A 144,179-nucleotide genomic window follows, 5' to 3' on the forward strand; every position below is an offset into this window, starting at 1 on the left:
TAAGTCACTGAAAACATAGCTTCATCATTAACGGTATCAGTTTTGGATTTTTGGTGGGGTGGTCGAGGGCGTGGCCATGGGCGGTGTTCCACCCAAGACAATGAATGCGTAAATCTGTCACAATTAATACCTTAAATCGAGCTCCGGCAAAAACAACTCACGCGGCACGCGAAAAGCCAACAAAGTCAAATGGAAGTTGTTGATGGGTGTTACAGGGAGGTGTTAGGGGGCTGGAAAGAGCATCCCCCATTTGATGTGACTCATTTACACCGGAAGTGGTGCAGGTTACAGTCACAGAGGAAGTGAGGGGATTGAGATGGAATGGAGAGTAGCGTGAAAGTTTGTCGCAGGCTCATTGTCAACATGTTGTTGCAATTGTCGAGTAAAAAGCGCGCGTTAGGCGGATGGCGACCATTAAAGCCATGTTAATCGATTTTCTGTTGCTTAACATGCGCCAAAGTAAACCTCGATGTTGCCTCCTCCACTGAGCTGTTGCTGACAAAAGCACATGCCGTGCTTCTTCCTCATTCACTTCCTTTTCCTCTTCCACTTCCTCTCCCTGTCAGTCGCTCTGCGACGCACAGTGGGGTCATTTCTCATTTTGCGTTGGAAAAATCATATCTTTTGAACAATTAAAGATATTTAAGAAATTAATAAAGCATTTGACTGTTTACACAGGTTGATAGGCCCACTGGGTGATTCATGTGTTTCGGTCAAAGTTAAAAAATATATTATGTTTATATTTTACTTGTAAAATTACAAAATTTTTTTTTTTTTTGTTCAAAATATACACAAAACATACATACATACATATACGCAAAAGTAAGCAATTGCACTGTGCTTTTCCTCTTTTATCACCATTTTATTGCGAGGTTGCATCAGTTTTATTGACTTGATTGCCGCAAATGCAGATGAATGCAGACAAATATGTATATGTTCTATAGAGAATTGGTTACCAAAGCTTTCTGTATTAATGACATAATAGCGTGATGTAGCGGAAGTTTGTTATCTTCCATCAAATTTGAAAAATAGCCTAATTTTAGTGCTTTTATTTTTTAAATTGCTAATAAAAAAGTAAACACGTCAAGAAATAAATTTCTACAGAATTTCATTAGAAATAAATAAACATTTTAGATGAAATCCAAAAAGATCAGTCTCATATCTTGTTTACAATTCAGTTTTAAAGTTTAAATTTGTTGTAAAATTTGCTTACTTGTGAGCGCACTGAAAAATGGGCCGAATTTGAGAGGCTGTCACAACCACAATTTGTATCTAATTTCAAAATCCTTTTGGATTCGTAATCTTTGAAGATTTCTCTATCTAATGCATATTACTTTTTACAATCGCTTTCAGCGAAAAAATGTTTTTTGCCACGCTTTTCGGCCTGCAGCCCCAGTGTGCGACGCTGCAAAGTAGAAAATAATCAGCATGGCCTGTAGCTATTGAGGTGGCACAGCTTGTGCCCCCATGAATTTATTTCCTATTGGGTGTGGCAAGTTGAAATTGGGTTGGGGTAAAGACACCTTATGGGGCAATTGCAAATCCTTCCTACAGCCATTCAAATAGTTCTCGCTCAGACCATACAAGAGAAATGTGCCAAAGGAATTAATCATTCAATTAGTACTCATTAATGAGTGTTGACAGCTATAAGGATGCAGCCAAGTGGAATCTCAATGCATCACATTTAAAGACACTTTATATGAGTATATTGCTAACTGCTGTTGACTTATAGTACAAACTGACAAATTGATTGCGAATCAACAGCCAAGTCAGAAAATTTACTTTTAAAATGGTATTTTACTTAACGAATGTACATTTTTTTATGGTCTTCAAATATTTTTTATCGAAACAGTTAAACAATTAAAAAAATTAGTCACTGTTTTAGAAATTCACTCGCATTGGTGTAAAATGGGCATAACAAGGTTAAGTTATAAATAATTCATGTGATTAATTTTTAATGCACTAGTTACTATATATAAAAAATTAATAAATAGTTGTTGTGTATTATTTTTTATTTAAATTATTTAATTTATTTATTTGCAAAGTTTTCTGTGGTAAATTATGATTTAGAGTAGTGAAGTGTTTCATTTAAGCAATTGAATTAATTTTAAACTCTTAAACACGCTTGAAACCTGAATGAGCTACAAAGAAAGAGTGTATATGAGTGTAAACGAGTATATTTAAGTATTTCACATTTTTCAGCGAGTTTTCCCGCATATGTGTTAAGCTGTTTCCTCAAATGTTTCGTCAAGTTGTTTGTTTGATTTAATGGAAAGTCAACTCTAACCCCAAAGTAACTAACTCAATGTATGTGTGTGTATGTGTGTGTGTGTGTGTGATCTTATAATACACGTACGCACATTTTGCAAACTGCACTAAATTACGGTAACTCGCTGCCCCTACTCACCATTCACCATCCCGAATCCCATCCCCATTGCCAGTCGTCTTCTTGCCCTCGGAAACTGTTTAAAGTGTTTTAGTATTACTGTTGGCGTTGCTAAGCCAAAAACTAACTTACACCTAACTAAATGACAAAGTTTTGCGACTCACGGGCACACACACCTACACACGTGCACGCTTATAGAGTGAGATAGATACAGAGAGCAAAGTGTGACTGAGAGGAACGAATGCATGGCAGTAATTTAAGGTAAACATTTCTTTCTATGCATAGGTGAGTGTAAGTATGTATGTGTGTGTGTGTGTAGGAGTAACTGTTACCACATGGACACCAAAAGGCACGCGCTTCACACTTACACAAACCCATACACTTTCACATGCATAGAAAAAAGAAGTACACTTACATACTTACATATGCCTGGATGCTGGTTCTTTTTTGTACCCTGTAAAAAGCACATCAAGCGGGGTGTGTTAAACTTCTGTAAATTCGCATACTCCGCTAAAAAGGGGAATAGTTCTTTAATTCATTAAGAAAGTGTGTAGCTTATCATTAAGAAAGTGTGTAGCTTATACAAATTTTGTGTTTATTTTCTTTTCATACGCATTATGAGAAATGTTAACATTTACAATTTATAGCTTTTTATTGAAAAATAACAATTTTGCAGTATTATATTTTTTAAGTGTTATTCCATAATGTTAAGTTGTTAACAAAGTTGTTCCTAATTAACTACTTTTTTAATGAATTCGTCAATTCACTAGCATTGGAAAGAGTAGTGCTAGTGAAAATTTTTTTAATTGGCATTGAAAATAAAAATTTACTAAAATTTTTCGGTCCCTTTATGTAATTATAGTGAAAAATTATTTAAGTTACGATTAATAATTATTTTTTTTGGAAAAATTAAAAAAAAGTTTAAAAAAATTATAGATTTTTATACGATATTTTTATACAATATTTTTATACATAAAAAATACCCTAAAAAAATATTGTATATTGTATTTATTATATTTATTTACTGACTGTTTGTCATACAGGGTATCCAATGGTCGTTAGCTTTACAGGCCGGCATTCTTAACGGTTTTGTAAAGCTTTGTTTTTTTTTTTCATTCTATTTTGCGTGTTGGCTACTACTTTTGCCACTACTTTAACCGCGTAAGCGAATGCGAATGTGTGCCCTTGTGTGTGTGGAAATTTGAGTGTGGGGAGGGTGTGTGTGTGTGAGTGTGTGATTGTTGCCCGTGAACGTGCCATTCGTTGCCAGTTAACGTTATAGTTAGACATTGCTGTTTTTTTTTTGCTCTCTCACTTTTTCATGCTTCTTGTTATTGCAATTGTTGCTGTTGTAGATGTTGTTGTAGTTTCGTTTTGGTTTTTTGTTGCCGCCTGACACAAGCAACCCCCCCGCCACCGTCGCCGCCCTCGCCATGCTTGCATTCAGTTGTAACTGGCATTTTACACATTTACAAGTTGCCACTTTATATTGCATAATATTACCACGTACATGTGCCACCTTGCCACCTTAACTTTTTTTACGAGTCTGCCCTGAGTGGATGTCTACCTGAGTGCGTGTGCATGTGTGTGTGTGTGTGTGTGTTGGAGTGTGCGTGTTTGTTGTGTGTGTGCAAAGTAATTCAATAATTACGCTCTTGACATCATATTCGTATTACTTTTTTCTGTCATCTGTGTGCGTGCTTGCCTCTGTGCGTGTGTGTGTGTGTGTGTGTGTGTGTCATGTCGACTTCCCAGTATAACTTTGCTCCTACCAAAAGCTACTTCAAACCACATCGCAAGTAACGTTAGAAGTAGTTGCTAAACCTGACGTTTTCCATGCGCTATTATACAGGAGTGAAACGCTAAAAGAAGGGTATTGCAAGGTAGTTTGGCAAGTCTTCTGTTTTGGCTCTGTTCACGCCCATTTCCCTTTCCAACGCCAATTTCCAAGAACAACAGAAGGCATTGCTTTGACGTTGATTTGGAACGTACATTAAAACACAATAAATATTGAAAGTTGCTATCAGGCCTGTTCTTGTTTTCACTTTCGTCTAGATTTTGCGGCAATGAATTTCATTTACCTGTTCAGGTTTTCACTTTCGGCCAGATTTTACGAATTAAATTCACTTGACATTGAGCTAGTGAGTTCAAATTCGGAAGAAAAAAATTTATGAATTTGACGTGGTTAGCACAAAATCCTTGTGAAAACAAAATATTTATTAAATACTTGAATATATTAGGAGCAATTTTGCATCATCAGATAAATTATAAAATATTTTTTTGATTTTTAAATTAATTGAAAGTCTTCACACCTCGATTCTAACCTAAAAAAATTGTCGGATTTGCTTAACCTGTTCTGATTTCCCAAAGTATTTGTGAAAATAAATTGGTAATTTAGTATTGCTGCCCTTGTATGTGCAGAAAAGAGTACATTTTATGGTACAAATTTTAAACAATAATTTGATTGCTTTCACTATAGCGTAATACAAAATGAAACACATTTCAAAGCCAAAATTTGACAAAATTGGGTTCAATTAAATGGAAACAAAACATAGTAGTTTTGTAATAAAACATTGTATCGGAGCTGACAGCTCTGTGAGAAATAAATTTTTAGCCCTAAAATTAGGCCACATTATTGTTTGCCATTCAAAGCTTAAAAATCAGTGCTTATGCTTCAAAATCATTTTGAAATTTTTGTTATACTGTAGAGAACGGTTTTAAAATTAAAACCACTATCTGTACCATCAGTTCATTTTCTTTGAAAATTTTTCAGCAATGATTTGCCGAAACGTACGCAGCACTAAATCGGAGAAGGGAAATACGATAGGAAATTAGTAGAAAATTTCAGGGAAATTTATGGGAAATTCGGGTTAATATATCGGATTGAAATTCGTAAAATATAAGTGAAAACCGGAACAGGCCTGATAGAAAGTTTTATGGAGAATTTTAAAGTTGTGGTAATGTTTTTAAATATTTTTACACGAGAGAAATATATGCGTTTTAAGTGCATATTTTGTTCAGTATATCTTTAAATTGAGGTGAGGTTCGGTATCCAACTTATTTTATTCTTTAAACGTATTAATTTGAAATTTGAAATTTAGAACTCTTCAGAGAAAACTCCAACTACAAAATAAAAGTAGGCGTTTTATGAGAGAGGGTCTAAGTTAACGGTAAAAGATTTATTGACCCAAGAAATTGCAAAAAAAAATTTTTTTTGCTACTTAAATTTTCTTAATAGCTTTATCATTTTTTTAAAATAAAAACAAGAAATAAGAACTAAAAGTCTTATTTTCTAAATTTTTTTTAAATTTGTTATCTCATTTTAAATATTGAAAAACATGACATTTTGCGATTGAACGTTAATTTACGCCCTTTCCCATGCCACGCCTTCTTTTATTTTTTGATCCAAATTTTCTTTGAAGTGTTAAGAATATATATTTTAAATTTTAGACCGATATCTCACCGGATTCAAAAGTTACAGAATTTTGTCACCTAATTTCCTGAAATACGCCATAGTGCGTCGGCTTGTTTAATATGAAGTCGAACCACGCGTTTATACGTACACGTATTAATACATATGTGGGAATGGGTCTGGCAACGCCGTTCAGCCTTCCCATCGCTGTAGTCGAAGGGACGATAACTATCGAGTATCGACGTGTGGCTCAAAAATTCTGATCGAGAGTCCGAGGCGAATGGACTGCTTTGAAAATTACTCCCAAGAAGTTGCGAGAAGACTCTCGCATTAACGTCGAACAACGAATCCGAATTACTAAATATTTCATTTCAAACATTTAATTTGTTACTAATCTACAAACCCTTTTATATTAAACAATAAACACTATTCATTATTTTAACAATACGAATTCCACACATATATAAATCATATTTTAGACGGCTCCTAAATAAATAAATAAAACATATTATATAAAGAAATATTAGTTTTTATTTTATTACAAATTAATACAATGTATAGTTGCAAAAGGAATTTACTATATTTGAATACTTACGTGATGTAAAAATAATAATTTTGCAAGTTTTGCCAACCACTTTGCAAAAGCGTGTGCACTCGACGGCAGCTTCTTCTTTTTTTATTGTTAAAAAAAAAATTGGCTTTTTTTCTTTTGCCGTTTTTTAGAGGTGCGCCCTATTTTGTCATCATTACTTGAGAATGCTGATAACCGATATTCACAAGCTTTACTTTTCCAAAAAAAATAATGAATATATCTGTAACTCATCCATACACAGTTTAAGATTAAAACCAGTAGTTTTAGAGCAATTAATTTTTTGAATTAAGAAAATGTCACTTTACATTTTCTGAAACTATCTCCAAAAGCTCCAAAATCTCGATATTTGTAATCTGCCATCAAAAAATATATATATGATTGAAAGCTAAATTGAAATTCTGATATTATGGGTCTTTCCTCTGTTTTTTTCTTTTGGGATTTTGTGCTTTCTAACTGCTTGTTAGACATATAAACTCCCAACTTGTGCTGGTGGTTTGAAATGGTTTAGCAACAAAATTCGCATCCACGATGTGGCCATAAATACGACCAACAAATTTTCAATTACTTGTTTGGGATAATATTTTCGGAAAATGCAATTTGTCCAACTAACTTTATTCATTCATTTCGGACTGAAGTTGCTGCAAAAAAAAAAACACACACACACTGACACAGTCCCACACACACATACACATTCACATACATATACAGTCACACGTACTCACACATAGACTGACACTTGTTCTAAGCAAACAGCAGCAATGAATGCGCTTTCTGGTCCAACATATTTACGTGTATATGTGTGTGAATGCGCGTGTTTGCTTGTGTTTTTAGTTTCGTGTTCTAAAAAACAAAATTTTTGCAAAACGAACTCAACGCAATGGACATTGAGGCATAGTATAATATTATTGACCGACCTTTAACTTATCCTACAGTTAAGCCAACATTGATTTGCATTAACTTTTAATAAGCTTAAGCAAAACGGATAGTTAAAGCGTATGAGAATTTCTCTCCATCAAGACTGTTAAGATTTAATTTAATTTAATTTATTTCATTGATTCCCAGCGCTACAAGTATTATATTACTTAAATTTATCGGACTAGTCACTACAGTCACAATTTATAAATGTATAATGATAACTAAGCCTGATCACAAAGATTGCTTAAACGTTAATTATTATACCCTGAGACTATTGAAAATGGTCGAATCAGGATATAATGTGCTTGGCAGAATTTATATATATATATATTCTTGATCAGGATCAACATTAACATTTCTTATAAGCGGGAAAAGTGGCGATATTTAGCGGGGCCCCGATTATTATAGGGCACAAAACTTTGTCATATATTTTCATTTCGGTCTAAAATCTTAATTTGAGCATTATATTCGAAATAAAAATGGACATAACGCAAAAAACTATTTTGGGCCTTAAGTTCTTGAGCGTAATGTCATCAACGCTGTTTATGCCGATTTTCATTCCACCGAATGGAGTGGCTGAGTCTACGGACAGAAACACTATATTTTTTCTTACAGAAAAAGAAGTAAATTAAAAATTTCTTAGATTTTTGAAAAAATAATTTAAAAATTTAGTTTTTTAATCATTTCGGTCAGGCCTCGGACCAGCCCTTATTAATCATTTTTTTCTCCTTAAGACTTTAGCTCATTCTGCCTCCACCTGTGGCTTCTGGTAAAAGGGCGTTAGCAAATAAGCTCTTATAAAAAATAAATTAAGGACTACGATGAGCGAAGACAGGCTAGATCATTAAATGACTATCTCCCTAGAGTACGAGAACGCCAGCACAATTAGCTACGAGGAGTTCTTTAAAGAATTCAATGTCATAAAGGTCAGAAGTCCATTACTTTAAGATTTTGTAAGTAATTTAATAGATTGAAAAAAGGGAACCCGAAACTTTTTTTTCACAGGGCCACGCCCCCTTTACCGCCTAAAAATCTACACAGAAAATTTCAAATCCAAATTATAAGAGCAATTTAAAAGTTAGTGACACTAATCTTGGTATGTAGATTCCTCAATATTGCAGGCAGATCAAGCTTCCTTTTTTTTCAATCGGACCACTATATCATATAGCTGTCATAGGGCCGATCGGCCGAAAATCAAGTTTTAGTATAAAAAACTTTTTTTTTTATGATACATCATAACCAAACTTATAGAATATGTATTTGAGTTTGTCTTGTACATCGTACCCGAAGTTGGTGCAAATCGGACCACTATATCATATAACTGTCATAGGACCGATCGGGTGAGAATCAAGTCTTTTTGTATTATGAGCAATCGACGTAGCTCCGTCCAACTAGTTGTAATTGTTTGTGTCTTAAATACGAGTAAAGTAATGCGTATTTTACATTTATAAGGAGGAGATTGTTGAACTATATTTAGAACCCGAGCCAGCTAATTAGCAATGGAAACGTCTTAAAAGCTTACGAAACCCACTTTTAATTGTTAATTATTAATATTGTATTTGTATATAAGTTCAAACCGCTAACTCGAACTTACTTACAAAGGAGTATATCTATTAAATCATTCCGTCAAAATATCTTTAATTCAATAGTTCCGACATGAACATAAAATATCCATTAGTTATCTTTCTAATATGGTGTATTCCATTGTGTTATAAAAGAGGAAGCCCTTAGTCAAAACTCCTATAGGGTACAACAAACACTCTCTCTTTCTATCTCTCTCTGGCATACACACAAACACATATACATAGCGCGATAATGGCGTTGGATGTTGTTTGTCGTCCTTTAAGCTATTCACGGAGACACAAGACTTCATGTGTATGGGTGTGAGTGTGTGTGTGTGTGTGTGGGTGGTTGGTGCAGTGTGGTGCAGTGCATGTGGCACGGTGGTTTATGCACCTCAACTGCGTTGTCGCCCTCATCATCCTCATTGCATGTTCCCTTTGACGCTGTGCACGTGTTTTTCCCCTGGCTAAAATTGTAAAAGTTTTGTCGGATTTTTTTTGTTCGCCGACCTTTGGGCGCTGCCTTCGGTGCCGTCGCGTCTAATTTCGGTTTTAAATACATGGTCATAGTTGATTTCGCTGGCAAAAGTTGCAGATTGCACTTTTTGGCTGGATGGCTGGCTTTTTGGTTGGCTCAGTTAACTGCCTTGAATAATGTATGCAATTTTGTTGCTCCCTCGCAACTAACTAAGTTACCAAGGCGCCAGTTGTGTACCACAAAATGTTTGATGCCATCAGATCATCGCTTTTTTTTTCAGACCGAATGTTGAACATGATTATTGATGAGCTCATCTGGTAGTTCGCTTTATATTCTGATCCTTAGGTGGTAGTTAATGAAAAATTTGATCTTTGCTATTTATTCGTATAACTTCAACATTTGCTCCATTTAACTTAAACATCGTAAATAAATTCCAACGGTCAGAAAATTTGTATTTTCTTTTTGTTGGGTCAGAAATTCATTACATAATTTTTTTGGATCCACTTCGTACAACTATAAGGACACAGGTATAGCCGGGCTTAACTGCACAGACAAATAATTACTATTTAGTTGTCCCACATTACCAAATCCCATAATGATAAACCAAAAGATTAAAAAAATTTGTTGATTTATTCATATAAAGAATATATATATTAAAACTAAGAACAGTTTGACACAATTTCACTTACAAACTACAAAAGTTTTTGGAAAAATAAAAGAAATTAAAAAAAAAAAAAAACAAAGAATACCTCATTATTGCATCATCATGACGTGTACATGTGCAGGAAATTAATGGGAGTCGAGCAAAAAAAAAAGTGAGAGAAAGCAAAAACGGGAAACGAGAAACACAAACAAAGTGGAAAAGTGTGAAGGTTACAGCGAAAAAGAGACAGTAGATAACATTCCTTCGGGGAGAAATACAGAGGGGAAGCGAGAGAGATGTTTAACATTTCTATTGGGCTTCTCCTGCTCCTTCGGTCGGGTTGGCATCGGGACCGGAGTAGATATAGCTGTCGCGTCCCGAAATGCCCGTACCGCCGGCATCGCCCAGCCATGGATATACATTGGGGCACTCGCGGCACGTCTCCATATACCGAGTGTCGGTCACATTCTGTTCGGGTATCTTGAAGGGCAAAGCACATGTCTGCCAAATGTTGCAGGGCTTCGATGCAACAGCGATATTCTTGTCACATTTCCACGAATCGATCTGGTTAACATCACGCAGCTCCTTAGGATCGGTCATGTACTGCAACATCTGGGTGACGGTTAGAATGTAGACGTCGGGTCTGTTAATGAGAAACGAAAGAAATATTGGTATATTAAAGTTTGCAATTTTAGATCGAAATTAAGTGGATTTTTAATCTTTATAATCTTTTTTATCATTGCATAAAGCCATTTTAGAGTCATTTGCTACAGAAATACAGTAATGTTAGTTAAAATGTGAATTTTCCTAATTATATTTTTTATTTGATTGATTCAATTATATTAACGATGATTCCAGGAACCGTTAATTGAAATTAACTGTTAAATTTTTAGTACTAGAACCAACACTGTGTTCAAAATAAATTCTTTTTCAAAAACCGAAGCGTTTGTACAGTTCCGGTAAAGTATACCAAAATAATTTGTTGTATGTACAGATGTATAAAAAAAACAACAAAATTTTGGACTTTAAAATTTTGAATTTTAAATCTTAAGTTTTCAGATTTAATCAACTTCTTTTATCGTTATAAGTATGAAACAACAACAAAAATTTGGACTTGGAAAGTTCAAGGATTAAACCATTTTTAAATTTGCATAACTTTGTGAAAACTTGACCAAATTTCTAACAAAGTGTCATTTTGATCATGGTTTGGCTTCTAAATTTATTCTGCATTCAAAATGTATGCATTGCCCTTTGGATTCTTTGAAAATTCAAGATTTTAAATCTCTAGTTTCAAATTTCAATTAACTAGTCTTAATTAGTATAAAACAACGCCTTAACATATTATATTTTTATTTGAATTGAATTGTTGTATCGGTACGCACCGCTGCTGATATCTGAATCGAAAAAGAACCGATTTTTATTTTGACTTGATTCTCTGGATATTCGTTAATCGGTTGTATACATTAGATATTTATGAATTCTCGAGAATTAATTTGTGTAATTTTTCTGTAAAAACCATTTTAATGGTAATAATATAGTTTATGTACTATATGACAGAAATAATCCAATGTTTGTCAAAAAATGAAAAAAAAAGGGTGTAAATGATATTGTCCACATTTTGACTTTCATTTTCGATTAAAGTCCTGAGGAAACTAAAAACATTTCTGTAAACAGAAGAGCCTGTTTAAATAGCAAATGTAAAAAAAAAAATAAAAATTATTAATTGGTTCAACTTAGGATCGTACGCTCACATATGTCTGACAAAATAAAGGTAACTAAAAAAGGATCAACTCTAACGAAAGCAAGTAAATGCAAAAGAAAACTTTATGGCATTCCTTCACTCTCTTTCTCTTTCTCTCTTTCGTGCTGTTGCTCTCTTCCTCTCCATTGTTGAGTGTAGTCCACCAAGCATTTCATCATCCTATCACGCATTTTCAAGCATCTCATGCTAACTGTAGAAACGTCCCACACTAGATATAGCTCCCGTTTCCGTTGCCTGCATCCAGCTACAGCTCATGTTTCTGCTCCTGCTTTTGCTTCTATTCCAATGCCAGTTTGAGCTCAGTGCGTCATCTCCTCCAACTCGAAGCGCCGACACCAGCTCAATGTTGAAAGTCATTCACACTAATTAAAAACTTCGTACAATTGTGCGAGAAATAGTTTTGCAGCTGCTGCTATTCAGTTTAGCTTTAGCTCAGCCCCTGCCATCGCAACAAACCCTTTCAACGCTTTTGGCACTTGCCACACCTCACACACACCTCACACACACCCCCACACACACCCCCACACACACACATTCATACGTATGTACGTGTATGTCTCACACCTCACACATATATGGGGTCCGAGTGTGATGATCATAATGGTTGGCAACTGCATACGACAAACTTCTATCTTAGTTCAAAAACATGCAGATGAGATATTGAGTGAGTTGAGAAAGGACAGACAGGTAGAAAGGGAAAGAAAGAGAAAGAGAGAGCGAAAGACGAAGAGTTACCTAGTGTGACGAGTCCAGAGTTCGAATTTAACGACTAGTCCATCATTAGTTTATAAAATTATTATAGTTGCAATTTTAATTCACTTGAAATGTGTTTTCAAACTCAGCGAGTTTCACAATTATTTCATTTACTGGTTTTTAGAAGTACTCCGGGGCCTGAACTAGCCCTAATATTCTTTGAGTTATCTCGGGCTTAAATTTTTTGTTCTGTATACCAGCTTTATAACTTATTTCTGTATCATATTCCAAATTTAAAAAGTTCCATTGCAATAAATTAAAACCGATCTACTACTGACTGTCAGTCTGACAGTCTGAAGTTTTGCAATCTTTAAATGAAAATTCACAGTGTAGAGCGTAAAGCCGAACTATATTCTGATTAAAATATGCTTATTCTCGAAGCATTATTTAATATAATATATTTTAAAATATCTTAAAATATTTTTTTTTAAATTGTTAATTTAAAAAATTGATCGAGAATATAGATTCTCAAAATTAAAAAAAAGGTCTTGATTGTAAGATTTTTTACCTAGCTTTTCAATCGTTAGATTCTGAGATTTTGAGTTACAGGCTCACTTCTATCTAACTTCCATTAAATTTTTTATTAAACTGAATTTTGTCTGTGAAGAGAAAAAATGTTTCAGTGTTTGGCTTAAAAATTTGAAGCAGTCTTCTTCCTTCTTCTCTTAATTTATCTATTTCTGTCTGAAATTTAAACTGTACTGGCTCTCTAGAGTCAAGCTTTGTGTAGCTCCAAAGAATAGTTTCCAATAAACTTCTCTCACGCTCTTCCAAAGAATTTCTTAATGGAAAACATTAAACTGCCACTCAATATGGTTGGCGGATTGTTTGTTTGTGCCACATGGTGAGTGGAATGCCTGGCACTCCGTGGGGCATGCACTGCATTTGCGTAGCTCAATAAAAATTGGTAAATGATGAGAACGTATTTTGATTTCATTAAAAATTTGATACAAAATAATGCAGATATAAAATTAGAGAATAATGCTATTGCACGGGTTTTGTGATGGGCATCGTTTACATGCCGCATGTTGCATGCTGTATGCTGCTTACTGCTTGCCGCATGGCCACATCATTTGCTATATGAGTAGATGGCACCCAATACCATTCCGGTTCCAGATACCCAGATGAATGTAATGGGCGTTGCTGACAAAGTGCGATGCTATCAGCATAACTTCATTACGGAAGTTTTGTTGCCCCGCCATGGTGCACACGCTGGTGGCACATTGATTCCAGCCCCAAACCACTCGTTATTCTCTCCCTCTCTCGCTCATGTTGTTTTTGTGCGTTTTAACATGGCTTTTAGTTAGCCATGGTCCTATATTTAAACTCCCTCTACTCATTTTCTTTTGCCATCTCCTGACTGTGGCTGTCCGAGCTTCATCTCAACCTGATGCTGCTGTCGCTGTGCCTGCGCAGATATTTTTCAAAATGAAAGTTTAACAAAATTAAACTTTTCTCATTAAAACGTGCGATTTTGTCCCCCATCTCGCCCTTGCGCCCTCGCTATTGAGCGAAGAGTTCCTTGCTTGTTCTTTTGTTTTTTTTTTTTTTTTGTTTTTTTGTTAAATGCTGACCACAGCGTCGCCATTGTTGGGGCATTGGCTGAGATTCGGAATACCGTCGAGAGTTGTGCATATGGTTGAGTGACTGGCAAGGCAACGGCGCGGCGGCATCAACCTGTTCCAGACACGCGACCAGTGGCCGTGTCGAGCCATCAGTGGCCTGCCTCCATTGGGGGCATCATGGTCGATAGCAGTCGCAACATATGCCGCTTGTTCAAGCAATTTATATAGCAATTGCCAATTTTGTTGTTGATGCCAAAGCCGTTGCTACTTTTGCGTTTTTTTCATTCTCTCTCCTCGCTCTCTCGCTCTCTCGCTCTCTTGTTTTTCCGTTTTTTCTCTTTTTTTTTTTGCTTTCTTTTAATTGAATATAAAACTTGCCAGCGGCAATCGGAAGCGCACTGCAGGAAACGCCAGCTGTCCATGTGTGTGGGTGTGTGTGTGCGCGTGTGTGTGTGTGTGTGTGTGTGAGTGAGAGGGAGACAATTGAAGAGTGCGTGTGTGTGTGGTTATGCCTGCTACCAAAGTTGGCTTTCAATTAAGAAAACAGCAACAACAAAAAAGCCAGAGCATAGAAACACATTTATGAAAAATTAAGAGCCTCTTGCCCAGCTTCAAAAACACACATACATACATACGCACACATGAAATTGGGTCTCGATACAGTCTACAAATAGAAGGTCAACATAATTGTTAACCTTAAATCTTGTTGACCTTAAAGCTATAACCAGCAAAATGGACAAAAACACAAACTAGTTACAAAGTTTGCCAATCCTTGTGAATCTGTTAGCAACTAAATCTGTTTGATTCTTGCCTTAAAACTTTCGGCAAACTTTATTCAGGCCTTGTTTCCGATTACACTTTCACATTGAGATAAACATAGCTTATTTCTTGGGCTAATATGTGGCATTTAAGATTGAAACTATCCGAACTAGACATTTTAGCGAAATTTTGTTGAGTCTAGTAAGCTTTCTGTTGGATCAACATTTTGATATTAAAACTATTCGGTTTCTAAAGAATCTGTTAAGAACTATATTTGTTTGATTCTGACTTTGAAAATAGTAAAATGGAAGCTGAAATGGTCAGGATAGAAATTTTCTGAACAGAAACTTGTACACTCATAAAAATTTGCCATCCTAAAATTAGGTACGACTGTTCTTGAGTTTATACCGTTTCGTTCTTAAAATTTTAAGATTGCTGTGTACTAAAAATCTTGAATTAAGTATGAATTGATCTTAAATTCTGACTATCCATTTCTATGGCAGTTGTTCGAAAAAGTATTCCGATTTTAACCAAACTTAGTCAGAATATATAAGACCATGGCAAATATATAATCCGTGAGTTTCGTTAAGATACTTCCAGAAACAACTGAGTTATTTGTACTAAACTCGTTTACGATTTTTTTGTACTTAAAATAGTTTTTTTTGAAGAAAGTTAAAAATGAGAACGTTTCGTACTAAAAACAAGTAATTTTGGGATATTTCTTTTTTGATTGTCGCACCTTAGAATTCCCAACTAGTCCTAGCTACGCAAATATGACGTTAGGCTTGAATCGCTGGTAAAATCAGCATACATTCCAAAAGGTCGCTAAACAACAAAATACACCATTATTAAAAGGTATTTAACTTTGGTATCTTGCTTAGTTTTAGTACACATACTAGTGTATGTTTTAAGATTTAAATTAATTAAATATGACAATGTTTTGTACTAGAATCAAGTACATTTTGGAAATAGTTCAAGATTTTTGTGTACTTAAATAATTTGATATTTTGCTTAATATTAGTATATACACTTGATTATTGTTTTATGAAACAAGTAAGTTCCGGGATTAGTTTAAGATTTTTTTGTACTTAAACTATTATGTTTCAATTTTTTACAGACTTCAATTAACCCAAAACGTACTTAAAAATCTTGCTTAATTATATCTGGAAGTGCCATAATCGAACTTAAAAAAGATCTTTGTACTCAGTTTTGTGAATTCCGAACTAAGAAATCTTTTGAGAAATTTTTTTTTTTAATATCCACTGTTTTTGAAATTTTGATTTCTTTCAGAGTGTAGGGTATAAGCATTTCAGAGAAATTAAGTTGGATGTGAAAACTAAAATTGTTTAACTGTATGCTACATACATTTCAGAGAAATTCAGAATAGGCTTTACTTACAATTCCAGAGCCCAATCCAGGAACTTGTGTAGACCATTCTCGAGGGGCTTGGTCTGGAACCAGTTGGTATGGAAGGGCATCATGTAGGGCGCCTTGTTCTGTTCGTAGTAACGTGAGAAATCCTCCTGCAGCCATTCAAAGACCTCGTCCTCATCCAAATTGTGGAGAACACATTGATCCATATAGGGACAGTGACCGCCCTCAAAGCCCTCCACATAATGCGTATTCAGGGGAACCTCCCAAACACCTGGGAATGTTCGCGATGGGCAGGTGCCGCTCTTGCATTCGTGCGAAATCTTGTAGTCCAGTGTATAAGGCCAGACAGGGACTGGTACCGGCGGCACAGTTATGGAACTATCATAGATGTAGCGAAAGTCTTCCAGAACCTAAGGAAAATAACAAAAAAATTGGAAATGTGATATCATGTAATCTCAGAATATAGTATAATCTTTATCTTGACTACAATATACAATAATTTTGAAGCTACATTGTTCGCTTTTGATATAATATGTTAATACGCCTTTTTGGCTTTATCTGGATTATTGGTAGCATTTGTGGGCGTTAACAGGAAACTAAATCCAACAAAGCAACAAGGCTCATTATCCATTCATCATCACTTTATAGCCAAGTTCATTGTAATGCAACAGATACACACACAGACACGAACACACAAACACACCCCCACACACACACACACACACACACATATTACATGTTATTTAACACGCTTTTACACACACGTGCCACGCCAATTGCGTGGCCTTTGTCAGTCAGTTGGTTGTCAGAGACATTTTAGCCCATTATGTATGTAAAATGATCTGATATTGATATGATTTTAAATACCAGTACCAACCCTAACGAGTTGATGATAATATTGACGATACTCATGATGATGATGATGATGAAAATTATGATTGGTTGGGGTAGTTTGATTTAAGAGTACGGTGGAAAATGTGGGGAGGAGGTTGTGCTCTCGTTTGACACTGTACTTGAATCGTTGTATTGTAATCGAATGTGTTATGACATTGATGTCTTGTCATGTCAAGTTGACAGCCTGTAAATGCATGTGAATGTATGTGTGTGTGTGTGCACTGAAAGTGCTGAAATTTTCAGTATAGGATTTAAGAAAAGTGCACTTCAATTTTCCATGTTGGGTATTTTATTTTCATTAATACCATTTTTGATTTCCAATACTAAAAAGTGTGTAAAAAAGTAGAAATAGGTATGTAAACTGAATTGGACAAAGGGTTTAACAAAACATATTTCACTCATGAGTTAGGACAAGAATTTTCTTATCAGCTATCTAGTTTTCTAAATAACAGGATACTGAAAAAATATCTAAGGGAAAAAGCTTTAAAGCATTTTTGAAATAATTTTCTACGTAGAGTTAAGAGCTGACCTAAATTTATTTAAAAAATTCATTAATGAAATTACTTAACCCAAAGTTCTTCGAAATGTTTGAATTTCATTGTTTTCCACCAATTGTTTGCTTATTGGCGAAAGTTTCCAAAGTCAAATGGAACCATTATTGAATTACTTTCAATCCTACAGTTTCTCCTATGCTACCAAAATTATATAAACAAGTTTCATATTAATGCATTCCACCAATTTTTTTTTCTTTGGTGGATAATAAATTGGTGCTAGATAAATTGATTTGGATATTACTATGTTTACTAACGCTTTGTTCACTGTTTACAACAGATGAAGTATCCAAAAAGGAAATACAATACAATAATGCAATTTGGGCCTAGGATATTTACTTTTATACCCAGCATACGTAATATGTGATGGAAACCTTGTTTAAGTTTATGGAAAATAAAATATCTCATCTATATATACGAAGAATCAGCTCTTACATTAGGGTGCATCGATTTTTTCACAAAAATGGTAACCCAAATTCGTAATCTACGGTAAATTCTAAGATGTTTTCATCAATAAACTATAGTTCTAAGCAAGGCTGCAAGCATCCAAAATTTTGTTAAAGGTTCGGTTCGACGGTTCGAACCATAGTGCAAGAAATCGGTTTGGTTAGCGAATCGGCTAATAAATTCAAATTTATTTGAAGAGTTATATATGACTTATTTTAATCCGAACTCTCAAATAATTGCGTAGTATTCGAAAACCATAAAATTTTTGTAATTATTGTTTTTTTTTCGAACCAAACCTTTTATTTTAAAAAGCGGTTAGGTTGAAGCTTAGAGGTAAAGTTTAGAGCTATCAATTTTTGAATTAAGAAAATGATGTTTCTTGCTTACCTTTTTTTTTTGTAGCTCTTTTTATTTTTAAATTCGAGGAAAACTCGAAAAATATTCATTCAATTTTCGTGTTTATTTTATTTACATAGGTGTATTAATTACGCGTTGTTTAAGATATGATTCATAAAAATCTATGGCGAAACGGCGATATACATTTTTTATATCTGTATCGACGTTTTTTATGACTTCCTTGTGGAGCAGCATGACCTTTGGTATGAAATTTTTTTGTGTATTTTGAGATACCTTTACCAATCTCACAGAATATCAATTTGTTGCTGTCTTTCACATTGTGACCATATTTGGTTGATTTCGGATTACTATATCATATAGCTGCCATAGGAGGGATCGATTCAGAATCAGCCTTTGGTATGAAAAACTTTTTGTTTTTTGAGTTATGTTAACTAAACTGATAGATTTGGTTGAAATGGTGCATTAATTACGCGTCGTTTGATATATGATTCAATAAAATCTATGGAGAGACGGCTAAGTTATTAGGATATAAACAAAAAAAAAAGTTTCACGCAAATGTTGACTTTCGATTGATTAGTCCCGTGGCAGCTTAATGCTATAGTGGTCCGATTCCAACCAAATTTGGACAGGTTGTATGAGATGATACGAGGTTTAATTAAAAAATAAAATTGTTTTTTATACTAAATATTGGTTATCGACCGTTCGTATCGATCGTTCCAATGGCAGCTATATGATATAGTGGTCCGATTTCCACCAAATTTGGCTAGGATGTAATGGGCAATTAAAGATACCCAATTTATGAGTTTGATTGAGATATCTCCAAAAGCAAAACAGTTTTTTATAGAAAAATTTATTTTTTTACCGATCGGTCCTATGGTAGCTATATGATATAGTTGACCGATTTAAACCAACTTCCGTATGCATAAAACCAACTTATATGCATATTCTATCACATTAGTTAAGATATCTCCAAAAACAAAAAAGGTTTTTTATACTTAAACTTGATTTTAGACCGATCGGTCCTATGGCAGCTATATGATATAGTGAGCCGATTTGTATCTAAATCGTTAAAGATGTAAACGTCAATATAGAATACACAGTTTGTGAGTTTGGTTGAAATATCTTAAGAAATAAAAAAGTTTTTCATACTAAAGTTGGATTTTCGACTGATCGTTCCTCTGGCAGCTGTATTGAAAAGTCAACCGATTTGAACAAAATTCGGTAGAGATATAAAACATATTACTAGATACCCAACTTGCGAGATTGGATGATATATCAATTAAGAAACAGCAAAAGTTTTCATACTAAAAGCTGATTGTGAACCGATCTCTCCTATGGCAGCTATATGCTATAGTAGACCGATTTGAACCAAATATTCTCAAAATGTGTAAAATAACAGCAAGTAAACAACAAAATATTGTGTGAAATTGGTTAAGATATCTCAAAAAATACAAAAAATTTTTTTACAAATTTGCTCTATAAGGAAGCCATAAAAATCGAAAAAAACATCGATACAGATAAAAAAATGTATATCGCCGTTTCGCTTTAAATTTTTATGAATCATATCTTAAACAACGCGTAATTAATACAACTATGTAAATAAAATAGAAACGAAAATTTAATGAACTTTCCTTGAATTTTAAAGTAAAAAAAGCTGAAAAAAGCTAAGCAAAAAATCATAATTTTCTTATTTCAAAAATTGATAGCTCCAAAACTACTGGTTTAAATCTAAGACTGTGCATGCATAAAATATAGATATATTTATTAGCTTTTAGAAAAAGTAAAGTTTTCGAAATTCTGTTATGGCATTAACAAGTAAGGATGACAAAAGTGGGCGCACCTCTAAAAAAAAGTAAGAAAAAAAAGCCAAATTTTTTAAAAATTCTTAAAAAAACTTTGCATTGAAAAAAAAAATGTTTTTTTTTGCGGTCCTGGTTTGAACTTCAGTCTTATAATTATTGATTCTTCATCTACTTTAGGTTTCTGCTTTATCTTTGGCTTTGCTTTAATGGCTTCTTGGTCAATTGCTAGAAACAATACAGTTGATAATTGACAATCAATTGTGACTGTCACTGTTACTGTGGAACGTGTATTTTATTTGTGCTCCTGCTTTGGGTTGAGATGCCACGCCCTACTTGTCAGCAGCACGCCCACCAACATCAACTATCAACTATGCTCAATTGTCAGCATGTGCCTGAAGGGAGGAAAGGGCTCACCTTGTATTGGGTATTGCGTCCTGGCTTCAGGAATGGAGCACGCATGCCAACCACATCTTCCACGGACACATTCGCAAAGTGATGCAGAATTGCACGCATGCCAATCATTTCTCCAACCCACTCCTCATATCCCTTGTCCTGCAGTCCCAGCTGCTGTGAAATGCTCTCGGTTGCAATCTCGTGTCCGGCATAGCCCAGATGTTGGATCTGTTGATAGTTGCTGCAAAAACAAATAGAAGAGAGAAAAAAATTGTAAACGACAATTAAGTTTAGTGTGATGTGGATTCTCAGTGTTGTTGTTGTTGCTGTTCGAAGTGAAGCCGAACCAGTAAATCAAATACTCGCCATACAGAGAGATCCTAATAAACAGCCAATGGTCAAATGAATCAATAATACTCATATCAATGACATAACTGTAATCAAATTGAATCGCTTTCCGTTTCAATTATTCATCAACATCAACATCAACATCAACATCAACACCAACATCATATTTCATTTGGCCCACTTTAAAGTGACTTTTATTTGAATTTGCTGAAGAAATCGGTACGAAAAAAGTTGAAATAACTATACGAAAGGTGCATAAAAGCAGCGTATAAAAAAGCCCGAACAATGCCAAATGCATACGCAATGATCTCGCCCCGAAGCTGTTGCATGAACTGCAGCAAAAAGTAAGCATTGCACATATTATAACTAAATACATATCCATATACATTCATATGTACATTGTGCATACGATTTTAAAGTTTTTTGCTACTATTTCATATCCTCTGGGTAATAAAGGGTATAACAAAGTTGTGCAAATTCATCCGAATGATATACGAAGCAGGCAATTGCAACGAGAGCTAAAGTTAAGCTGAAAAACTCTCAAAAGTTATTCATAAACTTTAGACGTTATCAGCTGAATTTCGCTTTTGTCTCAATTTTACAAATATTTCAATTGGTTTTAAATTATGAAGCTTTTTTTTTAAATGCATATACAACAGATTGTACACTGGAAAAAAAGACCAAGTTCTCAAATCAAGAACATTCATCTCAAATATTTTGTTCTTAAAATAAGATTATTTTAAGACCAAATTACTAAACTTAAGATTATTAATCTAAAAAATCTTAAAATCTTATTATAAGAATAAAAATCTTAAATTGTTTGGAAAGTATAAATAGGTAAATAAATAGGTTTCGTATTAAAATAATTTTTATTTATTTTATTTTTTAATTTTAATTTTAAGAACATTTATTCTTAAAATAAGAACTTGGTCTTATTTGAAATGTTCTTAAAATCAAGATGTGTTCTCTTAATTTAAGAATTTTATGTTCTCGACGCATTTTTTAGACCAAAAATCTTAGTTCTGAGACCAAAATCTTGATTTTAGAACATTTTTTTTTTCAGTGTATAATTTAATGGTATTTACACTTCTGTAAAACTTAAAAGCTTAAACTACTTCGTGTATTTGCCCACACAAAACAACATAAAAGACGGAAAAATCTTTCAAGCTTTAGTAATATTTCGTATTTTAATTTCTGAAAACATGTAGCCTGAAACAGTATGAAGACTTCCAATTTATCTGTTCAAGCATTCATTTAATTTCATATTGCTTAATATATCAGGGTAGAACCTAGTCGTGTAGACTCAACTTACTGGCTTATTGTTTACTTTGGTCAGTCAAAAATACGTGAATTTCCTACAATGCTAATAAAAATTTGATGAACAAACTGACAGACACAGAAACGCAAATATACATAGATAAATTCAAACTAAAAGAGTAAGAGAGAGACAAAAAAAGCGAGAGGTGGAGAGAAATGGAGTATGGAGAAAATTTTCTGAAACTTTGTAAAAATTCAAACTCTCTGTATGACTGACATGCACTTACTATACGTAAGCTTTTGCCAATTAGAAGTACATTTACGGTCCTGAAACAATTTACAAAGCGCTGAAAGCAACAGTTGAGTAGCAGCAAATAAGAAGAGAAAAAGGAAGAGGAAAAAGAGAAATCATCTCTAGATGCTCACTCTGAATTCAGTATTCCCACGAAGACAAAAAGGATGCTTCATGAGTAACAAACATACCCTGGTGGTCATAAGTATTTTGACAAAATTATGAGGAAAATTTACTCCTAATTTAAACCTACTTCATGTTCATTTTGGCATTATTAGAAAGGTCATTTGAATTCCGTTTGAATTATACTAAAAATTTATGTAAAAATCTACTTTTTTGACTTTTTTCCTAGGATTTAAACAAAAAATGGTTTGATGCAAAAAGTTTCTACAAACAATTCCAAAACAAAATTTTTTTGTTTAAATCTCTTTGCTTATATTTTTTTTTTTATTATTTTTTGAAACTTGCTAAAAATTGCCTTTTTTTTCACATTTTCCTCCTTTTCAGACAAAATTTTTCTGAGATCATACTATACAAAAAATCATAAAAAACATATGCAAAGAGATTTTTGAATTTTTTTGTTTGGAGAATTACTTATGCCCACCAATGTATATATGTATAAAAGGATATAATACTCGTAATTATAAAATATGAGAAAGTTTTATGTAAAGATATTTAAGACAATTTAATGCAATAGTGAAATTCGGAACAGTCATAAAATACACTAAAAGTGTCCATACCAAAAATACTGGAACAATGTTTTTGATATTTTTCGTGTTAATGTCTGTTTTTTTTATTAATATTTTTTTTTTTGTATTCTTGGTATATGTATTTATCATCGATAAAATTAGAAAATAACTTTTATTTTCAACTTTTATAAACAAAATATAAAATAAGAGATTAATTTCAAGTTGAACAATCGGAATTTCATGCTATCATTTTTTTTTTTTTGTATCAAAAGTAAAAAATAATATTAATTTGTAAAATCCAAAAAGAGTATTATATATTTATATTTTTTAACTTAAACCTCTTCTGCGCGATCCTTGATCTTAAGTATAAAATTAATGTTCTTCATAATGCTGAGCAATTTACAAGTTAGTTAATTGCTACTTGACGCAACTGTACTGAAATTTGACGTTAGCTGCGTACAGCAAAAGGGCATTCCGAGAGTTGCAACATGTTGCAACTTGCGCCTGAGAGTATGCAGCGTGATATGCGTCAGTTATGTAAAATACAAGCAACAAACAAATGTTCATGTATGTAAGTATGTATGTCTCTCTGTATGTGTGAAATAAATTTCTTAATGGAAGGCAGAGTTGGCAGTTGGCAAGGGAACTTAGTACTTGTGCACAAATAGTTTTTGAAATAAAAAAAAATAATAACAAACAAAATAAATAACAACAAAAAAAAAATGGAAATAAAATTATGAATGTTTTTTGTCTGTTGGCATTTTGTTAGCTTGTTTCGCATGCAACTCAAAGAACAAATAACAAATAACAAAAAAACATATATAGAACTATGCATGTGTGTTGGTGTGCGTGTGATTGTGAGTATACAAAAAATTGCATGTATATTTATTAAACATTTCTGTCAGACGGCGCAGGCGGATAGATGAATCTGCCAGACTGCCTATATGTGAGAGTATGTGTGTGTATGTGTGTATGTGTGTGCTTTAGTTTTGGGCAAACAAACTGCGCAAATATTTCGCAATGAAATTACGCCCTAAAGTCAAAGTTTTGGTCTGCTGCTACTACAGTTGCTCACAAACGAAAACGGAAACAAAACAACAGGAAAAGGGACAAGTAAGCGAACTCCAAGCCAATGCGAATGACTAGTAGATACCCTCTAAACACAGCAAAGATGAAAAAAAAGATTAGACTGCAAGGCAGTCGAGTCGGAGCACTGGGAGCAGCGAGAGCAAGGGCTTGCCCACCGCTGATCTATACATATGCCGAATATATTGACTTCTATTAAGTTTTGATATGCCCAGCTGTACACACTGAATGCCAATAGGGTATACAAATTAAAAACAAAAAAAAGTATGAAAAAATAGTTCAACATAAACGCAAAGTAAAAATAATGAATGCGATGCTGACGCACTTTAGCCTATAGAATGACGTACCCAAGGAGGCGACACGCCCCTACAAAGCAGACACACACACAACAAACACACACACAACACACACACACAACACACATACGTATGCATGCATATGCAGAGGCTTCCACAATGGCGGGGCACAAACTATCTGACATCGTCAAAAAGTTCATGCAAAAATGTGGAAATGTGAAAAGTTGTTGAAAAGCACGGGCTGAGAACACACACACACACACACACACACACTTGAAATGGGCTGTGTATGTGGGTGTCGACAATAAGCACTGCATGTGTGTGTGTGCGTGTGTGTGAGGTAGATTTATTGCATGACATTTCAATTGTTAGACAAACAGCTGGACGAGAACTGAGCCAAGCCATAACTACAACCAGAAGCTGCTGCACTTGTAGCCAAGGCCGAAAGACGCTGGCACTAAAACAAAAAACAAAATGCAACAAAAAAACAACCGACAACAACACTGTGGCAATGCGTTAGGCGTGGCTTGTGGGCGTGGCTGGGTGGGAAGGTATGTAGGTGTGGACCAAAAGCTGCTATGCTGGGGCACAAAATGTCAGTAGCAATTAACACGGCAAGCGAGGCAAACATGGCCAAAAGACGCAAAGCAAGTGCTCAAAATAACTGACAAAACATGAAGAAAGATAGAGACACACACAAACACACACGCACACACGCACACACACAGTGACATTTGATGTATTTCCTTTTGGCCTTGTCGCGAGTGTCAAGAGACAAATGCAGTTCTCTTCTCTTCCCTCTTCTACGCCTCCTTCTCGGCCTTCTCTATTCAGTTGTCTCTCTGTTTATGACAACGTTCATACGTAACGTTTCGCCGGTCAAATGCCACGCCCATTGTGCTGGCGTTTTTATTGCCCAAGCCCATTTTTTCAATTTTTTTTAAATTTTAACGCATTTTTCTGTAATAGTCCATACACACAATAAACCTCCCCCCCCACACAAACACACACACACACATGAAATTTACATCTGGTGTGTGTGTGTGTGTGCGTGTGTGTCTGTGTGTGTGTGCTGAGTGGTTTGGCCTCTGCTCTGGTGCAACTGCTAACAAGTTCAATTTGCATTTAAAAAGGGAGAAACACATGTAATCTCAACGATTAGAAATTGTTAGCATTGAGAAGCACACACACGCACACAGAAGTGTCAGGGACTCACACACATACATATAGTGCATAAATGAATAACGTATGTATGCATGTTGCCTAAAAGATACTTCAACTTTCACCAGCTGCTTGAGGGGCGAGCGCAAAGTCCTTGAAAACTGAAATCAGCTAAGAAAATTGCTTAAATTTATGGTTTTCCCTCAGCTTAATTAACTTTTATAAACATTAAGTTTCTTAGACTGCTGATGATTTTGAAACATAAGTAAGCAACAAGAAATTAAGTGAATTGTAAGGAAATAATCTAGGTCTTAATCATCATAAAGAGCTTCAATTTTATTTCAGGTAGCTTTTAAAGCACATGAAAGCTGCGGTAAAATTGAGATTTGCTTAATTTTTGTACACCTCGATTGAAAGCACTGTTTAACATTTATCTAAGGCAGCGTTGGGCATGAAATTTGCAAGTGCTTGTGCGTCTTATTGGCGCCACTTTCGAAAACATAACTGTTTGAGCACTGCGAGCAGCAAGAGCAAAGGCGTGCCCACCGCTGACTTAAAGCATTAAGCACATGCAGGATCTACTTAATTTAAGCTCAAAGTCATAGCTGTTGAAAGCTCTTGCTAAATTTCGCTTTAAGTAAAAGCTTTGTTGTTGTTTACTGTCTAAATTAGTGTGGTACTTTTAATCTGTCAATCAATTGATTTACTTTTGTGTAATGAAACACTTTTACAATATAAACTTTATCAACAACCCACGCAAAAATCATTCTCGCTTCCAAAAGACTTTTTTGTGTGTTTGTTACTATTTGACTCAAACACACACTTGCATATATGTACATACATACATACGTATATATATATATATGTATATGTACGTATACGCGCACATACACATGTATATTTTTCTTCAATTTGTTCCTAACGGTTGCCAGTTTACTGAAAACGACTCGGGTTTTTGGACCCAAAAAGTGTGCAATGACCGCATGCAGCAATTTCTTTTAATGTGCTTTTAAAAGCCAAATCTACAGGTTTCTTGTTGTTGTTGTTTTTATTGCTGTTGCTACTATTGTTTCTCTATCTCTATCTCTATCTCTATCTCTATCTATCTCTCTCTTTTGCTCTCTCTGACTTAAGGCTCAACGCATCGCTGCCATTGAACACTGCACACACATTTTTCGTTTTGTTTTTATTATGCCTTGCACCAAAAACTAACTTAATTTGCATGCAGCATATGTGTGTGTCTGTGTGCCTGTGTGTGCGTAGATGTGGTATGACCGTGCCTAACGAGCTGGCCTGACTTCGAGCAGGCATAAAAATAGAAAAACAGCCCCAAAACAAACAAGCAGCTGAAACTCAAGTCTCGTTTTCAATAAAGCTCCACGACAGCACCGCACATTCATAAAGAAAATTGCAAAAGAAACATCAACAGGCAAAAGGGAAGAGACTCGAAGAGTATCAGCAGAGAAAATTAAAGAGAAAAGAAGAGAAGAACAAAGTCATAGACAAAATAAAAGGAAAGTGCATGGAAAAATTATGGTTGGCTCGTTTTGGCCATGATCATCGCTATTATCAACACCAGTTAAGCAATAATAACAACAACAACAAAGAACAAAATCGTAGAGTGTAGAAGACAGTTGAGGGTAGCGGTAGTGATTACAAGAACGCCTAATAAAAGTAGACAACGAAAAACAGAGAGCACACTTACACACCAGATAGAGAGAGGGAGAGATAGAGAGAGAGAGAGAGAGTGACAAAGGGAAAAGCGAACACTAAAAAACAAGGTCTAGTGCACGGTGCTTAGGTATGTCGAGAGCTGCTTCTGGCTGGATATTCGTGTCTGTAGTAAGTGTATAAAAACCAAATGAAAACGTTATACAATGCCGATAACGACTTAAAAAATACACTAAAACTTAGCGAGAATCAGAATTAAGCAGAGAGTGAGTAGCACAGATAATGGAATCTATGGATCTCAGATAAGTGTTAAGAAACAAACAAGAAAGTATTTCGATGAATGCGAAAATTACCAGGAACTGTAATCATTATAAAAAAAAAAATAAAAGTAAAATGAAATAATTAAAGATCCCCTTATGTAAAAATGGTTCACTTACTAGAAATGTATATAAATTTTGTACATATATTCCTTATAAAAAAGTCAAAATAACACCTTGACTTTTATTTTTGATTCAAAAAAATAAAACTCATAAAATAATTATCATGCTATAAGTTTAATTTTTTTTTGCTCAAAAATAATGATTATTTCTTAAGTTTTATTTTATTGTTTAAAAATAATGATTATCTTATGAGTAAAATAACAAAAATTATACACTTTAAGATCATGGTGAAATTGCATAGATCACCCTTAAAGAACAATGTTAGTATATTTCACGTTTTTTTTACAGTAACTAGAAGTGAATGATTTTTTCAATTGAAAAAAAAAAACAAAATAATCATTATTTACTGTCCCTGAAAATTACAGATAAATGATAGAAAATAACAAAAATATATGTTTTTCCAATTTTTATTATTAATTCTTAATTATAATATTAATTTATATGTTTTTATAACATGTCTATTATTTTAGATAATAAATAAATGAAAGTTATCTCGTAGTTAATGTTAAATATTTAATAATATTAAAAATTATTGAAAGTTTCCTTTTTATGATGCAATACTATAGGAGAAAGCTTTAAGCTCAAATTAATTTTACGTATCAGACAATTGCTAGAAGCAATATATTAAATCTCTAAGTTGCCAATACAAAAATGCATTAAAAAAGAGCTTATTGAGTGATTATTGACTTAATGGAGAGTCATGCAGAAATCTGCAAATCCACAGAACATTGTAAAGTTTATTGTTTTTTTTTACTAATCGCTTTAAGCTCAAAATATTTTGTAGAACAGCTGACAAATCGGCAATTTGATAGGGAGAGACAAATTTTAATCTATCTACACTCTACAAATTATTAAATCGTAAGATGTCAATAAAAAATTTGTACTTCAATTAATACTAAAGAGCGGAATTCTTAGATTAAGAGCACACATTAATTTAAACATGAACATCAATTTTTAATCTGCAAGTGAATAATTTGAATATATTGTGATTTTGAAACTCATTAGGAAAGCACAACTTTAATATTTGGGAAAATGAATCATGTTACATGCGAATGCATATAACTAATGTACTTTGGGGTCAAACTGTTGGCTGTATGGCTTTCTGCACAATATACTAAACGCCCATATACACATACTTTTATATGTATATATACATACATACATATAGAGTCTCGTATATCGAGGGAATGAGGCACCTGCAAGAGCTGTTAAAGTGTCGTTGGGCTGTTGTCATAGTCATTGTCAACGTTGTCGTTATCTTTATTTCACATCAACGACATTGTCATCATCATCATCAGCATCGTCATCAGTACGTCGGCTGCAGGGAAAAGGATACTGAACTAGACCAGGCCAGAACAGGCCTGGTCCTGGTCCTGGTCCTAGCCTCATCATCATAGTCGACAAAACAGCTATTGCAGCAACAACAACAACGACAACAACTACAATTACTGTGGCATCAGCAACGACAACAACAACAATATCAATGCCTTCATCAACAAAACACGAAAACGGCCAAAACAGGCAGCAGTTGAAAACGCAACACACAAAACACATATACATATACACATACATACCCACAGGTATAGCTATGCGACACACACACATTTATACACAACAAGTCACATCGAAATATCCTCAAATTTGAGCATTCGGATATTAACGATATGATGTTTAACATACAAAATTTAAGTACAATACATTTTGTAAAGTTTTAGGCTTCCACCCTGTTCTTGTCACAGAATATATTGCATATTATGTTAAGATACATTACTGAAGAAGAAAGAGATTGAGTGAAACTTAGCACTTAGAAACATTGTCAAACATTAGAACAAAGCTCTGAAATTTACCATACAAATATTTTTAATTTGGTTAATAAATGTCGGAAATTCCGTTAAAAAAAAATAATACAGGAGCCATCCCAAAGTAAACAGAAGTTTTTAAAAACTATCTCTATCTGATGGCTGATGCCTATGGATAGTTGACTAATTTAGATAGGTACATATAATTTAGATATATCCTGTCAAAATTGCTTACCATTTGAATAGATGGAAGCCAAGTTCTCACAATTCAGACGGACATACCGCCAGAATGCCCAAATATTGGCTTCTAATTGACAGAATAATCTTAAAAGATGTATCTATTCCGCGCAGTTCCCTATCAATAAATAGATCTTGCCACCAGGGAGAGATTTTTTTAAGTCTTGTTTAATATGGTGCTCACCTTGTATAAATATTTGATCTAACATACGTTAGCTAAACTGTAATTCCTATTGACCAAATTGATATATTGACAAATTCTGACGCAAAAGAGAAATTAAACAACTTTTTTGTTTATCTAAGCAATACCATCTTCTAGATAAATAAATCTTTTAAGATACATTAAAACTACTTAGTAAGAAGATACATTTAAACACGAAAGTTAAACTATTACGACTGTGTGAACTTCATAGAACTAAGTTGGTTATGCTAATTGCACCACAATCGGCACCGCTAACAGCACCACCACATTGACTTGAAAGTTGTGTGCAAAGTGCATTACCAATTTTTTGAATGCAACAGCCAAGAAAATAAACAAATTGAGTCAAGTGCGGAAACGTTGCGTATACGCAATGTGCTCTAGTACGGGAAAAGTAAAACAAAACAACGGTCAGCGAAACAGTTTCCGAGGGAACAAGAGAGAGAGAGAGAGACTGAGAAGAGAGGAAGCAGCGGAAAATAGCTTAAGCAAATTAAAACAAAAATATATGCATAAGTGACAATGAAAAGTTATGCAGCAGCATTTACTTTATTCGTAAATGCAGCTTGAATTCTTTACGACCAGCTGCCTCTTGATGGAAACTTAAAACTTGCAACGTGTGGCGGCCACTGCAGCAACTTCTCTTGTTGCTCTTGCAATGCGAATTCCGTTGGCCAGGGTAGGTAATGGTGGATGGGAGGTGATGGGGGAGGTAAAAGTGCGCTCGGTTTGGGGCTTGGGCTTAGGCTTTGGGCCTGGTAGACAGCTGCTCAAAAGTTGTTCGGGTCATTTAGAAAGTTTAAAGCTAAAACTGGCGGCCGTATTAGCATCAAGGATGGCAACGTGCCTGTCGCTGACGTCTGCCACCGTCGCGGTGGCTCTTAGAAGTGGAAATCTGCCTAGCAGCTGCCTGAAGTCAAGGTAGCTCCAGGGCATAAAAACGAGAGTTCTGATGTGCGCACAGTGGTGCAAAGCCGATGCAAAGTCCACGAAAATACAAAATACAAAATAAAGTGATATCCTTGTAAACTCCTGCGACATTGGCTTAAAAATATCCAGAAAGTTTTATGCTAGTTTAAATTTTTTTAATTTAAGTATCTTTTTTTTTAGGTCTACTGTTTTTCTTATATATATTTTTCTTATATATATTGTGAAGTGCTTTAATTTAATAAGGTAATTGAAAAATTTTTACATACAATTTACTGAAGCAATCGTTTTTGCCATTTAGAAAAATGCTGCCATAATAAGAGTTATGAGCTTAAATATATTGAGCTTGAAAAAAATTCTAGATGAATGGAAAAATGCTAGATTCTGGGATGCAGTTTTTTTGGAAACAGTACATACTTTTATTTTTAATTTTAATTATCAGTTTTAATTCTTTTTTTTTGTCATGAAAAATACTATGAAATAACAATTAAATTTTAATTTTAATTTACAAATCTTAAAATAAATTTTTATTTTTTTAAAATAAAAATTGAAAATAATAATTTTAAAAAACAAAAATTTAATGTAATAATTATTTTAAAATTTTTATTGTAAAAATTGACAATGAAATTTGTATGTAAATAACGTATATTTAGATATTGGAAATACGCCAAATGCCAAAAACCGACCACTTTTCCTTACGAAGTATTTGATATATATACATATGTACATATGTATATATACAAATCTTTGTTTAAAAATATTATTTAATATGATTAAGCTTGAGAAATGTTTTTCCAATTGATATTGATAGATAGTGCATTAAATAACACGAAGTCATTAAGAAGCCATTTGTAATTTATTAATTTCGAGTTGGTATTTAGGGTTTAGGAACTATATTTACTTTTGATAAATACTGGGAATAAACAGCTAATTGCTGTAATGATATTAGCTTAGCATTAATTCAGCCATATTTTTTTTGGAAATTTTAGAACACTGTGCTAATGCTAGCTGAGTGGCATCAGGTTGCTGCCCCGTAGGCCTGCGGAGCCGTGAATCCGGGTCGACGCTGCCACATCGCTGGCCAGCCGCTGCTGAGCGATATTAACATCAAGCGTCAGGGACGTAGATGAAAATAAAAATGAACTTTTGTTAAGATGCCATGCAGCAGGTTGTTCTATTTGGAACTGCGTGTGTGTCTGTGCGACTCTGTGTGTGTGAGTGTGACTCTGTGTGTGTGTGTGTGTGTGTGTGTGTGTGTGTGTGTGTGTGTGTGTGTGTAGGCAATAGCTACAAAAAGTTCTAAACAGGCAGCAGGCGCGTGTGTTGTGCCCGCAGCTACTTACGAGTATGACAGCAAAGGTAGAAACACTGGCAGGTGGGGCGAAGAGTATGGCAAAGTTGTTTAGGCCAGGTTGAGTATGACTTGGATGTTAAACAGATTTTGGTTACGGTCATGGTTTTGCCATTGTTGTTGTTGGTTTGTGGCTACCTCTAGTATAGAAATTTTAAATGTCAAGGTGTTGATTACGCGTGCCAAAGCTCACTACAGTTCAGTTGAGTTAAGTTTTGGATTCGGTCACATCAAGTCCAAAGGACGACGAATGGACATAACATAATTGCCTGCCGGCTCTGAATGTATATTTTGTGGATTATGAGGTCAAGTGGCGTTTGGCAGCCAATGAAATATAATCTTAAGAGGCGAAACACATTACAAATGCCTCTCAGCTGACTCTGTGACCTGTAATTAACACCATTCAACTGGTCAGAGGTTAAGCTGTGCGGTTTATGAGAGTTTACTCTCATTATATTTATACGCAGTTTGCAGTTTTAGCAATTAGCCAAAAGTTATGCCAAATTCTCAATTTGCAAACGTCTCGACAAAATAGAAGACAATTTTTTAACTGTCTGCACAGATTTACTTTTTTTTTTTTGTAGGCCCAACAGCGGCTAATTGATTTCTTCTTTCTTTTTTTGAAATGCAATCAGCTGCATTGTTCTTTGCTTTCCTCAGATGCCTCGGTGGCGAAAGTTTAGCATGCTGCAAATTCGCTAAGCCAACGCGACTCAATTTCAATTTCGCAACCGGAAACCGGAAGTGGAAGTGAAAGAGGCAGTGGCAGCGCCATTTATGTGTAAGCGTCCAAAGAAGTCGCTCATGTTTATTCAGCGAATGCAGCCACCGTCTGACAGCTTTTGGCACCCGCTCTGGCCACATCACAGCCCAGTTTCCTCCCTTGCCTATTGCTTCCTGGGCTGGGGCTGCCAACTTGCGTCAAGATTTGCGGCTAGAGCGAGTTTTTAGTATATTGTTAACAAGTAAAATGAAAACGTAAATGTTTGAAAATTAGATTTTGCCCGAGTCGCTTTTGTTTAGACTTTCCTCAAGGGAGAAAGGGTTTTGTTTCGGCCAGTATGTGTGTGCATGTATGTGCATGTGTGTGTCCGTGGTCTATGGTATGTGTGTGTGCACTGAGGTGTTGCCTAGTTTCTGGCTTGTTAGTTAGTTAAAAAGTTTTTGCGTGCAATTAAAATGCTGCGCAAAAAGTTTGCTTCTACATTGTTCTTAATTTTTTCTTAGTTTTTGCAGTTTGCCAAAGCCAAATACAAATGAACAGAATTGTCTCCAATGCGTGTCTGATGTGTGTGTATGTGTGTGTGTGTGTGTGTGTGTCTGCAGTCACAAAGTGTACAAGTCCTGTGGCGATTGCCTGATTGTTTTCTTAGCCACAGCAACAGCAGCATCGAATGGAAAGAAAGTTCGTTATCAGCGACATTTTGGCGTACAAATAGTAAACAGATCGCATTTCTCAGCTTTCAATTCTCAGTTTTCAGTGCACACAGCTCTTTTTGTTTAGTTCTCATTTCTCAATTGTGAGCTGCCAGCTTAACAGTTTGCACTGCGAGCGAGCTGCCAATGACAACGTTAATGAATTTTCCAGCTCAAAGAAACTTAAATCAAATCAGAATCTCGACGTAGGAGTATTTAACCACAGTTGATAATTAGCTGATGAACATGCATAGTGCATACGTCGGGCGTAAGATGAAAAGTTTAAACTAACTAAGTAGAAGGCTGCATAATAGAACGTAACTATAATTGGTAGTAATGGATCAGCTTTTGCTGAAGAAGCATTTAAGAAGAATTTAACTTAGATTAATAATCAGTTGAATCATTGCAACAATTTAGTTCTTAAAAGGCAACATACGTTGGGCGCCAAAACTTAAAAAGATCCATTGCTTGATGCCTACAACATTAATAAATTGATGGTAATAATAAGTTAATAAGTATGTCTACTGCATACGTTGTGCTCCAGAATCAACTTTTGCAGTATTTATAATTTAAAACTTACTGTAACTATCAATTTATTATTGCTGTTAGGCATCAAGCAAAAGCTATCTTTGGCGCCCAACGTGTGTTGCCTCTTAGGAACAAAATTGGAGCATTTCACTTAAACTTATATTCTGTTATTGCATTGCTTCAAGTAGCAAAATACATTGGGCACTGAAACTTAAAAAGATCCATTGCTTGATGCGTAACAGCATTAACAAATTAACCCTTTGTATGGCATGCTCTGAGATTTTGAACCGACTATTTTTTTTTCATAGAAAACTTAACTTAAAAAATACAATTCTTTTTAGTTTTTTAAATTTCTTGATTAATTGACATTTTTTATCCAATATAGTTATTGTATTAATATTATAAAATTTGTATCATATTGACCAAATATCAAAAATTAAAAATGTTAATGAAGTAATTAATTATTCTTAAAAAAATAAAAAATTTAATAATGAAGTTTGAAACATACAATTTTAAGGGCTACTCAATTTCAAAAAATCACAAAATTTGCTTTTGAAAAGCGAAAAACATATTAATATAAAACCAGGAGGCAAGAACTAAATAATATGGATGTTTTAGATACACATGGAATCAAAACATTTCACATATTTATTCTAAGTTCCGAGAAATATACGTAAAATCGTCTTGTTGCGGATATGCATCGCGGCCATATAAAGGGTTTATTAGTTAATAATTATAACTACTGCACACGTTGGGCGCCAGCATATTATGTTAATTCATTGGTCCAAGTTTCAACATACGTTAGGCGCCGAAACTTAAAAAGATTAATTTTAACAGTATTTTATATTTAATTCCTTTCGATTTTTTCGGTTTATAAAAGCAGGAAGCAGCTGAAAATCGTTGATGTCAGTCATAAATAGTTTAACATAAATTCTTGCCAACTTTTGTCCTACTTCTTGGCATTGGACTCACACAAGGGGAAGTGGCCGTGGGAGGAGCGGAGCTGTATTCAGACAAAACTAATTGCCTCAATGGCCGTAAACAAGAAAGCTGCAAAAAAGTCGCTGCATACTTTGCGGCGCTGTAAATGGCAACTCAGCGGCAACTCTGCATGCCAAATCAAAATCATCATCAACCAACTCTCTACCCAAAGGAAATGGCAAAAAAAATAAAAGAAAATTCTTAACAAAATAAGCTGAAGAGTTGCGAAGCGCATTAAATCATTTCCGCACTAAAGAGCTCGACAGCAGGCGGTGGCGGCTGTGGCGGTTGCGGCGACTTCTTGTGGCAAGTTGTGCGAGTGCGACTGTTGCCGTTTACCACTATTTTGCTACACAGCATTGAAAAAAAAAATCTATGAAAAAACAAGTCAACACTGTGACAGCTAGGGTGTGAACTGCGGGATACCCTGTATACAGATTTTAGACGAGATTATGTACTTACTGTGTTTGTCTAACTTGTATTGATACCTTAAAGTAACTTTCTTCTTTTCTTTTCAAACACTTGACAGAGACAACAACTGGGAGATACGTGTATGTTTCCTATCTATATCTATTTATTTTATTTGATTTATACGCTTTTCGCGCATTCCCTCATTACAGGATATCAAAATGAATGAAAAGTGTGTCTCTTTTTCTTTCTCATGCAGAAGCATAAAAATGATTTGCCCGAAAAAAGCAAAAGTACATAAGTGTATGTGTACATATAAATATTCGTGTGCACATATACAAGCACACATATTAGTGCATTCATGTGTGTGCATGTGTAACATATTCAGGCAATTACTGCCATTCAGCGCATTTCAATTCAACTTCAAAACTGCCGCCATCGCTGCTGCTTCTTTTACTTCTTTTTCACTTTCGTCCTCTTTCTCCACTGCTCGCACACTGCTTCTACTACTCCTTCATCAACTGCTTCAGCAATAGCAAAAGTAGAAAAAAGCTTTTAAACTTCACTCAAGATTTTTGCTGTTCACGCTCGGTTCGCACATTTTTTGACTGTTGCCGCTTACTTAGTTCTCCAGCGTGCACTGCACCATGGACACATTTCAGAGTTTTTCCTCAAATCAAATATCGACTTAAATATATTTATTATCAGGTAAATAATTTTTAAGTCTCTCAAATGATTGAAAACCTTTAAAATGCTCTATGATTCGCACTTGTCAATATATAAGCTAAAGATCAGTGTTTATCAAAAGAATACATGCACAAATTTAGTGTAGCTCACAGTGGGCAAGGTAGGCAATTTTCAAATTGACTGTCACTGCTCAAATCAATTAAATATTTATTTTTATTTTTCCAACTCTTTGTTAAATAGTAAACTCGGAGAAAGCTTTGAAATTAAATAGATTTTTTGAACGTGAGTAAGTTTTGATATACAGGTGTGGTCAAAAGTATTTACACACAAGTTAAATATACTCGCTATTTAATGTTACTTCATATACATTTTGGCATCAATGGAAAGGTCTTCGAAATGCCGCTTGAATGATACAAAACTTTCCTTAATCCATAAAGTACCCATTGAATTTTTTGAATTTATGTAAAAATCTACTTTTTTGACTTTTTTAATAAGGCTTTTATATGTTATTGATCAGCACCAGCCGAGTCGATATAGCCATGACTGTCCGTCCGTCCGTCCGTGAGAGAGCCTAGATCTCAGGGACCATAAGAGATAGAGCAAACCAAACTTTCACGCACAGACTCCAAAGGAGCAGGTCAAATTTTTTTTTAAATTTTTGTTACGGCCGCTTCCACCGTATAAACACAAGGATCTCAGAGACTATAAGAGGTAGAGTAACCAAATTTGGCACACCGATTTCTATATACCCACGCAGATCAAGTTTGTTTCAAATTCCAGCCACGCTCCCTTTCACCCCCGCAAATCGCGAAAAGCCGCCACACTCACAGTTTTTAAGACTATACGTTTTTTATGGTAATTACTGTTACATTTTGTTATTATCTATTATCCTACTGAATCGCATCAAGATCGGACAAGGAGAACAGCAGTTATGGCGCATTAATGTTTTCAACGTAATACAAGTAATTTCATCAAAATACTTTTATATATATTGAAATAAGTAACGGGTATCCTATGGTCGGGATCTCGACTATAGCCTTTCCCACTTGGTTTTTTCTTGTTTATAAGTTAAATTATACACAAAACTTTAAGCCGGATCTGAACCGAACCTCGTGTGGTTCGGTTTTTTAATCATCCCGAACCGGATCACGAAATGAACCAAAGAAATTTTTACCCCGCGAACCCAAACATGAACCGAACCACTCTGTTACTTAAAAGGTTCGGTTCGAAAAAAAAAAAAATAATAAATAGTAAATCTCTAAATAAAATTTAATTTTTATCAAAATTGGAAATTGTTTTTTATGAAAATGTTAACTGTCAAATAAAAGTCAAAATAAATACTAAAACAACAAACAATTTATTGTTTTAAATTAAACATAGGTTCGAACCCAAATCTTGGGTTCACGGGATATATAAACCGGCTCGCAAACCGAACGTAAGCTTTGTTCTATGGATCGACCAACCGAACCGATTAAAATAAATAATTATGAAGTTATGAAGACCATCCTAATGAGATTTTCTATTGCTTGCCTTGTTTTTCTTTTTTAAAGTATGTATTGTAATCAAATTGATTTTTTTAAAACAATTAGTATAAAGTTATATAGTTTATAAATTTATTTAATTAAGTTGTCAGACAAAAGATAACTTTTTTGCTTTTTTTTTTTTTTTCCAATTTTCATTATTTTTTCCACGGTGCAGTGTAATTTTTGGACGAAGTATGCTGTTGTGTCTTTATCTGCAACTGCCGCTTTATATTCTTCAGCAACTGCAACTGCATTTGCCTCTGCCTCATGTTGCTATTATGCTTTGTTGTGTGTGTTGACTGCTGTGTGTGTGTGTGTGTGATGCGACGTTTTTATAAGTCTGCCAAAATGTAGTTCATATATATTTTGGCGAAAATTCATTTTGTAGTTGACATAACTTTGTCAGCCCCAATTTATCAACAACAATTAGTAGAGCAGAGACCGACTGACTGACTAGCTGACTCACTGACTGAGTGACTGACGTATGGCAAGTTTTTGGGTTTTTTGGGGCGTGGCAAAGTGTGTGACAAGTATTTTGCACAACGTTGCACAAAACTTTACCCAGCGTCTGCTACGAGTCGACTTACAACGAGTTGGCCTCGTCGAGCTGTTGATGAAGACGTTGCTGCCACATCAGCGATCCATGACAACAGCAACAACATTGCGTATGCGTAATATTGCCAAAATAATTTCTATGATTTAAACATCATTTTGTTTAGGCAACTCTTTTGAAAGCAAAGTGTAAGTCAAACTGGTTGTCAACTGGCTTATTAAATTACCATTCTGCTTTGCTTGATATGTATGCAAATCTACCATATAATTTACCTGTATTCGTGGGATAAGAAGAACGTGCCACGAATGTTGCAGCCATTTGGATTCTTGCGTTTGCCATTGAAGATCTTCTGATAATGATCATAGTTGTTTAAATTGACAGCGCCATCGAATGTTATCATTATAATTTGAGGAACCTGAAACGGAAAGCGAGGAAATATATCAGTAACCAATTAAGGGTTAATAGACACTTAATTATATGATGTGCACATTTGCCTTTTGGCCGTAATCTCTCTCTCTCTCTCTCTCTCTCTCTCTCTCTCTCTGTGGGTGAGTGTTGGCCCAATTAGGAAAGCGCTGACCTCAAAATCAGACGGGCATGCTATGGCATTGGAAGCCACAGCAACCCTGCAGCGGCATCGGCAGCGGCATTTGCAGCGACAACTCTAATTGAAGGTTTTTAGCATTTTGCATTTGCTTTTGCTTTTGCTGTCTGTGATATGCCTGGCTGAGCTTTTGGCTTTGCCGCCTGCCGCATGCCGCACGCCAACGTGGCGTATGCGCAACGCTTGTTGCAACTTGCAACTTGAGCATTAAACATAATTAGTGGGCTTGCAGTAAACCAGGTCGCTTGCTCTATAAACATATGCATAAACATATATATATATACATATACGTGTACGTGTAAATATACATATGCATGTAAATAAATATAATTTCTATAATCTGCACATAAACCGACTAAACCAAATTAATTTCAAATAATACTTAGTTATCAATAACATCAGTCACAACCACAACAACAACAACTGTCACAACAGCAACAACTTTAACGATTGCTAAAGCAATGCAATTCCATTACAAAAATTGCCACCCCATTGATGCATACAGAGAGAGCTCAGCAATCCCCCAATGGGCAAATGGGTGAATGGGGAAGGCAACGTTGAGTTTGAAGTGCCCAAAGGGAGCTTGCAACACTTTAAGTGCAATTCCATAATCAAAGACCGATGCAAGCGCGAGGCCAAAAGAATTGACGCGCCAATAAAAACAAGCAACAGTTCAAATATATTTGCAAACTTATCGAATTTTTAATACACTGCAAGTTTAATATACATATGGGAAATTCTCCAGAAATGTCAACTGCAGCTGAAAACGTTAAATTGATCTTAAACTTACATCTTGTGAAATTTTCTTGCGGAAACATTTTCGAGTTACTTGTTTAAACATTTTACACATAAATTAGTTCATTAATTTGAATAAATTAAGTGTTTCCATATTATTGCTTGCATTGCCAAAAGTTGACTTCCAAAATGGAGTGTTGGCATTATAATGATTTTTTAACGATATCTCTCTTTTAGGAACAAAAAATTAGTGAAAACGCAAAGCTTTATTCAATTCTAGTAATAAAGCTTTTTGGTGACTTAAAAAGTAAAAATGTAATTCATACGAAGTAAGCAAAAAAGACTTAAAAAAATGATGGAACAAAATCAAATCAAATTAATAAAAAACTACTTAACAAAAAATAAAAAAAAATTACTTCTGTTTGAGTCGCGTGCGAATGCCTTAGTTTTTCGAAATTTTTTTTAAAACAAACTATTGCTTAAAATTCACCTTAGCAACCATAAAAGTGCTAATTAAGACGTATAAGTTTCGCCTTTTGTCACAATAAAATAATGTTTTGGAATATGTTTTTTTTTTCACTTTGAATGCGTACGAATGTCGCATTCGACATTAGAAAATTATGCAAATTTATCGATAGTTAATATAACATTAATTTGGCATACCTTTGACAACTAAACCACAATTATCTTGATAAATAATATTACGAAATTTTTTCTAATATTCAGAAATTTTAAATTATATAATTTTTATTAATTTTTGAAAAATTGTTCCTATGACAGCTAAATACTATAATAATAGGATCTTAGCTACATTTGTTTAGGATGTATTAGATAATAGCTTTCCTATGACACCTATTTGATATAGTGGACCGATTTGTACCAGCTTCGGTAAGGATGTATAAGCAGGTATTTCACGCACTTTGACTCTTCGATCAGTCTACACGATTTGACGGACTTGTCTGACGATCTCTGGGATAATCACCTCTTTGGGTCTTCCCGAACGTTTCGAGTCTTCAGTGCTCGTACGACTTTGTTTAAAGTTGGAATACCAACCGCAAATGGTTGATTTACCTGGAGCAGAGACCCCGTATTGCTTATCAAGCCATGTCTTTGCATCCGCGGCATTTTTTCCCATCAAAAAACAGTGTTTAATCAAAACACGTCGGGACAGACAGACAGACGGACATTACTATATCGCTTCGGCTATTGATGCTGATTAAGAATATATATATTTTATAGGGTCAGCCACGACTCCTTCAGCCTGTTACGCACATATTCTTTAAAACAAATTTAATGGACCCCTATACTTTTTTTAAGTACGGGGTCTAAAAACATCGAACAATTTGATTGCCGTCTTTTATATGGAGTTTTTCACTCCTTAAGTCAGAAATTTCATCCTTTTTTCAGCTATATGATAAAGACGTCAGATTTTTGCTAAATTTTTTCAAAACTCATTGAGAATAAAAGTTTTTCAAACTACAGTTTGATTTTCGACGATACGAAAAAGCAAAAGACGACTATGTACCATGTATGATCAAGATATTTTTAACACTGACAGAGGGACAGAGATATTTTGACTTAGTCTTGAATAAGAATATATATATATTTAATGGAGTCCACCGCGCCTCATTTAATTCATTTTTTAGATTTTTTATACCTTATGTAAGAGTAATTGTATCTATTTATATTTATATACCATATATTTGTTTTTATTTATTTATTATTATTTCTAAATTTTTTGTATTTAAAATTATTTTCATCGATTTTGACACCTTTTGTCTCAAATATCCATTTGATTGACAACTGGCGTTAAATAGTCATGGTGCCCCATGAAAAGCATGTAATGAAATGAAAATCGAATGCGATCAGCATAAAGCAGCATGTGAATGGCTGTGGCAATGGCTGACGAGGTGGTGAGATGGCGAGATGGCAACACCGAAATGCATTTTGCTTGAGCTCCACATAAAGCGGAGCGGCACGGTCTGAGGCACTTAAAGCTCATTGTTGAACACATAAAAAGGATTATTGTACAAATTCAATATTAATGTGGGCCGACTAACCAAGCTGAGACTCAGCCTTCACCTCAGACGGGGCAAATAGACTCATCTCCCACTCTCCCTCCCTCTCCATCCCTCTCCCTCGCACCCTCTCTCTCTCTCTTTCATTCTCACTTTCATTCATTCGTTGGCTCGGTCTCTTTCTAAGTTTGAACTGAGCTGATAAAATTATGCAGAGGCGTGAAACACTCGAAAGCATCGAACGGCGGTCAGCTTAAATGTGGCTTAGATGACTGATGATTATTATGCTGATAATGATTATGATGATGATTTTGTTGATGATGATGATGATGATGTCACTGCTTGCAACATGGAATTGAAATTTTCACTTCGATTTTGACAGCGTTTCCTTTCGCATTGCATTGCGTTTCGTTTATTGCCTCTGCCTTGGCTCGCCTTATTGAAAGGCATATTTCAAAATCCGTTTCCGGGCAAAATGAGTGCAAATGAACTGCATTTGCAACTTTTTTTCATCATCTTTCTTTCAGTTTTTTTTTTATTTTTGTGCCGAGCAACTTTTCGCTCGAATTATAAGGTAAAAATATTATTGCAAATATAATGAATGTGCTGCGAGAACGACAAAAAAATGCAGACGGAAGCGAGTGCACAAAATGAGATAGAGGCAGTGAAAGAGACAGAGAGAGAGAGAGAGAGAGAGAGAGAGAGAGAGAGAGAGTGAGAACGAGAGCAATAATCAATTTTAAAGGACTGACCAAATAAGAAGAGTCTCGAATATCTTTAAATATTTGATATTCATATTGCGCCAATGTCAATACACAACAAACAACAAACAAGATAAACGTTAAAGGGCATCTTATGCTCGTATAACATTTGATTGCAACAGGCTTTCAACGGCTCAATAGGTTTCAATTGCAAACTTACAACTCTCAAAAGGTTCTGGAATCTTATTTGACTTTATATTGCGAATGACAAATATATATTTAACGCTGTGCAGTGTAAAGTATTGAACGAAAGCAAATAAATATCAAAAAAGTTTTATTGAATTTAATAACTCTTAAAGAGTTAATGAAAGCACATTTGATTGACACAATTATCTATTTTAAGGGTCATCTTTAGCTGCAACTCGATTCACTTGAAATTCGCCGAAAAGTTTCATATGCACAAGTTGTTCGTTGACTCAATACGAGTTATCGCTTCATAAACTGCATCTGAATGCCATGCATGACCCATATGCATCCCACTTTAGCCAGCTTTCAGTGTTTTCTCACTCTCTCTCTCTCTCTCTTTCGCTTTGACTCTGTGTACGTTGATAATTTCTGCTTAATGCGACTCAAGTTTGCACTCCAGTCTTTGAGCAAATATGGCAGACAGCAGTTGACAAGCACCTTTGCCTGAGAGACAGAAGTTTGCCAGTCGACAGACTTGCTGAGCACTAGAGCAAATGGATGATAGATGGGTTTTTTATGCTGTTCTTGAGCTGGCTGTTAAAGTGTGTATGATGGAGGGGGAGAGCACTCCTTGGGGGGGTGTCTGGGATGCAAATTTGCATAGCTTAGTTGCTCAATCGCAGCGACAATTGAGCGGCTCATTGATTGAGTGATTGCAGCCGCGCATAAATGCAGCACCCTTAAACATCAACCCCCGTCCGACCGTCCGTCCACATTCGCCTAGAAATCCACCCTGCAGCGATATTGAGGGTCTGCAAAGTTTTTGTTGACACTGTGTGCCATCTTTTCAGTTTTTTCTTTCTTTCCACGAGCTCAAATCAAATTGGATTCGCATTTAAATTGAGCAAAGCGTTTTATTTAACGTTCCCTCTTCTCCCTCACGTATCATGGGATAGGCTTGGCAGCTTCTTGGCATTTTTATTCAGCACATAAAAATATGGGTGTGATCAACTTGTCACGAGAATTCTTTAGTTATGAGCAAATCATATAAATACCTCTCTTGAGCAGACTTGGATGACTTAGTCTTCGATATTATAAATTTGATATCTTTATTATTTATTTTATATACACTGGAAATTTGCATCGTTTTGGATAGCACAACCTTTCAATTATTTATATTTTCCAAAGATTTCTTAAATCTCATAATATATATATATATACATATATATGAATTTGTTTAGTTTTTCTTGGTGAAAGACTCACTGCAGGGTATCTTTTGATCGAGTCCACGCAACTTGGGCATTGAACATTTTCCTGTTTGCGTATTCTTGTGCACTTTCATTGCGGAAATTGGCCGCACTGTGAAATGGAGCGCAACACGTTCAACGATAATCGAAAATTCCACTGACAGCGAGCAATGGCAACACTGCGTATGCGTAATTTGAGTCATAGCACAAATGATTTGCCAAAGAAGTTGGCCAAATGTGCGCACAAATTAACCGCCTGTTTGCGGTTAATTGAGATGATATTAATTATAATTATGCGCTCCCACACACACACACATACATCGCACACACACGCTGTTGGAGTACAAACAGGCTGTCAGAAATTGAAAGGAACACATGTACGTACACACACACACACACAGAGTGAGATAGAGGGAGTAGAGAAAAAGGGACAAGACTAGAACAGCAGTCACAACAGGAGGGACCAGACAGCGCGACAGACACACATTTCAATTTCGAAATTAAGTGGCTCACTTGCGTTGTTTGTGTTGTGTATTTGCGTTTTGCTTTCTGCGTTTATGTTGAAAATCGGCCGACGATGTTGACGTCTCTGCCTCAGTCGCAGTTGCCGTCGCCGTCGCCGTCGCTGCCACTGCCACTGCCACCGCCACATAAACTTCCGTTTGCTTTCTGCTCGTATTTGACTTTTCCTACACTATGCAATTTGCGGTCTAAGCGCATTTGTCAACCACTTTGTGCGGTCCAAGCGACAACGAATGGAAATATCAATACAGACAATGCCACGGAAAATCCAAAGCCAAAGCCAAAGTTACTTCAAGTTGATGATGAACATTTCTGAATATTTGATGAGCTGGCGGTGGAGAGAAGACTAGGGGCTCTTCATATTCAATTATAATAAGATAATTTTGCATTTACTCCAATATATCAGTGCTGCCTGAATTTGTTGGCTCTCATTGTTTTTTGCATAATATGCCGTAAGCGCCAAAAAGCAAATTTTACAGAAGACAGTTTTTTTTTTTAATTTTCGTGTGTCGTATGTCGTGTGTCACTTACGTTATATTGTAATTGTCAGAACAATATCTCCGTAAATATATACAATTAACATTTAATATATTAGATACAGATGCTGTTAGTATTTATAAACACATTTGCAAAAAAAAAAACAAATAGGGCTGGATATATTGGTAATATGAAAGGTATAACAAGAGTACCGAAAATTTAAAATTTGAAAAGTGCAAAAATATAAATTATTAGGGGCTCCGCCCCGTGCTCATATAAATTATGAAGAATCGAATGGAATTTGTTCACAAATAAATTAAATTATTTAAAAAGTTTAGATTTCTGATACCACAAATTTGCTATAAATCTTTTGATATAATTGCCTTAGTTTTAAGCACTGCAGAAATCAGAAGTACTTTAAACTTTAAAACTTTAATTATAGGCTAAGCAATTTATTAATAAAGATAATATTTTGAAAGTTATCTCCATTATTTATATGTACATACTCGTATATAGATTCTAAGTTAGAGGATAGAGCATTCAACTATTTGTTAGGTTGCCATAAAAACATGCTCATGTGCGTGGTCTTTGTTGTTGGTGGCATTGCTATTATCATGCATGCGAAACCACAACTAATGTGCACTTCAAACTGTCTGTCAATTGGCAACAAACACACACAAACACACGCAGATACATACACACGCACACTAAATCAAATACAGATACACACATAAAGGAATTTATTTTTATTCGTCCTGTGTAAAACTGATTATACATATACTATACATACTTATGTATGTGGGGCTTAGATTTTGTGAATGGATTAAATGACACATAACTTTAAACTGAAGCCTGCAGTAAAATTCCAAATTATTTGGAATAACTCAAAGGATATCAATTTGCTACACAAATATTCATTAATTAACTCGAACTCTTTGTTTTCTTAATATCAATTTAAATGGTATCTATTTATTTATTCTTCCATCAGTGAGTTGACTTGAATTTTGCTTGTATCGATTAGGCAATTGTTGTTCTAACATCTAATGAAGGCTGTTATGCAAGGAAGCTGAGGAATGTTATGGAAAGAGTTAAGGAGATATCTCAAATTACCCTTAATTACGTACAGTCTATTTTGAATTCTATGCAGCTTTTTCAACTTTATTGAAATTTAATTTTAGTTAGAGTTAGTATCAGGAATTGCAAAAATTTAAGTTTTAATAAATCAAACCCGTACAAATTATCGAGATGAATGCGAAGGCTTCAAATATAATTCAAATATAAAAATTGAGAATAAGAATTAATTGCAATTGTTTTTAACATGTTCAATTTCATTTACTCAATTTTTATTAGTGTAATAAAACAAAAAAATAAAGAAATAACAGCAATTGATTTTTATATTACAATTTTTACTATCAGAATGTTTGAGTGTTTGTAAAAGTTGCGGTCCGAATATTAAGCATAAGCATAATTCATATACTTTAGGTTTTTGCTTTAACGTTTATATACAGATTCATTAAAGGACTTAGCTAAGAAAGTAGATGATAGTAGATTATTTAAAAAAGAATTTTAAAAAGCTAACACAACTTGAATATTCGACTGCAAGCACATATTACGTATACGCACTGGAGATGCAATGTTTTTGACATTGAAAAAAGAAATAATTAAATTTAACGAAATTTTATGAGTTGCATTTGGTTTGGGCAAAACCAAAAAGCACATAACTCTTGGCCAAATAAACAAAACCGAAGTTATTAAACAGGATATTCGAATCAACAGGAACAACAGCAATGACAACAACCTCAACAACAGCAACAACAACAACAACAACTCAAGCTGTGACAACAATAAGCTACGAATGGCACAACAAATGGCAAAGACAACAGTACAATTTCCTTATGCAAAGCAGCGATAACAGCAGCCGAATGCAAATACAGAGATTTATGGGAGCAGACCAAGCCGAACCCAGACCAAACCCAGACTTAAATACAAACAGATATGTACATTGTACATAGCCCCCCCCTTATACCACTCAGGTCTCCCCAAAGGCAACCGATCCCCAGCTGCCAGAGTCCTGCTCCTGTGTCGTAAAAATAAAAGCTGTCAATGCACTTGAAATTTATCGCCTTGCAAATTAACACTTAAAGGGCAGCAAAATCGAAAAACAAAAAATAAAAATGAAATATAAAAGTACGAGAAGAAGATGAAAATGAAAATATATCCATAAGTATAATACTAATACGATTGGGAGTGAGGGAGGCGCTTACCTTTTCAGCCTCCAGTTCGCCAGGTATTTGGGTGCCATCCTTGGAGCAGAAGCAGTAGGGCAGCTGACAATCCTCCGTGTTGCAACGCTGGGCGGTGTCAGCGGGCGCATCTGTTGCCGGGGCAGGTGCTGCAAGTGGATACAAGAGTATGGGTATGGGTAAGGGTTAACAAATCATGGTTGCTGCACAAATTAGTTTGGAAATTATTTAGAATCGATTTCGTTATGTGAGCACAATCGAACTACCCAAATCGAATCGAATGCCTTTTGTCTCCCTTTCAGCTCCGGCCAAGACAATCATCGAAAGCAGCAGCATGTCGAAAGTTAAAAGTCAACAAAATAACACAATGCAATACAAATATCAATAAGGCAGGCAGTCAGCCAAACAACGTGCAAAATGTGCAAGAAACAAGTTAAAAGAAAGTTAACATTGACTGCAGAGGGAGAGAAAGAGAGAGAGAGAGAAAGCGAGAGAGAGAGAGAAGACTACAAATAACCAGCGGCTAAATCCCTGCTTTACTCGAATCTCTTTCCTTGCCACCAAACAGCTCGGCAAAAGCCCAGCCAACAAACCAATCCCAAACGCAAAACCCTTTCGGGGCATCTTTTTGGCATAGTTATTTGCATATGTGGGCGTTGGGCGTGACAACTGTATATATGTGTGTGTGTGTGTGTTTCTGTTTGGGCCAAAACTCAATGGAATTCAATTGGCATTTTTTGTTTTTATTTTCTTTTTTTTGTTGTTTTGTGATCGAGTAAACAAATTCGCTTAAAGTCCACAAAACAAAAGGTTGCCCATGCACATGTGTTTACAGAACAAAGCCAGTTGGATAGAGAGTGTGAGAAAGAAAGAGAGGGGGATATTGAGGTAAAGAAAGAGAGGGCAAGCATACCAACAGGTAAAACCAGCATTAGTCATGCACTGAGCCACATGGGCCACGCCCCAAAGCCATATTCAGGGGCCAGGCAGCAGCAAATATTAAATGCATTTCCTGCGCCTCGCTGCGTTCAATCAATGGATATAGCTGATTCACTAACCCACTCAGACTCTCCCCACTCCCCTGTACACTCTTCACTTTCCCTCCTCACAGTGCTTCTTTTAGCCCCTGCAGCGAGAATTTGTTGTTGTGCTTGTTGCTGTGCGGGAGTTGAAGCCACAACTGAATTAACGCCAGTCATCGAAACGATATCAGAGGAAAACCCACTTCAGTTCTTGATTTGATTTAACTGAAAGATCGTTTAAATTAGTCCAGCTGGAACCCACGGCAGTGCATAAATCTCAATGGGCATTCGATTTATTTTGCAACCATTTGAACCATCAAGTATAAAGCATATTTATTAGGGTGCATCGATTTGTACGGACACAAAATTGAAAAATGGATCTACGGTCAATTCTTAGATGTTTTCATCCAGAAATCATAGATTTAACATCAATTCCTGGTCACCGCTTTTTAAGTTAAAAAATTTATTTTTTTTATAATTGTTATTATTTTATTATTAGCATATCTTAAGTGTTTTTAGTCGGATCCTGACAAGATTGGTATCAAAACTCTTGTTGGGACCAGTTGTCCTTAAAACATAATTTTCGTCCATGCAAGGACTAAAAACACAAAATTTTTCAACTCAAAAAGCGTGGTGATAAAATCTTAGAACTGAACGTAGATTACCAATTTGGGTTACCATTTAAAAAAAAAAATCAATGCATCCTAATATTTAAGCTATTTATATTTATATTCTTTTTGAATAAACTCTATATAATTTCAATCATATTGTTTTAATATTAAATAATATTTTCATCCTCAAAGATCCATTTGGTTTATATTTTTCATTTATAGTAGATATTAGAGTTTTACCTTGAAGCATTATCAATACATTATCATCATCATTAAAAAAATGAATGATAATAAAAACAGATTCCAATAGCATTAAAAAATCTACTGCTAATGAAATGTTATTTCGGTAGCATTAAAAAATCCACTGCCAATAAAATTGTATTTCACTAAAAATACTTGGAAAATAGTAGTGCTTATGATATGTCATTTAACTAAAATTTAAAATAAAAAGAAAATTTGAAAAGCATTGCAATAATGATATACAATGAAAATTTTTGTTTTGCCATTAAATAGTTTTAATTACAACTCACTTTAAATAGCATTGAGAATTATTTATATATTAAAAATTTTATTTATTAAATATATGCTTGATGCAAATTCCATATAGGGTCCACATTAGTGTCTAGAGTCCATTTAATAGAAAAGTCCATTCTGAGACTTAAAAGAGTGGACTACAATATTTCAACTGAAAGCTCAAGCTCCAACCTCATTCATTTTTTGTGACAAACTGAACCTTCTTCAACATATCCGAGGATTCAGCCTTGGCTTGGCGATCTTGTGAATGGAGCAGCAAGAGATAATACGATCGGTTCTCGCACCCTAAAAAATGTTTTCGAATTTTATAACACAAAACTTTATCCTTAATGGTTTTTGCATCATCGGAGTATTCATAAGCTTTTATTAAGAAAAAATAAAAATAATTATCATTGCTTTTTAAATTGAGTTGTAATTAAAACTATTTAATGACAAAACAAAAATTTTCGTTATATGTCAATATTTCAATGCTATTTAAATTTTCTTTCATTTTTCAATTGTAGTTAAATTTCTACTATTTTTAATGCTACTGTATTTTCATATCATTAGCACTACAATTTTTAATGCTACTGAAATTGTATGTTAATTAATTAGTTAATTAGTCACTACACTGGTAGATATAAATATTTCTTGTGGATAATAACGTATGTTAATGAAATGTCTATTATTACTAACTTGATTGATAAGTTTTGATTATTTCTAACTTGATTGATAAATAAAAATTAATTATTAAGACTGGTTTCTAGAAAACTGTAAAAATGATTTTGAAATCTACGACTGTTCTATGTAATATATTTTTAAATCAGTTCGTTTTAATAAATGTGAAAATGTTGAGAGTTTAATAAAGCTGAACAAAAATACATTTGAGACTGAAACAATAACTTTTTACACTTTTTGTTGGAAGATTTAATGTTGCGTAGTGCGAACAATAAATAGCTGAGCAATTTAGTTAAGTAGAGATCATAAAGGAACTGTTCATAAAAGTTGTGACTTGGGTTTGAATTGGTCGTAATGTATGCAGTAAATTAGAAATAGTTATTTAATGTTTGTTATGCCATCGCTGAAGGGGAACTTGAAGTGTTTGTCTGTAGCACTCGAGTGAGGGCGAAGTTGCTCGTCAACTTCCCTTTGCGTTGAACAAGGCGTATACGATTCGCTAGGCCATTGAAAATATCATCAATCAATTTAAAGTGGACTTATGCCGCTTGACGTTGCCAAATGCAAAACAAACTAATGATGTCAAGAAGTTCTCTTTTTCATTTCATGTATTTTTGTTGATATTTTTCTGTTGTTGCTTAAGGATATTGATGAAATGTTGCTCAGCAGCTTAAGCTTAGCTCCTAAAATCGAATCCATCCAATCGAGATGCTCTGTGTGTGTGTGTGTATGGAAGAGTTGTTGTTAAGCAAATCTATAGTCTGTTGTGATTGTGTCCAAAGGATACGAGTGAAGGATTCGGTGAGAATGCTTTGCAGTTGTGCCAAACAATTCGATTTAATTACAATATTTGAGTAGCTTGTCATGACCGGCATCTGCATAATCGCTGACTGCATCAGACTCGATTCTATAACTGACAAAAACAACAACAACTATGTAAACAACAAACAGATTGGCAGAGCAATCACAACAAAAGTTCTTCTGGCCATTGCACAACAAGAGTTGCATTTGCAGCTTGTTCAAAGATTTTGCTTTAATTTGGCTCACTTTCTTTTTATGGCTTATGGAATGCACACAGAACAACAGCATAACAACAACCGTTACATGCTTAACATCATTTGCAAGAAAACAACAAGAACAATAACAGCCATAAGAAAGGGGACGAGCAGCAAAATGATAAACACTATAATTTATGCCATAAATATGAATGAGTTTAGTTTTTGTCTTTAAATATTAATATGTACTTTATATGTTGAATACACACACACACACACACACATACGCTAACACAAACACGTAGCAGAAGTAGGTTTCCGGTAGCGCCTATAAGTATGCAATGGTATTTTTCAAAACAAATTGTCGCCTTTTCTTTTGGGTAGCAGATGTGCAACGCCCACATCAGCTCTGATCTGATCAGCATTTGTTTCCAAAGTGGAAAATCTATAGAAAACTAATATAAATGTGTACAGATATCAATGCTTGAAAATATTTGTGGTCACATCATAAATAACAGCAATGAAATGAAATGCCTGGGCAATTAAGTGGCCAGGACATGGCCAGCAAATGGATGAAAGGATTCTACCGCACACAGGACACACAGTGGCAGTCAATTGCAGACTGTGCAATCAACATAAATTCTCATGCTGACCCTTCACTACCCATCGCATCCCCCTTAAACGAAGCCCTGCCACTCCCTTCGCAATATAAATGCATACAATTTTATTATTTCAAAAAGTAACTTGGCAAATTTGCGCACTCGAGCAAGTGAATTTGTGTGTGTGTGTGAGTCTAAGTGTGTGTATGTGCGTATAGAACTTGTGCACAGTTATTGAATAAAATGTAATAAACACTTTTAGTAACTTTGTCTTATGCATTTCGCACTGGCAACGACAGACCCGACAAGTAAACGACGAGACAGACAGACAGACAGACAGACAGGCGGACAGACAGACAGACAGGCGGACAGAGCATTTGAGAGCTGAGTACAAGTTGCATACGCTGCGTATACGTAATGTGGACAGTTTGGGCTTATTTGTGTTGTTAGCTGTGTGTGTGTGTGTGTCTTGTGCTGTACTGCTATTGCTTTTGCTGTTGCTGGTTGTTGTGTAAGCAATATTGAAATGCTGTCATTGAGCGTGCTCACTGAATTATGAAATTGAAAACTATTCAGTGCAAAATTGCTTCGAATTTTACCAGCTCGTGTGAGTTTTCTACTATAAAGATGCATAAGTATCTATGCACATACAGAACAACAAATGTATGTACTAGTAGCTCTATTCGAGTAAATAGCAACAGCAGCAGTTTGTCAGCTGCTTGGACGCGCACTGTCAATAGCTTGCTCGAAATTTGGCAGCTAAATAAGACAGTCAAGCAGTCAACCAGTCAACCAGTTAGCCAGGCTGACAGTCAAGCAAGAAATCAGACTCCATTCAAACAATTTTTGGCTGCTCACAGCTGTTCGTACGCAGATTTTATTGAATTTTAGCTTGCAAAAGTTGCTTAAATATTTTAATTTCTATCTCGGCCATAACAAAACCAAATCAGATCGAAGTAAAATGATATAAAATCGAATTTATATGCACATTGTAATTTTCTGCTCCTCTCAATATACCCCTTGCTTCTCAAACATACACATGTGTGTGTTCGTGTGTTTGTGTGTTCGTGTGTATGTGTGTGTGTATGTGTAATGAAAGGAAGCCACTTTTTGCTTATTTATTTGGGACATTTGCTGTCACAATTTCAAATTCATTTGGGTCTCCGAATGAGCAGCTCGAGCAATTCGTCAGCTGAGATTTTTGGCAAGGCAAAGTCGACTCTGGTCTGTGGGTTTTTGGATTGCAATGGTAATGGTATAAAGGGGGCAGCTAGCAGGGAGTTTCTATTCGAAACTGAGTTTTTGGGGCTCCGGCAGCAGCTTGTAATCCCCGGCTGGCTTACGTAGCTGGCAGATGGCTTGCAAATTAAAGTGCCAGGCGATTAGAGGCAATCAGTGAGTTTTGTAAGGATATGCATTTGCTCAACTTCCTTCAAATCTTTCAAATGTCATGCGCAGCTCAAATATGCGAGTATTATTAATGAAATTTCTTTGCAAATATCGCAAAGTATTCACGCAGAAGAATGGATACCCTTCAAGCGAATATTCCGAAGAAAACTCTAATCACAAGTTGATTATTTTTTAAACGATGCTTGAAATTTAAAATACAGATCAAGAAGTTGATGCCGTAGTTAGCTACAAATTGCCTTAACTATTTGAGTATTATAATGTGCTTACTTGAACAAATTAAAACTCGTTGGCGTACTGAGAGTTTACCTAGAGTTGGAGTCCATAAACAACCATTAAATTCGAGGTTAGGCTAATAAGTTCATGAACTAAGTGTGAGAAAGCCACTTTTTAATGAAGATGGTAATAGAATTCTACATGAAGATAGATGCCGCGAAACAGCCACATTGTATTTTACTACTTATGAGGATTAGTTGTCAACCCACCCTCGTAGTTCCAACTAGGGAATGCTTAGGCTTAAGCTCATGAGTGGAAAAACATAAGTGAAAGTTGCTCATAAAGTTTACCTGCATGCATGGTTGAGAATTATTGCGGTTTGCGGTAGGTACAGGTACAAACAAGCTAAGTTCAAAATAAACCAGTTTATTCGATGATAGAAGGAAACACTTTATTATTATGGAGATTAGTAATAGTTGAAATTAGGGTGGCTAATAAATACAATTTTGTTCTCCACTCTGTTTTTAGACGAAAATTATTATTATTTATTAATTTGTTGGTGAGAAAATAAAATGTTAAGATCAATCGTCTATATTGCAAGCAGATCAAGTTTGTTTCAGAATTTTGCCGCGCCCCCTTTACCGCCTAAAAATCGACATAGAACATTTGATATCCAAATTATAAAAACAATTTAAAAGCTGGTGACACCAAACTCGGTATGTAGATTCCTCTATATTGCAGGCAGATCAACCTTAGCTCTTTTTTCGATCGGACCACTATATCATATAGCGCCCATAGGAACAATCGGGCGAAAATCAATTCTAAGTATGAAAAACCTTTTTTATTTTTTTAGATATCGTGACCAAACTGGTACAATATGTATCTAACTTGGTTTTATATATTCTCACTTAAGTTGGTTCAAATCGGACCCCTATATCATATAGCTGTCACAGGACCGATCGGGCGACAAACAACGTTTTGTTTTATGAGATATCGTAAACAAGCTGTCAGAATATGCTTTTAAGTTTGTTTTATACATCCTTACCAGTTCCAATCGGTTTAGTATATCATATAGTTGCGATTGAAACAAGTAGTCGAAAATGTCATAAAAATAAAATATTTTAATTGCATATTCTTCATTTAAGAAACCGATTTTATTTATCAGTATTGTAAACAAGGCTGCAAACTGGCTCTGAACCGAACCTAATAGAACCGGTTCGGTTGGAGTTTTTAAGCAGCCTGAACCGAATCATGAACTGAACCCTTGAAATGATTTACTTTGCGAGCCCGAACCTAAGCCGAACCTAAGCCGAACCGCTTTTTAAAATAAAAGTTCGGTTCGAAAAAAAAATAATTACAATAGTTTTATAGTTTTCTAATAATATGCAATTATTTGAGACTACTGATTAAAATAAGTCATATTTAAATCTTCAAATACATTTAAATTATAATCAAAATTTTATTTCTTAAAAAAAAAAATGTTATTAGTTCAAAATGTAGAGAAAAATGTATAACAATACAAATATTTTCTTGTGTGAAATTGAACCAAGGTTCGAACCCAAATTTAGCCATATATAAACCATTTCACGAACCGAACCGATGTCTTGCTCTATGGTTTGAACCGCCGAACCGCCGAAAGTTTTGCAGCCTTGATAGTTAATACAACCATTTCTTTCACATCTTTATCATATTATCCTTTAATATTGTTAATTATAAAACTCTTCTCCTATTGATTTTCATTTAAATTTATGTTGTTATTGACAAACTTTTTATATTTATTTTACCCATTACTTAAAAAATAAGTAAAAGGGTATATTGTTTTCGGTGAAATGTATGTAACAGGGAGAAGGAGGCATCTCCGACTCTATAAAGTATATATGTATATTCTTGATGAGCATCAACATGTCAATGTGTCCTTCTGTCCGTCTGTATGTACAAATGGATCTCAGAGAATATAGTAGATAGAGTAACCAAATTTCGCACTCAGACTTCTATAAGCCCCACGCTGATCAAGTTTGTTTCGAATTTCTTTCGCCACAGTTTTTAAAATAATCAACGTTATCTATTATTATTATCTATTATGCTTCTTACTCGCAGTAAGATCGGTTAACGAAACGACAGAAGTGGCTGTTTAAATTTTTAAAGCAACTCAAGCTTCTAAAAGTACGAACGGGTGTCCTTTAGTCGGGATGTCGACTAGTTTTAAAGTTACTTTCTGTGACTTCATTTGGGATGGCCATATATTCAAAGTATTTTTTTATTAATTTATTTATTTTTTGAGTTGAGTTGAGTGGTTGATAAACAACCCATGATATATGTATGTTGTATCACCATGGTATAATATATTTCACACATTTTAGTATTGTACCTGTGTATGAAACTAATTCATTACATTGTTCAAGATATTGCCAATCTCTATTGTTTATTTTCCAGTCTTATATCTAGTTCGGCATTTGTTTATGGTACTATTGACATACAATCCATTTCATATGATGTGTTAGCATAATGGGTGTACATTTTTTTGTATTTTTATGTTGGAAAACCCTTTGCTATAATCATGGTGGTTCCCCCAATACCAAAGGCATTGCTGCGAATGGCAAACGAACAAATTGCCAAATGGTCAACAGAGTGGGAACCCAAAAAAATTGTTATATTGGTTAAGCTGTGAGGCGATTCAGCGAGATACAAAAGAAAATATACTATATGTATATGTATGTGTATAAAAAAATAAAATTCGAAACTACACACGTAATATGTAGTATCACCCCCTTTCCTTCTCTTCCTTTGGGTGTGTGTGTGTGTGTATGTTTGTCTGTGTGTGTGGCGTCAGCAAAAAGCGCAAAATTTTTATGCACAGAGCTTTGACCTAATCTCTGCTGCAATATTTCTCCTCGTGCCTTGCTTTACTTTGGCTACAGCATTGCGGATTGGGGCAGGAGGTGACTCTGTGTGTGTGTGTGTGTGTCATTTATGTTATTACTTTTCTACTTCAACATTTACTCACACACTCACACACATACACGCACACACACATTCGCTTGAAGTCTCTTGTTCGCTAGCAGTCGCCGTCAGAGTCACAGTAGAGAGCTATTTATATGAGACAACATTCCAGTTGGTATTACGCAAATCCCAAATGCTTTAGCTGTCGTAGCTTTCTTCCAAGCGGTTTCCTTCCGACAACGGCGGCTAACTGTAACGTCGACTGCGACTGCGACAGCGACGGCGACGGCGACAGCGATGCTGACTATTGCAAAAGTGCGTGCTTGCATTTGAGCGACATGTTATTGTGTGTGTGTGTGTGTGTGCGTTTGTGTGTGTCTGAGTGTGCATTAGATTCTACGCTACTTTCGGCTGAACTGTGAATTTAATTTTATTTTTTTTTAAAACTTCCCTAAAAGCAAATACTCGTATGCCGGGTTACCCTGTACTTATCTATCAAAATTATGCGCAATTTTCTAGCTTTAAATTCAAGACTGCAAACCTCCAACAATGTGGAGAAGGATTGGTTTAGTGGATAGAGCCATAAAGTGCGATTTTGTATCAAGCCACGGTTTAATTTAAGTAAAAAAAAATATATATTATAATATATATATTATTTTCTTAATTGTTTTTAAGACTGCAAACTTCCAACAATGTAATGAACGATTGGTTTGATTTTGGCTCAAACCTTTGTTTAATTTAATTTTTCAAAAATATATACATTATTTTCTTTTATGTTTTTAAAATTTTCTTGATTTTTTAAGCCAATAAAATTATTGTATAATGAGATTTCAAACTTCTTAATAAAATAATTTATCTTAAAATAATAAGTTAATTAATTGTTAACAATAAATAAAATATAGAAAAGTATAAAATTTATGTATATTTTTTTTTGGAATCGAACCTATATTTTAAGAATCTAAATAAAAAATCTTTTAACCATTTAAATCACTAAAGTTGTAGACTAGTCTTATTATTTAAAAAAATATATATTTTTTAATGTTTAATAATAATATAGTTTTTAAATAATTTTTGTATAATGAGTGAAAACTATTTTCTTCAGTGTATGAAAAAATTTGGTTATTACAGTCGTTCATTGTCTTTTGCTTGTCGACATATGAGGTAACCAAAAGGCTACACTTACTATATGAATGCACTCAAACAAAGCCACACGCACTTATATACATACACACACACACACACACACACACACACACACACACTCAAAAACGCACACATATACAAGTTCACATAGATAAATGCCAAAATGGGCGAGCAGTTAAGCTGAAAACTAAATCGTAAATGTAAGCTTTAATGGCCCACACACTCAAACACAAACACACACACACACACAGTTAGTGGAGTTTGTATGTGAGCAAGTGTGTGTGTGTGTGTGTGTGTGTGTGTGTGTGTGAGTGTGTGCATCTCTGCTGCGGCACTTGGTTATTCTTAAGCGGTCGCGTTTGTGCTCCATTTGAAGTGCCCTCAATGCTAGAAACGCATCCAAAGCACTTGGCATTCATCATGCAGCCAGTGAGCCAGACAGTCTGTTGGCCAACCGCTGGGCCACCTTTGGACCTGGCCAAGTTTGCCGTTGTCGCTACGAGACTCAATAGAGCGTTCAATGGGATAGAGTTTGGGGTTAATACATATAGTCGAACTCATTGTGACTCTGTTCAATGCATTGTCATCATCATCGAGTCGAAAGGGGCTTCGAGATTCTTTTTTATGTTTTAGTTACGTTTCGGTTTCGATTCTCTACTTTTGGGCCATAAATGAATTATGCGACATTTACTCAAAATTGCTTCCTTATGCACAACATCCGGTCGGCAAATGTCTTGCATCTTATGCAATTTCTTCTTCTTCCGTTTCTTTATATCTCTTTCCTTGGAATAACTCTGTCACATTCAGTCGTTTTGTTTTTCTCCGCTTGCGCCTTTCTAATAGAATGCCCAATTCTATTTGGAGCTTCTAATAAATTTCGTGCTGCTCTGCAGTTTTAGCCATGTAATTTTTTGTTGTTGTTGTTGTTGTTGGCCTTCTTCGTTTTGGACTTGTGTCTGGACGATGCTGTCTGCTCCTCGAACTTCGCCTTTTATTTTAGTTAACAACTTTGGTTTTGCAAACTTGAAATCGTTTAGCAAACCGCTTGGCATTTGCCACAAAGCCTGCTCCCCAGTTTGCTGCTTCTGCCTCTGCCTCTGTCTCTGTCTCTGTCGCTCGCTGTTTGGCCGTCTCGCTCTTGCATGCATATGTGGTATTTAGAGTGCACTTAAACTTTTGGGTTGTCTGATTTATAGCGCACTTTCAATTGTTTCTTCTACTAATGCCAATCCCTTGGCCATTTGTAGCGCAGACAATACACCCATCAGTCCTTCTCTTTTTGGTATTTATTTTTCAGTCTGTCCGTCTCTGTCTATCTCGGTGCACCTTAAGCCATATCTGTGTCTTTTTATTAATAGCCGTCTGGGGCAGCTTAGACATAACTTCATCACTTACTTGTTGGCAATGGTCCGCATTTGGCTTCATCCTTAAATGTGCAGAACTTTTGCAAGTCGTCAAAGTATAGTCCAGAGGGGCAACGATTCAAATAGGGGTAGCCATCCACGCACTAAGGGAAGAGAGAAGAAATCGATGCAACTCGTTAGTGTCAACTGTAATGAGTGATCCAACCTTTGGCCAAATGCAAAGGAACTAAATAAGTTGAGTGGAATTGCAACTTTACCTGATAGAAACGGCGACAGGTCGCTGGATCAGCATAGTTGCCATTGGCAATGTTAGAAGGGCAGACGAACTCTTCCTTCTCCTTGTTTTGGGCTGTAACAAAAGGTAGAATTATTATCAGTTAGGGTTTTTGTAACTCTTTTCTTAATACGAAAATTCTTTGTATAATAGCTTCGTAACGGTTACCGGTTTTTGTAGGTTTCGATTTCGGCTCATAACTTAGAATTAAGTTGAAGAAATGTTATCAGAAAGTTAGTAAGTAAACAAAACTTCTTGAATTAAAAAAAAAATTTTTTTAATAAAATCAATATTTTAAATCAAAATAAATTTGAAAAACGATTAAGTTTCGGTTAGGGTTTTAGTTACGGTTACCGATTTCAATCGGTTAATACCGGTTGAACGTTACGGTTTCGATCACGGCTTTAGGCCCTGATTATTATTATTATGCTTTTATCGATATCCTCACTTATATCCAGGCTTGTTTTCAAATTTCATCTGCCTGAAAACTTTGATTTCATTTTGATTTTCCGAGTGCCACGAACCGATTTAATGAGGCAGTTGCATTATGTTTTGTAGTGCACTTAAATGATATTGCAATTAATTAATGAATAACAACAATAACACAAATAACTTTTAGAGTCATGTAAAGCAAAAATAACAATCGCATTTCAACAATTATGCAAGCTATTTTTATAGTTTTTATATGGACAAATCTAAGCGGGACATTTGCGTTAAAGCCACAAAAATATATCAAATTATCAATTAAAAAAAAACAGAAATAAACGATTGGAGTAAATAAATGAATGAGAAAGAGCGAGAAGATACATAAATAATAATTAAATTGCGATTTTCATTTGATTAACTAAAAAGTGCAGCGAATTAAAACTGAAATATTAATGCAAACGCTTCAGAAACAACAACAACAACAAGAACAGCAAAAACAATAACAACACATGACCACATCCATGGTAAGGGGTGGGGTCATTTGAGTCGCAAATAATGAATATAAATTGGCTAACAGCATTAGATTAACACGACGCGTCTAAACAGCAGCAACAACAATAAAAACAAACAATGAAGAGTGTGTGAAAAATACACGTAGAAGCACAGCAGATACCCTGCTACTGTTAACACAACATTTTTGTTAAAATTTATATTTAAATTAAACTCTATTTTTGACACGATTCATTTTCTAGTATGTTTGTATGCTCAAGTCATGAACTCAAGTGTGACAGACCCGCTCTTTACTATCTACAGGGTAGTAATAGAGCTCTGTATGTGTGTGTCTGTGCAACAAACTGTCTCGGCAATTATTCATAAAGCATATCCATTTGGCTAATATTAATTAAATACACACTATTATTGTGCCATGCTGCGTATACGCAATGTGCGTGCCATTATCAACGCTTGTTATAATTATAAACATTATAAGGATATTGCGTACATATTGTTGTTATTGTTGAATGAGGACGGTTTGATTTTTCATTATTGGCATTTGGCCAACTGTCAATTAATTGATAGCTTTGTGATTTATTCGATTTATTCGTTCGCTTCATGTTCGCATAATCCTAAAAAGTTACCCTCAAAGAATGCAACAAAAGTTGCGTCCCAAAAGTGATTAGTGTCGCGGTTTATGCACAATTAAAGCCTTTTAAACTCAAATACATTTATATACTATAAGCGATTAAGCGATTTAATCATTCATTGATTTAATAAATTTCACATATTGACTTTTGACCATTTGTTTAGCCCGCTTTGCTTGAGGCGAAAGTGCAACAAAAGCCGCATTTAATACCCTGTGGCATGCTGTTTAAGCCGACTTCGTTAACTGCATTAATATTTGCAGTCAAAGTGCATGCGAAACGAATTCAGCGCGTTGCCATAAATTGAGCAATGAGCCGCAACTTTAAATAAGTCAGAAAAACTCTACAAATATTTATATAAATTTGGTGACGTTCCCTTCTCTCCCCACCCTATCTCGCATCTCTTCTTATAGTGCCTCCACTCTTTTCTTCTGTTTGTGTTTTCGCCTATTATTTATTCATTTTCACATAGTTTTATTTTTGTTTGTTATTGCCTTTCGGTTACATTATTCAGGTTGCAAAAAATGTTTTTGTGAAACAAAATGCAACGGTCAAAATTGTGACCCCCTTCACATCCACGCTCCGACGCCTATGCGAAACGCGCGTTGCGGATTAATTTTGTGTGAGTTTCAATTTGCAAATAAATAACAAAAAATTATATAAAAAAAAACTACAAAATAAGTAAACAAACAAACAAAGAAAAGCATCACAACAAACAGCATGTCGAAGTTGAAATTCTCTTTTACAGAATAGAAAGAAGAATACATTTAATTTTTATCCAAATTTAAATTAAAAGATACCAACCGAAAAACTCCCAAAAATATATGGAGTTTTGGAAGATTTTCGGTTTGTTTTGTTATCTGTGGCACCCCTGATTAATACAAATCGATTATATAGCATGCCGTATAGCATTTTTTTTTATTTTAGATACCACCAGAACATTTATATTTTAAATAATCATTTAGTTTACTTTGTCATTTTAATATTTTTCTTTAAATTTAATTTAAAATTTAAATGTATATTCTAGTAATAATAACTAAATAAATATATAAATAAGATGTATTATAATCATATGGACATACAACTATGTGTAATATTTGGTAAAAGCAATTTGAAAAATTAATTCTATTTCAGACATATGAATATAGAAATCTAATTAAATAATAATGTTAAACATATAATCAAGATATCCATAAAAAAAAATTAATCTACGGTAAGCCGTTTTTAAGTTTAGCGAAATCTATAGCTATTCGTTTAAGGATTTAAAATTAAAAGAGGAAAGACCACTTCAAAAAAAAAAAAAAAAAAAACCATTTAGTTAGACAAATATATTTTGCGGACAGACAACACCCTTTTAATGACAATATCCTCTGCAGATGTGATACAATCGAAGCGAAAGAGCATCTTGAATTTTGTAGTTTATTAAGAGGCGCCTGCCAATAAGTTTCAATTTGCGACCAAAAATATGTTAGTGTACATATACATACACTTGTGTGTGTTGCTTGTGTGTATGTGTGGTCAATATATGTTCATTTATGTCTCTATGTATGGGAAACAACAACAAGAGTAACAAAAGCAAATTTAGTGACCACAATGCGCCAATGGCAGCAAAGCGCAGTTAATTTTAATGCTGTTGAAAATAAACAATAAACAAAAAAAAATAATAAAAAACAAAAATAGTAAAATAATAAAATAAAACAAAATAGCGTGCTTAATATATATGTGTGTGTGTGTGTTTTTTTTTTTTGTGGTATTATGAACATGAAATATTCAAGAAGCAGAAGAATAAATAACAAACACTGCGACAACAACAACGGCAAAATCACAACAAGGAAACACATTTTCGTATAATTATTATGGCTAATTAATATTTATTAACCAGGACATGGGCGTGTAGCGGCACCGGACCAAAAGGGGGTAAGAAAAGGTCGCAGACAATTTTCTAATGTGAAAGGAGATAAGGGCAGCGTAAATACATGTTTAGTGAAGTGCATTTTATAGATAAATTGGAGATAAACATAGTAGGACTCTTGATAATAATTCACTATTAAAAGATTTTATAGAAAAAAGATGTGAGGTCTCTAGTTAGAGTCTTTTCAATGAAATATTGACCCCGTTTTGTGAAAGTATCGTATGTTAAATTTTTTTCAAAATGCACTTTTTTATGCAATTGTGTTCTATGACTCCAAACGCAACACCTGGTAATATAAAATCGAATAAGCAGGAAATTATCTTATGTCCCATACAAAATTTACAGAAATTTTATTTTGAAGACCAAAGGTGAATGTAAATTCTATCGGCTCATTTTTTCTAACATTTTCTTTAAATTAGCAGCCAATTCTATTTCCTTTTTACATCGGACAAAGAATGCATTGAATTAAATTACACAGGTACTTAAATGTGCAAATTATTTTCCAATTTAGCCCTACTAAATAGATTCAACAAAATTTTGAGTCTCTTGACAATCGAAATTTATAACCAATTCATCAGCAATTGCAATAAATATGTTTTTAGCAATTAAGACTTTACCCATAAGTCACTGCCTCCATATCTCTTGTAATAAAGTATTTCTACTAAAAAAATAAAAGCAACTAACAAATTTTTTTTTTTTAATGATAATATTCTCTCAAAATGTCATTTGGAATACCTAAGTCTTAGGCATTCAAGCAATATAAAAGATGACTTGGCCGAAACGGTGGAAGATAGTTGAATTCAGTTGAATCTGGACATTTCTACAGAAAGGTCCACCAGGACCAAAAAGTTAAAAGTCTTCCAAACATCTTTTTAAGCTTTTTGTATTATATAGAAATATTAAAATTTTATTAAATTAAGGAGTACACGTCGTTTCTTGGATGCATTGACGAGAATTCAATATTTTTGTCCTTTATCTTTTAATCGAAAAGGCCGATTGTTTTTCAGATATATAGACATTTTTTTGTCACATTTTGGGGCTTTGGAATTGCTCATTTTGTTATTTTAAAAATATACTTAAATAAATTACTTGGAGTAAATGTTTTATTTAGGTCATTTTAAACGGCTTATTCATTTTCTTCATTAGTTCAATTTTCATGAGAAGAAAAGTATCGTATGTGTAGAAAATAATTTATTATATCAAAGCCATAAATTTTTTACTTTTTTAAATCTAAATAATACGTCGCCTGAACAATTTACTTTTTGTTACATACGATTCTTTTGCAAAAGGGGTCAGTTTGTCAATTAAATTTATGTTATATGAGAACATTTTATATTTTTTGATATTTCTTCATGATCAATTCAAGTAAGAGCAATAATAAGAAAGAAAAACAACTGGACGGTTACAGTCTAGCACGCTCGACAGTAGGATACCCTGTGCTCAGATACTCTGCACTGAGGTTGACTTGCTACCAATTGTTCCTATGGCAGCTATATGATATATCCAACCGAATTAAACCAACTTTGGTCAGAATGTACAAAACCAACTTAAATGAATATTCTAACAGTTTGGTTAAAATATCTCAAAAAACTAAAAACTTTTTCATGTTAAAATTTGATTTTTGACGGATCCGTCGTATGACAGCTATATGATATAGTCGACCGATTTAAACGATCTTCTGTCAGGATAGACACAACTTAGTTAAATGCATTTTCTATCAGTTTGGTTCAGATATCTCAAGAAACAAAAAACTTTTTCATACTAAGACCTAATTTTCGATTGAGCATCTCTATTGCAGCTATTTGATATAGTTCAAATCGGTCAAATTTGAAACGAATATCTCAACAAATAAAAAACTTTAACATACTAAAACTTCATTTTCGATGTATCGTTCCAATGGCAGCTATATGTTGTTGTGGTACGATCCAAAACTAAAAACAAACTTGATCTGCCTATGGTATCCAGGTACCTACATACCAAGTTTCAAGTCTCTAGCTTTTATGGTTTCTGAGATTGACGATTAAACAGACGGACAGACAGACAAACATGGCTCAAGCGACTCGGCTGTTGATCCTGATCAAGAATATATATACTTTGGTAGGTCTGCCACGCCCCCTACTTCCTGTTGCATACATTCTGCCAAGCACATTATAACCTTTTATAACCCTAAGGGTATAAAAAACAACGAAATACATAGCACAACATTTACAAACACTGTTTATTTCATTGATTGAACGAATTGCGGTAAGTCAGACTTAACTCGGAACTTGTCAAGCTCTTACCCCTGTGTAAGAACCTTCGTTGCCGTCCCTGCTTATTGTGTTGTCACCTGCTGCAGCTGCTGTTGGTCTTGCTGCCACTGTTGCCGCAACAAAATTATTGTAAATTTATTTAAAAGGCATAACGCCAATTACGTAGGACTTTTTGCCTTTAATTAAGAAATTGCCAATGCGAAAAATAATAATTAAAAATAAGCCGAAAACTGAAACGTGCAAAGGATCTTTTTCTCAATATATACCGCTCGAATGCTTGTTGAAGAAATTAAATGTGTTCAAGAAAATGAAAATAAAATGAAAATACAAATAAAAACAAAGGGTAGCGCAGTGAAAACTGAAAAACTGGCGAACAGCTGAAAAATCGGCCAACTTTATTTTATGCACGTTGTGAAAACGCTTTTCTCTTCTTTTTGCTTATATATATATATATGTATATTGATGTGCTTGTTGTTGTTTTTGTTGTTATTGTGCGGCGCCTGTTGATGTTGATATTGCGATTGTTGTTGTTGTTTCGCTCATGCTCATAATTTATTTAACATTTGTGGCAATTTAAAGCGAGCTCAGCTGAGCCGAGCCGGGGCAAGTGTTCGATTCCAGTATGAGCCTGAATAAGGCAGGAGAAAGAAGGATAGGACATGGCAGGAATATGGCGATGCAACGTTCAAATGAAATTCAATTTTGTGGCATTGTTGTAGTGTCTGTGTGTCTTAAGCGAATTGAATATATTAACCATAATAAATTCAACAATAAAACGATAATCAGCTGCGGATTACCAACAAGTTCAATCAAAAAATTTTTTCCTTACTTTGTCTTTGATTTTTTCACTAATTTTTTTTAAAACACTTTAAAACTATTTAATTATCTTACTTGTTTGTCTTTTGATTAAAAAAAAATAATAAAATAAAACAGATATTTAATTTGGCAATATAAAAGCTAGAGGTTTTTGAGATATTTTAGTTTGAATTTTTGAAGCCGAGTTCTTTATATGAATATCAGTTAGTCTTAGTAAAAAGAACTAGGGAGCAAACATAATATTTCTTGATTAAAAAACAAAATATAAACGATTTCTGGACTATCATAATGTGCATTACACCTTAGTAAAAGAAAATGCCGCTAAGTGAACTCTTGAAGTTTTTTAAGAAAACGGAAACATAAGCAATATAATGAAAAATATAAAATTAAGTTTATATACAACGAATAAAATTCGTAAGTTTTCTAGGGAATCGAATATTTGGGCATGTTAAGTTGGTAGTTTTCCTTATTTTGTTTCTTTTGTTTTTAATTTATCACAAGTCGCAAAGCAAAAACAAAAATCACAGAAAATTTTGCTACTTAAGTATGTGTGTGCACAAGTGTGCGTGTGTGAAAAATGAAAACTGAAAAACGGACGAAAAGGCAATAAATTGCACAACTGATATATGAATATGAATGAGAATTGCAAGCCAGTCGTCCCGCCCGGTCAGCAGTCGACAATTGGCATCGGCATCGGCATCGCCAACGCAATCGACTGATGCGAGGTGTGTTTGGTAAGTTCTCTGTGTCGCGAACTGGCAGCAGCTTATGAGCTGGCAAGAAGGCGTTATATTGATATATTTTCACTTAAAATGCTTCATTTGTAATACACGCATTACACATCCTCTCGCTTTCTCTCCCGCCACATTCTCTGTCTTTCTCGCTCTTTCTTGCATCTGTTTGTCACTTTCTCTCTGCGTCTTGTATTTGTGTGTCTCTTTTTGCCTCAAGCTAGCCAACTGTTTGTATTTGGTAAAACGGTTTCTGCTTTTTATCCGTTGGCATTTTCAAGTAATTTTTCACGCATTTCTGTGGCTGCTTTGCGCCTCATTTTTCACGACGCGCATGTGTGTGTGTGTGTGTGTGTGTGTTAAGCTGCTTAAATGTTTTTGCCGCTTCCTTTTGCAACATTGTTTTTTCCATCTCTTTGTTGTTGCTGCATTTACAACACTTAAATTGTAAATAATTCCAATTTGGTTGCCCAGACTCAGTCTCCACTTAACGCTTCGAGTGTGTAATGGCCAAAGCCACTTGCCTTTGTCAACAAATTTGCGTTTAAATGGCTCATATGCCCTCCGAACGGCATGGAACAGAATGGCATGGAATGAATGGAATGGGAATGAAACGGGATAAAACGGGAGAAGTCTTTGTCGGCTCATCTTGGCTTGCTCCGCTTTTGACTTGATTCCGCCTTTTTGCAATTCGTTTTAATGTATTTTTAAATTATGTTTATTTATCGCATTAAGAACATAAGTGAGAATCCGAGAGACACGCTCGGAGAGAAAAAGAATAAAGCATATATGCTGGCTTAAGCTAAGTACTCTTACTGATTAAGAGTTCTGTTTTCTTTTAGTAAATAGATAAAATAAAATTAAAAGCACTTTATACAATTAAAAATCCAAATATGATGTTAATTATTGTAACAACTAACAGATTTATTTTTGTTGTCCAACTGTTTTTAAATAGCATAATTTTATTTTATTTTCGTGTTGAATTTGTATTGGGCTCTTTTTATTAAAGAATTTTATGTATTCACAAAATTTTTATACTTTTTTAACTTATTTATGTGGCCAATTTTATAAATGATTTGATATTCATATAACCATCATTTTAATTCGGCCCAGATCCCATTAATAACTATATAAAGTAATTTATTTAGAATTTTCAAACTCATTATTTTTAAAATAAATTTCTAAACTTTTTAAATATAAACCTAAAGAGTTGATCGAAAACGGAATAATATTAATGAGCATTTAAAATTAATTATAAAAGTATTTTCTATCTATACGTCAATTTAATGCTAAAATATATATAAATACTTGTACTTTTAGTATTTCCATCTAGAAGTTGGCTGTCACAGCTGACAGTTCAATGGTGTTGTCATCTCTGTCTTTGGTTAAGCACAGCATGAAAGTTTTCTTTTGTTGCTGTTCCACTTCATTGGTGAATACAATTATGCAACGACTGATCGAACTGAAACTGAAGCTGAGTTTCAATTTCGATTGAGATGAAATCAATGTCACAATCAAATCTCGACCGAGTTGCATAAATACGACGACTGTGGTGTGAATTGCCCCGTTATGCCCCGATTTGCCCATAGCCTCTGGTTGATTATTAATTGTCTGGTTTTTTTTTGGTGTCAATCGAAAGCACATTTACATTCAAAAGTACATAATTAATGCAATCTGACGTTTTCGAAACGGGTTTTTTTTTATTTTTATCCGAATGAAAGTGAAATCGCCAGAAGAAATTGTTCAAATCAAATGATGATGCTTGCATACAATATACAATATATTTACATATGTTTACAAATGCATAAGTATGTATAGAAGAAAGGTGTTATCCCTTGTCTGAGAGGGGTGGGGGGCTAGGGGGGGGTAGGAGCTGCTGCTGTGAATGCTGTGGATGATGAGCCGAATATGGAAAACAGTTGAAGTTGACCATGAAAATGCTCAAAGCCAAACGCTCGAAGCTGCTGCAGTAATACGCCAATATTTGCATATTCATAAGCACAGCTCTATCCGTATAAACACACACAGACACACACACACACCGATGGATAGATAGTCGATGCTGTTAATGTGTGCCGTTGGCGAAATGTTAATTAAACCAAGTGGAAACCAAACTAAAGCTGAACGAGTGAGCAAAAAGCAGCCGCTAATCAAGTTGGAGGTCAACGTTGGAGCACGCATATTATGTAAGAATCGTCAATTGAATGATGAAGAGAGAGGCAAGAGAGACAGACAGAGAGAAAGAGAGGGAGAGAGAGAGAGAGAGAGAGCAAATGTAGCTGAGAAGTAAATGAAAAGTGAAACCGGCTGAAATTCCTGTTTTTGCATTATTTGCTGCCTTTCTGCTGGATTCCAAGCCGGAGCTGAAGTTGTTGCTCAAGTTGTGGCCCATGCATTCAGGACAGCTGACCTTGCAGGCCTTTCAGGTGATAAGGTGTGTGTGTGTGTGAAACCTGTTGGAAAAACCATTTATGATAAGAGCAAAAGTCAATGAAATGCCAGCAGTGTTACCTAATTTGCAGACGAAACGAGACAAAAGATCAAACAAGAAATACGAGTACAACCGGGCAAACGCGCCAGGAAGGCAAAGACAAAGACAAATACAAAGCCGAAGGTATACACACACATACACACACACACGAATACACACACACACACACAGTTACATAGGAAGCCCAATTGGCAACGTCAACACTTTTGTATTGCACAGAAAAAAAACAACAAAACGATTAACATTAATAGCAAACACGAATGCGGAAACCTTATGTTTTTTTTTTTATATTATAAATTAATTTGATTGGATTTGTTGCGTGCCGTGTTGCATTCAGCACCTCTCGACCATTAGACAGAAAAATACTTACCATGAACGCCAACGGCGATTAGCAGCGTTGCAAGTAGACAATGCTGCAGCATCTTGAAGCTTCCACACAATTTGTATTAGTTTTTAACCGAACAACACTTGCTGCGAGTCGGATAAAACACGCAAACTATTTTTACTAACTTGGCCCACTGCGAGGCGAGTGGGAAATGAAGATGGAGAGACGTCCGCAACGCGCAAATGCAAACCGCCAACTGAACGCAGCTAGCGACAAAGAAATTGCAAGAAGCCAAGTTAAGTTCAAGTCTTTCAAGTTGGCTGCCAGCGTCGCCGATCAAAAACGATCAACGATCAACGTTGAAAACTGAGCGCCACCTATCGGAGCAATGAGCATAAGCGAGAGGGAGTGGGAGAGAGAGCGAGAGAGGGAGAGAGAGAGCGAGTGAGAGAGAGAGAGAGTGAGAGAGTCTATCGGCCTTATTTATTCTCAATTCACTTTCATTTCAACTGGTTCGACGATGACGCGCAACAGTCGCACAATGGATCAAATCAATAATGTTACTTCACTTTTTTTTTTTTTCTCAGTTTTTGTATAATATTAATATTATTAACTAACGAGCATTCCAATATCTATTCAGTTGTAATGAATTAAATTAGTTATCATACTCAATCTTACTATGCTTAAATTCGCTGTGTATTTCTTTTTATTTGTATTTATTTATTGTTGGGCTTAAACACTTAAAAATACATTTAAATTACAGCTTAATATACAAAAAAAAAAAAAACAAAATAAGTTTAATTGTAAATATGTATGTAAGCAAATTTTAAATTTAAATGTTCTGGGAGTATTAAAAAAGGAAAAGAAAATGATTGGTCCAACATTTGTTGCAAGGATTGGGGAAAACCGGGAAAAACGGGGACTTTTTAACCGACACTTTTTCATTGACTGTAAACTTTGCCATTCACATTATTCGCATCGGTTGTCATATGGATATGCCATCTCATAAAATCTGGCAACACTCTATTATTTCTGTATGCATTTTAGTGGCTTGAGTTGACCGACGCCAAAAACCGATGGAATAGGACGTGTTCTATTTCCATAGGTGAGCGTCGGTTTTTTACCGACGTTTTAAAATGTGTCGGTGAAAAAGTCCTCGTTGACGCTCGCCTTAGACATAATAATATAGAGGCCTTAATAGCAAGCGGAGAATACTTAAAATACTTGAATACTTTTAAATTTGTAATGAAAATTAAAATAGGTAAACCATAAGAAAATAGTAAGAAAATTTTTGTCATTATTTATTCTTTTTTTCACAATTATAATAATTTTTCCAAATATTAGCATTTCTGGGATTTATCCCACTGTGAGTGGGCTTAAGTCATGCGATAGCGGCGCATGCGCATGCATTTCAATGAGGTGGAGGGCAGAGACCGAGCCCTACTCGGTGCCCAGATCACATAAATTAGGCATATTGTCTCAGACGAGTACAACTTTAATGCTTAAGTCTGTGTGTGCATGTTTGTGTGTGATTAATAACATCTGGGAGAATCGTTAAAGTTCGAGTTCTATTATTGTCGTAATTGTTAAATTCAAATGCCAGAGGTGTGTCTACTATATCAAAGGTACTTGGGATTAACAAAAGTATTAAACACTGTTAGCATAACAATAGCATGTTAATTGTATATTACAGTTAAAGTGGAGACAACGAAAACTGTATATTGGTTTGGACTTCTGCTAGTGCATATTAATTACATCAACATAAACCAATTTTATCTACTCGATTGCGTCATCTTATAAGGCTCGAGAACATTGTAGAAGTTTTAATTTAAACAGGCGTCAAATGGGAACTTTTTAACCGACGGTAAATTTTGCCATTCACAATATTCGCATCGGTTTTCATACAGAGATACCATCGGTTATTTTCTCATATCTCAATCTGGCAACTCTCTATTATTCCTGATGCATTTCAGTGGCTTGAGTTGACCAACGAAAAAAAACGTGTTCTATTTTTACCGACGCTTTAAAATTTTGTGTGTTCACACGACTCCGACGGTTTTTTTTTAGCATAAAGTGTCGGTCAAAAAATCATCGTCTGAGGCCTGCTTTAGAGTTCTGGAGGTGGATACAAGCAGCCTTACAAAGTGAGATGAAAAGAAATAAATTTGAAATGTGTTTTGACTTTAATGCAAGTAAAAAATTTTTAGGTAAAGTATTACCCAAAAAGGTAATTTATAGACTAAAAATTTTTGATAATGGGGCACCTACATTTAAGAAATAAAGAGTACTTGAATTGTTAATGCTGGTTACAGACGGGCACTTTTTAACCGACACTTTTTCACCGTCGGTAAATTTTGTCATTCACATTATTCGCATTGGATGTCAAGCAAAAATCCCATCGGTTCTTACAAGGCATTTGACCGACACCGAAAAACAGATTAAAAAAGAAGTTGTTCTATTTCCATCGAGGTGAGAACCGATGCTTTTTAAATTCGATGTGTTTACACAACACCGACGGTGTGTAAGCACTTTAAGAGAAGAGACAGTGCTCTAGGCATATATATTAAAAAAAAAAATAATAATCAAAACCTATTGTCCTGAACAAAGAGTTACTTCACAAGTTACTTCAGGAAGCACCATCTGAAATTTTGAAATTAATTTAATCTACAAATGCGGAACTTTTTTTTATAAAAAATGTATTGAATAGTAATTCCAGATAAATGAATTGATTTAATTCAGATTTATTCAGTTATCGAGCTCAATTTAACAGTCAGTCCGATGATTTTCTTAATGAGTCTTATCTAATGCAAAGACTTCATTATGATGTCAGCTTATATTTGGTAATACATTAAAACTAGTTGGTCAACTAGTCAATAAATGCAGAAACTTAAATCTTATTTCTCTATATGTATTTTTTTTTATAAATCTAAACGCTTTCGATTTTCTTTGAAATGTCAATAGAACTTGAATAATTTATAATATTTCTGTTGTTGTGGTTTATTGTCTTTTTTTCTCTCTTTGTGTTGGTACCAGGGCGTAGGCAGGGGGGGAGGCTAGTCTCCGAAATAGTTTTAACTTATACAAAGTTCACTAATTTAACTACAAAGTTATATTCCTCAGAGGAATATGTGTTCTAAAAATCTCTTAAAGCAGCCCAAAAGGTGGTTTTTCTGAAACTATGCAAGCAATTCTTTCAAATAAGTTGTTTCAAAACTAATCCTTCCTTCGCCCAAAGCTGCCTACGCCCTTGTCTTGGTATTAAGGGATTTTACCTTGTTTCATTTCGTTTCGGTTTGTGTATATTTAATTTTATATGCCGAAATCTCATTCATATCAATTTCAACCAACTGGAATTTTAAATACCAAATACGTAAACACAAACTCGAATAACTATACGAATACGAAAATGAATATGAATGTGAATACGATTGAAGTCTGTACGTTTATTCAACGCGTCAGTAACAAATTCTCAATATATATACACACACAATATTCGGCTTATACAATATCATTTATTATACTTGTATAACTCTTATTTTGATTCCCTGTATTTTCAACTCTCTCTCTCTGTTTCTCTCACTCCTACTCCCGGTTGTCAATATAATATGCAATGTTATTGTGTGTGAGTCTGTGTTTGTTTTTAAACCGAAATTTTAAATTGAACGGCATTGGTCGAGTGTTTTAATATTTATTGGTAAGCTTGTGCGATCAATGAGCCGATTCGTAGAAGTTAAAACAACACGACGAATATCAAATTCAATCAGTGAGATAACAAATGAATTCAATAATTGGATGAGTGGAAGCGCAGTACAGATAGCAATTGCGAAATGTTATGTTATATTGTTATTCGTACACACATTTCAAACAAATCGGCTTAGTTCACGATTTGTCGATGTGAAGCGACTAAAAAGGCGACACCTCACATCATCCGAATCCAAATTACTACATATAAATATATTATTTATTTCGCTTGATTTTGGATTCCATCCTTTAGAACACTCAAAAAATCTATAGTCTATAAACGCCATTTCTCTAATTCCCTTCCACATTTAACTAAGCATAAATAAAATGTTTGCACTTTACAATTGGGTAACAACCTATTAGTTCCAAAGAACACATCGTGCATATAAGTATTTTAAATACCCTGTAATCATCAAACAGTTAAAAAGAAGTTTAGTTAAGTTATGAAGAATTATAGTAAAAATTCTTAGATAATCATAAATTGTATTAAAATTATTAGTTGAAGCAAGAAGCAAATTTTGTATTCTAGTTTTAACAGCCATTAATAAATTTAACAAAATAATGAAAACAAAATTCATTGCAAAGTTGAAAACTTCTGCATGCGAAATTTTGCTAAGTAAGAAAAAAGTTTGAAAGGAAATGAATTTTTTTTCAGCATATTTTCCATTTTGAGCATTATCAAACATTATGCCGTTCAAAAAGAAAGATTCGTAAGGTTCTCATAAGCATTTTATATTTTTCTAATGTGTTCGTTTATTTCTTAATTTAATTTTTTCAAAAAAGGAAATAAAAATCGGAGAGTACTTTTTACAGGGTACTTAGTTAGCTTACCTCTTCTCGCAATGACTTCTTATTCGTATATACATTGTTTTTTTATGAATATTCATTTTTATTGTGGCTGTAGACAGCCAACCCTGTACGCATGCATGTGCCTAGTAGAAAATGTTTGGGTATTTAAACCAATAAATATGTAAATTTTTCATAAATTTAATTAAATTCACCACAAAAGCTGCGCCTTTATCACCAAACAACAGCAGCGGCAGCAGGGAAAGTTTTTCTTCCAAAAAAAAAAAATAAAAAAAAAGTGTAAAAAAAAAATAGAGAGAATAATAAAATGAAGAGGAGAAAAAGAATAGTGTGCGAGCAGTTTGAGCGGAAGTGAACTGAGAAACTGAGAGCGAGAACTGAAAGCTGAGAACTTTTGCAGCCAGACATAATAGATCTATGAGAGAAAGAAGAAAGAAAAAAAAAAGCTGAAGTGAATAATAGAAAAGTTGAGAAATATATGCAAATATCTATCGCAGGCATCGAGCAGATCCCGAGGCAGGTTGCAGATGCTTGACTGACTTACTGACTGAATGACTCACTGACTGAGTGAGTGGGTGAGTGAGTGGGTGAGCGAGTGAGTGAGTGGGTGAGTGAGTGTGTGAGTGAGGGAGTGACTGAGTGAATGGATGCCAGCCTGGCTGCATGCTTGGTTGACTCAAACTTATGAAAGTTGTAAGGATTCGCGGCCTGTGCCGATGATAAATGTGAATTGTCAGAGAATTTAACGATTTGACTCACAAAGGCATTTCATAGTTTTGTTTATGCGAACGTTACGACAGCAACAACAATAAGAAGAATATTGCCTGACTATTGGGTGGGTCGTTTGGCTGGTTGGGTGGCTCAGTGGGTGGCTGGGTGGGTGGCATTTATGGTGGTTGAGCGCACTTAAACAAAAACAGTTGAAATGACAAAGGCGAGAAAAATGCAAGCGAGCGGACATGGAAATTAAAAGCATCTGAAAGGAGAACGCATGGCTGAGCCCTCAACAGAAACAAGGAAAGGAAGGCCATAGATGTGGATGTGAATGTGGACAAGGATGAGAACGTCAACGAGAACGAGAACGACAACTAAACTGGCAGCCAAGCCCAAACCAGTCCAGACGGCATGGCTGACTCTAAAGTGGACATGGGACTCAGCACGTGACTGTAGACTTGGCTCAATGCGAATACGAAAACGAAAACGAATGCGAATACGAATGGAAATGAAAATGAAAATTATTCCTGTTCTTGATGTCATAGTTAGCACTCGCGTTGGCTGCGACATATTCAATTAACACTTATTCAATTTTCCAGCGATTTCGGCCTTTTGTCCGTCGAGTCAGAACAGATCAGATTAATAACCAAGCAACAAAAATACAATTAAATGTTTGTGGTGTGAAGCTATAGTTATCTCACTATACCACAATATAAATTAGGAAATTACTGAAGGAGTTTTATAATTTAAATTGAGGAATTTGTCATATTTAGTTGTAAGTGTTTTGATGTTTTATACAGTGGGCAATCTTATAATTGAGCAGACAATTTTTTTACATTTATTTTATTCGATTTGTGACGATTAAAAGCAGTTAACCAAAAGTAATGTAAAAATTTAAAAAAATGTAAGCTATTATAAAAAATAAATTTAAATTTCCTTAATTATTTTCTTTCTGAAATTGAATCATTTATGCAATCAAGTTCTCATTCACCACAACATAGCTCTACCTTTTTCTATTGTTTTCTCATCTGCATATTTCAATCAGTATTAATCCCTAATACTTAGATATGAACGTTAGAATGCATCGATTTTTTTGACAAAAAATGGTAACCCAAATTCGTAATCTATGGTCAATTCTAAGATTTTTTAACAAGAAAAAATAGTTCCAAAATCAATTCCCAGTCCCCGCTTTTTGACTTAAAATATTTTGTTCTTTTCGTCCCTTTATGGCCAAAAATTGTGTTTTAAGGAAAAAAGGTCCTTTGATTCTGTAAAATATTAAAATTCCTGGTCCTAACAAGAGTTTTGAAACCAATCTTGTCAGAATCGAACTAAAAACGCAAAAGAGATGCAAATATAAAAAATGCTAAAAATTAAAAAAAATTATATATTTCAACTCAAAAGCAGTGTCCCAGAATTAGATTTTAGAACTATTGTTTTTGGTGAAAACATCTTAGCACTGACCGTGGATTAAGAATTTGGGTTACCATATAAATCAAGGCCCTGTAATGCACGTAGTTATAGAGTTATCCATCAGATTCTGGGGTGGTTCAACGTCCATATAAATTCAATTTAAAGCGATATATTTCTAAAACAAATCTCATCCATTCGATTTGCTTAGTTAAAATAAAAAAGAGAAGAAAAACAGGAGAAAAAAAATAGTATACACAAAAAAAAACCGTCTCCGAAATAAAATAAATTTCAAGCAGTGCTTAAAGTTGGGGATCTTGACCTTTCTTAAATTTAGTACAAAAGACTTATTTTAAGTAAGACTTTTAATTTTGCTCTCAGCAAATATTTTAATCATCGGAGTATTATATCGAATTGTTTTGTTTTAATAAAAAGTTTAAGCATATTTGCCTATTTTAATGCTATTTGCGCTTTGATCCGCAGAATATCTAAAAAAAAAGACTTAAAATATAATCAAGAACTTTTTAATTTGAATTTTAAAATGATTTTGTTTCTTTCTGTGTACGATTGGCAGGTGATGGATATGTTGTGATTAGCCGTGCTCTAGATGAAATGTTGTATCGCATTGCGAATTAGAATAAAACGTACTACGCCCACAATTTGGCGCACAAATCGAAATCAAATTGAAGCCCTGGCAATTCAGGCGTATGCAACAAACAAACAAACAAAACAAGCGGATTGACCAAGCGTACTCGACAGCAGTATACCCTGTGCCTTGGCTCTTCGATGCCGTTCGGGACGCCGATGATTGATGCCCTTGCAGAACTTTTTATTACATTTTCGACTAATTTTTCAGATGACAGCTACATAATTAAGTGGACCGATTTGAAAAATATTTTGTCAGGATGTACATACAAGAAAACAAAGAAGTTTTTCATTTTAGAACTTGATTCAAGACCAATCGTTTTTATGACAGTTATTTGCTATAGTGATCCGATCCAAGAATAAAATCAAACATGATCTGCGAACTGTTTTGAAGTTCCTATCTCTTATATTTATAAAACTATAAGGTGTTGTAGATTCATTTGATTTACACCTGTCAGAGGGGGCGTGGCAAAATTTGAAAATAAATTTGATCTGCCTGACATTATAAGTAGTCTACATGCAAAATTTAGTACTTCTAGCTCTTACCACCTCTGAGATTTTTTCGTTTATACGGATAGACGGACATTGCTTTATCGACTCGGCTGTTGATGCTGATCAAGAACATATATATTTGATATGGTCTGTCACGCCTCCTTCTGCCTGTTACATACTTTGCACAAACTTAATGTAGCCGCACAGGGTATAAAAACAACAAGCAGCAACAGCAATAAAAATAAAAGAGAAACAAAAAAAGCGAAACAAAAACAAAAGCAACTCAAATTGCGATGCTGGCGCTGTAAATGTTTTTGGCTTGAAATCAGGCACATTAATTATGACGAATATCGCGTGGGGAACGTCAGAGAGGAGGGTAGTGGTGGTGGTGGTGGTGGAGGTGGAAAGGTAGCGGTGCTTGGGGGTAGCGCTGACTAGTGGCCATGTTGCGTGTTGTAAAATTGAAATTGGATTGGAAATATTTGCACGAAATTCCAATTTCAATTTTCAATTGACGCGGCCAACAGCGACGAGTTTTTGGTGGCCAGCACGAGGAAAAGGGATTGCAACAGGGAGATTGTTTCGTCACGGGTCTCAAATACGCACTCAAACTCCAAAAACTTCAGACCCGACTCGGATTCGGAGTCGGAGTTGCAGGTGCAGGTGCAGGTTTAGGACCAACTCGGATGTTGATGCGGATGCGGATGTGGATGCAGATGCGGATGCGTTGGCAGCACCTTTACAGTGGCTGCAAATTTCCACTGCCATTTTCCTGCTTCACTCAATTACAGGCCTTTTGTGTGCATTCGATTGTCCAGCGAAAAGTGCAGGCACACGCTGTCCTGGCCGTATTGGCCGTAACTGAAACCAAGGCCGTAACCGAATCATATCCCAAAATTGTGAGTGTGTTCACGTCTCTCAATCGCGACCTCACTCTCGCTGAGTGTGCGTGTGTGTGTGTGCGGGTGTGTGTGAGTGTGCACAATTGTTGGTTGTTTACTGGGTTGCCGTTTGTTTGAGGGCAGGTGCCACGCCTTCGGCTCCCCGCCAACGTGCCGCAAATTGAAGTGAAAAGAACTGCCAACAATAACAGTGGTCATGGAATGCGCAGTGCGCGGATGATGGACAACAGGGCGCATTACGTCTACTCCGCCTCCGCCTCCGCCTCGCCTCCTCATTCTCCTCTAGCCGCTCATCATTCTGCTTCTTACTCTTCCCTCTCTTCTGTCACTTCCTTCCACGTTTTCCCTTCTTCTGCAACTTGTTATTGTTGCCGGTGCTGCTTTTGCAGATTTATGGTTGGAAAGATTGCTGGCCAACTTCATACAGAAAAAGAGAGACAGAGAGAGGGGGAAAAAAAGTGAACTGCTTTATTTGCAGCCATTAAAAATTTGCATAAGTACACAGCATTGGCAAATAAATTCTGGCTTGTAAATGCGGCACAAGTGATTGAGTACTCGCTGAATCATTGAATACCCTGCATGCCAAACTGAGTGCCATATTAAAAGTGCCAGGTGCCTTTGTACAGCTTTCATGTGCTTTAAAGCTGAATTTTTAATTCTAAAAACTCTGCAATGAATTGCAGTACAAGTTGAAGGACTAGAATTAGGAATAATGTCATTAGAAAATACAAATGAGGTAAAAAAAAATTGGAAAGACAAAAAAAAATAGATTACTGATATAGTGATGTGTTTTCCTATGTTACAAATTTACTTTTCTATTTTTAGTTCCATCACGTTCTTGCACGGCTACAATCGGACTTCCCGCACGCATAAATTTTCCTTATATTTTACGAATTTTATACCCTGTGTTCATTCAAAATGGAAAAAAAAGGTAAAATGTGTTTGGCAGAATGTATGTAACAGGCAGAAGTGGGCGTGTTCAGACCCCCTTAAGTATATATTTTCTTGATCAGGATCAACAGCCGAGTCGATTGAGCCAAGTCCGTCTGTCTGTCCGTCCGTCCGTCTGTTTGATCGCGTCGATCTCAGATACTATAAGAGGTAGAGACTTTAAACTTGGTATGTAGGTTCCTGGGTACCATACGCAGTTCAAGTTTGATTTTATTATTCGATCGGACCTCTATATCATATAGCTGCCATAGAAACGATAGGTCAAAAATTATGTTTTAGTATGAAATAGTTTTTTGTTCTCTGAGATATCTAAGCCAAACTGATGGAGTATGCATCTGAGTTGGTATTATAATTTTTCAAATTTTTATGCTTCTAGCACCGATTTTAATTAACAATTACCACCCGATTACCACGCGTCTGTCAGATGCTTTGCCTTGTGGAATGCAATGAAGAGACGAGGCACAAAAAGAAGAGGAGAGGAGAACATAGGAAACAATGTTGCACGAATGCTTTGTTTCTTATTCTACCGAACGAATTGACGCAGCATTATTTTTCTCATAATTTTGTATTACCTAGAGTTAGTGAATTCACTGCACCGCTACCAGCAGTACTAGAGGGTAAGTCAGGGAGCAGGATCGTACTTAATTGTATTTGTATAATTAAATTCAATAACAATAGTTACACAATTACTTAATAATACAAATTAATTTATAATTCAAAATATAGAAAAATACATTTACTAAAAGCTTAGATAACTTGTTGCAAACATATTTAGTAATTTTATTTTAAGTGTTGTTTAGTAATTCATTATTTTTTATTAAAAAACTTGCTTAAATCTCTATAGAGTTTCGTTGAAATATCTTAGAAATTAAGAAAGTTTCTCATACTAAAAGTGGATTTTCGACCGATCGTTCCTATGGCAGCTATATTGAAAAGTGACCCGATTTGAACAAAATTTGGTAGGAATATAACACATTACCAGATACTAGTGATGCAAAAATATACTGAAATATCGACAACTTGATATTTGCGGAAGCGATTTTTTTGACGATCTATCGAGTTGATAAATCGATTTCCAAAAAAACTATTTGAACGGAGCTACAGTCGAGCAATCTCGACTGCCGGAGACCCCGTACTTACTATGAAAAAGCTAAGACTAGAAAAAATTCAAAAATATTTAGTTTACTCGACTGTAAAAGACCTTATTAACTGAATATACTATTGATTTTAGTTACGATATCTCATAAAACAAAAAGTTTTTCATACTAAAACTTGATGTTCGCCCGATTGGTCCTATCGCAGCTATATGATATAGTTGACCGATTTAAACCAACTACGGTCAGGATGTATAAGACCACCTTCATGCAAATTCTATGAGTTTGGTTACGATATCACATAAAACAAAAAGTTTTTCATACTAAAGCTTGATTTTCGACAAATCGGTCCTATGGGAGCTATATGATATAGTTGTCCGATCCAAAAACGAAACAAACTTGACCTGCCTGCAGCATAGAGGAACCTACATACCAAGTTTGGTGTCTCTAGCTTTTAAATTGATCTTATAATTTGGATATAAAATTTTTTATGTCGATTTTTGGGCGGTAAAAGGGGCGTGGCTGAATTGTGAAACAGACTTAATTCGCTTGCAATATAGAGAAGCCTTCATACCAAGTTTGGTGTCTCTAGTCTTATAGTCTCTGAGATCTAGGTTTCTATACAGACGTCTGGACCGACGGACAGACGGACATTGCTATATCGACTTGGCTATTGATGCTGATCAAGAATATATATACTTTACTGGGTTTGCCACGTCTTCTTCTGCCTGTTACGCTCATATGCGTTAACAAACCTAATAGACCCTGTACTTTTTTAAGTACGGGGTCTTATAATAAATATCGAAGTTCTACTTTTTGTTTTCTTAGCTTAGCTTTTTCTATTGTATGTACGGGGTCTCCGACAGTCGAGAATGCTTGACTGTAGCTCAGTCAATCTAGTTTTTTTTTTTATTTTACGGGTAAGTTTAATTTCTCTTAGAACTTAAAAATGCATATATGACGACATTTGGCGACTCTAACCATAGAGCCACGGCTATTTTATTTATTTTTTATACTTACTATAAAATAGACAAGGTAACACTGGTTATGTAGTGTTTAAGGATATGCGAACATCGTGAAGTTTTATTATGATTTTGTGAATTGATTATATTTAAGTGACTGTCAAGTGCCAAATGCCAGATTCAATCAGAATCATTTACTGCATCCATTGCTAGGAGAGCACTTATATTTAAATTAAAAATTATTTATATATGTATTCATTTATCGGAAATAAATTATTTAATACAAATAAAAAAGTTTTTCGATTTATTTTGGTGTTTTGTTGGAGCTTCGTCCATGGCTACATAATTCACTTTAAACACGCCTGCGTCTCATTGCCAATAGGGCAGGACAACGCCGTTTCCGTGTCCTGCGTCCATATCCTGCATAACACAGGGACAGCAGGTGCAGTCAGCTTGTGCCAAGGAGGGGCAGCATAAATTTATGTTGAGCGCGTAAATTTCAGAGCAATCGATGCGGCGATGAGTAAGGGACTTAACTGAGCAGAGTTACAACAGCAGCAGGTAGGTGGTGAGGTAAAGGGAGAGCGGCGGAGGGGAGAGAGAATTGAACATTGTCTAGCCAAAGTAGCTTGGCCAGTGGCCATTGGCCTATGGACATCCTTTGTGCTTGTTTGTGGCGCCAAAATAAATGAACACAAAATGGAAATGGTCGCTCCAAATGTATTTATTGAATGCCACTTGAAGTTGGCAGAGAATCATCTGTAGTAGGAGCAAATGACTGGAAGCATTTTACACCTCAAATGATTTCATTTTTCAGGACACGGCGCTTCACTTTCAAGGCGTCGCAGCACGGCGCTTTTTGTTTGCACAGTTTCAAGGCGATGGCGAAGTGTATTAAATAAAAAGTGACAACAAATATTGTTACGCTCGACGCTGCCAGCGTTCTGTCGAAATACCCCAAGACCAAGCCCCCCCTTCCCCATTCGCTCCATCTCCTGTAAGTAGCGCATACCATCAATGGTTCTGTCGGGCCCGGCTAATGCTCCGAAAATTGGCCAAAATTTCATTTTGCAGCCAAATGCGTCTGCTCGTCAAACGCCACGCCATGGAACTAATGGAACTGAAGCTTACCTTACTTGTAAGCAAATATTTACCACTGAAACAAAGTAAGTAACTTGCCAGCCTTTTTTTTATATTTTTTTATTTGTACGTCCTCTCCTGTCTCAGCCTCTGCTTCTGCCTTCTCCATGGCATTTTAAGCTGTATGCGGATTATCAAAGCAAACAAGCTCCATCTGTTTTTGGGGTTAGTCAAAACCCTTTTGACCAAGTTACCAAGTACCAAGTGTTAAATTATGACTTAACTTTGTTCGTCTAAAGATTTGATAACTAAGCAGTACTTAATAAAGTCATTAAACTTGAAAGTACTTGATCTTTGACTGAGAAAAAGTTAGAAAAAAATGTGTTGATGCTAGGATTATAATATATATCTCATAGATACCCTAAAGAACATTTTGATTTGAATCTTCTTATTTGACTTCTTTCAGATTTAAAGAAAATCACGATTTTTATGCTAATTATATCAACAATGGCTTGAAATAAGTGATTCAATTAGAATAAATTTGACTGAAAAGTAGGAGTGTATTTTAAGTGGTCATGTTATCGGGAAGGAAGGTATTAAGGTAGGTATTATTGTCTAAATTAAGGAAAACCATTTTTATTTTGATTCGTCTACTTGAATTGTGATTGTAGCTTATGTTATAATATTGACGGCATTAAATGCTGAAATATAAAAGGACTGTAAATAAATTTCTGTTATGCATAAATTTAAATAAAATTATAAAAAAAAACTTGTTTTAATTTAAAATATATAAATATTATATAAAAATGTATATCTCAAATACTTTTATGGAAGATTACAATGGGATTATCTAAGGACATTATCTATTGTTATTAATGTAACTCTTAAAAAATATTTAAAATTGAAATAATTTTGTTTCTCTTTAACATTCACTTAACACATGCTACTCGTAAAAAGTTAAAATGCAAAATTATATGAAACTTATTTGACGACCTACAGTTTTTAGTTTAATTATCAAATTGTAAGACTCAATATTTCAATTTAAAACAAAATTATCACAGCACGAAGGGTGCGAAAGGTCAGATATTTTCAGCTAAAATGTGATATTGTTTGAGCTAATTTCCCAGCCAGATAAGTTAGTAATTGGAGAATTTATTTAGCGAATAGCTCAACTATTATAGTTGAACATGTCTAGTTTTGTTTATTGAATATCTGCAAGAATCTTTGAACACGAGACTTTGTTTTAGGCTTCAAATGGAAGAGATCTTAGGTCAATTATATTATCAAATAGTTAAATATAACATATGCAGAGTACGTATGATTGCGTTATCGATAGCATTCGTTTATAGGGAAGCCACGAAGCTGAAATAACATTGAATGATGTCAACAGGAAAACAAATAAATGAATCAATCTATGTATTTGATGTTAAGAGAATGCCAAATCATTGCTAGAACTTGGCCAAGCCGCTAATGGGCCCACAATTGAATGTGGCACGAGAATGTGGCATGTGGTTAGAGGCTGTAAGGGTATGCGATCTGTGTGGTCTCATCATTAGGGTAAACAAAGCTCATCTTAATGGCTTCAGTGCTGTGGCAATAAATCACAAGTTATTATTTGTTGCCTTCATCAATCAAATCAATCAACGTTTGTGTTGTGCGTTTAGCCCCACAAATGTCACATGTTAGCCAACAAATTGTTATAAATATAATTTTATTATAACCACTTAGAAGTGCTTAGAAGTGCGTGCAAGACCAAAACAACAGGTTGTTGCTTTATTTATATGGAATCAACTAAGCGTACATAGACGACTATTATGTCTATTTCCTATTTAAGCCAAATAGAAATGGAATGAAGTAATCAAAGTAAATTGCGTTAAGCGCATGTTTTTCTGCTGCTGATGAGCAAAAGACTGATAAATATATGTATATATAAGTACTTCCTCAATCTCCCTCACTTTCTGTCTACTTGTGTATATGGGTGTGTCTGTGTCTGTGTGCTAAGTGTGTGTATTCTTGCACTAAAGACTAATTAAGTTTTCATGGCCATAAGTCCTGCAGTGTGGGTTCCCCTCAGGCTGCCAGGCTTTGCAGTCTCTGCTTTGGTCAGGCTCTCTGTTTAGTTCGTCGTCAGTTTGCTCGTTGAATGAATGAATGGTCAACTTGATTAATTTGAGGCAGCTAGACAAGCATTAATAATCCGGTTAAAGTGTAGGCAACACACACACACACACTCACGCAGACTGACACACACATGAATGTAAACACACTTAAGCAGAGCTTGTGGCTACAGCAACAACAACAGCAACAACAGAAAAAGAATGCCGCAGTAAACACAAACTAAGTATAAAAGTCAAAACAAAGCCACAAAGTGTTGGTAGCACACACACGAGAACACACATACACAGAAGGAGAGAAAGAGAGAGAGAGAGAGAGAGGAGTGTGTTAGGGTGAGTTGGGACATTTTTGTTTATCGCTTGAGCAGCGCCATGAAGTATGCAACATTTTATTTAACTCAAATACTTCAACTAGCACCAAAAAAGTGGAAGGCAATGAAAACGCAATTGAGTTTTAGTCTATCTTAAACGCCATTTGCGTGGTGTTCGCGTGATATACGAGCCATAAACGAGAAGAAGAACAGCCAAACATTACATCTCCCACTCCCACCACCACCCCCACTCCCACTCCCACTGCCACTGCCAACCCCCCTTCCCCATACCGCCCTGTTAAAGCAACCCCTAGACAATACTTGCTTAGTGGGCACGACGTCACTTGCGATGTGTGAGGTCAGGTTCATAAGTAAGTCAATAAGTCAGTTGGTTAATGACAACAACAAGAACAACAACAACAACAGCATCATAACATAGACAACATGCTGTAAGGCAATAGCAACAGCAACAACATCCCCAACATTTGTTAGTAAGCAACCAAATTGAGGAAATTCTCTCGCGTTTGTTTTGTTTGTCAGCATTCTCTATTTGCTTAGCAACAATTCAGCGTGGCAACATGATAGGCATTGACTTGCTTCAAGACTAAGCTAAAACACTGATAATGTCCTTTTTTGACCACCATAAAACAACAATGTTTATTTATCAGTTAGTCACATCCGTCCGTCTGTTTACCTGGAAAAACCAAGTTCTACATTTTTGAAACGTAGTTTGTTTTCTTAAAAATCGCGCGTACTCATCCATTAATGTTTTATTCCCTATGTATTCTGTTACTGTCGTATTATAAACTTAAGTTAGGTTTATCTAACACTATTTTTATTTATTTTAAAAGATTTTAAATTTTTTCAATTTTTAATTGTTATTTCGGATCCTTTGAACAATTTTGATTTCCGCTGGATCTAGTTTTCAAATTTCAAGGCCAAGGGTCCCTTTGAAATTTTGAAAACTAATTTAAATCCCAAGCCTCAAGTTTTTGAATTTATTCAACTTATTTTATCTTTATTAGTATAAATTACCACTTTAAATTTGAAAATGGGACGTTTAATTTTTTGGCAAAAAATTATGTCAATTTGCCAAAAATTTTGACTTGTAAAGTTGCTTGGTCAAAAGTCGGACCAAATTAAAATCTGTCAAAACTAAACCGATTTTCAAACGGAATGTCATTTTGTTAGTGGTTTGGCTTTTAAATTAAACACATCTTTCCACTCTCTATCTAGATTTTGATTTGAATGGTAAAAACATTTAAATATCATTTTAAATCTCAAGTTTTTACTTTTAATCAACTTCATAAAGTTTAATTAGTATAAAACAACACTTTAAACTCGATTCTGAGGCGTTTCATTTTAATTTTTGGAAAAAATCTTGCCAAATTGGAGAAAAATTTGGACTTATAAAGGTGCTTGGTCAAAAGTCGGACCAACTTCAAGCATTTATAGCTCTGTCAAATCTGAACTGATTTTCAAACGGAACGTCATTTTTTTTCATGGTTTGACCTCTTATTTCATGTTACTTTCAAATATGGTAATTTAGATGGTTAAATTCGCTGAATTTTCCTTAGAAAAGTGTCGATCTAGATTACATGGAAATATTAATCAAATGATTAAAAGTTAAGAAATTATTATTGTAAGAATCGGTACTCGACAAAGGTGTCTAAACTATAAAATACATTTTAAAAAGCCATAATATAGATAATTATAAAGTCACTAATGCTTATGTCAATAATAAGTTTTTAGGATTATGACATTGATAAAAAATATAAGAATATAAAATAAATAAGCAGATTATGACAACATCTACTGTTATTTTTTTATTTTTATTATTATTATTTATGATATTTTTTGTTGACATACTTTATGTTAAATTCTACAAGCACAGAGATTTATTAGTTATGGCATTAATAACTTCAAGGTCTTGCACGTAAATAAATAAAAATAAATTTCCTAACGCTTGCAGCGCTCAACACGACGCGGACATTTTTCTCTTTTGCTGAATCTGCCGCTGTGCGATTTGTGGGAAATTGTTGCCAAAGGCGTTTAACGTGTAAAATCATCTTTTGAAATTTGTTCGCATTATGCAAAGTGTGACTAACTGGATTATCCTTAACTGTGGCGTTGGTGATGTCGATGACGATGGCATCCCTGGCAGGCTGCATAACTTTGTCATTGCTTTGGCGTCCTTTTTGACGTGTAGCCAGAGCTAGAAAAAAGAGATTTACCCCTTTCGCCCTCTTCTGCTTTCGACTTGCACATTGCTAACGCCTTTGTCTTTGTCTTCGCATTTTCAATGAGCAATGCGCCGCAGTCAATTTGATGAATTTTTCACAAATTCCATCTTAACGTCAAATTGGCCAACGGATTTTTTTTTGTTCGTTCTTTTGTGGCAGCGAAAAGCGCAGCCGCCACCGCGAAGGCATTCGTGGCTGCAACTCACCCCCCTTTCGCCCCATTCCCTGTGCACTCCTCTTTCATCATGGTTCATCTTGAAACCGCTTGAGCGTCAAGTGATTGATGCATTGCGCTTGTAAATTTGATGGCGCGTTGGCTTGTGGATGGGAGCTATGGTTGTGGTTGGGAATGGGATTGAAGGCAGATGAGAGGAGAAGGAATGCCAAGTCATGGTTCATGTTCTCGTTCTCGTTCTCGTTTTCGTCCCGATTCTGATTCTGATCTTGGTCCGGCTCTGCTTGCTGCATTTGCCAACTCAAACTCAAACTCAAACTCGAACTCAAACTCAAACAGTTACTGCGGCCTCGCGGGGCATGCAAAGTGCGCGAAATTGACTTTGCTTTTGCGGGCGCTGACAGTGGCATTGCCGTCTGTTGGTTGCAAGGTTGGTCGGGATGGTCGGGTTGGTCGCGAATGATGAATGGAAAATTGCGAAAATTGTTAAAGCAAAGAGGTTGGCCCAAGAGAAGAAGAGAGGGAGAGAGGGGGCAAGTAGAGAAGCATTGCAAAAGAAATTGTGAAATCTTAGTTGAAATTATTATAAATTAATGGCTATCCTTGTGACCCAGTTACTCGAATGTTTCGGCATAAGCAGCCATTGGAGTCGGTGGTGCTACTGCTGGTGGTGGTTATGGAGGTGGTGGTGGAGGTAGCCACAGCTGCGGTTTGAGTGGGGCCCATCTATTGTGCAATGAAAATAAAGGAAGCTGCTGTTTCAGCTGCCACACACGACACACAGCACATCCTTTAAGCAGCCTGTCGGCTGTCTCACTCTATGAGTGTATGTGTGTGTGTGTGTGTGTGTGTGTGTGTGTGTGTGTGTGGTGTGTGTACTTGGCTCTACTGTCGTACTGGTATGACAGTTGCATTTTTAATGCTGGCCATAATTAAGTTTGTGCAACATCAACCCTGCCAGCTACAGGCCATAGTATCATAGTCCCTGTATCATAGTATCATTAGCTCCGTTCTTGTTGTGGCTGTCTGTACTCTACTGTAGTACAGTGAAACTGGTATTTTGAATATTTATGATTACACAATGCCAGCCCATTATCCATGGCTCATCGATGTTGACCAGTGTGCGGGCCAGAAACTCCAACAACAAAACCTTTAAGTAAAACCATTCATTGCATATTTATGAGTGTATTCATATGACTACTCATAACAATACCTTTGATTCTGCTCTGTGCACGTGCCACAATAGCTAGTCAAAATTTGAGTTGCAAACAGATTTCAGTGATGAGAAGTGGATTAGAAATTTGACTATCTGCTGAGTTAGATTTGCACAGCAGAATACTTATAGTTTATACATTAGAGTGGGTCAATTTGTATGGAGTAAAAAAAATGCACAAAGCGGTTATGAAAATCGTAATCTACGATGAATTCTAAGAAAAATTTCCCAAGAAACTATCTGTCTAAAAAACATACAGAGCTTCCACTTTTTACGGAGAAGTTATAACTTTTTCATATCTGTTAGGTGGAACTTATCAGTCATGCGAAAAAAATTAAAAACACAAATAGATGGCGATTTATGATGAATTTAGATAAAAGAATAAGTTGGCGGTCTCTATTCAATTGAGTTTTAAAATTAATGCAAAATGAACTTTTTTATTGAATCCTCTAAGAAACTTGACAAAAGTGCTTATGTCTAAAATTCCATTAAAAAAAATCTAGTTAAGACCGCCAACTAATTCTTATCTCTGAATTCATCATAGTTCGGCCTCTATCTGGCGATTTCTTTTTGAGGTAAATTCCACCTAACAGACAATTACCCATATAAAAAATACGAATAACTTCATTGTTAAGAGTGGAAGCACGATATTGATTTTAGACAAGTGGTTTCTTGGCCAATTCTTCTTATTTCATCGTAGATTACGATTTTCATAACTGCTTTGTCACAAAAAAAAAATTACCCACTCTAATATACATATTAATTATTGTAAACGTGCATTAATTATTGTGAACTGACGTCTATTAATTACTTTTTATTGTTATTTTCTTTATGTGTTAGTCAGTTCATTCTTATATTGGAATTGCTTTGAGATTGTGAGTAAATGATTTCTTAAGCTTGCATTTTACTTCGCTCTATTTTATACCACTATATCTAATTCTTAATTTCAGATTAAATTCAAAACATTAGAAAAACAACACCACAAAAATTGTGGTTAATCTACATCCTGAACCCATGTATTGTGTTCGAGACTTGGTTCCATTTAACGCAAAAGAAAAAAAAAATTTTATTGTACACAATTTTTCTTCATTTTACAACGAAGTAAATTTTTCATTTAAAAGAATTGAATATTACAAAAAATCCAAATTAGTTTTAAGAACTGGCTTTCAGCCATGGAGAAAATATCAAGTTATTTTAAAATCATTATCATAAATTTAGGAATATCTTTAATAAATAGTGTTACTTTATTAGCAAGACAAGCAAAATCTAACAAATTTTAGAAACAAAATCCTTTTATTTAAAAAAAGAATGTAACTTAGTCGAATCTTCTAAACATTTTTGAATGTTCGCAGTCCTGAATATAATAAGGTAATATATTCTGAAATAAATTTTTAAAATTTTTTTAAAAAAGTGCATGAATGTACCATAAATTATGTTCCGAATAGTGGTATCATTTGTATAGCGCTGATTTAAAAAATGAAATAAATAAATTAAGTTTTTAGTAATTCACAGAGCTTAAATTTATTAAAAATTTACTATACCGACAGCTTCTTTTCCAACACTCGTAACAAAGTGCCAAAACAATATAGAAGATTTGATAAAAAAACTAAAAACAAAACAAAATTAATTTAAAACAATTACAGCAATTTTAGGAAACCAAATAAAAAATTTCAGCTCTGTAAAATGTCAAGAAAAGAATTACTAGTTGCATGTGGCAGATTGGAATTTGGACGTTGTCATGAACGAGGCAACTTCAGCTGCATGGAATCGCGTTTATTTCGCATGACAATCATCGTTATCGCAGATCCTCGAGGTGTCACATGCCACATATTGATGATGATGATGTTGTTGTTGCTGCTGCTGCTGTTGATGTGCGTCACAGGTTGCAATATGCAAATAGTAAATGTTGTTGTTGCGGTTGCTTTGTCATCTGTTAACAATAAATGAACGCGCCCACGCGCTGCTAATAAAGCCGTTGGCCTAAAGCCGGCAGCGTGTCCGGCAATAAGCTAAAAATAAAAGTAAAAAAAAATAAAATAAAATAAAGTAAAAAATGTATAAAAAAAAAACTGAAGACGGGCGCGTGTTACATTGTCAAAAAGAGCAGACGCAGTGAAAATAAATTGAACAGCGAAACAACACGCGCACAGAGTGCAACAGTAACAGTACCAACAACAACAACAGCAACAAGAGTTCCAAAGAACAGCAACCGCCATAGCAACAACAACAATAATATAGAGTCGAGTCGCAACAGAAATAGCCAAAGTGAAAGGCTGCCCCCGCAGCGTGAATATTTCCCAGTCGGCAACATTTTGTCAGTCGTTTGGCGATGTTGCTGCAACAAGCGGTGGCACGAACCTAACGCAAAGCTGTGGCATGCTCGCATTCGTGCTTGCGCGCCTCGTGCCACACTCGGCACTTCGGCAAATCAACCAGAGCCGGCAGAGTCCGAACCGAATGGGGCAGCGCCTCCAAATCTTCTTTGCGGCAGCTGCTGCAGCTTCAGTCTTTGCGCGTTTTCCAACTGATGCGGTACAGCATCTGTCGGCCCCATAGCGAACAACACGCAAGTTGAAAGTACGTGTATCTGCTTGCCACAGTCGTAGGAGGACGTATCTGTGCGATACGATATTTGCGTCATCTTTCGCAGCGCGAGTGACACCAATAATCATAGTTGCCACTTCGAATGTATTTATCATTTGCTTATTAGTTTATCAGTTTTTTTTTTAAGTGTTCTTTTTTTTCGCGAGAACAAGAGAAGTAGAATTTCGGTAGTAAGAGAATTTTTTGGTGATTTTTTGCAACGCGTGAGGTAAAAGTAAAAGTTCGAAGCGCGCTTTTGGGCGCAGTGTTTGCCAAGTGTGTGAACTAAAAACCTAAACAGATTCCAAGATATTCAATTGCCGCACAACACTGGGTGTGTGTGTGTGCTCGCTTGTGTGTGTGAAGCTGGAAGAACGTGCTGTGAGGGTAAGCCTTGAGTTCGATAACAAAGCCACAACTTTTGATGACCGCAGAAACCACAGAATTTATATCAATTGAGATTTAGTGGTTCAATCAAGGCGATAAAACTGCATGCATCAGCAGATAATGCGACTTAATTATCTCAGCTGGATATGCAAGTAGGCAGCGGGCCACATGCCACATGCCGCATGCCGCATGCCGCAAGCCGCATGTTGCACTTGACATTAGCCGGCAAATTGACAGGCATTGTGTCAGCTGTTATTGATATTGTGGTTGTTGCTATTGCTCTTGCTATTGTTGTTGTTGTTATCACACTTCTGTTCATAAGGGCAAATAATTGACATTGTCATGTTCTATTTTAAAACAATTACACATTTGTTTATAACAATTACTCGCGGTAATTAATTAGTCGCACAATCAATGTGCTAATAAAGAGTGGATATTATTGTATAATATTACATCAAATTTAATGTAAAAATATCATGCAAACAGATAAACATTGGTCAAAAATTGTAAAGCTTAATAAATAACATAAATAGTCATGTTTATTCAAAATAAAAAATAAAAAACAAATAATTGTGTATTCTCGTCTACATAAATACATTACATACATCTTTGTGTTTTATTAAATGATTATTATAGAAAATTATGCCAACACAAAGGTACACACCAATTTATATTTATGTTGCTTATCTTTTTTCTATAACATGTTCACACAATGTTAAAGTTGTAGAAATTAAGCAGACTTACAGGGTATCTGCTAGACGAGCACACTTAAAGGCCTTGCCTTATGTTAAATAATCGCAAAAACACGTTATTGTCCTAGGCCAACTCTTAGTCTAAGAGTCTATTTAAATCTTGTCAGGCATAATACATATACTCACAACTCTTTTGTTATTTGCTCATTTTCTGAATTTTATTAACTGACAAGTTGCAATTACTTGTGCAACAATTTTAATATTATAATTTACACTAATTTTTTCCACAAAGTAAATTATGTAAAACAATCGATACAAAAAGACGTGAACTTTGCTTTAATTTATTCTCATACATTTTGGAGTTATATAAATTTGTGAAATTAAGCAAAAAAAAAAAAAGGATACCAGTTGCATAAACACAGCAATTTATACGGATTATACTAAGGGCAATTCATGCATTGATTTGACTTTTAATGTGAATTCATATAATGTGTATAAGCTATGCTAAACAAAAATTAAAGCCATTTACAATTGAATATATTTTCAAGAATAATTTATGCAATTTCATAAAAAATAAAACTCCCAGCGGATGCTGTAAGAATAAATCAAATGAATTGTACAGGTTTTTATCGCTGCTATTTTATCAATATATAACAGTTATAAACAGTAAGTTATATTTGAAATTTTGAGAAATAATTTTCAGTCAGTAAACTAAGACCTAAACTAAACAAATTTAAGTTATTTATTTGTTTTTATTTTCATTGACTATAGTATATTTATTTGTAAGACCCTTTAACAGTTTGACATAGAAAGAAATTTAAGCAACTGGCTTAGCTTTCGTTGTGGCACACTTGCATTCGCTGCCACTTGCAACAGCCACTCAATTCTCATATGCGAGGGAAGTTGCTGTTACTGGCCTTCAAAATTGTGTCTCGCTAGTAGGGAATTTGGCCGAGCTAAATAAATAAGCACTCGGCAAAATGGTTGGCGCAAAAAATGACTACAAATGGATACACAAATGGAAATGCTGAAAGTGCAGCGGCAACAACAGCAGCAATAGGGGCAATAGGGGCAACAGGGGCAGCAACAAGGGTATCAGCACATCAAAAGCCAGCGGAAATGGACAGTAAATAAATGTTTACAATTTTTCTGTTGCGCCTGCGAGTTTTTTTTTACTTTTCCATTTACATATATATATATATATCTAAATATAATTTTTGTTTTTATTTTCCTCTTTCTTGGCTTTGCTGGTGGCACATAAATTCAGCGGAAATTGTGTAGCCGCTGGCGAAATAATGGCCAAGTGGGTATTGGGGCGGCAACGGAGCAAAATCAGGGCTTAGAATGAAGCACAAGAACTGGGTATACGAATAATGTGCTATTCACTTACAGGCACACATTGTTGCAATGTTGCAGCTGCAGCTGCTGCTGCTGCTGTTGCTTTTGCTGTTGCTGTCGCCTTGCTGCTGTTGCTGCCTCTGAGATAACCTTATTTCATTTTGCATTCCATCCCAAGCAATGTTAAAATATATTTTGTATTTTTGCGCGCAGCTCTTTTCATTAGCAACAGAAAAAAAAGAAAGAAAAAAGAAAAAATTAAGAAAAATAAGAATTGCACTTGAATTGCAGCAGCAACAGCAGCAACAGCAACAGCAGCAGCAACAGCAGCATCAGTCGAGAGACAAGTAGTGCAATTACTGCATAAAGTACTTGTAACGAGGCACTGCCACTGATGCTGATGCAGATGCAGATGCTGATGTTGATGCTGCCAACTTGCAGTAACTGGCAACCGGCAACCGAGCACTGCTCGACAGTGTCCCCTAAACCCGTCTCTGCCCCTGTGCCTCCAATTCCCCCGCTGACGCTACAAAGTGCCGTGTGCCTGTGTCCGAATGCTGCGCTAATTTCAGGCAATTATTTGTACCACCCGCCTGCACAGTGGTGCAACTTAAGAGAGCAAAAATGCGAGTGAAAAAGAGAGGGAGAGACATTTAGTCAAGGAGCAAGATCATACTTAATTGTATTTGTATAATCAAATTCAATAACAATAGTTCCACAATTACCACTTGTTGCTCAATTGGTTTACTTAATTTAATAATTTACAAAATATAGAAGTATACATTTACTGAAAGCTAAAATAATATTTCCAAATGCTTAAAGTTTAGATAACTTGTTGTTAAATATATTTAGTAAATTTATTTACAGTAATGTTTAATGATTCAATATGTTTTATTTTAAGCTAAAGATACGTTCCATATGCCGTTGGAAAGGTACTAGTTCGGCATTCGTCACATTACCCATAAAGGTTGACATTTATTATCCCCAAAAATATATTTTTCGGCAATGCCGTTTGCCGAACTAATTTTATTTATATTCATAATTATAATTCGTATATAATTTATACATGAATTGAATATTGTTCGACATAAAAATGATTTTGGCGCTTCTAAAAACTTTCGTCACTAGACTTGTGCCTCGTAAAATTTAAATATAAAAATGATACTTTTCTAAGTATGTACAATAGAGTGGGTCAATTTGTATGGATTAAAAAAATGCACATAATTTGGTTTCTGAGGTTTTTTTTTTAAGCTTAGTTTTACCTAACAGACAGGTTTGCTATAAACAACACATGAAAACCTTCCTCGAATAAAGTGGAAGCTCGATATTGATTTTAGACATATGATTTCTTGGGCAATTCTTCTTGGAATTCATCGTAGATTACGAATTTAATAACCGCTTTGTCGCAAAAAAATTATTAAATTTTATTTAAGCTCTTATATTATATTTATCATCATTTTATATTCAAAATATTTTTAAACGCTGTTTAGTTTAACCAGTATGTACTTGTACTTGTTGATTTGATAAAAATAGTAATGTAAAAATATATCGAAATATCGTCCGCTCGATTTTCGCGGAAGCGATTATCGAGTAGTTCAACTCGATGATTCTATCAAGTTGATTTAATCAATTTCCATGAAAAAACGACAACTCACTGGGATTGTTCAACGTAGTTTAATTGTAGAATTGAGTTTGGTCGTTAAATTTTTGTTGATCGCCCGTAATAAATAACCTACCAAATTGCTAAAGTTTGAACAAAACATGAAAAAGATGCACGAAAAATAAGATTTCTGATAAGAGAACGCGTGTATTTTGTGATTACAATTGCATATCCAAATTCAAAAATTTTTTTTTTGAAAAAACTCGATATATGCAACTCGATCTTCTATTTTCCGATATATCGACAACTCGATACTTATTTTTGGCGATTTTTTATTAAGAAATTAAACTCGATCTAAAGTTTGGACTTACATCACTAGATAAAAATAATATTATAAATACTTTTAATAGCATTTGATTATAATTTATATAAAAAAAAAGCATTATATTATTACCTTAAAAACATTGTAAGTTGCAAAAATGCTATTTAATTTTAATAGCAGTTGATGTTTACAAGAAATTTCAGGCACCACATTTATTAAATATAAAATTCTATATATTTTTTATAATTGTGTAATTTCTATTTTAACCATTAACATTATTTGAGTTGAGGTAGCTTAATGCACATTTTGGTTAAAAAGAAAGAAAGGCAAATTTAAATATGGACAATTCTATTAAAAATTATAATTATAATTATAATTATGGGACTTATTTATCATACATGAGCAACTGAAAACCGTTGATGTTGATTTTAGATGCTGTTGCATTAAAGCAGTTGATGCTTTCTATCACTCTTTCCCTTTCTTTATAGTTAGTATCTTTCTTTGCTCTCTTTGCTTTAGTCTGGCTCCATCCAGGCGCTGTTTTCGTAACCACACAAGCTGCATTTTCCCATTTTCCACTTCTCTTCCACGTGCATTTAAGCATATTTATTCATATTCATTTGCACTCACGTGTGTGTGTGTGTGTGTGTGTGAGTTTGGGTGCTGTTTTCGTCTAAGCCTTAGCATTCATTCAGTCATTTGCAGTGTCCGTGGCCATTTAATGCACTTATTCATTAAAATACAAAAAGGAAAAAAGAGAGAATGATCGCTGAAGGAGAAGGCAGAGTGGTAAAGTGATAGAGGGGGGGCGGTCGGTTGGGAAATGGCGACGACCATGGCGAAACAAGACTGAAAATGAATGAAATAAAAAATGTAAACATACACAAGTGCAATGCAAATTAAAGCAGACAGCAAAGTGGCTGCTCCTGCTTCAGCTTCGGTCACAGGAGAGTGGGAAGGCGGCAGAAAGGGTTGCCAGGTTAAAGGGGCTGTGGCAGAGGGAGCGGGACTGACGGGCGGATGGGGAAAATGTGGCCAACGCCGACTGAAGCGGCGAAAGTTAGATCGAAACAATGAGAGGATGGCTGCTCTAACGGCAGACGGGGCAAGGGGGCATGCCGCAGGAGGAAGGCGAAAGGTGGTAGGGGGAGTACGGCAGCAAGTCCTTGCCAACGCGAAGAGGCAATTCATTAGCTTTAATTTAGGTAAATGTCCTTGGTCCTTGTGGCGTTGCCTCTTGTGGTGAATGTTGCAAATGCAACTAAAATGTTGCGGTTACCGCCATTTTCATTTGGGTGCCACACATACATGTCTGTACGGTTGTGAATGTGTGTGTGTGGGTGTGTGGGTGTGTAAGGGTGAGCCAGAGGTCATTGCATTCCCTCTGGCAGCTCACTTAATATTTAACATAAAACTAACTGAAGTCGTCAAGTGCCCCATTTTATTGTCTAAATTATCCAATTAACAAATCGAGTTAATTCTGACTGAATTCGCAATCCATTCGAGATCATTGCGGCTGTTTAACAATGTATCAACTCTCAAGCTTATAAATGTACATGAAATAAATTAAGCTGGGTAAAATTTGTATCTTATCAAGAAATTTTATTTAATTTAATTGTGAGTATACCGACTATTACATTGAGATACTTCTCTACAATAAATAATCACGCAAATTAAAAGAGTGTTTCAAAGCTAAAATCAGAATAGCATTTGTTGGCAAAATTTCTTTTAAAAGTCCCAAAAATATGTACATATATATTTTCATTGTAAATAAACTGTTTATAAAACAAAATCAAGTTATTTCCTTTTTATACAAAGCTTTTAAGTAATTTGATATTGTATAATAGATACACAAACAAGTAATTTTTAAATTTTAAAAATTATCTAAAGCAATAACAGTAACTACTGTACATTGTACAATGTGGCATTTTAAGTGCTTGCGGCAATTTACAATAATTGTCGAAATATTATTGTATTTCTTAAATCTATATATGTATAAAGTTCTTTGTCCAACTGACTAAGCATTGTATCGGCCAAACGGCTTAAGATACAAGTTTGAAGTCTTAACACAACAAAATTCGCCCTACAAGTGCGTTAAATTTGATTTCGAAGTTCACGTTTATTTTGATTTACATATGGCAGCCTTTGGTCACGTGGCGCAGAAGATGGTGTATAGACTTAGGCGCAAGAGGTCCGAGGTTCGAATCCCCGACAAGGCAAGGTTTTATTTTCATTTTATATTTTAATTTTTTTTAATGTTTATTATTTTATTAATATTTTTTAAAATAAAAAATAAAAATTGCAGCTTTTTGCATTTTTGTTGTTGTTTGTTATGCTGCTTTATCATGGTTAGTCTTTTTATAAATCTCGCACAAAATCTCAAAGAGCTGCAACATAAAATTTGTGTAACAGATGCCAAAGCTGCTGTTAACAGGCTGTGTTAATAAAATGATCTAAATAAAATATATTTTTTTCTTTTTAATTTTTCGTATAAAAAATAATGTGTTCCGTATTTTTGTTGTTCTTTGTTATTGTTAAAACCACAGAAGACAAAGCCCAGGACTGCTGCAAATCAAATTTGCTCAGCAGCTGTTAAAGGTTCTGTAAAGAAGCTGATTTTCACTAAAAAATAATAATTTTCTTTAAATTAATCATTTTTTTTTTTTTCAAATTATTATTATGTAAGCTAAATAAACCGAATTGTTTGTAAATTGTTAGTAAAAAAATTCCGCATTTAGTATGCTTATCGATACATCGCTTTGAACCTCATATCGATATTTACTTTGCATAAGTATCGCTTCTTTGCATACCCATCGCTAATAGTTGAAAATGAATTTTGGCGGCGAGAGATCGGTGGGTGCGCAGCAGCCCAATTTGCAGCTACAGCAGCCACAGCAACAGGTATATTGTTATGGCCAACAACAACAGCAGCAAGGCAGCCAGCAACAAAAACAACAACAGCAAAAGGAACAGAAGCAAATGCAGATAAAGAAGCAACAAAATAACTCAAATATTTTGAAAAACTTTTTTGTTTTTTAAGTTATCTTAACCAAACTCACAGATTTGCTTTTGCACGCCAAGTCTCAAATTTTTTTTACCAAATCTAGTTTTTTTCCGCCAAATCTGGCTTTTTTCCCGCCAAATTTAGCGATGTTCCCAAAGTCCAATTGCAGAGGCAGCGTGAACATAATTATTCGTTTCTCTTTCAAAAGTTTTTTATTGATACATAATATACATAGATGTCATAGGAACAATCGGGTTCACAATAAGCTTTCTCAACCAAACTTACAGATTACAAGGGCAAGGTGAATATAATTATTCGTTTCTTTTTCAAGTACTTTTTTTTAAGTACGGGGTTTAAAAATGTTATATTATATACGTTTTTTTCTACTTATTACATTTAGAAGGAAATTTCCATGTATAATGTTAAATTCTTCTCAAACAACTGATAATAATTGCTTCGTACGAACGGTGAAAAAACTTAGCAATCTGATTTGTACAGCAAGCTATCATGTCATTTAGCAGGTACTGATTACAGATCTTCATCAGTAGTAAAGAAGGCATTACTGATTAAAAAACCTGTCGAATGACAGAGACTCTTGAATGACAGAGACTGCAGTTGAAATGCCTTTTCTTGCACATATTTTTACTACTTTTATTCTTTTCTTATATACAAATACGTTAATATGATCGGTTTAAGAATCAATAAATTTGTGTGGTGCCCGGGCTACAAAATATTCTTGTATAGATAAAAATTGAGTGTCCGAAATTTTAGGTTATTCTTATTAACAAGCAGGGGGTGGTGCCCCCTTATATACCTTATATTATAAATTGCTAATACTTGAAATATTTTTAGAATTATACCTCGATTTAATGTGAAGCTTTTAATACAAAATATATTCAAAACAAAGTCATTATAATATTTTTTCTGTGTAACGCCTTACATACTGTAAGGGTTATTACTATTTTTTTTTTTTTAATTAAATAAATGCTTAAGTCTAATAGTAAACGATACATGTTCTTTGATGAGTACTCTTAATTGCAAGCTAATCAGCAACGACCAATTAACTTGACAACATTGTGAGTTACCAAAATCTGCTTAAATTTCAATTGCAGTTTACATTTCCAGTTCAGACACCACACTACTGACCCCCCAGCTCTTACACCTAGCACCTACACGCCAGCTTATATACTTATGTGCAGGGAACTTTGTGGCACAACACCCAGTGTGCAACGTGCAACAACAGTTGCCTTAACGTCGCGTCGCTCCAGCTGTCCAATTTGTGTGTCGCATGGAGCTGAAGCTACACAGAAAAAACTCGTCGGAGAGGCTATAGTCGAGATCCCGACCATAAAATACCCGTTACTTATTTCAATATATATTAAAGTACTCTATAGAAATTACTACCAAATAAAATGTACTGCATACTTTTGGGTGCTTGTATTGAAAGAACTATTAATAAATTTGATTAACTATTACTGCCGTTCTAATAGTCGGATCTTGCTGCAACTAAATGAGGTACTAGATAATATTAATAGATAACGTTAATTACAATAAAAAACATATTATCATAAAAACTATTATCACAAACTTGGCCTGCTCCAACGCCATTGGGATTTGCGTGCCCAATTTGGTTGCTCAATCTCTTATAGTCTCTGAGATCTAGGCGCTCACACAGACGGACAGACACACATGGCTATATCGACTCGGCCATTGATGCTGATGAAGAATTCCAACGAACAAAATAGACCGTATTACTTATTTTTTAAGTAACAGGTATAAAAATCATTCTAAAATTCAAGACTGAAACTTTAGATTTTAGAATTAACTTTATTTTTTAGAATGTATTCAGGATATAATTGTGAAATTGAGAATAGTGTCAGATTAAATAGTAGTGCATCAGTATTTATTATTTTTCGACAAATAGACGTAAAATAATCGTTTTAAAATAATAATACATATAATTAAACGTACTTCAATCCAATATTTTCTACTTTTTATAAGAAAATCGGGAAAGTTGAGTATATCACGATATCTGGGATTATTTTTTTCTGTGTAGCTGCTCGCTGGCAGCATGACATTGGCATTCCTTGTCATCAGCCGTTGACCACGGGCGTGGTAACCCACAATCCCTTCAACAACTGAAATAAATCATGTGAATGCAGCCACCGATGGGCAAGGGATGAAGGGGCTGGGAAGAGATGGGATGAGGGAGGAGGGGAGGGGAGGGGAGCAACGTCATCGTCGTCTGCCTAATTAGATAATGTCAGCAGCACGCAGTGCATCATTTCCTGGCCTGGACTGACGTGGCTTGAACGTTGGCTTCAGTCCTTGCACGTTCGGCATACGCATACAACTACACATACTCACACACACAGACACACATACACACACGCACACCCACACACGTGCATATACTTGACCCCAATTAAATTTAAATCATTTGAGTGCTTCCAAAGTAAAACTAATTGCTTTTGTAAAAGCAAGAGAGCGCTGTTTCCCTGTTTCGCTCTCTATCTCTGTCCCTCTGTCTGTCTGTCTGTCGGTCTGTCTGTCTGCCTACACCATTGTCTCGAGTGCTGCCCTTTCATATTAACTATGCATGTGTATGTCCCTATGTTGTTGTTGTTCTTGTTCAATTTGTCATTGCAATTACCAATTGCTTGAGCTTGTTTAAATCTTGCAAATGCTAAGCTGCTCTCATTGTTGCTGTTGTTATTCCCTCAAAAAAGAGTCAGATTGATACAAAATTGCTCTTGTTTTAATTCAATTTGTCAGGCCGCAAATAAATAGACACTTAAATGTCCCCAATCTCTTGTCTCGTCTGCATCCGCCTCGTATACTCACATAACATAGTTGCTTTTTTTTTTCTTGTTCTTTGTTATTCAGACAGCATATTAATGCGTCTCTGGACGCACATTAATGCATTGGATAATGGGCAGCACATATATACAGGCCAGAGCACACACACATATGTCACACACACACACTCACACACACACACACACACGTACATGAGGCTGAACGTGCCTGGTCATGTCATGCAATCATTTTAACTTCAATGACCCCAAAAAAAGCCGACGACGCTGCCTTAGAGTGAGATTTTCAATGTCATTAAGCATTATACAACTAGGGTGACTCTCTCTCTCTCCTCCCTCTCTCTCTCTCTCTGCACACTTTATTCACATTGCCCTTTAGTCAAACGGAAGTTGAGAAATTTATGCATTTCATTTTGTAATCACACTTACAAGCTGCAGTTGCAACTTGCAACACACAGCTGCAACTTTTGTCGCGCTGGCCGAAAGTATGCAATCATTTGTTCAACAGGTTGCATGCCCCAACATTCATTGTTTGCCAACACTAGCACAACGTACAATCGACTTGGTCATTGGCTTCGCCTTGCAGCCATTTTGTATAACTTTCCGCTTATCGTATTACCAATTTTCATAGCCAGTGAATTGCCCTCTTGCCTCAGTGGCTTTGTTTGGCCAAGATCTTTGGCCGTTTAATGGCCATTTAATAGCTGCATTCTTGGCTTAAACCTAATCGCTGCCCGTTGGCAAATTGCAGTTGTAACACTTCTCAATTATTTTGTGTCTCTTGACAGAATTTTCTTCGAACTTAAGGGTTGCTTTTTAGCCACAGCTTACAGCTCACACATTTTGGCCTTTAATTAGCCAGGCTAATTAATTATAAATTCCTTGCGTAAATGTGAAGAATATGCCGAGAGCAGGAAGGATTTACACACAGGCAGTTGCTGCCACTGTCGACAGTTGAATGTCTTTAATAAATTTATTGTGTATAGCAATTAGTAAGTTTTGAGATGTGTGTGTAGTTCTCTTTGTGTGTAGCCAGAACCCAAAAGTTTACAATGCAGACAGACAGACAGAGAGACAGACAAAGAGACAGAGAGAAGGAGAGAGAGAGAGAGAGAGGGAAGAAAGAGACGGGGATAGCTGTAGCAACTCATGTGTTGCGCCTAAAACATGGCAAACATTTGTTGCCTGATTACTTTTAAATTATTTTGTGGCATAATTTCTGTGGCTCTGCGCCAGGCACAACAACAACACACACACTCACACACATACAGACACAACAAAGAGCCCGCTAGCCGAGTCTGAGACTGGCGTGCATAATAATAAATAAAAGACGTGCCGAAAGGGGAGCCGGGTATTTTCAGGACAAAAAGGGACCTGGATGACAGAGCTGCTGCTCGAGGGGCATAGAAAAAGCTTTGGGGGCTTTTGTTGAAAATGGCAGCACACACACACACACACTAACACACACACATACATGTATGTAGGGGTAAAGAGGAAAGAAGAGGGATATACTGCGACTGGCTGCCAAAAAGAGGCCCAAGCATATGGTTGATATGGTGTATATAGTATTCGCATGCGAATATATGTTATATATGAATAAGGATGCTCTTTGAGGCGCCTCGCATTAAGATATGCTTAAACAGCACAAAACTGTTTAATTATTTATAGATGCTTCCTTTTTTAAGCAAGGACAGTAGGGGGAAACTGGGACTGGGAACTGAGAATGGGTCTGGGATTCTATGCCCGTTTTGTAGGCAATCAGTGAGGCATGTGCTGCTTGATGGTAAGACTTGAAGTGGAAATCTTGCGGGTCCTTAAGGAAAATGTTACAAATTGCCGCTCCGATGATGCGCACAGTGGATCAAGAGATCAACGAGCTTCCTCCTTTTTGTGTGATAATGTCAGCTTATCACAGATCAAAGCAATAGATCACAAATAAAGAAAGTCATATAAATAGAGAGTGGGAGCACATATCTAATTTCCATTAGTTTTATTTGCTTTTAAATTTAATCAAAATGACATCAACCTTTTTGCGGACATTGGTGGCAGCTGTTCATCAAACTGGGCATAAAACGCATTTCATGCAACCTTTTTGTGATAACAGATGCGTCCCCTCAGATAACTCAGATGAAGTACTAGGAGTGGGGCATAAGGCACCTACACAACATGTTGTCCCACATATTGTATATTCTCATATAAACGGAAGTATTTCTCTGTCGTGTTGTGTTTTTGTGCAAATTAATGAGCTCTTTGTGGGGCTTAAAATAATACAATAAAACGGAACAAAACAAAGGAAACACGCCCAAACAAGCCCCAGTGACAGACGGCAACCCTCAACCCGAAAACTGGCAACCTTTGTAACACACACACACATACACTCACACACACACACACACACAAACAAACAAACATGCATATGTGGCATACATCAAATGCACTAATCAGCAATGTTTCCCAAGTCGCCTACTTAATTTCACCTACTTAATTTTAGGTCGAAACAACCAGTTTCTGGCTTTGTATTTTCATAATCTTATACAAGATTGGAACCTGTACAGTAGTTGATATAGTTGTGTTACATTTGTGTTGATTACTGCCGTTCTTTGTGCTTGGATCTTTCAGTTTTCCATTAAATTAATATTAAATTCCAACCGGTTATTTTAGGTAACCCAGAAGTTTGGAGTATTGCTTAAAAGATAACAAATTATTTTTACTTGAACTCCTTCAGTATTTTTTTAAAGTCTTAAAAGGCATAAAAACCAGCTAAATATATTAAGTATTTGATGACTTTTTAGATCTCCCACCCCTTTTTAACCCAAATAGCCCTCAGCGAGTTTCTTTATGAAACTTTGAGAAATGAATTAGTCTGTCAAAAAAAATGTACTTCAAAATTTTAGTAGAAAGTGTCAGTCCGGGGACTTTTTAAACGATCCAGAATGTCAAATTAAAACCTACATGATAACTGTATTATATTTATGACATATTTTATATTATATACGAAATATTAAACTTTTGTGGTAAATTGTAACGCTCAAAAAGAGCAATTCAAGTTTAATATTCTCATATTAGCTAATACGTAAGAACAAATGTTTACGAACTCAAACAAAGTAAATACAACTGCTCTCTATTTTTTAAATACCTTTTGCACATTCACCCATAAGCTGTAAAAAATTTTCATTAAGGATTTCCGTCGACGAGTCTAAATATTTAGTTGGCAATTGGCAGTTTGCAGTTGTAGCGACGTTTTTAAATTGAATTTGGCAACAGTTCATGTATTTTTGACCGGAAACGGAAGTGTGCGTACTTCAGTGGTGTATTTACATTTTTTTATTATTATTTTTATTTATTAATTTTGCATTGAATGCACTGAACCGACTAACCAATTCAGTTTATACGCGTTTTTACAAGTCTTTTATAATCAAATTAAATATGTTCTCCACCTTGCAAACTTTTAGTCCCTCGATTATCTCTATTATATCATAATTGTATTGCACTGTAATTACGCGCAATCGGGCTATGCGGCACATACACAAATACACACACACATACATACACACATACTTATACACCCATACACAATTACATGCAATTTTATCGAACTTACACATGAGCTGCCTTATCATACGAATATCTGTATGCACTAACATGCATGATTTCTATTTAATTTCCAAACACATTACTGAGATTCATTTAGAATTTATAAAGTATTCAACTGCAAAGTACCCCGTATTTCTAAAGTATTTATGGTGCAGAAAATTTGAGTAGAATTAAAAATTATGTCATTAGCAAAGTTTTACCAGAAATCGAATAGCAACAACCCTAATTATCATTTCTTTTTATCGTTAGCACAATCGATAAACAGCGTTTAGCGTAGATCAATAGTTATAAATAAAAAAAACATTGACATTTAAAGAAGAGAGTAAGATTTGGTGGTAATACATTTAATTAAAATTCTGACAGCTGCAAGTATAAGCAACAAACTACCCTAGAAACTTCTTCACTCGGCTTTGTCTTTAACTTCAACTTTCTATATACAACTGTAACTCTATTGTAGATTTTAAAAAAAGGTATTTAAAAAAAGTGTTATAATATAAATGATTATTGTACTTCAAATAAATTAAAATACAAGCATACGTTGTGTTCAACAAGTTAAAAAACAAAAATTTATCTCTAAATTTTGATGTACAAAGAAGCTCACCTTCTTTGCGCACAGTGCAGAATGTCAATTTTCGGGTTTTGCTTTGTTAATTTATATTTTAATTTAAAATTTTTATATTAAACTTAATTTTATTCGTCACAATATTTCGACACTAGACTTTTACCTCGTTTAGAGGTTTTTTTGGTGTGATATTTTTTTCTCCTGTATTATAACAGTTATTTGGCATACTGTAAAGTATTCGGTTATTTTGGGAGAAATATTTTTTCACCTAATTTTAATCAATCGTTAGCTTAACCAGTTATACTAATGCTAAGAACCTATTATTTGCCATTTAAATGGAAAACCTTCAACAATTGTTAGGCTTGCATGTGTATGATCATAACAACATTGATTATGGCCACTGGGGCGTATGACGTCAATGTGGCTAGCTGTAAATAATTAGGAGATAACGGTTTAAATGCAAACAAGGCAACAATATGAATATAGAATTCAACAACAACAATAACAAAAAAAAAATAAGTGCATTACAAAGCAGAGCAAAATAAACAACATGTCTATTATTTGCTATCAAACTGCTGCGCAAAATGCCTAAAACAATTATATGTATATGTGGGCAAGGCCTCAGCGGGGTAGATAATAAGAAGGTAGAGGAAGGGAAAATAAAAGTGGGTTGGAGAGAGGGGCGGAAGTACGCGTATTTTGTCACTGTTGCTAATCAACGCAGTGTAAGCCGCTTAAATGAAGCCTAAAAGTAGGCAATATGTTTGCTCATTTGTTTGTGCGCATTGCACTACACTACACTACACTACACTATGGTCCAGATGACGATTTTTTAGGAATAAATTAAAAACTCAAGAACGAGTGAAGATTTTTTGGTCTAGTTTTTTGCATTGGGCTTATGATATCAATACGCAAAGCACGCCTAGAAAAGTGGGCGTGGTGCCACCTTTACTTTGGATTCTGCGATATGTAAATTTTTTATTTTTTAAGCTATTCCCACCAAAATTGCGTGATACTATGCTCCTAACGTGTTGGTAAAATTTGTTCCAAATCGGACAACTATATCATATAGAAATATTATGAATGATCGGTAAGAAAAACACCTTTTTGTGAAAACCTTGTTATTTTTTAATATTTTCAGGCCAAACTCATTAGTTTTAAGTTATTGTAAATTTCTGTCATGTTAGTCAGCGTTAGACTAACATACCAAATAGATAAATCGGCTGTAAAACGCCAATTTTCAGTGTAATGAACAAATAAAAAGCTTTAGAAAACCTCCAACTTTTATCTCATAAAATTCGTTTAATAGTCTTAATAAAAATACTAACAATTATCGCGTTAAAGTAGCTCAAAAAAGCAACCTCATTTGCTTCTTTTATCTTTGTAAAGTTTCATGTGAAAAACAAACCTTGCATTTCGAAATTTGAAGTCTCATGCTTAAAAGTTAATTTTCATAAAATATCGCAAAATGTAATTACATGGACAAAACAAGAACTAATTTATCTACAATACGTCTATATATTATGGTGGTATTTTGGGGCCTTTTTTTATATTTCCATTTAAAGTAGAGATTTCGTTTTAGTTTTTAACGAGTGAGATGGCTCTCTATTTTATACAAATACGAGGACAATACGACAATCTTAGCTTTTAAACACAAAGTGCAAGCCTCTCTGAACAGATTGCATATCTAAGCTTTTCAATTTGTAAACAATATCTATTAGTTTTCTGTATTTAATGTTTAATGAAAAATGTAACAATTTTGACAGCACGTGCTTTTTAATTGCATAACCTGTGTTCTGTTACAATTTATGGTATGTAACATTACAGTTTGGACATTTCCTGGTCGATTGCTGTTATTAAGAACGTATTTTAATAACTTTCAAAAATTTAATTTATTCCAAAAAATCGGGAAAATTCCCCATAGTGCATTGTGCACTTAATTTACCCACCCCCACCCCACTCAGATGCATCTGTGGAAATGAGAAAGAGAGCGTTGTGTGTTTGCTGCAGCGATTTGTGGTGAAATTATGTTTGAAACAGCGCAATTATAATATCTGAAAGTGCAACAAGCAAACAACAACAATTGTTTAAATTTATGTCATGCAACAACTCCCACAATCTGACCCTTCCCCTGTCGACCCATTTACTTTTTCTCCTATGTGTAGGAGGTATTATATAAAATATTCATTATATATGGCAGCCATGAACGAACACACGATAATGCCATATAATTGACAGGCGATTTATGTGACATTTGTAAATACAAAACAACAACAACAACAACAAGAAGAACAACAACAACAATTTCAAAAACAAGCTGGGCAAATTTGATGACTGTTTGTCGAGAGTTATTGTTGATACGAGTATGATGCTCTCATTACACTAGAATTATTGTTGCCCATAATTTTGGCTCAATTAATTATTTATTTACCTTCATTTTGTTTGCTGTATTAAAGCGAATTTACCCACATTTAGCCTGAGTGTGTTATAGAATCAGTTGAATTGCTTGAATCAAAGAAAATCTCCAGCTCAACATAAAAGCATTCAAATCATCAAAGACGAATAAACAAAGCCACGATGGATTATAAATGGGCATTATGTTAGCCTTAAATACAGCTATTAGCTGAAAACAGAGTTCATTCAGTTTAGGAACATACAAGCATTTCAATTTAGTTTCTAAATGTTGTGATAAGCGTAGAAAAAAAAAAATAGCAAAAAACACTAAATGCTATTATAAGTTTACATAAGATAAATATTTTTATCCATTACAAAAAAAAAGTTTGTGTGACCAGGTTAATAAAATATGTAGCTCTATCCATCAGGGACCGTAAATAATGATTTTCTTTTTTTTGAAAAAAAAAAAAAAACACCAACCATTGATAGTATAAGAAAAAAACTAATCCCACCCCAATCATAATTGTTTTACAATCCCTGCATTTTCGTCATGATTTTTAAATTTCCGATATTTTACGTTTTTCTTCTACTCATTCTTGAGCGAATAAAATAAAAAAATCATAAAAGATCATTTTTTATTTGAATAATAGTAATTATAGTAATTAAATGAATAATAGTAATTATGGTCAAAGTTTTATTAAATTACTCAAAATTTATGATATTATGAATTATATAATGATTACGGTCCCTGCTATCTATAAATTAGGAAAATAGCACGGATTTTAAGTTATATGCATATATAAAATAACAAAATAAATGAATAAACAGTTTAATGATAGGTAATATTCAAATTCTGTAAAAGAGTTCACATAAGGTGTCCGTTTGGCAAAGTAACAAAGTTCCATTGATAAGTGAAATACCCACTGTAAGGGCATACGTGTATATTGCTTGAAGAGAGTTTCGCTTTTGCCGAGAGGTTGGTGAACAATTCAGAGTGTAACACATTGAATACTTTGAATTCATCTTAACCGACAGCACTTTCAAATAGCAGCACATTCAGCTACCGACTGTATTATTCCTTATCGAGAGCACTTTCTTAGATTATTTGCAGCTAAATGAAATTTGCTGTGCAAATTAACTAAATGCAGTTCTGGTCGTGGAGAGGGAAAGCATTCGACTGAAGTTTTTATAGAAGATACAATAGATGTGCATCAGAATGATTGAATTGCTGAAAGGCCTATCCTAAAGTCGGACTAAATGCACTCACATTCCACGCCTTATCTATCAAGTGTACGAATATGAGTATCGATGCTTACGTATCGATGCAAACATTTCCGTCGCAAAACGCTGAAATGTCACGTTGATGACGATGACGATGACGATGATGCTGATGCTGACAACGTCTCATTTCAGACGTTTATCAATGCTGCCACAGTATTGACAGACGGGGTGACAAGGAGGCAGAAAAAGAGAGAGAGAGAGAGAGAGAGGAGAGAGATGCAACTGTCTAACAACGTGTCGTTGCCCTACGCTTGGGGCATGGAAAATATGTGTGTCAACTGGCATTCGATGCCATTGACGCCACAAAAATGCAGCTTCAATTGCAATTGCAATTGCGATGGCTTTCCAACATTTCCAGTTGCTGCTGTTGTTTTCATTTGGTCTTATTGCAAAGTGAGTTGTGGCTTCAACACTTCGAAAAGTGGTCGACAAGCACAAGATTCCTTGCATAATTTTTAAATGAAAATGAACAACAACATGAGTATTTAAAGCAAACCAACCAATTCAAGTAGACAGATAGACGGGCAGACAGGCAGACAGACGGACAGATTTGCAGACTGGCAGACTGGCAGATAGACGAGCAGCCAGGAAGCTCTTTTAACAGTAAAAAGGCTTCAAGTGTGTGGCATATCAAGTGCTTTTCCACAACCATTTTCCAATAAGTTTGTCGCCTAACTGCTCTTTCTACTCACACTTACTTACTCTCCCATACTCTCTCTCTCTATCTCGCTCTATTTCGCTCTATATCTCTTCCATTCTCTCTCTTTTGCCCTGTTTGGTACTGTAGCCTGTAGGCCCTCATAAGTATGCTAAGTTTTTGCGCCTTGTCGGCGCCTCGGTAAATGACAGAGTGTAAATCTAAGTGGCTCAAATGTGTCGACTATTAGTTGCTCACACCCTCCTTACTTGTCTCTCTTACCATCTATCTCTCTTTCACTCTTTACTGTCGTCGAGATGTCGATGGCAATGCGGAAGCGATTTTTGAAGCCCTGCACGTTCGTAGTTCTCGGCTTTGTTACCCTTTCTCGCCCCGATTGTTTTATTTGTTTGCGTCGCTGCTTTTGCACTTAATGCAGCAGCTGTCGCTGCCACTTTTCAATGCATTTTCATTTATTATGCAAATTGAAGTTTTCAAGCCTCAAGCGAAAAATGAAAAAAAAAATTGAAGAAAAGAAATATAAAGAAATATTTGCGCAAGCAGCTTTTGTTTTTTTTCTTCCCCCTCTTGCTGCAGCACCCAGCAAACTAATTTGACATTGAAATTATGTGTAAAGTAAATTTAATGCAACTTGCAAATTATGACAAAAGAAAATACCAAAATATAAAAAGAGTGAATAGGAAAGAAAAGAAAAAACGAAAGTATATTTTGCAACTCGACGCATTTTGCCCAGCTGTCAATGAAGATGAATGAATACCGACCAAGTAACTGCACTCGACGGTGAATGGGACTGGGCTGCAAGATTACCGGAAGGAAAGGAAAGTGGATATTGAACAGTTGTGTTCAAAACTATTCCCAAAGGTATTCTGCAGACTGGAATTTTCCAACTTGTTATATCCCAACATGACCGCTGTAAATATTTAAAAAGGGCAAACTGTCTACTTAATTTATTTAAGAATAATGTTTAAGGGAAAGTGTATTAAGTTGGAACTGTAATCATTATAAATTTTATTATAATGCTTGCAATATAATGATTATTATTTTTTTATTTTTAAATCATCTCGCAAAATAATGATTCATTTTGAATTACACATTCTCCATAAATTAAATATACATTAGAAAGAAAAAGTGTTTTCTTTACAATTTAAAAAATAATTATTATTTGTGAGTAACAAATAAAACTCATGGAATAATCATTATTTTAAGCGTCTTATTTTTTAGTCAATAATAGTGCTTATTCTTTAAATGATTAGTAAGACTCAAAATTAATAATTATTTAGTGAGTATTTTAAATGAATTAGTAATTTTGTTAGTCAGGCTATAAATGCACGCTCTTTCGAAGAAACTATAAGTGATTGTTTTTTTATATTACAAATTTAAACAAAATAATCTTTATGTACAGTGCCTTCTCAAAGGCATGTTAGATTGTATAAATAACATTGTTTGATTTATATCATAATTCACAATTTAAAGAAGGAGTACAGGGTCTCTGACTGTCGAGTTGGCTCGATTGTAGACTGTCCTACTGGCTATTGGATTCACTTCAACATTTATTTATTCATTAAAAAGTCACATTGATTCGCTTAGCAGAATTACTCGTAATTCTATTTAAAGTTGATTCGCTTTCGGGCCGTACTGAATCATTGGCAGATGTGTCCCTAATATCGACATTATGTCACAGAGCTTTGATTTATAGCCAACACTCGCACTCAGACTCACTTCCACTTCCACTCACCCTCACTCTCACACTTACAATCACACACGTATTGGACAGGTGGCCCCGCACAGACTCCGATCCGGTCCAAGTCCCACGTCCAACTCGCTGCCGTAATATTCGTAATGGACATTATTATGAAAAATCAAATTTTCACTGATTGCCGGACTTGGACGAGATGCTGCCCGGTCACGTGTCTGGCCATGTTTATGATCGACCATCAGTTTAATGGTTTGAATCAATGAATTCGTGGCCTCTGCCTCCGGATACAACGTCTTTAGCTGTGTGTCAGCGCTCTTGTGGCATGATGTGGCTACAAAAATAACTTGCCTCACATTTGTGCAACAAATGTAATCATTTGTTCTTTCGTTGCCGATTCGAGACATTTTTTTTTTTGCATTGCTCGTTGCTCAGCCTGCAGTTTTTTGACTCTGCTTGCACTTCTTTCCCCTCATCCAGCTTTTAAACCAAAGGGGGGATCCACCCATGTCTCGTCTGAATGTGGCGCCTAAAATAGCCAAGCATGAATACAGTCTCTGTCATAAATAGGCTGTCGCTGAAAGTTGTCCAGACACGAAACTATTAATATCGTTATTATTTTCGTCATGAAATTCGCATACATTTGCAATTAACCATTTACCATCAGCCGTTTCAATTTGCCATTTTTAGCAAATCTAAATGCGAAGTGTTTCGAGTAGAGTATATACAATCAAGTAATGAAAATTTCACTCATGAATTGATGCATCCTACATAAATTAGACTAGTGTGCTCGATTAGAAGATACCTGTACTCGCAGCTAAGCATACCCGTAACTGGCCCAGAGTAAGCGTCTAGGAGTTACCCTGTGTGCCCTGTGTATAAGCCAGGAAAATATACCGGATATTATACCGGAACCATTAACCGAAACTGTAACCAAAATAAATGCTTTTCAAGATCTGATCAACGAAATTTTTGTAATCTATTATTATATATATTAAATAATAACTTAATATTTTATTTTAGATCTCCAGTTTTCCCTTTTAACCAATTTCTTAATTTAATTTTTGCTTGTGAAATATCATGGACAAAAATTTAGACTTATAAAGTTGCTAGGCTTCTTTTAGAATTCTAAAAATTAAAAATTTTAAATGTAAAGTTTCAACTTTTAATCAACTTAAGTCATAATTAGTATAAAACAACACATACAGATTTTGTAATGTTTCAAAATTGATTTGTTTCGGTTTGAGTCCTTCGGTATAAGCACATTTAAACCAAGGTTCCAAATCGGTAATGAGTCGAAAATCAGTTGTAAGTGCTCTCTCTCTTAAAAGAATGACGAGAACAGGAGCAAAGGGAAGCAAAGTATACGAGATGAGATTATAATTTGGTGGTATTTCATTAATGTGATTTAAGCCAAATATTCTCCTTCAGCCAGTCCGAAAATATATCCTTTATTCTTAGATGATGAGAGTCGAGGTACATGTGTAAGGAGTTGTGAAATCAATTGGAAAACTCTTGATTATCTGACGATTATTGATGTCAGTGTTTGCTAAGCATATTTAACGCCCAGTCACAATGTTTGTTTAGTTCTTTAACTTTCAGACAGTGTCATTGGACCATGCGCGTAGTGTAAATATTTAAATCCCATTTACATAATATCGTTAGTGCGCCATATGTCTTGGCAAGTTTCAAGGTTTTGCAATCAACTCATGCAAATAACTATCGATGTCAGTGAGTCGTTGGATCCTGCTCAGCTACATATATACACATAGATGCAAAAATACATACATACATACATACTTATATATACATATATATATTATGTGCATAGATGTTATGTATATTTTAGTTAGATGTAGTCAGAACTTTGCTTGTCTGCCAAATCGAATAAGACAATTCATTCGCTTGAGATAATCGAATAGCGCATCTGCGGGCTTATTGCCCACTGGCGTTGTTTACAGCCATCTGAATTGTAAACGAACCATGTGAATTTCTATTACAAAGTTTCTCGAGGCCAACATGAATGAAAAGATTGCGACGCAGGGCAATTCGCATTTCGAATATTGAATGGGGGAATGAATAATTGAAGCCACTTTTGCACAAGACGAAATATTTGAAGATTTCGCGAGAAATCATTTCTAATTGTGTGACTCTCAAATTGGAATCCCCTTCACAATGATCTATGTTATATGGTTACTTGGGATATCACAATCTAATCTCAGACTAACGCAAAACTTTCTTTATTATTTGCCAATCACTTGGTGTAAATCTTGAAATTACATGTGTATTTCTTTGTGAGCACATAAGTGACCTCAAATAAGTACAGCCACAAACCAGATAGACTAGACCCCTCAGACCTCACAGAATCTTATAGCAAGCGGGTTGAGTCAGACGCCATCGTCGACATTTGGAATGTAATTTTAGCTTGGGGGAGAAAACTAGCAAACTGCAAAGATTTTATGGAAATAACACAAGCTAACAATTCGCTGTGAGTTGCCCGACTTTATAATGCCCTAAAAATTGAATTTTTTCCTTTTGACAGTCAATTTGACAGTCAAATCACAAACAAAATGTTGATGGTACTTTTAATTTTTGTTTGCGTATATTTATTGTTATTTATAGCAATACTTAATTAAATTCTACTTTAAATATTCGAATATTCGAAGTAATTTTCCTAATTTTTGTAATTGAAAAAAAATTTTAATTGATGCAAATATGTTTATAAGTGGTAAATGCATCTTTACTTTAAGTATTAAATTTGTTAGCTTTTATTTGTAAAATTTTAAAAAGAGTGCCATTTATGTTTCAAAGAATTTGCTTGTGAAATTATTTAAAAATATTAAAAGAAACTCCCCAGGAAAATTTTTTAATTTTTAAGTTCCTTATAATCAGGTGTGTTCTACAAATCTCTAACAGCGCTGAAGTAACTCAAAAGCAATTGTTGGTGTTCCTTTCAAATGTATAAAAAATTCTTGAGAGATTTGACAAAATTAAACATTTAATAAATTGAATTAAAATGTCTTTAAATTGAATAAAAGTTCAAAAAAAAAAATATGGGTGAAAATATAAAATCTCTAACATTTTGGGAACACCAACACTTCGAACGGTTGTTTACAAAAACAAAAATAGAAAACATCATTTTGGAGCTTGGTGTTTTTTTTTTATGTAGCTCTGCAAGCGTCGAATATACTCGTTGTGTGTCTTGTAAATAGAGTATACAAAACATAGCGCGCTTTTTATATCTGGCTAGAAAAGTGCAACAGTTTAAAGAGGCAAAAACAAATGCGAGCAAATGTCAAAACGTATCTATATTTGTGAGTGTGTAAGTGTGTGAGTGTATACTATATGTGCATTCATTTTATATCATGACGGGTGCACAGAGCGTATCACTGGAATTCTAATTTGCAAGCGAAATTGAACGGAAACGGCAATTTTCAAAGTGAAATGGCAACGACTGCGACGAAACGTTGCGACAGCTGCAAATGTTTGGGCCAAAATCCATGGATTGGCTGGAACTGTCCCAGATACTAAGTACAACCAGATACAGTCAGCAAATTAAGTATTCACTCGGATACTCAGAACTAGAGCTAATGAATGCGAGTGAAAGTGAAGAAAATCAGTCAGTCAGTCAGTCAGTCAGTCTTAGATGATGACATTCCAGGCGGGCATTAAATAAGAAATGCTGCTTGTGGTCTGATGACGAATGTGGCACTAACTGAGTAACTAGAAGTAGCCATCAGGCATTTTTACAACTCATTTAACAAGACATTGCCTTTAAGTGTATCTTCCAAAAACAATAAAAACTTGTTGGACGGAGCTACAGCCGGGGATTCTCGACTGTCGGAGACCCCGTACTTACTATGGAAATAGATAAGGCTGCTAAATATTCAAAAATAGTCTGCTCACTTGAAGCCCTTACAGAGCGCTGTATTACATTTTTGACAAATTTTTGGCAGCTACATGATATAGTAAACCGATTTGAACTGGTAGGGATGTATAAAACAAACTTAAAAGCATTTTCTGTCAGTTTGTTTACGATATCTCATAAAACAAAAAAGTTTTTCAAACTAAAACTTGATTTTCGACCGATCGTTCCTTTGGGCGCTATATGATATAGTGGTCCGATCGAAAAAAGAAACAAGCTTGATCTGCCTGCAATATAGAGGAATCTACATACCATGTTGGTGTCACTAGGTTTTAAATTGCTCTTATAATTTGGATATGAAACTTTCTTTATCGATTTTTAGGCGGTAAAGGGGGCGTGGCCAAATTCTGATACAATCTTGATCTGCTTGCAATATAGAAGAGCTTAAATACCAAGTTTGATGTCTCTAGCTCTTATAGTCTCTGAGATCTAGGTGTTCATACAGACGGACGGACAGACGGACAGACAGACGGACAGACGAACATTGCTATATCGACTCGGCTATTGATGCTGATCAAGAATATTTATACTTTATAGGGTCTGCCACTCCTCCTTCTGCCTGTTACACACATATTCCTTAAAACAAACCCAATAGACCCCTGTACTTTTTTTTAAGTACGGGGTCTAAAAAAGAAAGAAAACATTGACCGCAAGAACGATGATGACGACAATGAGGCAAACACGCTGGCAGCAGCTTGTCCTTCTCCCATTCCTCACAACCGATCCCTTTGCCATGCCACACCCAACACACACGCACACACCCAACTCACACACAGACACAGACAAACAATTTGCATATTCGACTTCATTAAACGCGCGCTTCCTTAACAGTTGGTATTCCTTTTTTATGTTGAGTGTTGAATGTTTTGTCTGGGCTCATCTCTTTTGCCACTTCATCGTGTTGGTCAGTGGAGCAGCTGTCTAGCAATTTAACACGCAAGAGTCGCCCAGCCCAGAGGCCCGCAGTCTATAGTCCCAGGCCCCAAGTCCCAGACACGCATGCCAAGCAACCGAAGCTTTTTCAGCAGCGGTTGCCGTTGCCTTTACCGTTGCCGTTGTGTCTAATCTGCGTCTTGTTGGCAACAGATTGAAATTTATTACCCATAAATCTAGGCATTCATTTGCACCTGGGCAGGCTGACACTCTGCCACAATGCCACGCTGGCAGGCAGCTCGAACGCGCCGCTATGCAAACTATTTGTGGAAGCAACAGTTTAGCGAGTCGGCTGCCCCAACGTAGTGTGGCAAGGGGAGTGATGGGCGGAGGGGATAGATAGCTGGTGGCGCGTGCAGTTACGCACAGGTGACAATCGGTGGCAAGCACCAAAGACCGCGAGGCAGACACAGTGCCAGTGACAGTGGCTGTGGAAATGGAGGTTAAACGTGCCGCAATGCGCGTGATTGCTGGTCAAATTGGTGAGGGTGTTAGCCAAGAGTGAGTTGGACGGTGGAAGGTAGAAGGTGGAAGGTGGAGGAGAGTGCTAAAAAGAGGAGGGTTGAAAGTTGGTTGCCTCATTGGGACAAATAGATTTTCATTTCATTTCGTTTAAGCTCAAGTTTAGAGCCTTTGAAATTTAAGAATGAAGACGTGCACTAACTGCCTAACTAAGCATCGATACATGAGCAACCCAAGGACTCAAGGATCCAATGTGGGACACGACCAGAACAGACGCAACCCAACCCAACCCAACCCAACCCAACCCAACTAGACCGAACATAACCAGGGCACGCATCCAAATGCCAAATAAAATTGGAATTTTTAAACTTGTTCCAAGCAATATGAACAGCATCGTTTGATAAACAAAAGAAAGATGCAGACAGACAGAAATGGAGACAGACAAATAAAGGCAGACAGACAGTTAGATAGACAGACATTGTTATCGGCCATTGCTGTGTTTGCATCAATACTCGATACTCACACTCACACTCACATTCACACCTACACACACATTCTCACACTTATTGGCATCGGTGTTTAGCGTAAAGAACTCGCATATTACTATACAACTTCAATAAAGATACCCAAATGGGCATGAGTTGGTGAAAGTTTTCTAAAGTCATCAATTCGTTTGCACAGACAAACTTTATGAGTGCAAAGTCCATGTATCTGTATTTTCAATTAATATTGTCTACTTTCATCACTGGCATAAACTGTTATTTCACGCAGATTATGTACATAAACACATATTATACATATAGTATATATTCTTGACCTTCTTTTGCACCCCTGAAATCGAAAAATGCAATTACAAGAGCAATTTTAAAGCTTGAGCCTTCGTACATATGATACTTACTACGAGTATAGTCCCCATCTGTTCTCAAAATTTAATCATCATCGGATAGTTATAAAAAAAAAAACACTATGACCCATTGTAGGTCCACAAGAAAAAGAAGAGAACTCGGATGCTGCAACATCCATGTGTTCTAAGTAATTTTTTTGGCATACGTGATTTAATTTTTTTTTTTTTTTAATGGTAAAATAATTTTAACGAATTTATAGTGATTTAACGGTAGTGATTTTAAACTATATTAGTATTTATTGATTGAATTTAGTTTTTGAATTTTTTTTTGAATTCAACATCTGCACTGAAAATAAAGACCACTTCTAAAATCAAGAACATTCATCTTAATTATTTTGTTCTTAAAAAGAACATTTTAATACCATATCGAGCCCTATTTGCATTTATGCAAATATAACGTAAGCGCCACAAAGCAAATCTAACAGGGAACAGTAATTTTGGGTAATCGTGTGTCGTGTTTCGTATGCCGCTTGTCGCTTACGTTATAATTGACAGATAAATATATTTGTTAATATATACAATACAAATTTAATATTTTGTGTGCAGATGCTGTTGGTAGTTATGAGCACATTTGCATCAAAAAACAAATTTTGGAAAAATGGCGCTTACGTTATTTATGCGAATAGGGCTCGATATGACTAATACTAAGAATATTAATCTAAAAAATCAAAGTTCTTCTACATTTTTATGAAAGTATAAATATGTACTATTTCATATGAAATAAATGGTGGTCCCGTTGCGCTCTGGTTAGAGAAACCGCTTCAGTGGTGAAGCAGTAGGCGCCGGTAAAAATTAAAAAATAATTTTTTTTTTTTTTTTATTTAATTTTCAACGACATTTATTCTTAAAATAAAAACTTGGTCTTATTTGAAATGTTCTTAAAATCAAGATGTGTTTTCTTAATTTAAGAATTTTATGTTCTCGACGCATTTTTTGGACCAAAATTCTTAGTTTTGAGACCAAAATCTTGATTTTAGAACATATTTTTTATCAGTGTGGTTGTTCGCTGAATTCAGAACATTTAAAAGTCAATTAAAAGCTGACTTATTGTACTCAGTGTAGTTAAAGCTAAATCATCCATTTATTGGGAATGGCAAAGTGAATAAAACACTTTTCATAGCCTGCTCCGTTTTTCATTCTGTCTATACTTTTTTAATTCACTTCGTGCAGAGCTTTTCCGTTCCTGACCTGCGTGACGACTATTTGCAAAGACTATTTGCCATTTCTTTATAGGTTTTTTTTATTCCATGTCTGTTCTTTGCTATTTTCATATTGTTTGACTTGGCACATGTTTTTTCTTTCTTTGTGATTTTGTACACATGGCGTCTCTTTGCATATTGCTAAGAGTTCATGAGAGATGAAGAGGCAACTTAAAAATGACACTAATACTATAACATACCAGCCCAAAGAGCTGTCAACTAACGCAGCAAACACAACACACACACACAGCCACACAGTATGTGTGTACACTGTACAGTGGGGTGAGTTGTTGAGTTTTAAAGACAACGTGTGGAGTCACTTTTATGCTTTTCAAGAGGGTGTCACAGGTTTCTTATGCAGCTTGTTTTATTCCATTCAAGCGGATACTGTATTTGGTAATACTCTACATGAGTATTAAACATTTGGGATGGTACTAACTTTTTTCTTATTCACAATTGTAACTTGCAGAAAGTTCACTTTGAATGTGTTTTTATATAAAGGAAAATATGGATAATTAGGCTTTTGTTAATTGATCAAATCCATATTACATTTTTACTACTAATAATGACATCTGATTAATACTTTTAGTACTTAAACTTTGAATGCTCAAGTTGAAGTAAGGATGAGTATTTAAAATTAATCGCTTTTAACTTTATCGGACTTAAATTCACCATATCAAATTAGATTGAATTTGCAAAATTTTGACAAAATTAAATAAGAACAGGTTAACGATATTCACTTCCGATAATCTTGCCGAATAGTGTGTTACCTGATACATTTTACGAACAAAAATAGTAGGCTTATTTGAATTAATAACCTTTCATAGGAAAGACTGGATTGCTTTAAATGGTATTGTGTTATTCATGATCCCTCAGAGTAACAATGTAATCAACATCCAATTTATCTTCCTCTTTGGAGTATTTTTCTCCAGTTTAAGTTACGTTTAAGTAGATGAAGTATAACTCATGATTATGACAGAATTTGCCATATCTGCGTAAATAAGTGTCATCTAAATATTCCTGCAGTTCATTTGCAGTATTAGCACTACGCACTTCTTTTATCTGACTTACTTTTAATTTTAATTTTTTTCTTGTGAACCGAAATATATAGGTCAGATAGGAACGTGGATACTTGTCATGTGTGCCAAAATTCAAAGTTTATTATTTATTACAAGCAATGTTATATGCATTTTAGGTTTAAATGGGCTTACGGGTATAAGCATTTTGTAAAATGTACAGTCTAACTGATTGAAATATGCTTAACTGAAAACACTGCTAATGATTAAATAGCTTTCAAAGATCTTTATAATTGGGTTATCATGGTTGGGTAAATCAATTCAGCTAGAACTGTCTTAAGCAACTGATCAATTCATATCAAATATTATAGAATTTTTTGTAGAGTATTTCAGCTTCGTGGTTCTTGTTTCTTGCTTGTTTTTTTTTGTCTGCTCTAATGGTGTGCTCAAGTATGCTGCTACTACTTTGCTTGGCTTATGTGTGTGTGTGTGTGTGTGTGGCTATTGGTGTGTTGCTCCGTTGTTGTGTGACCTTCGTTACGTGTTTGGCAAGTTCATTTTTAGCGCGCAAAGTTAACTCACAGCAGAGGCAGCCAAATAAACACTGTGTTTGTTCAAGTAGTTGCAAGTGACGCTGAGTGTATGTGGCGCCCACTTGCCCCCTATCACGCAGACACACCAAACACTTGCCCTACACATTGTGTGTGTGTGTGTGTGTAAGTTAGTAAGTGAAGTGTGTATGCGTGTTTGTGGCACACGCGCCCCATTATATGCTTTATTATATGGCAACACAAAAAACGCAAGCATAAACATGTGTAAGCCAACTCTCTCTGTGTTTGTGTGTGTGTGTGTGTGTTTGACAATGTTTGACAAAACTTATTGTATGGCACACTGAGTCGCTGCAGACATGTATAAAAAAGCGACTGTCTTGACGTGTTTCCTACCTAATTTGGCAACATTGCGAATTTCTTCATTTTTCATGCATGCTAATGTTGAATATTTTGACAGCTATTGCCATACAAGGGAGCGTGTAACGGGTCGTATGCGTTATATTCGTATACATCTGCCACTCGAATTGCTCGCTATTATGAGCATATTCTTGAAGTAGCACTCGTAAATGAATAATTAATGACTTCTCCATATATTTGCAGCAGTTTATAAAATAGATTGCATGATTTGGCGCCCAACGTGGGACGTGGGGCATTCTATGGAAGTCAATTATCTGACTACGGGCTGACAATTTAATATGATTAAAGATAATGTTGTTGTCAGATTAAATGAACTATGAATACAGCTTTACTATTCACAATTGTGACATTAAATTAAATCAGTTAAAAAGTTAGAATTATACATATTACGTATACGAACTGCTGTACATACTTAACAATTGAATAGTTTTGTTGCAAATTGACAGTTGTGCAACGGTTGTGTGTGTGTGCGTGCTGATTTGCCGACACTGTTTGTGATGTCTGCTCGAGTGGCCTTTGACACAGCTAACGGCTTTCGCTACAAAGTAAAGTTGGCTCGACTGTCAGCTGTCAGTTACTTGTCAGATTCTTAAATGTTGAATGTGTAACTTTGTTAGCCGAAAGCTCTGCACTCGTCACTTTCATTATAAATGACCTTCATATGAGACTGTGGAGGCTGTGCGAGTATTGCGAGTCTGTCATCTGCCACGTGCCACATGCTGCACCCGCCGAACTGCAACTTTGATCCATTTCTAATCAAATTCAATAAAGTAACATTAGAATTGCGCATAAATTTGTGGTAAAATGTAAATCGAAATGGATGCATTGATGGTCCTGCATAAATACATAAACAAACCGAACAAATTCATGCATATGCAACTTGGCATACTATAAGCTGCCACAGAAATACCGAGAGAGGGATAGAGAGAGAGAGAGAGAGAGAGAGAGTCAGGATTCAAGTGGCATAACATTGGCAGACGCGGTTAATTTGAGTTTTGGTTGGGTCAAAGGGCACAGGGTAGTGCTGGGCGGGGGTGTAAACCGTTTCATATATAGCTCATAAATATACAGCGACACCGCCACCGTCACATTGCGTTGTGGTGCATGTTTGTGCTCGAGTTTGATCAAACAAGATGGCGGGCGGGGCATAAACAAATCCACACACTCACACCCACACGCACTTGCATATGCATGAGCTTAAGGCAGCGCTGATGCTGTGTGTGTGTGTGTGTGTGTGAGTGCAAGTGAAAGTGAAGAGGCACAGCGGGGCCAACTGTGTTGTGGCAGATTCACAGTTGTCGCTGACAAACAAGCGATGGATGCAACAAACCACAAGGCCGCATTTCGTTTACATAATCTCGACTTAATGCTGTTCTGGTTGCTCTCGATGTCATTGTTATTGTTGTTGTTACTTTGCTTTTCATTTTAAGAAGGAAAACAAAACGATATGTTATTTAGAAAACAACCACACAAGAATTCGAGACACACGGAATCTGCAAATGCAATTGAATTTGGCTTCCATTCTTAAGCTTTGCCGAGTTGCTGTGTCGAACTCCAGGAGAATCGCCAATTTATGACTAACAAGCAGCGACAGCAGCTGAGAACTTGGCCAACATCCCACACACACATACCAAGACCTTATCAATGACAATAACAACAACAACAACAGCGATGAGAACCACACGAAGCAGGCCTAAGAAAATGTCAATACAATTTTGGCAGCAGCTGGAAAAGAACAGAACAGAGCTTATCAAACCAATTGAAAAACCAAAAGAAACAAAAACTGACAGAACGAGAGATAGAGAGAAAGTGAAAGCGAGTGACAAATAGAAAGAGAGAAAAATATGAACTAATTTTTGTCAACACAAATCAATGTACATACATCGATTGTAAGGTTTTGAAATGATACTTATTAAGTTTGAAAAGACTGTTCTCTTATATATTCTAATCTAGATAGTTAATATCTGAAAAACATAAAGAGTTTAATATAAGAAAATAGCAGAGCTTGCAAATATTATTTTCAGACACATGAAAAAATTGTTTAAAATTTCAACTTCAGAAACAGAAGAAAATCAATCTTCTGTCACAGCTCAAGCGAATTGAGGAAACTCAAATTTTTTTTCTCAACCTGTTTTTCCATTAGCATTTCCCAAAAAATAACTAGAAAAGTGTTAAACATTTATTTTATTGCTATAAAACCTTGAGTCAAAAAGTTGTCTAAATTAACTTTAAGTATAGTATGTGTATGACTGCATTCTTCTTAGCTTGCAGTACAATTTCAGTAGCTTATCTGCAATTTGCCACAGTGTGGACTCTGTTCAACCCGCTGTCCTTTCGTTCCGCCTTGTGGACTGAGCGTTGTCCTCTTTTGTTTTCCGTGTGCTTATGCAAAGCATATTGCTGCTCATTATCTCACAAGGATTAACATGTTATCCTTGGCACGCGCGGGCGCTTCCTGTGAGTCTGCTTCTGCTCATTATTGTTGTTCACTTGTTGTTGCTGTTGTTGATTTTCGCATGTCGTTTACTTTGGTTTTTCGTTGCACTCGACTTGCTTTTTTCCTTTTCTTCTCCTTTGTTTAAGCACTTTTTGGCAAGCCAAAGCAGACGACTAACAAGTAGCAAGGAGTAGGGTTGGTGGTAAGGGATGGTGGTGGAAGGGATGGATGTGGAGGTTGACTAAGGGGTGTCGTGGACTGCAGCAACGGCTGGATTGGGCTGTGAGCCAAATGCGTAACAAGAATTATTACCACATTTTTGCTACCTTAAAGCTACACAGTCCCATATCCATCTCCATCTCCATCTCGATCTTCATCTTCCCTTCCCCCCCGCTTCCATGAGCTGCAGAAAATTCACCTGGTTGACTGCTGGATTTGCGCACCTTTGTCATGCTTATCCAACTATCGCTTCCCCTTGACCCCTATTCCTGCCCTCCACCGAGTTTCGGGAGCGTTTCGTGGCATGCAAATTGCGCGTCGCCGTGTTTGTGGCAATATTTTGTTGTAGCAGGTTTTTAACGTGCTTTAACATTTTTGCCGCTAACGTTGTCTGGGTCCACTGGCTGGGTCGTGTCGCTCATACGCCGTGTTGCACACGTACAGCACCAAAAAGCCGGCAAAACAGAAAACAAAAAACAGAAAACAGAAAACACAAAACACAAAACGCGAATTTCGCGAAATAAAGAAGTGAAGACCGCAAACAGCTCACGGCTCTGCAAGGCGTTAGATCTGACCCCAACCCTCTTCTCTCTCCCACTCTGTTTTTCTCGCTCTATATGTGTACTATATATAAGAACTCGAATTCTACAAAATTTTCTTTCTCGGTTGCACTCATTGCGTTTTATAGATATACTTTTTTTCATGTCCTGTTTTTTGTTTTTAATTTTCTTTCTACGGGTTAAGCGGCCCTTGGCTTTTGGCTCAATGTATTTACCTTTGTGTCTCCCTTTGCATTCACCCCCCTCCCCCCCTCTCACCCCACACACCTGATATTCTCCCCTTACCACGCGTCTCTTTGTTTTTTGACTTGGTTTTTGTTTAACAAAGAACGTTGCTGATACAATTGCTGCCCAACAACAACAACGATAGGACTGAAACATGGCTACGACAACAACAACAACAGCAACAACAACAATAATAATAACAGCAGGAAAACAAAGAGAACTGTGCTAACGGTGTATATAGAGGGAAGACAAACAGAGTACAAAATCAAAAAAAAAAAAAAAACAAAAACAAAGAAGTCAACACTCACACACACAAAGCGTTGGATTGATTGAATTTCGAATTTTTAAGCATTTCGCCGCAGTCTAAAATTTCGTTAGCCAAATTGTAAAGGAAAGTGCACACAACCGAAAATTGCAAAAGAATAAAACCAACAACAATAACAACAAGAGCGCAAATACCAATTTAAAAAAAAAAAACCAAAAACAAAATATGAGAGCACCAAAATTATGTCAGCTTTAATGCACAGCAAAAAACACAGAGGGAATATAACTTCAAAAGAAATGCTTTCTCATTGGTTTTCTTGCTACACACAAGTATTTAAAAAATTACCAACTGCGAATAAAGAACAACACACCTAAAAAAGTCTATTTTATCTCTCTTATCTTCTTAAATTCTTTACATTACTATTTTACGATTAATTTGCTTCAGATTCAATAATCGCATATAGGAAGTGCCAATTAAATGCGCTACATTTAATAACTGAAGTCAGTTTTGGGAAAGAACTGCTAATTGTTTCATGGTATTTAATTATAATTTAAGAAAAAAGGGCTTGAAAAATAAAAAAAAGTTAATAATTTATATGCTTAATAAGCGTAAATTTGAAAGGTCAGCTTCTGTGCTTTTTCAAATAGTTTATGTTTATGTAACATCAGTCTTTAGACAAGAAAATCTCTTTTTTGAATCATTTAAAAAAAATATATATTAACTGACAGATTTCCTTTTCTTTCTTATTGCAGACTGCTCAAAGGTAAGTGAATGAATGCAGAACAATAACAAATAGATGATGGTTAACGTATGTATGTTTGGATAAATGTTTGGATGAATGCCAGTCAAAAGTCAAATCCCTGGTCAACTTCATTCAACTGAACCGTCAAAAGGGACGTTCTCTGTAAGCCTTTGCCTAATGTTGGCCCAGAGAGTGTCCAGACTATCATTTTACGTCGACAGAGGCACGCCCCCATTTGTGGCAGCATTAAGTGCAGTCAGGCCGAAGAAGTTACAAAAGGAGAAGATGTTGCAGAAAACGAAGAAAAGTGGCATGCCAGACAAAGAAAAGAAACAAAAGGCGTGTGCCGTACAAAAAAAAAAAACAAAAGAAGAAATAAAAAAATAGAAGAAGAAAAGTGTGAAGAGAACTTGTGCATATTGAATTACGCGACAAGTGCAAGCAAGTTTGAGGTTTTTAAACTGTTCATGCTTCAGTGGGTGAGTGGCTCAGTGGGTGAGTGGGTGAGTGGCTCAGTGGGTGAGTGATGGCATGCGAATGTCTGAGTGCGACTAAGTAAGTGTATGAACGCCATTATTTTGTTATAACAATGGTAAAGTTTTGACCGCAGACCCCTCAACCGTTTCCAGATATCCCGACCGTCATCTATATGGCTGCAGCAAACACTTAACACAATCAATACACACACACACACACACACAAAACCCCTCACACACATGCAAGACTCTGAAAATGAGTGAAAGAAAATGAGTTAATGGAAATTCTTAGCAACTATTGTGATTTGACAGCTGCGTGTAAACTTGATCACAAAGAACGCCCAGGCGAAAGCTGTTAAAGTGTTGGCCAACACTGCACAAAGACGGCCAAAACTGACAGTTTAAAGAAAATTGCAAAGGCAGCCAGGCAGACAGATTGTGGACAACGGGGGGCAGACGTAGTTTCCAGTTACCATCTTCCGGCTCCCTGCCATGTTATTTGCTTTTGTGTTTGTTATTTGAAAGAGCTAGAAAAAGTAGGAAAAAAATGAGAAATACAACTTCAACTTTACTTCAAAAATAATAAGTGGCAAAAGGAAGTGCTAAGATACGTAGTTTGAGAGAGCCTCAGTGAACTACGCACAGATTCACATACATTGCAAGCAAGTGTATGTGTGTATGTGTGTCTATGTGTGTGTGTGTGTGTTGGTTCAATAAAAACGCTTGAAATGTTGCGATAACTCCCAATTCACAAACGCATCATTATCCATTTCTATTCGTGAGCAATGACTGAGCTGAAGCTGCCGAAAGAAAAAGGGGAATAGAGATTGAAAGGGAAGGAAACAGACATATAGAAAGAATAAGGGAGGAAGAGAGCAAATACTCGCTAAGACATTTAGAGTGCGAGACGAGCTGTATTGCGAATTGGGATTTTTTTCGGAATCCATCACTTATGTATTGCTGTTTCTAAAATTAAGGAAAGAGAAATTTTTATCAATGTTACAATCCCACAAAAAAAACCTCTACACGAGGTAAAAGTCTAGTGACGAAAGCAAGTTCTAGCCCCAAAATTTCTGCTTCCAATTTTGTGACGAACAAAACTAAGTTTAGTATTTAAATTTTAAATAAACATATAAATTAACAAAAAAAAAAAAACATAAAAATTGTCATTCTGCACTGTGCGCAGAAAGGGTGAACTTCTTTATACATAAAAATTACTTTTGGCGTAGTGGCGCAAAAACGATTTGAACCAACTTTGGTCGGGATAGATAATACCAGCCCAAAAGTATATTGTGTCAGATTGGTTGAGATATCTCAGAAAACCAAGAAGTTTTTTATACAATAACTTAATTATCAAACTATCGTTCCTATGGCAGCTATATGATATAGAGGTCCGATCCAATAAAAAACTAGATGGACGGAGCTACAGTCGAGCATTTGAATGATTTAAATCAACTTCGGTCAGGATATATAAAATCAAGTTAAATACATACTGTATTAGATTGGTTGAGATATTTCAGAAAACAAAAAAGTTTTTCATACTAAGACTTGATTTTCGCCCGATCGGTCCTATGACAGCTAAAATATATAAAGCCAAGTTAGATGCATATTGTATCAGTTTGGTTAAGATAAACCTGATTTTCGACCGATTGTTCCAATGGGCGCTATATGATATGGTGGTCCGATCCAAAAAAGAAACAAACTTGATCTGCCTGCAGTACAGAGGAATCTACATACTAGGTTTGGTGTAACTAGCTTTTAATTTGTTCTTCTAAATTGGACATTACATTTTCTGTGTCGATTTTTGGGCGGTAATTCAGAAACAAACTTGATCTGCTTGTAATATAGAGGTTGGTGTCTCTAGCTCTTATAGTCTCTGAGATCTAGGTGTTCATACAGACGGACAGACAGGCGGACATTGCTATATCGACTGGGATATTGATGGTGATCAAGAATATATATACTTTATAGGGTCTGCCACGCCTCCTTCTGCCTGTACTTTTTTAAGTACGAGGTCTAAAAAGGAAAATAACAGCTAGATTGTTTTCTGATTTCCAGACAAGTCCAAAGAAGTTCTAATTAATTAATTAATCTTGTTTATATTTGAAAAAATTTTGATTAAAATCCTAAATCGTTTTTTAAAAGAATTCAAGCTATACTTTTGAGAAATATATAAGTGTTGATTCATTTGGTATTTAAATTTACTTTTAAAATAAAACATCAAAGGTTTACATTTCTTTTTTAATTTTTATTGCTACGTCTTTTAGTCCAACACTTTGCAATTTATGGTATGGTGCTTTGATGGCTTATAAAGTTTTATATTTTTATTTTTTTTTGCAACTTCTACTATAGTTTTGCCGACTGCCTTAAATACTTATTAGCTTCAGCTACGCCCACAGTTGGTGTTCTTAGTTTTCTGCATGCTTCATCATCTCTTGCCGCATTTCCCTAAAGGCTTTGGTCTTTGATTAATGATCGACGTTGCCGCTGACGGTGCCATAAAGAAACACGCTGGCAAAAACTATGAGGAAGTATAAGTAGTTTTTCCAGTCAGCCAACCACATTGGGTCGCATCGCATCGCATCGCATCGCATGGTGTTGAGTTGAATTGTGTTAAGCTGTTTGGTGGCATTGCAATTTCCTCGACATCTTGTCACCCCACTCAATTAAGCGGGCGCGAAATAAATTTATCTAAATTATCGGCATTATCTGCGGCGCGTTATTAAAATCTAACGCAGACGGTTGCTTCCCCCTACTTCTCGACATCTTCTTCGGCCAAAGCTCATGCTGTCTTCAGTTTGTTTTCCATCTTCATCGCCATTTTCGTCGTCGTTTTCGTTCCTATTCTCATTCTTGTCATCACCATTTTTCCGTTGTGGGCTTTTGCTTTTTAACGAGAAATTATGGTGGCATTGATATTGTTATTGGTGTTGTTCTTGTCGTTGCCGCGATGCCATCAAAAGCGAACTGCGAACTGCGAACAGGGAAAAGAAAATAAAAGGGAAGAGCTAAGTACGAAGCACGAAGTACGAAAAGCAAAGGAAAATGCGCGTCTTTTATGACTTCCGTTTGTCTAAAATGGCGCAGTGGGGCCAACGGAGTCGCAGCTGCGACTGCAGCTCGGCATTTTGACTCCATGCTCGAGTGCGTCGCCTGCCATTGTTCCTTCTCCAGTCAACACGCACCGCACCACCAGTAAATGCAGCACCATCTCGCTCTCCCTCTCCCTCTCCTATCCTTATCCCATTCCCATCGTTGAGTTTTGTTTGGCAAAATAAAACTAACAAACAAAATTGTAATGAAAAGCACAATAAACTGTCAGTTTAAATATGAAAGACTCTGTGACTTTGCTCAGTCCCTTGACTCCATGTTCCAAGTGTTCACCAGCGACCCGGGCAACGCCCACTGCGATTGTCGCTTCGACTGCGACAGCGACTGCGACTGCGACAGAGGCAGAGGCAGGGACAGAGACAGAGACAGCGCCACTTCATTGTCGTGCCATGGACATCTTTAAACAGCAGCGTCAAGTGGCATGCATTGAAAGAGCAGCAGCTGGCAGCTGGTTACTGCTAACTGGCAAACTGAAGCAAGGCCCACGGTGCGTATACGTAATGCAATGTAGCACTGTCTTTCAAGTCGTCTTTCTCTATATATTTGTGTGTGTGTGTGCGTGTGTATGTGTGTATGTGTGTGTATGTGTGTGTGTGTGCTCTTGAGCTTGTCGCTACTTAGCGCAATCTAGTCCCAGCGGCTGCCTACAACTTGACTGCATGACACAGCAGGAATAGCAGGAATAGCAGGAACAGCAGGAACAGCATGAGCACAAGGCAAACGACAGGACTAACAAAGTTCGAATCGTTTAAGGGTCACTCTAAAAGTGTTTAGCGCATCGCAGTGCATCATGAATTCAACCGAAAGTCGATCCAAATCATTGCATCAATTCAATGCTGAGGATTCTTTAGTTATAATCAAGGCTGTAAACCGCCAAAATTTTGGTAAAGTTTCTTGGGTTCGGTTCGCAAACCGGTTTATATACCTCCTAAGCCCAAGGTTCGGGCTCGAATTTAAAAAAATATATATTATTTCATAATAGTCCAAATGAGTTTTAAAATTACTCATTATTTTATTACTTTTATGTTATAATAGAATTTAAGTAAGCTTGTGTTGATTCCGAGCGATTAAATTCGCTTCACTTCTCGATAAGCCCTAAATTCCAAGAAAAGTTGCGCTTGTAGATCATTTAGTTCTGCAAATGAACTACGATGAACAAACGCCAGTGAGTTGTCGATAGATCGTCGCTTTCGTGAAAATCGAGTTGTCAATATTTTGATGAATTTTTACATCACTAATAAAAGGAATGTAATTATTTTTTTTTCCGAACCAAACTTTGTATTTAAGAAATGGGTTCGGTTCAAGTTCAGGTTCACGAAGTATATAACATAAGATGTTTGGTTCATGATCTGGTTCGTATTGCTTAAAAACTCGAACCGAACCGGTTCAGCGCGGCTCGTTTAGAACCGGTTTGCAACCTTGGTTATAATAATTATTTATATTTATTATAATAAATATGGATTATTTTAATAATTCAATTTAATCCTAACTCTTATATTTTGATAAAAATAAAATATTAAATACTTAATTAAATTTTTTATTTTAATTTAGAAATCAAATAAAAAAGTTACTTTTCAATTTGGACAGTAAAAATTACAAATAAATATAACTTAAGAATTTTTGAAATAAAAATTAAAAATTACCTAAACAATAAAAATTAAATGTAAATATCTTTTTAGCCAAATGGTGTATTTAAAAAACCAAAAAAACATTCACATGTCCTTAAAAGACATTTAACCATAAGAAAAATTTAAAAATTATTTTTATTTTTGATTTTTTTTAAATTTTAACCGTTACACTTTGCAAGCTTTCAACTTCTTTGAAAGCTTCTTTTAAAAAAAATTAGTTTAAAATAGGTTGTGTTAAATAATTTTTTATTTTTATAGCTCACTGAAGCTCACTTAACCAAATTTAGTTTCTGATATTCATAAATTTGTTATGCGTTTTGCAAGCAATAGAAATACTATATAGTAAGTTTCTTATTACTGCCTATAGCACGTTTAAACAGTTCAGAGCTGACGACAACTTTGTTGATTCGGAACTTTTTAAACTGACCACTGCCCAAACTTCCTGTTATATATTTACACTACCAGGGACATAAGGAGGTAGAGGACAGCGGGCAATGGGCAGCAGTGTCCCTATCGCGATGTGCAATATAAATAAGTTAAAATACTTTAAGTATAATAACAATAACAACAGGAGTAGTAACAAGGATGCAGGATGTGCACGGCATGTTGCGGCTTTTGCTGCTCCGTTCTATTGTAGCCAGTGGGCGGGTCAAGAGCGGGGGATTGTTGACTCGAAAAAATTAAATAACAGCAACATAGTGACAACCACAACCACCACAAAATTTCTTGAAATTTAAAAAAATATACATACATAAAATAAAACGAAATGCGATACAAACAATGCATGTTTATGCTTGTGTGGGTAAATGTTGTGCAACACTGTTGGACAAAAAAGAACTTGGCCACAGTTTAAATCTAGGTAAGAGCATTAAAAACATGCTACACTCGTCATTCAATTGATTTTAATGGGACTCCACCAATGTCGTATGACGATTGGAACTCAACCTTTAATCTTGTTATGACATTTATGTATATTACCAAATTGAATTTTAGCTTAGAGTTCGATTTGTGCTCTGTTTTGGTTAGTTATTTGACAGTTTAGTTTCGATTGAATACTTTTTGAAAAGTACTGAGTTATATTTTGTCAACAAGTTAATTTAAATAGATCCTTCGAGAGCTGCATCTCCCAGAGCTTTATTGAAACTGCACCGATTTCACAGACTACAAATTCTACAATTGGCTTGGCAACTTTGTTTAAATAACATTTTTGTTTCGATAAATGTTTCGTCTATAAAGTTTTATAAAGTAAATATCTAGTCAATAGAGCCATGTCCTTTTTGCCTTTGTCTGCAAGTAAAACAAGTTTGTTGCTTATGTCCTGCTGCTGTTGCAGTTTTTACTGTATGAATTAAAATGTTTGTGAGTTTTAGTGGTTTTGCTTGTTGCCAGCGACAATGTTGAACAGAATAAATTACAAAATACATCAACAGAAACCACAGCGTAGTATGTGTGTATGTGTTTGGGTTTGGGGGTGTGTGTGGTGGAAAGCCATAAATCTGAACGCCTCAGTCTTGGCTCGTTTGCAGCAGTAAATGTTCGAAAACCAACAGCAATTAAAAATGGCAAATGCCGAAGCATATAAAAACACTGTGAAGACAACTTTGCCATGGTTTCTTATGTTGTTCCCATAAGAGATTGGTTGATTGGTGACACACAATCACAAGAAACATATACACACGTATATACAAATCTATACTCCTACATCTGGTAACTCTCCCGAGGCATTTTGACAACTCTGTTGCTCAGTTGCTGGTCGTAAAATGAGATAAAATTGCGAATGATAATGACAAAATGCAGTAAAGCAACAGATAGGACACTTAGTTCGCTTGGACGCTATTAAATATGTGTTTATTTTAACGTCCAAGCTCAAAAACATTTGCCACAAAATATGTGTGTAATATTCGCAATGTATGGGTTGTATTTAAAAGATTACAACATTTGATATCGTTGTACTTAAGCTACATATTAATGTTTTAGTTGTTTAAGCCCAGGATTGGAAATAAGAGTTATTTTATTTATTAACCCGAATAGTCCTAGCGTTATCATATGGGAACAAGCGATAGGCATTTGCTTAAAAAATTTTTTTTTAGACAACATATTAACATTAGATTAAAGGTAAGATCAGACAGGCAAAATATTTGTGTCAAAATGACTAAAATTTTGCCCAAATGCTGTCGCAAACGTCTGACCGCCTAAATTTTTCAACACAAAATTTTGGAAAAATGTGTTTGCACACATTTTCAAGCTAAAATTGTGCTTTGTATTCGCTCTTGTCTGAACACAGTTTGAACACACGTTTGGAAAATACAAATCGTTTGTATACGTTTGTACTTACAAAAAAAAAATACTAGTACAAACCGTGCAAACGTTTTACATTTTGAAAATAAAAAATGGTGCGGAGGACTATGAATAGACTTGAATATAATTTCTAACTACTAAAAGTACAAGTTGGAGCATAGTTAATTACCAATTTCTGTGAAAATAAGATATTTCATTAAAATTAATAGATATTTTATATTATCCTGATCCGACTATAAATTGACAAAATAGGATATATTGGCAGTACAGATATGGTAGATCCCATAAAGTATATACATTCTTGATCAGTATCAAAAGCCCTAACCGTGTGTTTGTTGCGTTAATCTAATAAACCATAACAGCTACAGTCTTTACATTTAATATGTGATATGCAGGTCAAGTTATGTTTATTTTTTGATCGGACCAATACATCGAATAGCTGAAATTGAAACGATCTGTCGAAAATAAAGTTTTTGTACTAATAACTATTTTATTATTATTACTATTACTATTATTGAATATATTTAAATTTCTTAGCTTTCCGCTTATTTTTTTTAAACCTCCTCGACAGCATAGAGCGCAAATATGGTTGCAGCAACAAAACTCTCAATATAAATTAAATTATTGTTTTGTTTTCGTCATTCACCGATGACAATGCATAAACAAATTATTGAGAAAAGTAGGCATTTTATTTAGTTGTCAATTTGTTACAAAAATAAGTTTGTAGCAAATGTGTGAACACTTCACAAATTGTTTGCATGCTAACCGAGTTTTGTACTAAATCAGCATTGCCAACTATTTCGATGATTTTGCCTAACGTATGACCGGAGACCAAAATTTAGACAAAATTTTTTTATTTTGTACAAACATCTGACGTTTGATTTTGACACAAATATTTTGGCTGTCTGACCTTACCTTAACTTTTATATGATATTCTAAGAGAAAATTGTTGTCTCTAACTGATAAAAGCTTGATTGAAATAATCTTTTGAAGTTAGCTGACTGAAAATGCGCTTTTATTTGCCCACTATATTTGCAGTACAAAAAAACGGCAATTGGCAATTCGCCGCAAGTAAATTTAAATCGTCTTACATATTTTAGTACTGAACTATATGCACACATTAAAAAAGTAAAAGAGTGAATTTTTTTTTAATAAAAAAAAATTGGAATAAAAAACACTTTTGCTCGTTAAATTTACGCTTTTCTTTTTCTTGTTACCATATGGTAACGCTAGTACCGACAGGGAACAGGTTTTTCCCATACATTTTATTCGCATTTCGGTATTGTTTTGTTCACAAAATATGATTGTTCCTATGGCAGCTATAGTATATAGTAAACCGATTTGAACCAAATTTGGTCGGGATGTACAAAACCAACTTATATGCAGAAAACAAAAAAGTTTTCCATAATAAAGGTGAATTTGACCCCGATTGTTCCTAAGACAGCTATTTGAACCCCCCTGTTGGATAAAACTTTGTTCATTAGACTTTTTCTCAAATATTTGTATTTTGTAGTAGTGAGAAAACCTGTGCCTTGTTGGTACTAGCGTTACCATATGGTAACTGCCGAGAAAATGGTCCTGTCTATTATCCTGACAAGGAAGAACAAAAATAATGTTTTTTCGGACTCAGCGACCTCAAATTTATCAGTCCTGAAATTTTCATGAAGAAACTCGAAAAAAATTGTTCAGGACTTTTCGGGTTAAAATAAATTTTACCTTTTTCATTTTCTATTTTAAAATTATAATTTAAATTTTTTATTTTAATTTTTATTATAAAGATCCAAAATAAAAGTTTTAAAGTTTTAAAATAAAAACTAATTTTACAGTTTTTTAATAATAATTTAACGTATACGTAATATTTGCTCCAAGCAGGCCCTCGCACTCACTATCGCCCATTTTCTTGATTCTCTTTATCCTTGTACTTATTTAAGAAAAACTACAATTGCACTTCTTTTCTTTTAAATATCTGCACTAAAACGCAACGCAATTTTATATAAAATTCATGCTATGCTGTGGACAAGCAAGAGTAATCAGGACATAATGATTCGATGTCACGCCTTCCTCATCTTTCTTCATTCTTTTCTCCTCCTCTTCCACACAGTTAGCCCTAGTTAAATCAGACGAGCGCTAACCGCAGCAAAGCGATTAAAATTCAACACAACAATATACTCAATTTATGAGCAACATAACTTTGAGACCCAATAAAAAGGGACATGGCGGGTGGCGGGTGGCGGATGGCATTGACTGTTGCCATGGGGATATCACCCTGCCACGCCCCTTCCAGGGCCGCCCAGCATTCCGAAGAGTGTTATAAAACCAAATGATTCTATTAAAATGAGATTTGTGCCATTCATGCGTAAATCAATCTGTTTTCATGTTGTTTCTGTCGTTGTTATCGTTGTGTTGGCCATGGCCATAGACCTGTCAATTGGGTAGAGAGTATGCTCTCACTCAGCCCCTTAAATCATAAATTATTTTTGCCTACCTTGTTGCCAGCGAAATTTGTTGAAGGCAACAATAAAATATTCATTGCTTGTTTATTGAATGTAATTTAACAACAGTTAACCCGCTCACCGCTTCCCACCGACGACAATCGAGCCGTTGCCAATCACAGTAAAAAGCTAAAGGAAAAAACTTCACCCCCTCTTTTGTCCCTTCTATGTCAGCTCTCTCAGCTCGCTGGGGATTTTCATAATGTTGGCCAGCGGCTAGCCCTAGAGTTGCCACCAAAGGGATCTATTACGTGGTATTTAATCAGATTTTTTACGACCGACCGACAATAAAAATGTAAATAGACACGAAAGGATTGAAATTGCCATTGCCATTGCCATTGCCATTGCCCTTGCCTTTACCTATCTGCTTCTTTTTTCACAGTCCTTTACATTTGCTGGGTATTTTATCGGTTGCCTGAGAAAAGAGCAGGTTCCACTTGGGCTCCAAGTTGAAGACAGGACACAGACCACAAACCATTGGCCAGTCGGAATTTTCTGGTACGTTTAACGCCATTGCCCTTAAGCGGTACATTTTCCGCTGGTTCCGCTGATTCCGCTTTTTGGCATATGCCATCGATGCTCATAAAAATATTGTTTTATGAATGCCAAAGTGCCAGGCAGAGAGAAGATGGAGAGACTTTTAAGTGAATATCTATATCGATAAACACAATCAGTCGAAAGTTTCTTATTTATTTGTCTCAATTATGCGCAAATTTCAATATATTCAAAAGGCAAAGCCTGGACCTTTGAACTCCCGCCCTTCATTTCTATTCTCCTGCTGGCTATGCCCCCCTTATCGTGTATCTGAGAGTTTGAAGAAACTGTCACTTGTCTGGCTGCCAGTTCAGCTCAACTTGACAAATAATTAATTTCAGCAGAAAGAACAACAAAAAATGACTCTACTCTCTTATTTTATTGGCTTGTTGCGTATGAAATCTGTCAGGGCCAGCAGGGAGCAATATGAAATTTACCTTTCAGTTTGCATATTGTCAAACATAATTAATTAATTTCGAGCCAAACTCTTTGTTAACATTACACAGAGTGAAAGTTTTGCCATTTGCCCGTCACCGTCCTCAATCTGCCCATAAATATTGACGCAATTAACACATTTTGAGCATTATTTATGGCATTTCAATCAACTTCAAATGCCAATTGCTCGACTTATTTATGTTATTTATTTACAAAATATCTTGTTACCAGCATTTATTTTCCAATTCAATTGAAGCCTAGTTCATTTATAAATTTCAGCTCAATTTTATGTTTAATGTTTTGAGCTTAAAGTACTAACTAGAAAATGACAATCAATCTGGATTTCAGTTCATATTTAAGTGAAACACAACAATTTTAATTAAAGATACTGCATATTGATTGACCATTGACATCTGAATTTATATAAAAACATTTCAAAAGAAGTAATTGCAAATTTTGGCTTGTGACAGCACTTTTTGCATATATAGTAATTTATGTGACACCGATTTAATTTCATATTTGAAGTTATTCTGAAATTTAGTAACAAAAATAAACAAATTATATTTCTATTTATTAATCTATATAAGCCTTGTTAGCAATAAAAGAACATATATTAACTTAAATTAATTAAGATACTATATAAAAGATATTAGTTAAAAATTAAATGATTTGATCCACAATGGATTGTGTATAGTATCTACCCATTATATAACGATAAGACTGCCTTTCAATTGACTCTGCACATCATCAATTCCAGCTTTGTTTTTTTATACCCTGAGCCCATTGAAAATGGGCAAAAAAGGGTATAATGTGTTTGGCAGAATGTATGTAACAGGCAGAAGGAGGGGTGGCAGACCCCATAAAGTATATATATTCTTGATCAGGATCAACAGCCGAGTCGATCTAGCCCTGTCCGTCTGTCTGTCCGTCTGTTTGAACGCGTCGATCTCAGAGACTGTAAGTGCTAGAGACTTCAAATTTGGAATGCAGGTTTGTGAATACCATACGCAGGTCAAGTTTGTTTCCAATTTTTGATGCCACGCCCCCTTCGCTCACAAATTGAAAAAAAACGATTTACAGGCGCAATTTTTGACATAGCACTCCCTAACTGAACAATCAGTTGAGAAGTATGCGTAGTAAACGACCCTGAAAATTTCAAAGCGATTGACCCATAAATAAAGAAGTTATTTCGGAATTTAGATTTAGTTGAATAATTACATTTGGATGGCAAATCAAACGTGCGAGCGAGACAGCATGTTCACGTTTGTATGCAAGGCGCACAAAGACAGAACGAATAAGTACCCATTTTTTTTGGTACCAAATAAGAATTAAGCGATAAGCAAAAATATTATCGATATCATGTAATGAAAATGTTAATGTATAATTTATGTATATACAAATATACAATTTGATTAAAATATAATTGTGTTAATATATAAATATGTATTTTGCATGGCAAAAATCAGCAGAAGCTGATAGCTATGTATGTATGAAATTGCATGAGAGAAATAGCGATCATTTTGCAGCACTACTCTTGCATCTTGCCGAGCACTGAAAGCTGCAAAATAATAATTTTAATTATTAATATTTTCGATTCCTTACACATATATAATAAGTATCTGCTTATTATCGTTGTAAAAAAAACTTAGCATTTTCCGCTTTAAGAATCTCATAAAATTAGACATTGCCTTTATTTCAAATTTCGCGCACTGCAGCAGCCTTTGACAGGCTTGAATTTGTTGCGTAAGTGGGAGAGAGTGAGAGAGGAAAATGGGTGCTGCCAGATTGCAGGCTGAGCAAAGTTGTAGTTTGTGGCTACTCTTGACACACGCTACATCGATTGCAAGCGATTAAGATTACGACTTGCGATTTACCAATTTATCAATTTCTAATTAATTTTAAACAAGTTTATTATATTAAAGTTTATTATATTAAACTTATTTAAAATTAATTAGAAATTGATAAATTGGTAAATCGCAAGTCGTAATCGTAATCGAGTGATGTATTAGTTCAGTGAGGCATTAATAACGTAGTCTGCAGTGATAAGCACAGTGACTTCAGAAAACTGAAAGTTGTTCATAGTTTCGCGTGTGTAATTTTTGATACCCTGAGCCCATTGAAAATGGGCAACAATCAACTTTTATAAAAGAGTACATGGGCTCAGGGTATCCTACTGTCGAGCGTGCTCGACTGTAGCCGCACCTCATCGCGAGCGAAGCGAGCCGGGGGTAGGCGAGCGAAGCGAGCAGGGGGCGGAGCCCCCTTGTTTTTTTTTGTGTTATTTTGTTGTATTCTGAGAATTCAGTGTTTTCATGATATTCAAATTAAAGAGGAGCTCTTTAATTATGCGCTGTTTCTGTAAATAAGGACAGAAATTCAAGCATTTCATTAGCCCTGCCAGATTTCTTTGAATTGATTTATTGAGTTTAGAATAAATTAATTTATAATCTAATAAATTGGACTTAACTTGATATTAATTGTTTCGCTCTCAAAATATGCTGTAGAGTTGAAAGGGTCCTCACTTAATTCCGCCAGAGTGGTTTTACATATCGATCTCATGTCCCACATTCCATTGGGTTCATCTACTCACCGTTGACGATGTCCTGGCGCTTTCACATACAAATAAAACATTAAACAGTGTGTCTAACTGTATACAGGCATTCTGATTAGCCAGGCACCCATGTGTGTGCTTATCTCTCTCTCTCTGTCACTGGCTGTGACTTTTCTCCTGTGTTTTGATTTTATTTCTTAACGTCTCTCTTTTTTTGTGAAATGACGAAAAAAAAGTAGAATACAAAATAATACGATACATAAATATAACTGTAACATTTCGTTGTCCTGTAGCTGTTTCTGTAGCTCTAGCTGTAGCTGTAGCTGTAGCCTTGTTTTCACTTTGATTGCTACGTGTTGCCGCGTCCCGCTGCCCTCGGCTGTCCCGTGCTGTGGCAAGGAGCCTGGCATGCAGGCAAATTGGATTTTCATGCATACTTGGTCACACGCGCGCTCCAGCGCCCAAAAAAGCCAGCGATAGAACCATGGCCAGAACGAGGAGCATTCTCTTTAGCCACGCCATGGCCATGGCCAAAGTCAGCGACAACTCTTCTCGCCTTGCGCTAAACGTTGTTATCTGCCTTATTCCCAATCTGTCTCCCGTTAGTCGTACTGTCTTCTGTCCTGTGTCCTGTGTCCTCTGTCCTCTGTCGCCCTTTGCTTTGCCTTGTGCTTTATTTTCTCGTTTTGTGCTCGTTTGTGCGTTCGATTCCTTGTCGTTGTTGCCGCCTTGGCATAAATTTATTATAAAATAATTTGCATAATTCGTTATTACTCAGCATAAACAAAGTGAAATTAAGACGATTTCTTTTATGCGCCCATTCTTGTTAATGCCATTGTCTTTGGCTCTCTCTTTTATTTAGTATTTGTTTTCGTTTTCGTATTCGCATTTGTATTTGTATTCGTATTGTCTGTGCCTTGTGTTGTACTCTCTCTGTAGCTTTGTACCTTTTTATTTGCTTATTTTGTCAATGTCATTTGCCTAAGCACGCCAGTCAAAGTCTCACTCAACCCTCGGCCCTGCCAGTCATTTGGTTTGTCATTCGTTTGTAAGGGTGCACAGCATTTCCTCACCTCACCTCACCACGTCTCTTTACAGCCCCTCTTGCCTTGGCTTGCTCAGGTGTATACAGCTCAGCTCATTTTGAGTTTCTCTTTCCGAATCTTTATTCTATTCATGCCCATCCGCCCTTCCGACCTTGGCTCAGTGTACAGACAGCCTAAGCTATTTGCTTGAGTTTGCTTAATATTTATAATCAACCCTATTGTAAATCTATTTACAATAGTTCAAAACAATTCAAAAAACAAACACACAAAGGGAGAAAGACAGTTGTTTAAAGGGTTTCAACTACTCCCAAGGGCGTAGGCAGGGGGTTGCAGGGGGGGAACTTGCCTGTAGGAATTCCAACAGTGTTCCTATAAGCTCTAATTTTTTGCACCGATTTGCGGGTGCACAAAGATAGGTTATCTTCATTATTGGTATATTTGGTAAAAAAAATTAAGTTAAATTATATTTAATGCCCTTTTCTTAAATTTAACAAAACAGTTTAATTTAATTTAATTTGAAATTGAAAAGTAATCTTTGTAGCTATCAAATTTGACAACCGTTTTGTTGAAAAAAAAAATGACCCACTCTACTGTATAAATATACCCGTTACTTAAAAAATAAGTAAAAGGGTATATTGTGTTCGTTGGAATGTATGTAACATGGCGAAGGAGGCTTCTCCGACCCCATAAAGTATATATATTCCTCATCAGCATCAACATCCGAGTCGATATAGCCATGTATGTCTGTCCGTCTGTCCGTCCGTGTGAGCGCCTAGATCTCAGAGACTATAAGAGATGGAGATTCCAAATTAGGCACACAGATTTCTATAGACCCCATGCAGGTCAAGTTTGTTTTACATTTTTGACACGTCCCCATCTGCCTCCGTAAATCGCGAAAAACCACCACACCCACAGTTTTTAAGATAATAAAGTTTTTCTGGTAAATAACGTTATCTATTAATATTATCTTTAATCTCACTTAACCTTATAACTTAATATTGGACAAGTAGAACGGGAGTATTAGCTAATCTAAGTTATAAATAATGTCATTATTTCAATATAATCACCCAAAAGTATGCAAAAGTTTTTATTTGGTAGTAATTTCTTTAAAGTACTTTTATATAAATTGAAATAAGTAACGGGTATCCTATGGTCGGGATCTTTTGTCTTTTTTTTAAGGATCTTGTATGCTTAATGCGCAAGAAAGTTTAGTCTCCAAAATAATTTTAGCTTATATAAAGTTTGAAACGACTGCAAAGACTAATTTAACTACGAAATAATATTGCTCATATGAATGACTGTTCTACAAATGTCTTAAAGCAACCCAAATAGTGGTGTTTCTGCTATCCAATAACAAATATATTTTGGAAAGATTAAATAAAATTTTAAATTTATTGATGTAATTTAAAGTATTTTTTAAAACTGAATGAAATGTATTTTGAATTAATTTATAAATTATGTACAACATACCTAAAATAACATATATTTGACTGGGAAATTTTGAAACCGTTGTTTCAAAATTATATCTCTTAGAAATCTCTATAGGTTTGTAGCAAGATTTGTGGTGATATTATAAAAAAATTTTTTGGTCCTTCCCTTCGCTCAAAGCTGCCTACGCCCTTGACTACTCCAAATACGATAATCAGCTGAAATGCTAAGCAGGTGACTGAAACTCAAAGGCTTTCAACTGCTTCAAATGTAAGTTATAGCTAAAAGACACATGAAACTTATAAAGTTGTTTAATAAATTGTCGACAGATTGGAATATATAGAATACCTGATGCTTATGCTTAATATCAAGAGAAGTACATCGGGAATTCAACGATGGTTCAATATTTTAAATATATCGGAAATCAATCCTTAGTATATAAAAAGTGAAACATACTGACCTAGTCTAGTTTACAAGACTAATCAGTTTACAATCGACTTACATACACTATTGATACACATATATACACACACACACACTCAGACACACTTCCCGTACTCACACTGAGGGCAACTGGGCTACGATTTGTAGCTTTTGAACTCAAACTTAGTTTACTTTTCAATTTGATTGGGTCGTCTAAGCAAATATCAGAGGTAGCTCACAAGCATAAACAAATGGTTGAACTTACAGCTGCAATACAAGTAAACTTACACACACACACACACATATCCAGTTAATATGATGTGGGAGTGTATGTCCACCTGTGTGTGTGTGTGTGTCCTGCGTCCACTTTCATAGCTAGCTTTATTTATTATGCCAGTAAGTAAATGTTATTCCCGTTAACTTGTACAAATATAACCGACACACACACTCACACACACACACATATATATAGAGACCAGACCACTTGTGCCCATCATCCAAAGTGCGTGGGCGTTGTTGCCACTGCTGATTTTCTTCCCAAAGCCCTCTATCGTTCTCTCTCCCTCTCTGTCTCTCTCGCACTCTCAATCTCTCACTCTGTATCTGTGCAGTGAACAGACGTACTATATTTTATCTTATTTATTGCCTGAAGCTTACCTTTGCACTTGAGTCTTAGATAAGAAAAAACATACCAGAGATAGAGAGAGAGAGAGAGTGTGAGAGAGAGCGAGAGAGAGAGAGAGAGAGAGAGAGCGAGAGCGAGAGATAGGGTTGGAAAATAAGACTACATGTATCTTTTCAAGTTCAATGTGCCTTGAGTGCTATAAAACTGCTCTTTAATCAGCGCTTGAGAGCCAAAAATCAAGAGCTAACTGCATTTTTAGACCCCGTACTTAAAAAATGTACAGGGGTCTATTAAGTTTGTTTTAAAAAAATGTGCGTTACAGGCAGAAGGAGGCGTGGCAGACCCTGTAAAGTGTATATATTCTTGATCAGCATCAATAGCCCAGTCGATATAGCAATGTCCGTCTGTCCTGACGTCTGTATGAACAGCTAGATCTCAGAGACTATAAGAGCTAGAGACACCAAACTTGGTATGTAGGCTCCTCTCTATGGCAAGCAGATCAAGTTTGTTGTAGAATTCGGCCACGCCCCCTTTACCGCCCAAAAATCGACATACAAAATTTCATATCCATATTATAAGAACAATTTAAAAGCTAGAGACACCAAACTCTATGCTGCAGGCAGATCAAGTTTGTTTCGTTTTTGGATCGGACAAATATATCATATTGCTCCCATAGAACCGATCGGGCGAAATTCAAGTTTGGTATGAAAAACTTTTTTGTTTTATGAGATATCGTGACTAAAACTGATAGTATATGCATTTTATTTGGTCTTATACAGTCGAGTAAACAAAATATTTTTTAAGTTTTTTCCAGTCTTAGCTTTTGCCATAGTAAGTACGGGGTCTCCGACAGTCGAGTATGCTCGACTGTAGCACCGCGAGCGAAGCGAGCCGTGGGTTGGCGAGCGAAGCGAGGAGGGGGCGGAGCCCCCTCCTCTTTGATATTATTCAGTTGTTAAAGACCTTTTCTTGACAAAACCAAAAGAATTTGTGTCTAAGTCTTTGAGTATGCTCCCAAATGGCTTACACAACACAACACACAACGAATTGAGATTTTAAATCTATGCTGTAAGCAACCTATTATTAAACACTACCCAAAAACCGACAAATATGAATATTAAAGAAAGTATGAAGTTAAATCCGTGCTCATTAAATTTAAATAGGTTCAATTAAGTTACAAAAACATCGGTTCTCATATTCTTTCTATATTTTATTTCATATATTCTGAAACAGTTGATAAATATTAATAAAATTGCAATTACTGACATACATTGGGGCATAATCATAATGATAGAATGCGTTAGTGACGAAAGCAGCACGAAGGGTGCGAAAGGCGAATAGCAATATATACAGCTAAGTTGGAAAATTTGCTACGACTGTACGATCAGATCGAGTTATATACCGATCGAAAGGTTTAGTCCTAACTTACAAAATGGCATACTATAACTTTTTTTAATTCACCTGGGTCATGAGATTCGGGGGTGTAAGTGGGAGGGGAAAAATTTATATGATCGCAGCTAATGGAGCCGTTGGGGCTTTTTGGTAAAACTTTTTATTTTTTAAAAATTCTTATCAAAAATACGATACCTCAATTAACACATCAGTTCAAGTTGTATGCAGAACAGATATGCTGATAATTTGTAAATATATGGAAATATGTAATAAAAAAAAAAATATATAAAAAAAAAAATTTAAAAAAAAGATACCTCAATGACCCAAATCCGACAAGTGGTTCAAAGGATAACTAAATTTTAAATTTTAAGTGGTCATCTTAAAATGAAATAAAAAGTCAGTTTGTTTGTTTGTCTGTTTATATCAAAGCTTACATGTAATGATGGGGATTTATTCCATTTCGAAAATCTAGAAATGATTGTTCTACGACTTTTTGAAAAAAAAGCTAGCTTAGCGGGAAAGCGCTAAATCCCGCTAAAATTGAAACTATAGAAGCTACAGATATGTTCTATATATCATTGGAAATGTGTGTGTGAGGGCTTTTTTTCTAAAGTACTCAGGTAACATTTTACAGGTGATATAATGTTTTTAAGCTTACATTTTGGCGATTTCTGACAAAACGGCTCTAACGATTTCGTTCAATTTTAATATGTTGTAATACGTACAAAAAGTAATTTTTATGTACAAAGAAGCTCACCCTTTTTGCTCACAGTGCACATTGTCAATTTTCGTCTTTTTTTATTTATTTATATTTTTATTTAACATTTTTAAAATAAACTGAATTTTGTTCGTAACAAAATTGGATATCAGAAATTTTAGGGCTAGAAATTGCTTTCGTCACTAGACTTTTACATCGTGTAAAGGGTTTTTTTGTGGGATAATAAATAACGTTAATTACTATAAAAGCTGTATTATCTTAAAAACTGTGAACGTGGTGGCTTTTCTCGATTTGCGGGGGAGAAAGGG

At 35.3% G+C, this 144,179-nt stretch overlaps 1 protein-coding gene across 1 annotated transcript; it reads right to left on the reverse strand.

Moving 5' to 3' along the window:
• Positions 1–9,956: 9,956 nt before the first annotated feature.
• Positions 9,957–69,335, reverse strand: LOC117793900. Its single transcript, XM_034634341.1, has 8 exons — positions 69,127–69,335; positions 58,973–59,064; positions 58,747–58,858; positions 47,249–47,376; positions 38,767–38,909; positions 20,667–20,886; positions 16,226–16,611; positions 9,957–10,631 (listed from the first exon to the last, which is right to left on the reverse strand). The coding sequence occupies exons 1-8, from the start codon at positions 69,176–69,178 to the stop codon at positions 10,298–10,300; spliced, it is 1,467 nt and encodes a 488-aa protein (XP_034490232.1). The 5' UTR covers positions 69,179–69,335; the 3' UTR covers positions 9,957–10,297.
• Positions 69,336–144,179: the final 74,844 nt, after the last annotated feature.

Source organism: Drosophila innubila, chromosome X, assembly GCF_004354385.1.
Source record: "Drosophila innubila isolate TH190305 chromosome X, UK_Dinn_1.0, whole genome shotgun sequence".
Lineage (NCBI taxonomy): Eukaryota > Metazoa > Arthropoda > Insecta > Diptera > Drosophilidae > Drosophila > Drosophila innubila.

What these genes read in the sequence shown, in the direction of transcription:
- LOC117793900 (XM_034634341.1), bottom strand. Translation starts at nt 69,178, where the DNA reads ATGCTGCAGCATTGTCTACTTGCAACGCTGCTAATCGCCGTTGGCGTT. An exon ending in CCTGTCGCCGTTTCTATCAG is followed by an intron (nt 58,859 to 58,972) that starts GTAAAGTTGCAA and finishes CTCTTCCCTTAG; the next exon opens with TGCGTGGATGGCTACCCCTA. An exon ending in TTCTTATCCCACGAATACAG is followed by an intron (nt 20,887 to 38,766) that starts GTAAATTATATG and finishes TTGTTTTTGCAG; the next exon opens with CAACTATCAACAGATCCAAC.